The 142,032-nt window shown below is 35.0% G+C and overlaps 5 protein-coding genes across 12 annotated transcripts; 2 read left to right on the top strand and 3 right to left on the bottom strand.

The window, feature by feature from the left end:
* Positions 1–42,707: 42,707 nt before the first annotated feature.
* LOC18435889 (protein LIGHT-DEPENDENT SHORT HYPOCOTYLS 5) lies at positions 42,708–44,687 on the bottom strand. The gene has a single exon (XM_011625708.3). The coding sequence runs from the start codon at positions 43,682–43,684 to the stop codon at positions 43,028–43,030; it is 657 nt and encodes a 218-aa protein (XP_011624010.1). The 5' UTR covers positions 43,685–44,687; the 3' UTR covers positions 42,708–43,027.
* A 17,795-nt stretch (positions 44,688–62,482) lies between these two features.
* LOC18435885 (protein CHUP1, chloroplastic) lies at positions 62,483–70,356 on the bottom strand. Of its 5 annotated transcripts, none has more exons than XM_088857468.1 (9): positions 69,935–70,305; positions 68,868–69,048; positions 68,124–68,641; positions 66,300–67,328; positions 65,542–65,673; positions 65,156–65,337; positions 64,939–65,050; positions 64,222–64,365; positions 62,483–62,861 (listed from the first exon to the last, which is right to left on the bottom strand). In XM_088857468.1, exons 3-9 carry the CDS (start codon positions 68,616–68,618, stop codon positions 62,781–62,783), a joined length of 2,175 nt encoding a protein of 724 aa, XP_088713594.1. In that variant the 5' UTR covers positions 68,619–68,641; positions 68,868–69,048; positions 69,935–70,305; the 3' UTR covers positions 62,483–62,780. The 5 variants fall into 5 exon arrangements, with proteins under 5 accessions (XP_088713594.1, XP_088713593.1, XP_020523876.1 ...); XM_088857467.1 differs by having other exon boundaries at positions 69,599–70,261; XM_020668217.2 differs by having other exon boundaries at positions 68,124–69,048; positions 69,599–70,356.
* An 11,580-nt stretch (positions 70,357–81,936) lies between these two features.
* On the bottom strand, positions 81,937–93,740 carry PUB4 (RING/U-box superfamily protein with ARM repeat domain-containing protein). The gene is made up of 5 exons (XM_006845917.4): positions 92,566–93,740; positions 88,682–88,962; positions 85,736–85,852; positions 83,544–85,625; positions 81,937–82,299 (listed from the first exon to the last, which is right to left on the bottom strand). The coding sequence occupies exons 1-5, from the start codon at positions 92,651–92,653 to the stop codon at positions 82,237–82,239; spliced, it is 2,631 nt and encodes an 876-aa protein (XP_006845980.1). The 5' UTR covers positions 92,654–93,740; the 3' UTR covers positions 81,937–82,236.
* Positions 93,741–100,802: 7,062 nt separating this feature from the next.
* On the top strand, positions 100,803–109,111 carry EMB2279 (pentatricopeptide (PPR) repeat-containing protein). The gene is made up of 9 exons (XM_006845918.4): positions 100,803–102,594; positions 103,810–104,001; positions 104,593–104,674; positions 104,782–104,973; positions 105,493–105,606; positions 106,345–106,435; positions 106,519–106,676; positions 107,788–108,216; positions 108,434–109,111. The coding sequence occupies exons 1-9, from the start codon at positions 101,339–101,341 to the stop codon at positions 108,818–108,820; spliced, it is 2,901 nt and encodes a 966-aa protein (XP_006845981.3). The 5' UTR covers positions 100,803–101,338; the 3' UTR covers positions 108,821–109,111.
* A 6,669-nt stretch (positions 109,112–115,780) lies between these two features.
* On the top strand, positions 115,781–141,823 carry LOC18435880 (topoisomerase II-associated protein). 4 transcript variants are annotated; one of them, XM_020668221.2, is made up of 6 exons: positions 115,781–115,916; positions 117,035–117,113; positions 118,202–118,356; positions 119,334–119,390; positions 131,884–131,950; positions 139,027–141,823. In XM_020668221.2, exons 2-6 carry the CDS (start codon positions 117,086–117,088, stop codon positions 141,099–141,101), a joined length of 2,382 nt encoding a protein of 793 aa, XP_020523880.1. In that variant the 5' UTR covers positions 115,781–115,916; positions 117,035–117,085; the 3' UTR covers positions 141,102–141,823. The 4 variants fall into 4 exon arrangements, with proteins under 4 accessions (XP_020523880.1, XP_006845982.1, XP_088713591.1 ...); XM_006845919.4 differs by lacking the exon at positions 117,035–117,113; XM_088857465.1 differs by lacking the exon at positions 119,334–119,390.
* The last annotated feature ends 209 nt before the right edge of the window (positions 141,824–142,032 follow it).

Here is a 142,032-nt window from a genome sequence, read left to right as displayed (position 1 = left end):
AAACCCTTGTGATGGCCGCAAATCAATTTCCACCTCCCTCTTTTGTATTTGAAGCTCCAAAAAGGTGCAAATCTGGTAGATCTCTAAATATTTGAAATGGGCAGTCCAGAACAAGTTAAGACCATTTTGCCAATTGGAAATCTTTTTTTATTTACTTAACAAATCCATGATTGTAGAGATCGAGATGATGGATTTGTTGGTTTCCCACACCAAAACTGCATTTTATAGCATGATTCGAAGTGCAACTTCGTAAAGCCATGGCCTCATGGATCATTTTCCCCTTAGTTCTAAATGACATGCCCAAAAAGATCAAGATGTCAGCCAATTCTCTACTTATTGCAAATTAGATAACTTCTCCATACCCTCCAAAAAAAGAAGGGCTGCTAATATTAATAGTCTTGAGAGTAGCATGCAGTCACCAGAAACATGAGAGACCCTGTTAAATAATAATTTCTAGATGGAACTCCAAAAGATTTACTATTCTAAATTATATATTTTCACATGACTATCTGCTTAGGACGCGGTTAGCATATGGCCAAGCTCGCATATGTAGAAATGCGGGCCCCTTAATAAATTTATTTTTGAAATAGAATTTGATCCTAATTTTTAGAGCATATAGTTTAACATGGAGATCATGAGTATGAGAAAATAAATAAATTTTGAAAACTTGAAATAATAATTCTATTAAAAAAACATTTGGACCGTTAGTTTCAAATGTTTTTAAATGGACCACCAATTTGCATTGATCTGATGGATGCTTTATACCTTTGGACCACATATTGTACAAACGCGGTCTAGCCTGCATGAAAATATTGTTCATCTGTTTATATTGGTTGATGCTCCATGTAAACACTATTACAAAGATGCTCCATGCTGAAAGATGTCCTTTTCAATGCCAAAAATCTATTTTCATCCCTAAATGAAATTTAATGCTTCAAAAATAGTATAGATGAAGTAGATTTATGAACACTTAAAAATCTTGAAAATGGACGTTCTAGTTAATGCATTACAATATGCATAAATTCTAGGACCTAATTTTTTTTTTTTTTTTTCACATCCATAAATCTCGAGGTTGAAATGATCAATAAGAGGGTTTTTCAGCATCCAAACAACCTTTTCCAATTTTTTTAGGTGCACCTTACTTGTATATTTAAAGGGAAACACCTTATAAAAACCTTTACCTTGAAAATGCTAAGTACTTCAAATTTAAAGTAGGTAAAATGTCACACATTCCCACTGTAGTTGGTATTAGACTTCAATGTACACACTGCCTCTCACATTCTCACAGAGAGAGAGAGAGAGAGAGAGAGAGAGAGAGAGAGAGAGAGAGAGAGAGAGAGAGAGAGAGAGAGAGAGAGAGAGAGAGAGAGAGAGAGAGAGAGAGAGAGAGAGAGAGAGAGAGAGAGAGAGAGAGAGAGAGAGAGAGAGAGAGAGAGAGAGAGAGAGAGAGAGAGAGAGAGAGAGAGATTTGATTACTTTAAGTCTAAATGCAATTCTGTAAAATTAAACTTAGAGCCTATGTTTAAGACAACAATTTTCTAGGTTTGCCCATAAACGTAACTACCGCTATGTCTTTGGCATGTCCATTGAGTCCTCCAAGTGGGTCCTTACAATAACTGCATAAATGAGCTTTCTAGGTTGTCAAATTCATAATTGTGCCACTTATTCAAGTTTTAGGTCAAGCTGGCACAATCTAAGAACATTACTACTGTCCAAATTTGAGCGTAAATGGGGCTATGAACCACTTTTAAACCTTTATTCAAGGCACTAATGAATAACATTCTACCTTTTATGTCATACTACTTGCAATAGTGACGGGCCAAGCTAGGACATCTATCACTCCTAAATGAGTGGATGAAAATATTTTTGCCACTTATAATTCTGTGTGCGCAAACGGGGCCTTGAAGCCCCTCAAGGGCTTCAACCATATGTGATGGAGTTCGACTTGGTATAGATTGCTCCATGTGCATGAGAGTGACAAAATGGTGATTTGCAGTGTTTTAAAACTCGGGTGATGTGAATGGGGAATCACTGATCTAGATTGCATTCGGTGGGTAGGTGGGTGATCTACAAAAACACGCCCCCCACCACCGCCCCCTATTCTTTTATTATTATTTTTTTACTTTGTTTTCACAGGTTCAATTGATGTGATAGTCGATCTGGCCAATCCGGGTTGGTACGGTGGGTGAGATATTTAAAATACAATTCCAAATTTCAAAACTGAAAGCCATACAAATAAGATCAGTTTAGCTCGGACAGCTTGTAAATCACTGAGCTGTCCTAGTTAAACTGGTCTTATCATTCATTGAATTTTGAAGAATGAAGTATGCTTTTCATCACGTGAAAGAAGTATAGCCATTTGATGTGAGAGATTGAGCCAGCAGTGTGTTAGATTCCCAAAAGATTGTAGCAAGAGAAAGTGTGGCTGTGAAAGAAAAGCTTGAGTGGATCATAATTGCAAATACTTGAGAAAATGTCAGGTTATAACTTATAACCATAAGTCATGGGATTCTCATTTAGCTGTAATTGTCAAACATAGATCTCATAACTTCCACTTTTACATCAAAGAATTCTTTCGCACATCAGAGTAGTGTAACAACTGAAGAAACTGATACTCTCTCACATCAGAGGAGTGTAACAACTGAAGAAACTGATAATAGTATTATTGGTGCTTATAGTAGGCTTAATGTTGGCCTGGTGCCTAGTACTATAGATAAACCCCACTACCTTTTTTGAGATAATCATATCAAGGGCCTCTGTTTAATTCAACATCTTCTAGACCCCTAGTCACAAAATATCAAATGTAACTCTAAAAATGGTTTTTCTGATGATAGAGAAATTGGGTTCAAATCAATTGTTTGTTTTAGTGAGATGTTAGACCTAAAGTTAGGGGCCTGTCGAGGATGTCAATTAACTTTATTTGGAATAGGCTTCTCTACCATTAATATATAATAGATAAATTTTTTTTTTTTTTTTCAATTGTTTGGTAGAATTGTATCATATGTTCAATGAAAGAATACAAAGAGACCGTTTACTTTTGGTACAAAAATGTTACAATCACTGGTGCTTATCGGATTTCAAATCGGGTGGTTGTAAAAGTATCATTGACTAGACTCAAAGTTCAAAGGAAAAGTTCTGAACCTCGTAAACAACCCGAACCATCAAATTTGACATCTAACAGCTACGAATAAGCGTAAGCTCCTTATAATAAAGATGAACGGTCTCATAGTATACAATCTTATTATTTAATTATTTAACTTTTGGGAGATTTTAAATATTTTTAGTTGATTCTGGCCAAAAAAAAAAAAGAAGTGAATTTCGGCAAATTACATTGAATAAAGTAAAAAAGATATTAAAAAAGATAAATTCGCATGTAAAAGTGTTAATAAATTTATCTCATATAGCCTTATGATGGATCCTATCAAACAACAAATAATTTATTATCAGAAATAATTTTATTGAAACAATGATATTATCAGTGACAATGAGTACATCCAAATTGGCTCTGGATGTGGTTTATTTTATATTCTTGAAGTGGTGCATCTAGTGTTTTTAATACCATTCTGAAATTTGAAGTCAAACAAATCCCTTTTGGGGGGGAAAAAATGGGTGTACTTAATGGAGTAGGTCATGAACTCCCTGTAACACATATACTTGATAGATAGCACCAATGATTTTTATATTTTTATCTTTTTTTTTTTTTTTACCAGCCTGTTTATTTCTCCATAATTTGAAATTTTGAGCTGAAATTTCAAAGTCTTAAATCATCATAATTTACTTGATGGTAAATGGTGTCCCCTTCGTAGTGTTATATGGTCCAAACCCTACAAGGTTGGTCCCCTTCATAGTTGTTTATGGTCCAAACCCTACAATTTTTTCAGCCTTGTGGGACCATATGAGTTCTAGTAAAACCTAATTAGTGTGGTCTTGCTCAAGAACTTGGCATGTTTAGAAATACTCAGTGAACTCTTATTTGGATATTCTAATCTTGAGAAGATTTGGTGTCTCTATCATTGAAAATATGAAAACCAAGACATAATATCTCAGTGTACCCATAAAATCTTGCTCTAATTGACAACTCATTTTATCTACTTCACCTAAATTCCTATGTAAGCAATTGAAGTAATCACTTGAGGCAAGATATTGACAAGTATCATATAATCCACCTAAGGATTATAATTTTTTGTTATTTTTATGTTGAAAATGATTTTGCTCTTAAAAATAGAAATAAATGAATTAGGAAATATAAGTCAACATATAACTTTATACAAAAAGTATGAGAGAGAATATAAGTTTATTGAAACTCAAATAGCAAACAATAAAAGAAAAAGGTTATATAAGGGGTCAACCTTATACCTTAGAGATAAGGTGCACCTAAAAAACCCATAAAAACATGTTATTTCATCACTAGAAAATTCGCCAATTGATTGTCTTGACCTCGATATATATGGACATGAAAGAAAAAATGAATTTCAACTCCTAAAAATAGTACATCTTGCAACACATTATCTAGACTATCCACTTTTAAGATTTTTGAGTGCTCATACATCTACTAGATTTGCACCATTTTTGGAGCTTTCAATTTCATTATAGGGGTGAAAAATAGACTTTTAGTCCATGATAAGGGTTTTGACACCGAAAATACATATTTTAATGAAATTTTGAGGTGCACCCTATCGTAATTGTTTAAGGTTGACGCCTTATACAAACCTCACCCAGTAATAAAATGACATCCTTTTTTTTTTTTTTTAATGATTTTTTCATTAATATTCATACTCAACAATTTCCCCAAAAAGGCCAAATAAAATTTCCTAAAAAATGCTATCACTAGAAATCCATGTGGTATATTTCTCACGCCCAAAAATGTTTATCATTGAAAGTTTGAAATCTCATGCCCTAAAATGTTTATAATTCAAAGTTTAAAATTAGTTTCTTTTCAAGTTCATGAAAAAATAACTGTTTGGAATGATAATTAAAGATCAATCTAGCTCCATCTTTAGTAAAGACTAGGATCTTCATACACATGCACACTTGATGCACACATGAACAAGACAGCCCACAATCATACACACAAAGGGGACCTTTCACTCCATCCACACATTTTGGTAGTTGTCTTTGTCAAATTGATAGGTTTAGATGAGGTGGGCACCGAAAGTAGCTCTCTCTCTCTCTCTCTCTCTCTCTCTTAGATGAGGTGGGCACCTGAAATATTTATTGCTCTCTCTCTCTCTCTCTATCTCCCCTAAGGAAATTATTTTTCTTTAATATTTTTCCCCATCCAAAGTACTTATTTACTCTCTCTCTCTCTACTTATTTACCTCTCTCTATACTTATTTACCCTCTCTCTATCTCTCTCTCTACTTATTTAGCCCCCTCTCTCTCTCTCTCTACTTATTTAGCCCCCTCTCTCTCTCTCTCTAAAACCAAATGTGCTTTTAAGATCAACATTGGATATACTCTTTGGTGGGAAGCATTGACTGGGCCATGGCTTCTTTACAAGATTCTCAACACTTGGCCAAACTTGGTCACAAGACATTGCCTGGTTGGATTCCAGGGAGAATTTGAGTCCCATTTACTATCATGGGCTGCATTTTATACTCATAGCATTGCATCAATTTGTTTGAAATGGGGAAGGGATAAGATTCACCATCCAACTTTGAATTGTAGCCATCAACTCATGAAAAAGAGTAAGACACACTCATAACCTTCAAAGATTCTCAATAGGGAGCAAATGGGAAATGAAGTATTAATTTAAACAAATAAAAAAAAAAAAAAAAAAAGTTGGGTAGCTTAAAGTTTTAGGTAGGGCCACAACACTTGGCTCCCATTACATGATATGCATCCAATTTTGAAGATCTATATCAACTTTGATTGATTGATTGAGAGAGAGAGAGAGAGAAGGATGAAAATGACACACCAATAAAACCAAAAGCAGCACATATAGTGCTCCTGTGGGAGCAAAATGTACACCTGCTCCATCAGGGAAAAAACCCCTTAGGACTTTCTTAGTATGATATTTTGGGTTCCCATTAATATCATCGATTGGTATTTTTGAAATGGGAAATAGATTTTGGGTTCTCAAACATTTCGATCTGCTGTTCATTTTTCAAAATTTGAAGCCTTCATTTAATCATAGGGTGTAATTATTTTCAACTTCAAGCAAATATGTATTTTTAATTTTGCTCTCTTTTTCTTGTCAAAGGAAAAAGTTTATATACAGTACCAAACTTGCACGGTAGAAGTAAGACGCAGTTCAAAAACTTATCGAAAAAAGTTATTCAGACGGTGGAAAACCCTCAAATTGATCATCTCGACCTTGAGATAAATGAATATATAAAAAAAAAAAAAGTTTTCAAGTACCAAAAAATAGTGTATCTTGTGATATATTTATCAGGACAGTCCATTTTCAATATTTTCGTGTGTTTATAGATTTGTTTGATCTGAATTGTTTCTAAAATTTAAAAATTTACCATTACATGAAATAGATTTTCTATCATCCTAAGAATTTTAGATACCAAAGTTACATCATTTGACAAAGTTTGGGGCTGCGCCGTACTTTAATTGTTGAAGGTTACAATCTTATGTAAACCGCACCCTTTTTTAAATGAAAAGATTTAAATGAAAAGAAAGACCATAGTACAAGTACAAATATTGTAGCATGATTTAATGTTACTTTTAATATATAGAGAACCTCGGGTCCCAGATAAAGGCGACATGTTGACTGAGCTAATGGGGTACAAGATTTTGAGGCCAAAAGGCAAGCTAGATCAAAATCTGGAAGTCTTAACATTCCAAAAGATTAAAAAAGAAAATTTGGAGTAAAAATTTGAAGTGTGTTTCATTAAGTAACCTATGTGATGTAGTAACATTCAGTCCCCTCATGTAAAACTCAATCTAGGAGTATAATTAGTCTCTCAAATTTTGGGGACGTTGTTGGGTTTATGTGGCCTTTAAAGGCGTAATGAAAAACATTTATTATAGTGGAACATAAATTCAGTGGGAGTGTGGTTCCTCGATGACTATAAGCAAATGATGTTTGTTGATATCGGACTGTGCTTGACGATCTAGGCCAGTTGGTTGAAAAACCCATGGTACCTGGGCATAAAAAATAAACCGAAAAGGGTTTTTGGGTTAGTCATTGATGAGGTCGGAGCTTATGCCTAGATGAGTGAGCCGAGGGACTGTGTGACCCTTGTGGGTGATGGTAGGCCTACAGAGATGGGTGTTAGAACCTCATCTATGATCCATCACACGACATGCATATAGATAGATCATTCGGGAAAGCCAGATATCCACCTTTGGGTGAAGTGTATGTATGTGCGAAAGATACCCCTATGCGTCCTAGAACTGTGGTCGCATCAGGTCGTGGTGACCTTGATTTGTCTTTAGGAGAGGACCTGTAATCCACAGACTGGGATTGCGACTCCTTGGCTCATAGATCAGACGTTAGTGACCCGCTAATGAGCCACTGCTTGGACTGTGGGTCATGGGAAACACTAGGTCTGTTCGATAAAGTAAGTGTGGTTTGTAGTCCACATTTGAAGGTGGAGTATCCCATGATCATTGATAGAATTCCTGAACCATATGGATCCACTTCCCATCATATTAATTTAATTGTGTTCATTTTATTATAGAAATTATTTTAGATTTATTATTTGAATTTTTATGAATCTTTCAATATTTTATTTATGAATTTTGGAATTATAAATATGAAATTATTAATTTTACAAATTATATAAAATTCCAATAATATTTAAATAAAATTTTAAAATATTTATAAAATTTTCAAGGGAGCCCATAGTGCATATGGGCCCACCATATGGCAAATGGGTGGGGGCCCACATATGGGTGGCACGCCCCACCCATTGCTCCTTTTGTTATTACTTTGATATCAAGTTTTGTAATTTTTGGAAAGTCCATTTTATAAGCATATGGTCAAATTTTGTTTGGAAAATATTGACTATATCTTATCTTGATTATTGAAGGAATATATTGACTTGATATTGTTAAAGTATTCTTATGGAAAACATGAGATGGATTATGCAATTTTATGGAATGCATGATATTTTAATAGATTTAACTTATTTAAATATATTGATAAGAAAAATGGTTTAAAGAAAGGGGGATAATGGTTCATGCACCTTCCATAATGTTGATGACCCATCTATAGAACGGATAACTCAGATCTCTTACCCCACAAATCACCTTGATCAATGGTCCATATTCAATCTTAAGAAAGATGCAAACTATGGGAAATCCTAGACTTAAATTTCACTATAAATAGGGGTGCTCTCCCCCCATCTCTACATACATCTCGCTCTCTCTCCCATAAATTCTGTCTCTCTTCCCTAGGGGCCACGCCCCAACATAAAGACTCTGTCTCTCACGATCTAATCTAAGGGGTTTGAGCCTAATTATTTTAGAGTTAGGGTTTTGTAGAGATTTAAGAGTGGTTCCCTAGTTTGGCCGAAATTAGCTTTCTCGATTTGAGATTGAAGCTAGACCGCTGATCCCGCGCCATTGGATGTGGTGACTAGGTGTGGGGTGTAAAAAGCCCGGTTGAGAGCATCTTTTCTTTTATTTGTTTGTTCTTTTATTTTATATTCTCAAGCGCAGTATTAGATTGTATGAATGACATCAAGTAGTTGAAATTTATTTATTGATGTGTTATTTATTTTTGGAATTTTTATTGTTTGTAATAAGACCATCTGAGATGATCTTGTTGCTAAAATTATAAGGGGTGATGATTATTAATAATAATAAAAAAGTTATATTTCCCCGGCAAAAGATCACATAGGTCTTTCTTTCAGATGTAACCTTTTTCAACCTAGCCATCAACCTTAAAACATAATCCAAAAAAAAGAAGAAAAGCATACAAATGCACTGTCTGTGCCGGAAAAATCTAAGTTCTTAAAAATGAACAAAGACAACAATTTTGTGACTAGTTCTAAGTATAAAAACTCAAGATCTATAGTCATCCAAAGAAAAAGGTTTATATAAACCGTCCATATTATACTATAGAAATAGAGTAATGATACTATGAGACCCTCTAACACCCATGTGAGTAGGACCCCAAAGGGTCACCATTAAATTTTAACACATATCTCTAGAAAAGTTATCAATAAACCCATTCACCCAAGTCCCACACTCATGTCATAACTTTTCTAGAGACATGTGTCAAAATTAATGATAATCCTTTGGGGCCTTACTGGTGTGGGAGGATCTCATAGTGTCATTACTCATAGAAATAAGATGCACCTCAAAAATTCACTAAGATATAGATTGTTATGATGTCGAAAAATCCTCTAATTGATAATCTCGATGACTGTCCATTTCAAGATTTTCAAGTATTTGTAGATCTGCTTGATCTACATTATTTTTGAAGCTGTAGTTTTCATAATTAGAGATGAAACTAGATTTGCAGGCCATCATAGGGATTTTTGACATTGAAATATATCTTTCGACATCATTTGGGTGTGAGGCTTAGTTTGATTGTTTAAGGTGCCAACCTCATGCGAACCCCATTTCTTTAAAATAATAATCTAGTACTTCTTTGATGAATTCCACATATGGTATCGCCTTTAAAAAGAGGGTGAGGTTTGTGTAAGGTTGCCTCCTTATACTCTAGAAGTTGGGTGCACCAATAAAATTTACTTAGAGATGTCGTTTCAACGTCGAAAATCTTATGATGGCTTCAAAATCTCTTTTATCTTCAGTTAAAAAATTTAAAATTTAAAAAATAGTGCAGATCGAGCAGATAAATAAACACTCGAAAACAAAACAGACAGTCTAAATAAATTTTTACAAAATATACTATTTTTTTAACTTGAAATTCTTTTTTTTCTTCATGTCCATTTATCTCAAGGTCGACATGATCAGTTGAAGGTTTCTCCTATTTGGGAACATTCTCCACTACAGGATTTTTGAGATGCTCCTTTCCTCAACAGTATAAGGTTGCAACCTTATACAAACTTTTTCCTTAAAAAGATGACAGGACTCAATATCACATCTTCAACAATCAACAATACAAGCCAAAAGCACTCCAAAAATGGGTATCTTCCCGTTGATTTGAAAGAAAGGGTAGGCAAATGTGGCACAACATAATTTTCCAATTTTCTTGAGAGTACTCAACATGTTGGACATTAGAAAAAGAAAATGGTTTAGTAGCTTGGTTTTGTATTTTTGGAAGGAGGGGAGAGAGAGAGAGAGGAACCAACACTCTTATATATAGCCCTACTTCTTATTATGGGGGCCTACTCTTCTCACATTGTTTATGCCTGATCAAAGTTTCTTTTAAATTAGACATGAAAAAGAGATACCTGTACTTGCCAAAACAGCTGCATTTGTAAGATGAGATGAAAGTATTACTGTTGCTTCTTTTGTAGGGTTTGATTGGACTGAGGCATTAAGATTTCAGTCCTTGATCTCCCTGATTGTATCCATTGAAATAATTCTCTAATGCCCACTTTTTCCTTGAAATTACAATCCTGCATTTATGGGTTACAATCAGTAAACCCGGATTGGGGGAGTGGATTGTCCACCCCACAAATCCGTGTTAGATTGCCGAATTGTCAATTTGGATTGAGTATCCAGAAAAATATAAAAATCATAAAAAATAAAAAATTAAAATTGGAACTTAGAGTGTAGGGATTCAGAGGGACCAAAGAAAATATTTGATATGCTTAGAAAAAAGAAAAAAGAAAAAAGAAAGGGTTTTAAGGGGCGGGGGAATAATTTGGCTAGGACATATACCTTCCCAAACTGGTTCTGTCTTGGTCGATTCTTAGTCTGGATTGGTGGTTCTCGATCCCTATTGCTGGGCTTATAGCAAAAATAGCTAAGGTGATCCTAGGGAAGCAACTAGAAGATCGGGCTTCGTGGTTATTATTCGCTCTTAAGGAAGTCGTTTAGTGGAGATTGGGTCCACTTTGAAAGCAATTGCTATCACTTGCTGAGCTGATTTAGAATTGATTGAGTCCGATAAAGATCAAGAGGTCGGTGATTATGTTTCGAGGAACCCTAGAATTTATTTGGTTATCTAATTTTCAATATTTTTTTTTTTTTTTTTTCAGTTTCTTTTGTAGTTGTAGAGTTGTCCCTCTTCAAAATGATTCGAGCTGGCTATGCTAATAGGACTAGGACTCCTAAAACTTTGTGGCCTGATTTCAATGTCAAATCATTAGTTACTATTATGCGCTTAATTCATAATTAGTCCCCTGAAACAAAAAACAAGTAAAAATTTTGTTCGAAAAAGATTTCATTGTCAAAGTGTCAATTTAGGAATAAGCTCAAAGCTAGGTGGTTAGGGCAGTAGGATATACAACATGATCTCTAGAGTTTCATTTTTACCAAGAGTTGCTGAATTACCCCCATTAAAAAATAAATAAAAAAATTAAAAACACTCTATTACGACCCTTATGGACCTTCATTTCACTTGTAAAAATATCAATTTATGGTTGACAAATTCCACATGAAAAAGACCAAGAGCTAGTTTAAAATCCGATCGTGACTTTATAATTGATCGCGTTTCAAGAAAGTTCAAGGCCTTTTTTTTGGTGTATAATAAAAAAATTCATCATGAAAAGTGATTTTTGTATGAAGCCTTTAAAGTGTAGATTCGTAAATTCTTTATTTTATTTTTCTTGGCAGGATCACCTTTGCAAAATAATGATTGAACTTTTCCTCCCATTTGACATTTTCCAATTTCTAAGTAAAAATAATACAATTTTCATCACAATGACCTAAATGCCATTGGCCACTCTTATATCTTCTTATGGACACACTGATACAAAAGCTATCAGCCACTTAAGTGAAACTTATCTAAATATACGTTAGAGATTTTTTTTTTTTTTGGTGGTTTGTATAGAGCCGAGGCTCTAAACAATCAAATTTGAGCCCACCTTCAAATAGTATCGAGAAATATGGTTTCAATATTGGAAATCTTTGCGATAGCCTTCAAATATATTTTTATTTTTAATTATAAAATTTAAAGCTTAAAACATAGTGTAGATTGAGCCAATCTATGAACACTTGACAATCTTGAAAATTCACAGTCTATAAATGTGTTACAAGATGCACTATTTTCAAAACTTTAAATCCAGGCATCTTGATGTTGAGATTGACCAATTTGAGGATATTTGGACATCAAAACAACATCTTCTAGTAAAATTTTTGATGTGGGCTCTAATTTGATTGTTTAGAGCCTCAACTCAACATAAACTTTTCCCTTTTTTTTTTTGGGTAGATCAGTCGGGAATAGAAGCCCCTAGAAATACCTAATTATCATGAGATGGAATGATTGCACAAAGGTAAAATTATTAAAAGGAGAGTATGAGGTTAGCCCGTTAGCTGACATGTATAATAAATGCCCAATGGTTCAGATTGAATATGTGTCAATCCAATGGTCGCAATTATATTTTTATATTTGAATTTGAATTTTATTTTTTTAAAATCCAAATCACTTGAAATTTGGAGTGTTTATTATTAAAAACAAGGCAAATCAAATAAATATATCAAAAAAATAATTTACAAAAATTAAATGGCCCAAAATACCACTAAAATATTTAAGAGTATTTTAATCAATTTATGATTCTTGAATTATTGTTTAATATTTTCATTAGGTGCATCTTGATGAGAAAGTGGATGTCTCAAATTTGATGTGATTTGTATTTAAAAAATTAAAATTAAAATATGAAATATAATTGCGACCGTCAAATCGACCCATATTCAATTTGGTTATTGGGCTTACACTATTCCATCAGCCCACGGGCCGACATAATCTTTCCCAATGTTAAATAACCCATCTCTTAGTATTTTGATAAACTTATCGATTTTTTATATAATATTTTTATTAAGGTCGTGGTTAATTTCTAATTTCACAAAGTATTTCGTGACAATTTTGTTAGTGTTACATACATGTATATCGATTTTGACTGATCAATAGAATAATGACTAACTGTTCAAAAAAAATAAGCATTTCTATTAAGGATATTTGTTGGGAAATTTATCTACTTACCTATAGAGATGAACAAGTGAAATAGTTAATATCTTATGTGTATTCCCCTTTTGATAAATTTCCTATATTTAGTTTAGTAGGAGATATGCAGTTTTGGGTGAGAAGCTTAAGGGTCCCAAGTTTTCACCATTGAGTTCAAAACAAAATTTCCTAAAACAGTTTTCATTATACTATTACCTTGTGCTGTAAAGTCACAATCACTCTTGGCTATTTGACCTGAAATAGGATGGTTGGTATATTTCACTTATTGGCATAAAGTCCGAGAAAAATTCTCAAACTTGAACATGATTAACAGCACGCACACCTTTAGCTACCCAATTTTATATCTATTAGCTATGATTAATCATAACCTTTTTGTACCAAAGGAAACTAAGGAAACTGATGTTATTGATGTAAATTTTTTTATTTACTATTTTTTATATTTTAGGTGTAGGTTTATTTTGAGTTTCTAGTTTATTTATTTATTTAATTATAGATAATTTAGGGGTGGAATTGAAAATTTAAAATATAGAAGGTTAGGATATGAGATTAGTTAGGATTTCTTGGATGCAAGTTAGCTTTTAGAATTGTGTTCTTCTAAAAACATATAATTATTAGACCAAAAAAATAAATAAAAAAAATGAGAGAAGATATAAGAAGAATTGATTCTGGGTCTTGTGAAAAGTTCTTTTTAGAATAGATTTTTTTGCATACCTTAAGTGATAGTATATTCTCTAACTTTTTATTTTTTATTCTTTTTATTGATTTATTTATTTTCCTCATTGTCGCATCAATTAGTACTAGAGCGAGGTCGAAATCTATGTACCATGATACTAGGACAAGCATCTATTGATTTAGTTATTCATCGTATGCATCAAATAATCAAGAGGCTAACAAATGATCTAACAAAATGTCTTGGTAGAATACTATAATAAGTCCTACAATATCTACTCAATAGATTGCAACATGGGAACAAGAATATGAAGAAGTCGAAAATTGATTATCAATTCATGCTTTGGTCACATACACAACATGCTCCAGAAGTTGATGTGGTTTTAAGGCATGAAAAACAAATGGTCTACTATAAGAGATTTTCGCATTCCAGTCTATTTTTAAGGCATATCATAATTTTATTGGAATAAGTCCAATAATAAAAAATTCCATATAATAAGGGTAAATTTTTAAGGGCAAGCGTTCTATATTTCCCCTACAACATAGAAGTTCTATCCTTCTTATCTAACCGTCCATTCTGAATAGAGGGCTAAGATTGCCCCAATCACAATGCCACGTCTACACTATTTTATTTTTAATTTTGTTTCTATGAACTAGTTTGATACCAAATTTTGGACGTCCATTCCTCTATTAAATTTTCAATAGTGAAAATATAAAAAAAATATTTTCAATAAAATAAAATGGCCAAAATGCCCCTATAAGATTCAAGGGGTATTTTTGGTAATTATATTTTATTGAAAATTTATTTTTAATATTTTTTATAAGTTGGTCCCAATGAGAAGATGACATGTACCAAATTTCATATTCATACAATTTGTATAAAAAATTTAAAAATAAAATACTTTGAGACGTCGGATCTAAGATCAAACTGTGAGTGGCTTTGATCAAAATTGGACTGTTGGATGGTAGGGAGAGGATAGAACTTCTATGTTGTAGGGGAAGCATAGAAATCTTTCCCAATTTTTAATTGGAACAAAGTGGAGAAGACACCAAAGGAAAACTTTAGAATAGTAAAACTTCGAGATCGAACTTCTTCCAACCCTTGGAGAATAATGAACTAGGTTTTTAGTTTTTTATTTTACTATTTATCTAAATTTTAGATTGGTTTTTAGTTTTTTATTTTACTATTTATCTAAATTTTAGATCGGTTTTTAGTTTTTTTAAGGTATTTTTGTCTTTTATTTTAGTTGTAAAGAAATGAGGGAAAGTAGAAGTTTATTTTTTAAAAGACGAAGGATTAGTATTTGACATTGATTTAAACTTCTGAAGGAGCAAGTTAGGGTTTAGAGACGAAGGATTAGGATTTGATATTGATTTAAACTTCTAAAGGAGCAAGTTAGGGTTTAGAGTTGCTTTCTTCTATTAATATGTAACTATTGGATTACAAGAGAGAGAGATGAAAAAAATATTTGATTTTACTTCTTTTAAAAAGGTTTTTTTTTTTATTAGACTTCCTTATAAACTTTATGAGATGATATATTCTCTCGCCTTTTATTTTAATTCTTTTTATCTTTTAGTTTATTTATTTTGTTTTCACTCTTCCCTGCATCAATAATTGTACACTTATATCACTGAAGGGATAAGCAAAAACACAATAATTTAGCTCAAACAAATTCCCAAGTAGGGAAAGTATTTTGTGGTAACTACATTTTAAGTCAACACTAAACTTATCACCAAATTCGTGATAAACTTTGAACTGTTCCTTAACTCTAGCTTGTTGATAGTAGATCGAGCAAATCTATGAATACTTGAAAATATTGAAAATTGACGGTCTAAAAAATGCATTACAAGATCGATTTGAAACCTATTTTTTGAAAAATCGATTTGAAAAATGCACTAGTTCCAAAGCTTGAAACCTTTTTTTTCTCATGTCCATGCATCTTAAGATCGATTTGAAGATTTTTGGGCATCAAAATAACACCTTCTAGTTAATACTTGAGGTGCGCCTTAAATATATATACTTTTGGGTAATTCAGCGGGGGAAGACAGACCCCTTCCTATTTTTTCAATTGATTAGGGAGTTACATTTTGAAGGTGTTAATTTGGGGTGTCAACGGTAGGTATGGATACCGCGATGTGATAACTAGGTGTGGGGATGCCATCACTACGTCCTAGCCGCTTTCCTAAGTGCGTCTTAATTTAATTGTTTAGGGCGTTACCCTTATATAAAATTTCTATATATTATCTCCCAAATAAAGGACCAATTTCTTTTTGGGGGTAAAAATTTACATATAATCCAAAATTATGTAGTAGAGTAGATTGTAATCACCAGACATTAAGGAATAGGGCTTGGGCTTGGGCTTGGGCTTGATTTACTAGGAGTCAAGGTTAGCAATACTACATCACAAGTTCAATTCTTAGCGTAATTACCCAAAAAAAAAAAAAAACACTGGAGAAAATAGTAGGAGCAAAGCAGGACAAACAAATAGGCAAAAAGTCTGGTGTGTCAATATTCATATGCATCTCCTTCCAAAAACCCATCTTAGTGATGGATTTTGGATCTAAAATTTCACATGGCAAAAAAATTGAACACCATGATCATAAATATGAGAAAAAAATTGAAATTTAAGTTTTAAAAATTATTTATTTTAAAATAATTAAAAATGAACAATACAAGAAAGTTGAAAAATAAAGTTTAAAATAGTTTATTATTAAAAGTATTTGTTTTTTTAGATTCATGATATGGTTTTTGAGATTACTCGCATACTAAATTTGATATCCATGTTAAGATGGCTTTTGAAAAATTATCATATATTGTTAGATCACTTATCTTTGGTACAAGGATGACACCATTGCCTATAACCACTAAATATTGAATTACAGCTTAGAGTGTGCCACAAAATTTAAAAAATTCTTTAAGACTTCAAGGCCAGTCACTTGGAAACTCTCAACCGCTCAATTTCATATCCAACGACAAAGATAGGTTGTGGCGTCCTTGTACCAAATGTAAATAATATCATTGTATACTTTTCATTTTGAAAATCTCTAAAATAGATTTAGGAAGGAGTAGGCACTTGAAAAGAGTGCGCCTTAATGCACCTAAACTCCATCCAATAAATTGAAGGGAAATTTATTAAAATACACATCATTTTTCTAACTATTTTACATTTTACACTTTTTTTTTATTTTAACCCAAAATCAGGTGTATTTTGATGGGGTATTTTAAAATTAAATTAAATTTGTTTAGTAATAAATACTTCTGAGAGATGCACTATTTGGTATTTAATATTTTTTACACTATCTCAACTCATGACCATGTGTGTAAGTATTTTGAAATCACATCAAACATTATAAGTACAATGTTAATTAGTTCGTCTCACATGAATATTTTGATAATTTTCCCTTAGATTAAAATAGAGGGGTAAAATGCTAAAAATATGATATTTTCATAAATTTGACTAAGCATTGAAGGATAGTATGGATATAAAAAAACAATAAAATAAAATAAAATTTATATCTTTTTTTCCCCGAGAAAAAAAAACAAAATTTATACTTTCTAGATATCTTACCTTCAACACTTGCGATACCACGCCATTAATGACAACACTATTGTTCTCTGCAACTACTCAAAAAGTAAAAAAGTGAATTTAAAAACTTTGGTTAGCACCGTAATTTACGAAGTATCAGGGATGCCTAAAAAATTAGTATGCAGGGGTATCTGTAATTTCAAAAAAAAAACTACAACGGTTAATATTGAAATTAATGGGATAATTTTGTCTGAAATTCTTAGTGTTAAAAGCTTGGCGGGAAGATGGGATTCTAACGGGAAACGTATGATCCGCAATGATGACGTGTCATAATCACAAGAAAACGACATAATAGTAATCTACGGACAGCTATCCGACACGTGCGTCACGGACCACCCCGATTTTTCACCGAAAGTATCCGAATTAAGAGATCGCCCCTGAATCTGAAGGAAATTTCGGTCAAATATTCTTAAGTTAATGAGTCGAGGAGGGTCAATATTTTGCCCTTTTTAATTTTAATTTTTTTTTTAAAAAATTTGGGGCCTAATTTCTTGTTGTAGGAAATTTTGGGGGAGGGTTTGCAAAAGTATTCATTCACGTCGGTATAGTTCGTGGCGACTCTTGGTTAGAACTCACAATTCAATATTATTGTAATATATAATATAATAAATTATTTATACAAATCATGAGAATATGTAATATAATTAAACCAAAAAACCATTAAAAAATAAAAAAAAATAACATGTCCGTCCTTCATTTTTTTGGTTTTCTAGATCACTATTTGGAATTAGAATGGGCTAGTGGATAATCTACCCCACATATGTATCCCATCATCATCACTCAAGCCTTAATCCAATTTTTTGGAGTTGGATTCATATTCCTTCATTCTTCTCTATAAAGGGCTCTACTTCTCCCTAAGACCAAAAGTCACCATATATTTTCTCTCTATTTTTATCTATATCCTTTTGGGTCTTCCCCTTGCTCTTTAAGAGCTTTCCACTTGAACCAAATCGCACCTCCTAATCGGTGCTATATTAGGTCTATTGTATATGTACCTAAATCTACATCCCCTCATCTTATTGCCTATTTAAGTCACTTCCACCTTCCCTCATATGTGTTCATGCCAAATCATATCTTTTTTGGCCACTCATCTATTGCAACATCCTCATCTCAGCTATATTCATCTTATGGATATATTGTTTCTTGATTGCCCAACATTCCGTCCCATAAACATGCTTGATCTTACAGTTGTTCTACATAACTTTCCCTTCAGTCTCAATGGTATACGGCGATCACATAAAACTCCAAGTGCACATCTCCACTTAACCCACTTAGTTCTATTTCTATGTGCGACATCTCCCTCAATTCCCCAATTCTCTTAGATTATCGACCCTAGATATCAATAAATCCACCCCACATATTCGTGTTCTAAATTTAGGTTGAAGTTCTACGGAATTCAACCAAAATAAAAATTTGTCTGCATTTTTTTTTTTGTTGCAAATGTGTTGTTTTGCTATCAATTCCTAATTCCAAAATTACAAAGATGGGGATTTCAGCTGGTTTTCTCCCAGATGTATTGGTCCATAGTGCAACCAGTGGTTCGATCTGTCATCAAACAGTTTGGATCACTGAGAACATGTCAAAAGTCTCAAATATAAACATATTTAAAAGAACTTTACATAATTTCTCATGGTCTAGATTTTCACTAGACCTTACTGGTTTGGGGTCCATTCGTGGAACCGGTTGGACTCCAGTTGGCTGGTCCGACTTGATTTTGAAACACCGATGTCAACCTTGTAAAAAGAAAAAAGAAAAAATAAATTTTTATGAGTATTTCAATAATAAGATTAAAATTGAAGTACACAATTGTTAACACCTTAACTAATCAAGGCCATGCCCAGCTCCTACAATTAGAAAAGGAGTTTCAAACAATGACATCTCTAACCACTAAAAGAAGCACCATGAATTTTTGGCTATATTTATCAAGTTTCTGAACTAAAAGCATAGCTTTCTACGCTTGACGTGTCGAAAAAGACGGCTAATCAATGAGAGAGCCAAGACTTTAAAAGGAAGGAAATACGTGTAACATCAGTTTGTTAGATAGACTATTCATATAAAACTTTTTGCAATAACTAATGCCCCTACTTAAGTTCATTTAGAACAAAGAAGAATACAATTATAAACCTTTAAGTTTATAGAGATAAAAATGAAGTAGGATGTGGTTTACCCAAACAAAGGATATTGAATGCCAGTTACCATGCTCTAATAATGAAGTAAAGTACTCCCCAACATATGTTTAATATATAAACTTGACTGTGAATCAAGTAATTACTTGTTCATCCACTGCCCTATTGTTTTGAAATGTGGTATTCGTTCTTTCGCTTACTTGGGATCCATGCTACTATCCTAATGTCGGTGTAGGGCATTGTTTCTCAATTTTCGTTCCTTCATTTGCTACCTGGGGGTTCTCTTTTGTGGTGCATTGCTCGTGGGGTGGTTTTGTGGGAAATTTGGAAGGAAAGGAATAAACGTACCATTGATGGTACTAACCTCCCCTTTGAGCGTCTCTTTGAAAATGTCAAGCTATCTATTTAGAATTGGTTTTCTGTTACAAAGGAAGGCTGAGGCATTTTTCAGATGGATGTTCGAGTTAATCTACATAATATGTTTCACTTGGGTAAGGTAAATATGAGACCCAAAAGCTATTGGACTGCACCGGATCTTGGATGTTTCAAACTAAACTTTGACGGTAGTTCACTTGGGAATCCAGGCCCTGCAAGCATCGGGGATGTCTTGCGAAATAAATTGGCACTAACACGGTGAACCATGCTAAACTTGTCTCCCTATTGCAAGGAATTAAATTATTTATCCCTAGAAATTTGGGAGCCATTTGTATTGTGAAGGTGATTCTTTAAATGTTGTTAACTAGTGCAGGAAGGAGTCTTCGAGCTCTTTGGTTAGAGATTATGGACTTATCTGCCCATTGTTCCTTTTCCTTCTCTCATGTTTACGTGATGCCAATAGTTTAGCAGATTCCTTGGCTAAAGGAGGTGTAACCTTGCTTGTTTTATTAGTTTCGTTAGATGTAATCTCTTTTGAGTAATTTACTTAACAAAGTTGGAATATTTGTCAAAAAAAAAAAAAAGTTTTCACATGCAATTTTGTATAGACCAAGAGTGTACATGAGGCTTTTTTTTAGTTAAGAAAACTTGTGAAGGCTGAGGCTCTAAACAATCAAAGTAAGGCACACATTAAAATAGAGTCAAAAGATGTTGTTTTGGTACTGAAGATCTTTATGATTATATGGAATTTATTTTCATCTCCAACTATAAAATTTAAATTTCCAAAAATATAGTAGATCAAGGAGATCTACGAACACTTGAAAATCTTAAAAATTGACTGCCTAGATAATGCATTACACACTATTTCCAAGACTTGAAATTCTTTTTTTTTTTTCTTTTACGTGCATGTATCTCAAGGTTGGGATAATTGGATTTGATTGTTTTTCGACATTGAAACTTTTTCTTCTAGTGAATTTTTGAGGTGCGCCTTAGTTTAATCGTTTAAGGCCTCAACCTTATATAATATTTTTCTTAATTTTGAATACCATTTAATGGGTGTGGTTTGTATAAGGTCGAGGCTCTAAACAATCAAAGTAAGGCACATCTTGAAATGGTGTCAAAAGATGGTGCTTTAGTAGTGAAAATCTTTGTGACAACCTCAAAATTTATTTTCAGCTTTAATTTTTAAATTTAAAGCTTAAAAAATAATATAGATTGAGTAGATATACCAACACTTAAAATTTTTGAAAATTGACGGTCTGGATAATGTATTTGCACCATTTGCAAGAGTTGAAATACATATTTTTCTCATGTCATACATCTTGAGGTCGAGATGACTGATTTGACGCATTTTGGGTATCGAAGCAACCTCTTATAGTGAATTTTTGATGTGCAGCTTAATTTGATTGTTTAGGGCTTTACCCTTATATGAACATGTTCTGTTTGAAAAAGGCAATAAAGTGGAAATGATAGGCATAAACAGTAGGAAAATGGTTTGAAACGGCTGCAGCCCTATCAAAGTTAGTGAAGTCTCATCTCATAATTCAACAAAAATTGCAATTCAAGCATTGGAAACCCTTTACCGTGATCATCTCGGTTTGAATATTATGGTTGTAAAAAAAATTAAGATTTTCAAGCTCTAAAAATAGTGTATATTGTAATAAATTATCTAGACCGTTAATTTTATCTTAAAATAAAGTGCTCACAAATCTGTATGATTAGTACATTGTTTTAGTTTCAAATTTTATTGTTAATGTTGGAATTGATTTTAGAGTCATTATAAAGATTTCTGTTGCCAAAAATTCTTTCCAAACGAAATTGAGGTAAGACTTTATTTTGGTTTCATAAAGCCTGGGCCTTAATAGAAACTTGATCCTAAACAAAAACGCATTGTATTCTCTATTCAAATACTATGAAAAAACCAAATTGGCAACTGTATATCATACACAATAAATTGGCACAAGAAAATAGAGGATGAGAGACAGTTAACGAAGCCGAAGAACATTGACAAGAAAGTAATACTGAAAAGCATGCGGTTTATATAAGGTGGGTTGTAGAACTATTGTTGCGATCAAGGGTGGAAATGGATCCGGACAGACCCGGGACATGACGACGGGACCGGGCTAGGTCCGGATATAGGTCCTAAACTTGCACCTGGCCGGTCAGGTCCGGGTCCAAACATTGGACCGCTAACTACTATTTGGGTCCGGTCTATGTGGACCCGACCCGAATAGTGTTATTATTATTTAAACAATATTTATTATAAAATATTTAAATAAATATAACTATATTTTTTGTTACAATATTTAAATAAAGGTGCGGTTTCTATAAAGTTGCAATCTTAAACAATCCAATTAAGGCGTACTTTAAAATTTTATCATAACAATTTTGTCATAACATGTAATTTTATTGTAAAAAATTCTTAGTACTATCTTAAAATCTATTTTCATACTTAATTAGAAAATTTTAAAATCCAAAAATGGTTAAAATCAAGTAGATCTATAAATATATGAAAGTCTTGAAAATGGACGGTCTAGATAATGTGTTGTAAGATGCACTATTTCTGAGATTCAATTTTTTTTTTTCTTTTTTCATATTCATAGATCTCGATGACGAGATGATTGATTAGAGGGCTTTTTCAATATTAAAACAACATTTCCGATAGATTTTTGAGTTGCATATGTGATTCTACATTTTAAGGTTGCAACATAATATAAACCTTTCCCTTTAAATAATACATATATATATATATATATATATATATATATTTCACATATTTAAATATATTTAATATAATATTTAAATATTTATTTTTAGGTGAGGTTTGGCTCCCATAAATTTTTTTGGGGTCCAGACCCGGACCCGGACCCGACCCGACCTGCTGCCACCCCTAGTTGCGACACGTTTCTTAAGATAGTATTAGATTTGCTGCGTCCAAATCAAATGAATGTTGTAGATAATTATAACTTTATTTCTACAAGTTAGGATGCAACGAAAAAAATTCATATAGAAAAAAGTTTATATAAGGTTGCAACCTTGTAATGAAGAAGGTACACAATAAAAACGTGCCGAAAAAGGTTGTTCTAAGATTGAAAAATTCTATAATTGATCATTTGAACCGCCAGATGTAGGGACTTGAAAAAAAAAAGATTTAATTTTGAAAATATTGCATCTTGTAACAACAAATTATCTTAGACCATTTTCAAGTTTTTCTAGTCGACCACACAACTTGTAGAGCTTAAAATTTCATAATTATAGGAGAAAATAGATTTTTAAGTAGTAAAGATTTCCAATACCGGAACCGCTTCTTTTAACAAGAATTAGAATCTCGTCTTAGTTTGATTGTTTAATGTTGACACCTCCTATAAACCACAGCCAGACTTTCCGTAGAAGCCACATGTCTCTCAATATTAACAATCTCAGTTCTAAAAAGCCACCTCTATTGGTAAAAGGGTGAGGTTTGCATGACGTGCCCACCTTAAACTATATAAGTACGGCGTACTTCAAAGTTTTACCAAAAGATGTAATTTCAGCTTCAAAAACTTTATGATGGCTTGAAAATCCATATTCAAATCTAAATATTAAATTAAAAATTTTAAAAATGATGTAGATCGAACAGATTTATAAACCCTTTAAAATCTTGAAAATAAAAGGTCCAAATGATTTATTACAAGATACTATTTTTATGACATCAAATTTTTATTTTTTCTTTATATCCATACATCTTGAGGTCAAGATAATCAATTGGAAAATTTCTCAAATACTCTTTTTTATTAGATTTGTTAAGTGCATCATATTTCTATAGTATAAAATTGTAAAAAAAGAGAAATCCAATAATATACCACTGCATTTAATTTTAAGCTCCATAACTAGATTTTCAAGCCATCTTAAGATTTCCATTTTGGAAACTACATCTCCAAGCAAATTTTGATATGTGCACCTTTATACAAATCTCATCCTTAAAAGAATTATAATTGCTAATAGTGAGAAGACAGTTCTCTTTTATGGAAAGTCACAATGCGTAGTCACACTTACTTTGTTTGGATGAGCACCAATAAATTCTAAATAAACACAACTCTCATCCAAAAAAACAACTCGAACTACTATTCGAACTCCATCTTTGAAATTTCGTGTTCCTCCAAAAAAAACTGGCAATTCTCTAGTGCTTTCTTATTGTTCATGCATATTGAATGAGTGCATAGTCATCTTGTTTCTGGGTTTCGTTCTATCGATGATAAATTTCCTCAATGTCCTTGATAGGGTGGCAATGGACTTGGATCCGACAGTTATAAGTAATTGTGACCTCCTTGTACCAAAAGTAGATGATCTCATTGTATACAACCCGTAAAAATGACATCATAAAGTTCTTGAAAAGCTTGATAGTGTTCAAGTTTAGATATAAACAAACTTGTTCCGTTGGACTTTTTTTAATAAATTCAAATATTGCGTGTCCAAATTCAACTATATTCCATTTTTTTTTCTTACATTTAATGAGATATTGAACTTTTTTTTTAATTTCAATTTATTTTATTGTTAATTATTTTTACTTTCCACACAATGTACATAAGTAAAGAGTAATATCCTTTCTTTTCAAACCTTTCTATTATTTAAGGGAAAGTATATAATGAGGCCATTTACTTTTATTACAAAGTAGTCACAATTAATCTTGAGCATTGGATGTGAAATTGGGTGATTACATTCATTTTATTGACCAAGCTTAAAGTTCAAAAGAAATTTTGTCGAACTTTATTACATACCCAAACTATTAAATTTCATATCAAATGGTTATAAATAATTGTGACCTCCTTGTATCAGAGGTAAATGGTCTCATTGTATACCATCCCATTATTTAATTGCATGCATTCTACTTAGCAAAAAGAGTAAGCTAAACCTTAAGAGTTTACTTAGTAGATATCTAGAATCAATTTGTGAAGAAAAATTAACATTATGTACATTTCTTTATTGGGGTGAGGTTTGTATAAAGTTGCCTCCAAATATCATAGAAATTCTCTAAAATTTGCTTAGAAATGTTTTCTGACGTTAAAAACCTTATAATGGCATTGAAATCTATTTTCATCGCTACATATGAAACTTAAAATTTCAAAAGCAGTACATATCAAGCATATCAAGAACCACTTGAAAATATTGAAAATAAATGGTCCAGATACCTTGTTATAAGATGCATTATTTTTTGGAGTTGAATTTTTTTTTCTTTATGTCCAAGATGATCAATTGGAGGGTTCTCCAATACTTTATTGAAATATTTTTTAGGTGCATCTCACTTTAATAGTATAAGGTTGCAACCTTATATAAACCTTTTCATATACAATTGAAAAACGTTTATATAAGGCTGTAATCTTATATTATAGAAGTAAGGTGTACAAAAAATTGATTAGAAAAGAATGTTCCAATACTAGAAAACCTTCCAATCCATCATCTCGACCTTGAGATATATAAATATAAAGAAAAAATGAATTGCAAGTGTTAAAAGGTCTGTATCTTGTAATAAGTTATCTAGACCGTTTATTTTCAAATATTTATATATCTATTCGATCTGCATTGTTTTTTAAAATCTAAATTTATAATGTAGGTTGAACATGGATTTTCATGCCATCGTAACGCTTTGAAACTACTTTTTCTGGCAAAATTTAGAGGTGATCCTGAACGTGGTTTGGTAGACAGGAGGTGGAATGATCGCTGAGCAATGGTGGTGAAGTGGTTCGTGGTGGTGATGTGTGATGGCAATGTGATGTTGGTGGTAGCGGTGGCAACCATGGTGCAGTTGTAGTGGTGGTGGAGGTGGTAGTGTTGGTCACTAGGCAGTGACAGGTGTTGGAGGTGGAGATGTGGTATGGTGGTGGTGGTGGTGGTGGTCGTAGAGAAGGTATTGGAGTAGTGCCAGCTAGGTGTTCATGTAGTAATGGTATTGCGGTGATGGAGTGATGAGAGAGGGAGAGAGAGCCCCTTTAATCATCTTCAAAATCTACTCCACGTAGTTATGCAAAAGAATTTGAAAGCATCAATGAATTTGGTAGCACCACCTGAGCTTCTGCTAACGGTTTAGGTTTTCATTCTCACAGGAAAATTTGAAAACCACTGACTATTTTTAAAAAGAAAAAATGTGTAGAACCTGTATTCCCTACGGTTCTGACAAAAAAAAACGAAAAAATCCCTCAATAGTTAATGATATGCAATTCGTTTATTTTTTGGCACAATTTTTTAAAAATATATTTTCTAACATGAAGGTCATTAATATGTAAAAATAAATAAAATTTAAAACTAAAAATAATTTATTTTTATTTTTTTAAATTAAACCTTTGGGTTTTTTTTTCCCAAAGGGACTATATTTTAGATCTATGTTTAAGATGAATGTTTTATGCATTGGGGGACTCCTTTTGAAGATTACGTCCCAAGATGCATAAAACAATTTTCCTTTAATTTAGGGGGCAGAACCGTTGTGACATAAAAAGAAAGAAATAGACCAGACGCACCACATGGTCCAAACTATTCAGATGGAGGTGAGATAAACTCTAGTGTCATTGAACGTGCTCTCTCAATTCTGGTAGCAGTGGTAATCGGGTCATCTGGTGGGTCAACCCAAACCGGGTTGGGGTAGGGGTCAAGGTTTGGACTAGGCAGGTTAGACCTGGCTTTGACCCTACTGGGTCAGGCTCGAACCTGACCCAACTTGACCGGTATATATAAGCATAAAGTAAATAACTACATACAGAGGCCTCCACCAAGTGATCCACTTTCTCCATTCTTATTTACCATTTATGTATAATGTTTTAGCTTAATGTTGACTAGGGTGGAAAGGATGGGAGCCTTTACGGGTTAAAGATTGCAAATTCTAATATTATGGTCTCCCACTTACAATATACTGATGACACACTTATTTTTTGTGATGCAAATGTGCTACACTTGGGTAATATTGCAAGATTTCTTGAAAATTGCGAAGTGACTTTGGGGATTAGAGTTAAGTCATCTCTGGTGGGAATAAATTGTGCAGATTCTTTGGTGAATAACCTGGCTATTGTTATGGGGTACAAAGTTGGTTCTTTCCCAATCACTTATTTGGGCTTGCCAATTTCAGACTCAAAATTTTCTATTGTGGTTTGGATAAGATTATTGAGAGGGTGCAATTAAAACTTGATATGTAGAAGCATAAATATTTATCCTTAGGGGGTAGGGTTACACTTTTAAGATCATGTTTGGCCAACCTTTCTGTGTACCAAATATCGGTGATTCAAATTCTGGCTTTGGTAAGGAAAAAAATTGAAAGAATGATGAGAGATTTTCTGTGGGGTTCATATGGTGAGAATAGAAAATTCCATTTGTTAAGATGTGATAGAGTCTGTACCCCCAAGCGTGAAGGTGGATTGGATATTCAGAATATTAAAATGTTTAACCAAGCTTTTTTGTGTAAATGGTGGTCGCACAGTATACACTTGAAAGATAATCTTTGGTACCAAAGTTTTGGTTGCTAAATATAGGATGGATTGTTATGAGTAGGTAAAGAGACATCTTACATGTAGTGAGCTATTTACAACTGTAGGCCTATGATTTTAGGTTATTTTAGATGGAATGTTGGAAGTGGTCAATAGGTCTTGTTTTGGCATCACAAATGGTTTGGGGATTTTCCTCTTAAATCTGCTTTCCCTGATTTGTTCCGTGTGGTTTTTAAACCAAATATTTTGATCTGTGAAGCAGTGGAAAGGAGATGCCATCAATATTCATGGAATAAATCTCTCAGATATAGGCGTCTAAATCATGTGCTTTTATCCTAGTGGTGTTCGCTGATGGAACTTTTGGACAAAGTGTATATTTAAGAAGATGCAGATGATATGTTATTATGGGAGATTGAAAGTGATAGTAATTTCTTAGTAAAATCTTGCTATAATTTATTTTTTCATGATCGATAGAGATGGTCCTGCCCTAATATTGCCCAGATTTGGAAATGGCCAATACCACATAAGGTTTAAGTATTTGTTTGGCCAGCTGCACAGGACAAAATCTGGACAATTGATAATCTTTAGAAAAGAGGTAAGATTTTGTCAAACATTTGTTTACTTTATAAACAATATGGGGAATCAATAGCTCATCTTTTGATCCATTGCTCCTTTACTTCAAGAATTTGGCATTGGTTGATGGACCTGGTAGGAGTCTTCCTAGTGTTGCCTCTTAGTTTGCTTGATTTTGTTACACAATTCACGCTCCCCTTTTTTCCTAAAGTTGGTGGTATGATATGGAAAATTGTAAAAAAGGTCATTATGTGGGAAGTTTGGAAGGAGAGAAATAGGAGAACTTTGAGGATTCTGCTTTGCCGTTTGACAAGTTCCTTCATTTAATCAATCTTTCTATATGGTCAAGTCTCTTGGTGGTCAAGGAGGGTTGGAGGATCTCAAAAATTGATGTTATGGTCAATCTTGCTAATCTATTTTCTCTTGATGTGAGTAGATGCCGGCCTAAGGAATTGTGGTTTGCTCTTTCTATGGGGTGTCTGAAGCTAAGTTTTGATGGGAGCTCATTTGGGAACCCGGGTCCAGCTGGGATTGGTGGTATTTTTTGTGATTCCTTTGAAAATATTGTTTTATCCTATGCAGGACCAATTGGTATCACTACAGCTAATTTTGCGAAATTAAGTGCCTTGCTAAAGAGTGTGCATATTTTAATTGAAAGGAGTATGGGGAATATTTGTTTAGTTGAAGGAGACTATCTGAATGTTATCAGGTAGTGCAATAAAGAGCAAAAAATACTGTGGGAACTTCGATATTTATGGTTACATGTTATGGATGCTTTTGCATCTACATCTATATCTGTATCTGTATCTTTTTCCCATGTCTACCATGAAGCTAATGGTGTTGCTGATACATTAGCTAAGGGTGGCGTCTCTCTTGGCTCTTTTACTGTTTCTGACGATGTAATTTCATTTTCAGTCGTCAATAAAAATTTTGAATGTTGGTAAAAAAAAATTAACTACATACATTAAATTAATATATATATTGTAAAACATATAATAAATTTTCTATTTTTTTATTTCTAGGCCCGGAGCCATCTGACCTGATGAATCGCGTTCGGGTTCAAATGGATTGGACCATATCCCATTTGGGTCCAAATAAGATTTGAAGGGTCAGGGTACCAGGACCGACCCATTGCCACCCCTAATTTCCGGTTATTACTCACACTAATTTCCCTCAAAATGGCCCTAAAACAAAATGCCCTCTACTTGTTCGGTAATTTTGTTAAATGTCAAATTCTAGGAAATATTAAGCTCAAAATCATGCCACTATTTTTTTTTTGAGAAAGCATGCGTTTATTAGAACTTGATCTTCGCATGGATTAAAGATGACATGGGAAGAGCCCAACAATTTCCCTGTGGACAAATCCAATATAGTAGTACCTTTAGGATTTTAATGATGTAACCTCTTCAAACCTAATCTTAAAAAAAAAAGGCAAAAAGTTTATATAGAGCTGAGGCTCTAAACAATCGAATTAGAGCCCACCTCATAAATTTCACTAGACGAGGTTGTTTTGATACTAAAATATTATCAAATTGATCATCTCAATATCAACATGTATGGACATAAGAAAAAAATAGATTTCAAGTTTTGAAAATAATGCATCCTGTAACGTATTTTTTTACCGTCAATTTTAAAGATTTTCAAGTTTTTATAGATCAACTAGATCTACACTAATTTTTGAAGCTTTAAATTTTATAATTAGTGATGAAAATATATTTTAAGACTATCACAAAGATTTCCAGTATTGAAACCACATTTCTCGATACTATTTGAAGGTGCGATTTACTTTGGTTGTTTAGAGCCTCGGCTCTATTCAAACCGCTCCCAAAACAAAATGCCTTCTACTTGTTCGGATAACTTTGTTACACGTCAAATTCTAGGTAATATTAAGCACATAATCATGCCTCTATTTTTTTTGACAAATTATGCCTCTAATAGACATTGAACTTCTCACAGATCAGATATGACATGGGAGATGCCAAACAATTTCATCAGATCGTACTCTCTATTTGTCCCTCTGGTCAATTCCAATCTAGTAGTACTTTTAGAACTTTAAATTTGGAGATGTAACATCTTCATACCTAACCTAAAAAAGAAATGGAGCAAAAATTAAATAATAAAAAAAAAATTACATAAAATCTTCCAAATATAACTATTCATTCAACATACCCCCTACCGAAGTTTTTTTCACAACTTTTTCTCAAAAACTATGTCTTCTAGCAAATAGCTCCCATTATAAAAAGTGAATTTTTTTTTTTACAAAAATACCCTTCTCGTATTTTAAAAAGTCATTTTCAGGTCCAACAAAACGGAAAAAATCCACGGACTGCAATAAACGAACGTCGGATTGCCCCTCAAAATGCCAGACCATGGCAGATCCAATTAGATGAAATATAGGAGTGCCATGAAAATGCCGGATTACCCTTCCTAATCGCCGAACTACAGTATGTGAACGTTAGATTAGCATCCTAACCATTGGACTACCCCTCATAATTCCAGACCGGGGTAGTTCCAATGAGATGAAAAGCCAAAGTGCCCCATGAAAACGCTAGATTGTCCTTCTTAATCGTCGAACTGCAGTATATGAATGCTGGATTGGTAACAACGGGTAAATTGTGAAAAGAGAGAGAGAGAGAGCACCAGTGAAGAGAGAGAGCAAGAGTATAAAAAGGTTGGTAAATTGTGAAGAGAGAGAGAGAGCACCAGTGAAGAGAGAGAGAGCAAGAGTAGAAAAAGGATGGAAATTATGAAGAGAGAGAGTAAGAGTAGAAATAGATCGGTTAATTGTGCAGTATTGAAAAACCATTAAATCAATCATCTCAGCTTGAACATTATTATAGTGAAAAAAATTAATATTTTTTTGGATTTTAAATATATTTTTTTAAAAAATATTGCAGCAAATCATCTAGACCATCCATTTCATCTTAAAAATAAGTATTATAGAACCGCAAGATCGGGTACCAATTTTTTAGTTTCAAAATTTATTGTCGGTGTTGGAAATTTATTTTAAAACCATAAAGACTTTCCATGCCCAAAGTGCTTTCTCAATGAGCATTTGAGGCGAGGCTTCATTTTGTTTTCATAAAACCTAGGCCCTATAGAAATTTCATCCAAAAAAAACATTACATTCTATGTAGACTTGAAAAACGCAATGTCTCCTAATAGGTCGTCCAATTTTTTAAGGGCGAGATGCACTTGAAAAAAAAAAGTAAAGATTCAAGATTAAACGTAGATCATCCAATTTTTTCAGGGTAGATCTAGTGTTAAAAAACTTAAAATTGAGAAGAATTCGCTAGTGAAAATAATTATCTAGTGATTCTTAGTTGGTTCCCAAAATTTTAGATGCAAGTAGATCATTTTTGCAGTATGCATCCGAGCGAGCACAGAGTACGAGCTATTAGGAAAAACTTTACGTCAACAAAACCCGTCCAGTTACGTCGTCTGACCGACAATATAATTCTACAATCTAGACTTGCCGGACTATCCTTCTTCCAATTACAAAGCGTAAGGCTAGTCCCGAAATATGGACGTAATCCGAGGGCTTTTCTCCTGCCAGGGTGAGGCCGACAATGGTTCGAAGGGACACGTGGGTACAAACGATTGGTGGGCTACAAATCACGTCGAAACGTCATATCAACGTCCCTTCAATCACTTGTACAAATGGCGGGAATAGGGTCCTTTTAATAGAGGAGGGAAATCTATCAATTCCCTCTGTCTTTTTTTTAAATATTAACACATTTTATACTACTCAAAATGATGCATGAAACATATACTAATATATAAAAAAGCAAAAAATATTGCCATTAGCTATGGTGGTATTCAAGAGTTGTTGTTTTCTTTGTTTTTGGGGTAAGAGGCATGATGGGACATGCAGTAAGTGGACAAATTAAGCAATTTTCCGGTCTAGGCAATAAAAAAGTAATTTGAGGCACATGACCTATAGAGTTTCTTGTTGCCTTTGTTTTTGACTTTTGAATTCTTTATTTTTTTTCAAATATTTAAACAATAAAAATTCACAATTTGCTAATATGCCAACCATTGAAAGAGGGTATGGATAGTAGAGGTATTTTCTCATGTGTGCATTTGTGCTATAATGCAAACAATAGTTCAAATGTTGATTATGCTATTTAATGCTTCAAAATAAATTAGCAGTATTATTATTGACGGTATATTGTGAGATTATTTATTTTTGGTATAAAAAGGTCATAATTTTTTAAAATCATTGGATGTGAAATCTAATTGATGAAAGTGTATCACAATATTTGAAAAACTTTAGTTTACATTTTGTGCTTAAACAATGACACATTGTCAACTATCCGATTTCAAATCTAATATTTCAATGATGATTGCGACCTCCTTGCATCAAAAATAAATAATTTTATTATATATTTTTTTTATTAATAATATTGTAATAATATTATATTTGGGAAGAGCATTTCATACGTCTTTGTATATATAACAGACCACTAACCGTGAACCGACATTAATATCACGTATCATAAATATAGCTATCATCTAGTAACATCATTATCATTTTATTCTCAACCATCCAAACAAGCTTTTGGAAGATAATTTCTAAACATAAATAAATTGTATATATAGGTGGATAAATATAAAAAAAAAATTATACGTCATACTGCTATCATATCTCAACCATCAATTACCACTTTTACAAGAGATGGTTATTAATGATGCAACCAGCCAATGCGATAATACCAATATATGGACCAGTCATCTTTTAAAATGGAAGGTTGAGATATTGGTCCATGCTCATGAGCGTGGTACACAAAATGAGCGTGGTACATAGTACAATCAAGCTCTACAGCCCATTTTCTATTTTTGGGTATTTTTTGGAAGTGTTGATGGAACGCTTGTCTCTTTGGGGCATGCTTTGAATTTGCAAATTCACCTACACAGGCATGGATCCCTCCTTATAGAGTTTAGTATTTCTCCACAAACTATGTATGAAGTTTTTAGAGGCTTCCTTGTTACCAATTTTCTCTCTCACACACATATATATATATATATATATTCGTGATAATTTTATTCTTTTTTTTCCTTGAGTAGGAACTTTTCTTTACTCAATTATTGAAATTTTCAGTCTCTCTAGTGTAACGTTTGTGACCCACATGCAGACAGATATGGACATTGTGTGTTACTTAACAGCTGTGACATTGTCGTTAACATTCGCAAAAGCTGCATTATGCATCCTTTTTTCATAGTTATATAGATAACAAGTTAGAATGTTTCGTAAAAGATACGGCATTTATAGGAACGAGCTCTAGGCTTACGTGATCAGGATAGCGAAGTTCCAATATGATGTCTAAATTCTATTCTTTCTCAAAAGTCCAAGTTAACACTACAAAATAAATAAAAGAGGAAAGACCTGGTGTTTAATATATTTCTAGAGAAGTTTCACCTTAAAGCTATATTGGAATTCTCTTTTAGCTTTTAAGATTAATGGCAAGCAAAATGCACAATCATAAGCTAAAGTTCACTAGGAGTTCCACACACATGAATTGATACATGCAATCATTTTGAGATAAGAATTATCTTGGAGTTGCACATCTCATGATGCAAGTCCTTCATATGAGTATCAATTCAATATATTTTTTTTATGTTTTTGGGATTACTAGAAGGCCAAATATCATATTTTCAACTTTTGGCCCATTCTAGATATGCAATGAACTTTTCACATATTTGTAATGTCTTATTAGAAAAATATATGTAAACATGTGAAAAGAGTAATGGATAAATAACTAGAATTTAATGGCACAAAAATGTCGTAATATCATAACAAAAGTTCAAGGCACTCTAATGGGAAAAAATTATATAAGGTTGCAACCTTAAAATGTAGAAATAAAGATGTACCTCAAAAATCCATCGAAAAAAGTTGTTTTAATAATGAAAAAACACTCTAATTGATCATCTCGACATCGAGATCTATGACTATGAAAAAAAAAAAGGTTTTGAATCCTAGAAATAGTGTATCTTGCAACACATTATTTAGAATGTCAATTTTCAACATTTTCAAACGTTTATAGATCTACTTGATTTAAACCATTTTTAAAATTTAAAATTTTATAATTAGATATAAAGATAGATTTTCAGATAATTTTAAGAACTTTTTCCCTCAAATTATATATTATGATAAAATTTGGACGTGCACCTTAATTGGATTGTTTGAGGTTGCAACCTCATAGAAACCCCGCCTCACTAATATACACATTTTCTTTGTCATTTTTATGCAGCATGTGGAAATGTCCATATATATCCATAGTATGATAGGCAAGTGCATTGGATTTTGGTTCATATTCAGGCCACAGACACCATAATCCATGTGATAGCCTAGTCTAGATATCATAGCTTGAAGCTAAGTCACAAGCAATATAGACGTTGATATTTAATATTTCCTCCATGTCATGATTTAAACCATGAAAGAATGCATCCATCATTGAATCTAGACAACTTTGAGTACACAAAAAGTTTTTGGTGAGCCCGCGGATTCATGCATATGTCCCGCTTTTCGAGAATTTTATAACTCGAAACAAATCTGAAATCACTGGAAATTCATTTTTTATTTAGGTCAACAAATTTGGAGATCCAGAACTCACAGAAATTTGATAATTTTTACAGAAATTGAAATGAATGGTCAAAATTTATTTAAATTTCAAAATTTATGATTATGTTAGTCGAGCTAATAAAATAATATATTCAATCCTTGATCCATCTTTTTGGAATGCAAGGGAGCACGAAAACCAAATTTTGTGGGGTGTGCACTCCCAAAAGTTGTTATGTGCAGCCCCACCTACATAAATAGATTCCCTTTGCCCGGCCTCAGTAAGACTCTCAACCTAATATTCAACCTTTTACTGGGTTACCTACTAACCTATTCTTTTAATCTTGTGCAGAATCTTATCCCTCGTGCCCCATCAATATGCGATGATAAGTGACATAATGTTCTATTATTTAATTTGGAATATATATAAAACCTATTATTTAGCATTGGGTACGATTTGTATAGAGCTTATAGACTCTAAACAATCAAATTAGAGCATACTTTCAAATCATATCCAGAAGAGCTTACTTTCGAATAGTATCCAGAAATGTGATTTCAATACTGAAAATCTTTGTGATAGCCTTAAATATATTTTAATTTTAATTTATAAAGTTTAAAATAATGTAGATTGACTGATCTATGAAAATCTTGAAAATTGACGGTTCAAAAAGTATTACAAAATACACTATTTCTAAAACCTGAAATCCAATTTTCTCTTGCCCATACATCTTGATATCAAGATGATCAATTTGAATATCTTTGGTATCAAGATGATCAATTTGAATATCTATGGTGGGGTGCCAAACTATTTAAGGCATAAATTTGGAGAGATTTCATTAGAGATCTCGCTAGATTTGACATTAAACAGGAATATTAAATAATTCATCAATTATATTTGATAAAGGGTGTGGTTTTTATAACGTTGCAACCTTAAACAATCCAATTAAGGTGCACTTCCAAATTTTATTATAATGAAATTTTGATATAAAAAATTCTTAGGACTATATGAAAATCTAATTTTATATTTAACTATAACATTTTAAACTCCAAAAATAGTTAAAATCAAGTAGACCTATAAACATATTAAAATCTTAAAAATATATCTTGATAATATGTTGCAAGATGCACTGGCTCTTGGACTCAAAATCTTTTTTTTTTTTTTTCATATTCATGCATAGATGTCTAGATGATCAACTAGAAGGTTTTTAACTTTAAAACAACATTCTCCAATGGATTTTTGAGGTGCATCTTTGATTCTACATTTTAAAGTTGCAAACTTATATAAACATTTTCCTTTGATAAATTTCCCTTTTAATTTTGAGATGCAATATTTGTGTCAAAGAGCATGACTTCTCTCAATTCTATTATGGACACGGTTTCTATGAGTCCATGTAGAAATGAGTCACCTCGTAAAAATCTATTTTTGAGAAGGAATTTTTTACCTAATTTGCAAGGACATGTAATCTCTAAAATGTTTTGTAATGAATATGAAAGAAAAAATATTCTGAAATTAAAAATCATATTTCTTTTAAGAAAATATTTAGACAGGTAGTTTCAATTTTTTTTAGATGGACCATCTATTTGCATTCATCCGCCTAAAACAATTTTCCTTCTATTATAGATCAAATCAATACATGTTTCATGACTAATTGTAGCCAACTACTAAGGGAAACAAGGTTTAATCACCCTAATTCCAGGCATGAATTATGCAAGTGTCATATGCCCAATGTGAACCAAAAGAATTTACTTGCTTCCTAAGATGCCTTTAATCCAATTTCATGTTAAGAGTCAGCCTCAAAAGACGCGGATCCACACTAAAGCTTCAAATTTTGATGTTGAATTCACCAATAATACGTTTGAATGAAGTTTGAGGCCCTATGTTTTAGGGTAGGGTGCAGTTCGGTGGCCGCGATTTTAGGGATACCCTTGGTGATGCAACACCTTACACCAAATGGACAACAATGAGTTACACCAATTAATCACATTCAACGAATCGAATCTCCTTCCCTTGTGCAATACATTGATGAAAACCTTTCATTCACAAGCCTCAAACCTTGCAAAACTTTGGAGGTTTCTTTTCTTCATGTATATCGAGATGCCAATTCGGTTGTGGATGGACTTGCTAAGCTGGATGCGACTTGAGAGATGCTTATGGTTTTTTAAGACTTAATTAATGATGGTAAATCTTTGTTGGGTTATGTTAAAATGCTCACACTATAAAGTATTTTATAATGGGAAAGACTTCTATGCTTCCCTTACAGCATAGAAGTTATATCCTTCCCCTACCATCTAGCCGTCCAATTTTGATCAAGAGAGCCACTCACTATTTGATTTTAGATCCGATGTCTCAAAGTATTTTATTTTTAGTTTTTTTAATATAAATTGTATGAATATAAAATTTAGTATATTCCATCTTCTCATTGGGGCGCACCAATAAAAAATATTAAAAATACTTTTTTGATCAAATATAATGATAAAAATACCCCTTGAATCTTTTAGGGGTATTTGGTCATTTTATTTTATTGAAAATATTTTTTTTTATATTTTTCGCTAGTGCGAGTTTAATAGAGGAATGGACGTTCAAAATTTGGTGTCAAAATAATTTATATATAAAAAAAATTAGAGTAGAGACGTGACAATGTGACTGGGGCAATCTTAGCCCTCCATTCAGAATGGACGGTTAGATAAGGGGGAGGATAGAACTTCTATGCTGTAGAAAAATCATAAAAAACTTGTACTCAGTAAATTTTGGATATTTATATACCTTTGTTTTGTAATGCTAGATTTTTTTAGTAAGAGTATTTTTTATTATTAGGAGGGTTGTGACATCATCCACATGAGATGTTACATCACTTACATGGAGCATTAAATGTCACTAGTGTGCTTCATACTAGTGATGTCACACCCCATGTAGATGATGGTCATGTCCCTCCTAGTGACAAAATAACCTTACTAAAAAATGCTTATGTAGAAAACAAGAATGTATAAGTATCCGAAATTTATTAAGTACGATTATAAAGGAATCCATGCTTCATTATTGAAAGACAGTAGGGTTGTCAAAAATAAATAAAATTTGGTAATGGCCTGTAAATTTATTTAAGGACTTTTATTAGGTAAAATTATCAAGTTTACCTTTTGGTCCATAAGCTTGAAAATTTTACTGCAAGGTCCTACTCCCTTGCTTTGTGTTTTTCTAATAATTTTGTCTTGTTACTTTTTTTGTCTGTATTTTTTTTGTGCGATATCTAAAATATGGGACTCCCTTTTGTCAGGCTGGAGGCTATGTTTATAGTTTTTTTTATATACGATGTTACACTTATCAAACAACCTTACAAATGGGGTGCTTCAATATTTTAGATACCAAACTGCTCCGCTAATGTCAGTAAAACCTTTGAAACATAAGCCTAGATGATAAATTGAAAAAAATAATAAAAATTAGGGGAGTTAAAATTTATGGTAAAATTATTGAATTTATGGACCAAAAGGTAAATTTGATCATTTTCTCTAGTCCATATGTAAAAAGGGAATGTCTATTACAAGACTATTTAATTTTTATATAAGGAGGTCATAATCATGATTGACTATTAGATTTGAAATGTGTCATTGTTTGGTATAAAGTCCAAAATAAAATATTTTGAATATTATGACACCGTTTTATATATTGGATTTCACATCCGATTGTTGAAAATGATTGTGACCTCTTTTTACCAAAAATAAATGGTCTCACAATAAACAATCCTATATAAGAATCCCAATTGTTTACACTCCTGACTATAAAATTTGAATATTTAAAAATGTGACAGACCAATTTGTGGAAGAAAAGGATGATCTAAAGACAATTTTTGGGGCCTGCCTTAATCCTTTTGTTTTTTTGGATACATTACTATAGATTTTTTTATAGCAGAAATTATATTTTCTAATCATATTCGAATTATAAAGTTATAAAAATGGCTGCTGAACAATATCTCGACTTTTACATGAGGACTGCATCAAAGTGCAAAAGCGGGGGCTCATGTATTAGAGAAGAATTATAGGTAGCCAAGAATGATTTTATAGAGTAAAGAATTACAAGTAAAACCACTGTTTAAAAAAAATATCGATCCATATTAGAATAGCCGGATCCAGATTAAAAATCGACAACATCGAATTGATTCCTATAAAATACCGGAACCGGCCAGCTTCCCCCCCCCCCCCCCCCCCCACCAAGACATGGCCGGTTTTGCTAGAAAACTAGCCCACTTTTTTTTTTTTTCTCTCAAATTTTAATGCCCAGTTTGGCAATCTAGATCAGAAATTCAGAGGGACGATCTGGATAGGTGATTTTAAACCTTGTGTAAGACTGTATGGAGGCATATAAAATATTTTCAAGCAACAGACCACATTTATGCATTTATAGAAGTACATGACATGTCCTCTTGTCCAATAAAAAATTGAAAAGGTTTATATGAGTTGTCAACTTTATATCATGAAAGTGAGGCACAGTTCAAAAATCTGTTGTAAAAGCTTTTTTAGTCGGGATATTCTCCAATTTATCACCTTGATCTCCAGATATATCTATTTCAAAACGAATAGGATTTCAAATTTTGAAAATGGTGTATTTTGCATTATATTACCGGGCCTATCTTTTTTTAAGTGTTTATAATAAATCTACTTGATCTACACTATTTTTTGAATTTTGAATTTCATAATTGTGGAAACAATTCTCGTACCAGAGTTTATGGCACAAGAATTACATCTTCCGAATGGGTTTTGAAGGTGGAATTACTTGGATCGTTTAAAGTGAGCCCCTTATAGAACCGCACCCATAAAAAATATCTTTATACCTATTTTTTAATTGGAGAATATATTAAGCCATAAAAGGGAAGATAATGTAAAACCATAGACTATTGGTTATACAAAAGTTACATGAAATATCATACTATCGAAACATAACAATTTTGAATTCTCTCTCTAATTGAGTAGTAAACTTGGGTGCGAACCAAAAGTTTATGCTCCTGCTAGATTACATTCACTCGAGCAAAACTCTCTCTACAAGTAATTTTAGGTTCCCAAATTTTAGGGATAGGGTGTGGTTTGGATAAAGTTGAGGCTCTAAACAATCAAAATAAGATGCAAATTCAAATAGTGTCAATATATGTTGTTTTAGCTTAGAAACTCTTTATGATGATATGAAAATATATTGTCCTATCTAATTATAAAATTTAAAGTTTCAAAATAGTGCAGATCACGCATATCTATGAACAATTGAAAATCTAAAAAATTGATAGGGTAGATAACGTATTACTAGATACATTGTTTCCAAGATTTGAAGACCTTTTCTTTTATGTCTATATATTCAAGGTCGAGATGATTAGATTTGAGGATTTTTTGGCATTGAGACAAGTTCTTCAAGTGAATTTTTGAGATGCACCTTAGTTTGATTGTTTAAGGCCTCAACTTCTGTATAACCTCGTTAACCTAACCACCAACCTCAAAAAAAAAGCATTGTTTTAAATGAATAAACTTACCCCTACTTTGTACATATCTAATAATAGTAATTTACTAAGGTTGAATTATGACCATCCAATATTTAGAAAAACAAATATAAGTTTTCAATACCTTAAAATTCAGTTTTTATTATGCAAAAATACCTATTTGCTGATACTAAGCAGGTGTTGCCCGAGGGAGGAGGTGTACAGTGTGCTCCCCTGTGAGTATGCTATGCGCACTCTCAAGATTTTCACAATTGTAAGACCCACACTATCGATTCCTCGTTAATGATTATTTTTCTATTTAAAAATGGCTCTATGGTCCTATCCACTTCTGCTTAAATTAATGAAATCATATGTCCCACTTAATTATTTTACAAATCACATGTCCAAAATTGGAGGTTTAGTATAACTAACAGAGATGCTTCATCATTAGATCCAAAATTTCAAAATCAATTATCCCTAACATCATAGATTTGTGGGGCTCAAATCTCAAAAGATCCATATAAAGTGAGTACCAATATTGATGAAGCTTATTTGGTTAATTTCTGGTCCATAGGGCCCACCAAAGTCCGTTTTTTTTTTTAGAGAGGAGGACACTCAAATTGGGAAAATTGATTAAATGCCCATTACATTTTCTTATAGATATAAGTATGACCCCTTCCTTCCAAAATATCACAAACATGACCTTATTTTCTAAACTTGCCATTTCCACTTCCCAGTTTTTTTTTTTTTTTTTTTGCAAAAATAACACCTTTACCCCTAGTTGGGGAAACTCACTAGAGGGGTCACTTTTCTCTCTATTTTTACTCCCTTTTTGCCATCTTAGTAAAATGCTCAGTATCGTGGTTCTGTACTTCTAACCTAATAAGCATACTTCATAGGGAAATTAGTAATTTTCTTACACTTTGTTTTTTCGTTTGCCATGCAAATTTTTACTTTTTTTTTCCATGTTTGTGTAATATACCGTAACATGGTTTTGCACATTTAAGTTCTAAACCTATTAGCCATAGCCCATTGTAAAATTAGGCAAAGTTAAATGGTCTCATTCTATACTTTCCCTATAAAATAACATGGCTTTTGCACTTCTAACCCTACAAGACATGGCCCATTGTAAAATTGGTAAGATTCTTACACTTTTTTACTCTCTTTTTCTTTCCATATTAGTGTAATATACCTTAACATGTTTTTGCACTTCTAACCCTATAAGACATAGCCTATACCCCATTGTAAAATTAGTACATTTTATGCACTTTTTTATTTTATTTTTTTCCATATTAGTATAATACGCAATAACATGGTTTTTGCACTTCTAACCCTACAAGACATGGCCCCATGGTAAAATTGGTAAGATTCTTACATTTTTTTAGTCTCTTTTTCTTTCCATATTAGTGTAATATACAATATCATGGTTTTGCACTTCTAACCCTGTAAGGCATAGCCTAGAGTATAATTGGTAAGATTCTTACACCTTTTTACTCTCTTTTTTTTTTGCCATGTAGTGTTACATGAAATAACATGGTTTTGCACTTCTTAAGTCCTAGCTCTAAAAGATATAAACCCTAGTAAAATTAGTAAATTTCTTACACTTTTAACCTCTTTTCCTATATTAGTCTGACACACAACAACATGGTTTTCTAGGTCCTAACCCTAAAAGACATAGCCTAGTAAAATAAGGAAATTTCTAGTAAATGTTTTAAAGTTCTTCAATTTTAATTGCCATATGCATACAATAACATGGGTTTTGCACCACTAAGTCCTAACCCTAAAAGGCATATAGTAAAATTAGTAAAGAAAACAAAAATCATTGAGATAGAAAGCAAGGTCCATTTCCTTTCCCATAAATGAAGCTAGAGAGCCAAAGGGCTCATGCATTTGACCATGGGTTCTTCCCTTGAATGGCAGAGTGGATTGCTGACACATTACAATTGTATTACAATTGTGTGGTGTTGAAAAAAGCAAAAGAAACAAAAAGATCACCACATTCAAGGGCTGACACCCTGCTTCTCCTGAGAATGGGAGAAGAGGGAATAAGTGAGAGTCACTGCCCAATGACCTCTGTCTCTCTCTAACTTCTCTCCCTCTCTCTCTCTAGAAGTGAGGGGTTTCACTGCCCAATTCTCTCTCTCTCTTGAATGACATGACATGAGAGCAAAAGCACAATCCGAGAAAACACAGTAAAAGAGAACAGGCTGAAACCGAGAGTACTTGTGCTCAGATCTACTGTGACCTCACTTCAGTTCAGCCTGCATCCTCGTGCTCAAACCTTCCAAAAAACAAGAGAGACAGAAGAGAGGGAGGAGAGAGAGAGAGATTGAGAGAGAGGGAGGAGAGAGAGAGAGAGAGATTGAGAGAGAGAAGGGTGAAAAGAAAAGGTGGGATGGGAAAAGTCCTAGCATCCAGGATTCAGTTCGAATGATTTCACTTTCAGTTGCTACTGGATCTTAGAGGGAGAAAGACGAGAAAGACTGTGTGTGTGATGATTCCAAGGATCTTAAAGAGAGAGAGAGTGAGAGTGATGAATCCAAGTACAGCTTTTGTGTGAATGATTTCGCTACTGGTTTTGAACTTCCAACTCAAACACATGCATATAACTGTGATTTCCTTCCCATAATTTTCTCCATTATTTACCTCTTTTATATGGAAATTTAGTAATCTTTCTTCTTCCCTAAAACCCCAATAAACCATTGTTTGAATGGAAATGTAGTTTGCTTTCTTCCTTCTCTTAAAACCCTAAGATAATGAAATACAATCTGAAACAAAAAAAATTTGAACGGAAAGCTCTAAGTCCTCTTCCTCACACAGATGAGTGCTGAAAAACCACATACATCCACATTATAAAGTTGCATCCACAAAACCATATTAGAGAGAGTGCTGAGATGGAAAGAGGGAATGCACATGGAAAGAGAGAAATCACAGACACAGAGATCAATACATGACATTATCATCATACACATTCCTATTCCCTACTAAATACACCCAGACCTCCCTAACCATTAACAACCAAAATTATCATCAACTACCCCATACCATCACCATACCACCAAACCTTTCTCTAACAATTAACAACCAAAATTATCATCAACTAACCCCATACCATCACCATACCACCAAACCTCTCTCTCTCTCTCACCAAATCCACCACCACCACCTCAAACCCCAAAATCACATACATAGTTCTTAAACTTACAATTCCATATAACCCTCTTTCCAACCTCATCCACTTCAAGATCCTTGCAACAAGTGATCAGCCAATTGAGCACTTATCAGGCCACCATGCCCCAGCCCATGGTGCACTGAACCCACCATCGGCATGGGCTCGGCCACTTGCAGTGAACCCACTTGCACCGACGAGCCGACTTGCACTGGGTTCACAATCTTATTGTTAGGCCTCTTCCTCTTTTTCTTCTCATAAGCAATTCCCCTTGCCTTAGCTTGCATTTCTCTCACCTCCCTCAAATAAAGCCTAACTGCCCTTGCACCAAAAGGGTTAGCCTCAGGCTGGCCCCCATTCTCCTCAAAGGCAGCCCGAAGCCTCCCAATTAGGGCATCAAGGCTACCCCAAGCTTGTTTTAGAGGGCAAGGGCAAGGGGCTGGAGGGTGAGGGTGACCAAAGAAAGGGCACCCATTGATATGAACCTTTGTCTTGCCAAATTGGTCCAAGTATCGAAGGAATTCGAGGACATGGGCTCCACTGCATCGAGAGAGGGCGAGAGGGGGACGGTGGTTCTTCAGGTATTGTCCAAAGGTGTTCCAGTCACGACGCTTTTGAGACTCATAGCGCGATGGGGGGCTCGAGTTGTCGGGGACACGACGGGTCGGGACTGGGTCAGTGCTGTTGGCAGCAAGAGCCCCAGCGGCGGCGGCGGCAACTGCAGCCATGGGAACTTCAGGTTTTTTATGGGTTTCTTCGGGAGGGTTTTGGGGGCTAAAAGCCTGGTCTAATGAATTGAATTTGTTGGAAACTTTGGCGATCTAGGGTTTGGGGATCAGAAGGTGTTATTTCCTTGAATTTTGTGGGATCTTGGGATTCCTAGGGTTTTAATGTTTTTGGGGTAATGGTGTTTACACTTGTATAGCAAGGGGTGAGGATTGGGGGGGCTAACGACTTGCGCAGTGGCATGAATTTGGTGGAATTTTAGGGTAATCTAGGTTTGTAGGTTTTGGGGTGCTGTACTAATGGAGATTTCTGGTAACTAGTTTAGGTCTTGTTGTAGGGTTTTGGGTACTGAAACTCAGGCGATGGTGAACAAAGTGGCCTTCGGGGCGTTTTCTATAGTTTCTTCCGGTGTGTTGGAGTTGTAGGCTTATTCACTTGAAGTCCATGATGAACTCTGCCCTGGGTAAAACTGGAGGTGTTCTAGAGAGAGAGAGAGAGACTGGAAGTGTTCTATATATAGAGAGAGAGATAGAGAGAAAGAGAGCAAGGGAGGGAGACAGTCTAAGCTTCAATGGGAGAGAGTGTAAGTGTCTCTCTCTTAGATCATAAGAGAGGATGAGACAGGTTCAAAGAGAGAGAGAGAGACGCGGATCGTTAAGAGAAAAAGAACTTGTAGTGATCTTTGACAGAGAGAGAGAGAGAGAGAGAGAGAGAGAAAGAAAGTCTAAGCTGCTTAGAGAGAAAGCGTCTGGTGTGTGTGTGTTTGAGAGAGAGGGAGGTTCTCTGAGAGAGAGATATTGCTCTCTCTGAGAGAGAGAGCTCCTTTGGATGAGAGGTTGGTGCCCACTGAGAGAGAGAGAGAGAGAGAGTCTCAAATCTAGAGAGACAGAGAAGGTTTAGCAGGTGCCAAGGGGAAAGGAAGGGAGGAATTGCAGGTAATGGGGAAGCTGAGTGATGCAATGGTGAGACACAGAGAGAAACTCTGGATAACAATGGTGGTGAGGTGGGATTGGGCGAGGAAATAACAAAGATATATATGCAGGAAGATATATGTATATATAATGGGAGGCAAGGGGTGGCCCGGCCTGGTGTAAGAGACCTCCCACCGAGTAGAGAGAGAAAGTAGAGAGAGAAAGAGAGGTGATGGCAGTCTGACGATCCTTTCACAAACGTCACTTCAATTTCACCTGCTCCCTCCCCTTCACCACTCACTCCACAGATGAAAAGAGAAATGCCAAACAAGGGAAAAAGAAAAGAAAGGAAAAGGAATGTACCACATAGATTGAGAGAAACACCTTTCATCATCTCTTATTTCAGAGAGAGATATGTGCCTTTAGAGAGAGAAACCTTTCTCTCTTTCATTCCAGCCTCACTTTAAGAGAGAGAGACTGGTCATTCTCTCTCGCTCCTCCAATCATTTTATCGTGAGAGTAGAAAGCCCCTTCTCCTATATACTATATAAGGCCTATCATTCATTGTTGGAGAGAGAGAGAGAGAGAGTCCTTTTTATTGTCATAAAAAGTTACCATGTGAGACTGGATAACCCATTCATGATAGGGGAGAGACTCAATTATTCATGGTTCTTACTACTTATTTGACCTACTCACTGTGAAGTGTTGTTTTCTTGCATGAGGACCATTGTAAGGCCTCACTCTTAAGATAACAGTCTTTGGAGAGCGACAGACTTCACGAATCCGCTTTGGTTTTCAGATGATTTAGGGAGTGAAACATATCTCCTCATCAGCATCATCGTTGTCAAAGCTTTTTTTCAACTAATTTGGATCAGTTGCATGAATCTTGATCTTTTATTTTGCTCAAATTGCTTTATTTCATTTATATAGAGTCGTAAATTTGGACTTCTAAAAAATGGTGCAAATATTTTGATGTTAGAAAATTTAAAATTGATGGTAGAAGATAAAAAAATCAAAACAAATTATTTTCCTCAAAATTTTATTTTTTAATTTTAGATTTGGTGGTCTAGATAGATCTACAAAATTCTCGACCCAAAATCCATCTCCAAAATAGATATTAGAAACAAGGAATCGGTGTAACCAGTCCATCCCCAAACGCACATCCTACTCCGATGTAATTAATTTAGGATAAGTTTATTGTATGTCTATCGCATGAGTTCACCATGATTTTCAATGAACTTAGAGTTCTAAACCCATCTTAAATTTTTCATTTTGGACCCATGACTTTGTAGCTCTAAAACTGGCGAAATTTTGATAATATAGACCATAACAAAAGGAATGATTTTGAAGTTTTAAGAGAAATATATATATATTATTAGAGAAACCCATCCATTCACAAATGATTATATGATTTGCGGTTTGAATAATCGAAGTCGAGCTTTATTTTGTTTTTTTGTGCAAAAGTACCATCATTTTGGATATTTAAGATCCAAAGTCATATATGGTTTTAGATTTTAAAGATCCAATGTCAAGATTGATTTTCTCTGGTTTATTTTGTAGAAGTACCACCACTTATAATATTCAATATTCACTAGTGAAAATTTTGAAGTAGGCTCAAATTTGATTGTTTAGAGCTTCGGCTCAATATAAACTTTTCCTTTAATTAAGTGAGTACATTAACTAAAACGTGATAAATAAATTCCATGGTGGAAAATATTGAAGGCTCTAAACCTAAATTTTGGACAAAAACCTAACTAAAATAAGGTTGTTTTGATGTCGGAAAACCCTCTAATTGATTATCTTGAAGTCGAGATGCATGAACATGAAAAAAAAAAAAAATCAAGTCCCAAAAATGATTTATCTTGCAACGAATTATTTGGACCGTCTATTTTCAAGTTTTTCATGTGTTTATAAATCTACTTGATTTGTACTATTTTTATTGTTTAAAATTTTATAATTACATATGAAAATAGATTCTCAAGCCATCTAAAGAATGCTTTACACCAATTTTTTTTTTTTTTTTGTAAAAAAACAAAGTTTAAAGGGTGTGGTTTCTATAAGATTGCAACCTTAAACAATCCAATAAAGGCGTACCTTCAAATTTTATCATAACATGTAAATTTGGTGAAAAAATTCTTAGGATTATCTCAAAATCTATTTTCATATCAAATTATAAAATTTTAACCTCCAAAAATAGTCAAAATCAAGCAGATCTATAAACATATGAAAATCTTGAAAATAGACGGTCTAAATAATATATTGCAAGCTGCACTATTTTTGGGACTCAAAATCTTTTTTTTTTTTCATATTTATATATCTCGATATTGCAATGATCAATTGGAGGTTTTCTCAGCATTAAAACATCCTTTTCCGATGGATTTTTGAGGTGCACCTGTAAATCTATATTTTAAGGTTGCAACCTTTTACAAACTTTTTCCAAATTTAAAATTTAAAAACCATAGTTTTTATTTTGTACACTATTCATTCATTTTTTTGTAGATGCAATTTTATTTTATTTTTTGGCAATCCAACTTAAAGTAGGACATTTTATGTGTCTGGAGACCAGTCCAATAACTAAGTTTCCTGATGCATCGATTATTTTTCATCAGTTGAATTAGAAAACCAATACTAGAAACAAAAAATAATACCACACCCCTAATTAGGTCAAAATATTGCATAAAATTATAATTATGGCCATTATATGCATCTTCAAAGAGCAATCCTAAATGGAAATCTACCATTGGCATAATATAATTTAATAAAAACTTCCTTCTTTCCTAGGGGCCCCAACAATGGTTAATCTCAAATGAGAATTTGGATATAATATGCAACAGATTGTGGGAGACTTTTGCAAGGTCTATCTCATTGTATAAACAATGTGAAAAGGGTTACCTTTCATTTATTTATTTATTTCAACTTTACTCCATCATAATTGGATGAGAATACTGAAACTCATTGTGATTATTATGATAGTGACAATAAATATAAAAAAACTTGGTAAATAAAAACCAATATATTGTTTATATTTTGGAGCATAATGATCTTGGTTGACTAAACCCTGGTTTTCCAAACCTAATGATCTTGTGCTTAGTCCGAATGCATGATCTAGGACAACCATTTTTTTTTTAATAGAATATCAATTACAAAAGGAAAAAAAGCATGGAGAAGGAAAAACAAAAAAGTCACATTTAGTTGATTTTCTCATGTCCCCAATCTAGTCCAGGTCTACTGCACAAGCCATCCAAGCTTTCCATTTTCTCAAAGTTCTTTTTTTTTTTCTTTTTTTTTGTAATATCCTTAAATTTTGACAAAAGATTTTTGGTCCCTCAGTCATAAGCTCCTTCCTATGTTGGAGTATTTTTAGGACTCCTATTTTGGGGATGTAATGACCCAACCTTGGGACCAACTTCAAAAAAGATTGTATTTTGTGTGTGCCTGAAAAGATAGCATGCAAAGATTGAACCAACCATCCAATTTTTAGATAGTTAGGTCCAAACACTTAGAAACTTGAAATCCAAGTAATTCTAAGGTTGATCCAAAATTTTAGATCCAGATATACCCATACGCAGGTTTTTTGCCCAGGAAAACGTTTATATAAGGGTGAGGCCCTAAACAATCAAATTGATGCGCACCTTAAATATTCAGTTAAAGGGATTGTTTAATGTTGGAAAACCGTTAATTCGATCATCTCGACCTCAAGATATATGAACATGAGAAAAAATGGATTTTAAATCTTGGAAACAATGCATCTTATAATGTACAATCTAGACCATCGATTTTCAAGATTCCCAAGTGTTCACAGATGTGCTCAATCCACTATATTTTTTAATCTTTAAATTTTATAATTAGATATGAAAATAAAATTTTAGGCCATCATAAAGATTTCTGATGCTAAAACAAAAGATTTTGACACTATTTGAAGATGCGCCTGACTTTGATTGTTTAGGGCCTCGGCCTTGTATAAACGACACCCTTTTGGCCCAAGGGAGTAAATTCACAATGTGTTTCTGCGAGAGTATGCTGTACGGGTTCCTTTTCTTTTCTAATTTTTGGGCAATTTTATTTGGAGATTTTCCTCTTACTTAGATCCATGCCCTCTTTTCCTGGTCAAGCCCTTGCAACAGATCATTGCTAAAGGGCTATGGTTCAAATCTCACAACTTTTCAAATTTTTAGTAAATCTACAATCTTTTTCGCAAAATAACATTCAATTATTTTGCTCATATTTTGAAACAACTGTGTTAATTCTTTGCACATTTGCATTGCATTTTAAAATTTAAATTTGGGAAATTTATCAAATATATACTAACTTGTCAGCTAAGTAATATTTTACTTGTTTTCGGTTATTCCAATTCATGATCACGTATATTTTGAAAAATTAAATCAAAATGTATGGTTCGAATATTGAATAGTTCATCGTTTAGGGCTACCTTCATAAATTTCCCATTAAATTTAGAGATTCTATACTAGGAGACTATTAATTTGTGGTACAAAAAGATTACAGCTTTTCTTAACCACTGGATATGAAATCTGACATAGTAAAATGTATCACAGCTTTCGAGAAAATTTGTTTTGGACTTTGTCCTCAATTAGTAATACATTACCACCCGTCCAATTTTATCCAACGGTTGATAATGATTATGATTTTCTTATATAAAAAATAAATGGTCTCATCATGTATATTTCCTTAAATTTAACATATTTTCTATTAATGGTTCAGCTAAGAGAATCACAAGATTTACTTGTCCAAATCCCTAATCCCAGTAGAAGGTCACTCGAAGGAGCACGGAGGTGACTGAATTTGATATCTTCTCACAGCAATATATGAACTTTAACAATCTAAGAAGCATTTAGAGACATACAGAACATAACAATGAATTTAAATACCTGAGGCTTGACAAAACTACTGTTGTATAAGTAAAATATCCAGTTTCAATTTCTTATATCCAAAACCATATTGAGAGACTATAACTATGGGGTAGTTACAAAGATTTATTCTTAAAGGAAGGCAAATAGGGAAAAGCATGAGGCACTTCAGTTTTAATTTTACAAAGAAATAGTATGAAAAATGATGTTAAAAAAATTGTCCAAAAAACATTCATTGATTGTATACATGACCCGAAAAATAATTACATGACAATTAAATTATTTACAACTGGGTGTAATTTATATAAGAGGCCTTACTTGTAGAAATCATGTTACGATGATTTATAAGGTGGCAGCCTTATAAAACGGCGGCCTTACAACACCATCTATTTTGTAGTACGGTGTAGATTTAACATGCCTTTTAAAACAACTTATGACATGTCTTTTAAGGTAGTATTAATTTTACACCGTCTAAATCAAATAGGTGGTGTAGTTAATGCAACCTTGCATCTACAAGGTTGTATACTTAAAAAAAAGAAACACAATAACATCTTGATAAACTTCCAACCACAAGTATCCTATAGCAAAAATTGTCACTAATGCAGTGGGGTCTGGATGGGGAGGGTTATAGGTCAGTGATAGGGCTGAATTCTTTGGATCAGGTCAGGATCCACTCTGATTTGGATATGTTTCTGATTGGATCCAGTTCTGGATATAATCTTAAAAACTATACTTAGGATCCAAATTAGGTCTTCAAAAAGTTTTAAAAGTATATATATTATAAATATCTAACTATACATATATACATATATAAAATAATATATATTGTTTTAAAAATTGGGTCGGATCCAGATCAGGATCGGATTCACCTATTCCTAGATCCTATCCGAATTACTATTCGGATCTAAATTTTGAATCCAGATCCGAATTTCAGATCCATATATGGGATCTATACCTAGATCTGAATAGGATTCAAATTTCAGTTTTCAAATCCAGAACGCATAAATTCTCACCCCTAGTCAATGAGATTTTAACATAGGAGGAATAGGGTTAGGGCATAGTGGTTAGGGGGAGAGATGCCCCAACATAGGGTCCCACCCTCCTTTCCCACCATTTACATTTAAACATGGGGCATTCTCTTAAAATTCTCAACACCGTAACCAGCTATGCCTTCTTTGAATCCCTTAAAGCCAAGATCGTAAATCACATTCTTAAGGCTCAAATTGTGTTGCCTTTTCTCTTTTTTGAGAGCACTTAATTATATGCCAAAAGATTATATGCTCTCATATCTTCCATTTGTATCCACAAATATTTGTAGGCCTAAACATTTGTATGCCAAAAGATTATATGCTCTCAGCTTATCTATCAACCTCAATATATAATTATATAGGCTCTAAACAATCAAATTTTAGCCTACCTCAAAAATTTCACTAGAAGATAGTTATTTTGATACCCAAATATCTTCAAATTGATCATCTTGACATCAAGATGTATGGGCATGAGAAAAAAATGAATTGCAAGTTTTGAAAATAGTGTATTTTGTAACGCATTTTTGGGCCGTCAATTTTCAAAATTTTCAGGTTTTCATAGATATGTCGATCTACAGTATTTTTGAAGCTTTAAACTTTATAAATAAATATGAAAATATATTTTAAGGCTGTCACAACGATTTTCAATATTGAAAACTATCTTTCTCGATGCTATTTGAAGGTAAGCTCTAATTTGATTGTTTAGAGCCAAGGCTCTATACAAACTATATATATATATATATATATATATATATATATATATATATATATATATATATATATATATATATATATATATATATATATATATATATATATATATATATATATATATATATATATATATAAATAAGCCATAGCATTTTATATGTTCCTGAAATGGAGAGCATCCATCTTTCGGATGGTCAGATCTAGATGATTGAGAACTTAATATCTAATTGTTCTTGTTTTTTAAAAGGAAAATGGTTTGATAGGGCTCCATCCCTATCAAAATAAGTAAAACCTTACCTCATAACTCATCAAAAATCATAATTCAAGCATTGAAAAACCTTTACATCGATCATCTCAGCTTGAACATTATAGCAGTGAAAAAAATTAGGATTTCTAAAAAGAGTTTTTTTGTAACAAATTATCTAGACCGTCCATTTCGCCCTAAATATAAGTGTTCACTTATCCACAAGATCAACACCATTTTTTGAGTTTCAAACTTTGTTGTCAGTGTTGGAAATTGATTTACTCGTCCAATAATTTTTAAAGTGGATACCAAATTTTAAATAAAAAATATTCTCCAAAGTAGCTCCCTTAACTCTCATAGTATACAAAACCTCACAAGAGTATTTAGTGCTTCCAGTTATATCTTCAACTGTAAGGTGTAACTTAATATGCATCCTATATTGACCCCAAGCCCTCCTTCTCCTGGCCTTAATTGCAAGGTCCAAGCCTATTTACCCCAGCCCTAATTTTCACCATGTAGATATGTTTTTTGAGGGTTGAAGTCAGAGTATAAGCAATATATATGGTTCTTATGTACTTCTGGATATGTAGTTGAGATCTCTTGCATGAGAGTCATCATCTATGCTACATAAATCTTTTGTTCTTCTATGCTGTTTTTTTATAAAGCAAAGAACAAAAGAAAAGAAAAGTAGTGTTGGAAAAGTTGACTCGGGCCAACTACAAAGCCCATGCCCGTGTCTTTCGAATCTTTCTTCTCATGGAGTGGGAGTACTTTGAGTCCGAGTAACTCGGTCTGAGTAGGGCGAGTACTATAACACCTGAAAATTATTAAAAAAGATAAAAAAAATACAAAAATCCCAAAAAATAAGAAAAATATATTCAAAGTAAAATTTAACAAAACACTAATTGTAGTTTAAAAAAGTAGCGAAAAAATAGATCCTAAAAAAAGAGTTTGTGACCGGGGGGGTATTTTCATAATTTTTTAAACAGATGGAAAAATGTAAAAAGTAAGTATTCATTGCCAAAATACTTTCCAGTCTTTGTCCAAATGTTAGAAAACATAAACAAACCTGTTACAAATATATTTCTTATTTTTTAAAGATTTTTTATTTATTTTTATTTAGGATCTCCAACTCGAGACAACTTGGGCAACGGCCCGAGCATGAGTGACTCGGCAGAGTAGAAACTATTCGGCCAAACTTTTCACCGAAAAAAAGGTACATAATACTTAAATAATGGAGGAAAAATGTTAACCATCATAATCATTTCTAAAATAATTCAATGTTTTGAAAACTTCCAAAAACGACCAAAGAGATATAGAGCTTCATAATAGTCTTGAAAGTGAAGTGAAAGAAAATAAGACAGCTTGAGGGAGAGACTAAAGATGAACCAGGGCTCGAATACTAGAGGCCCTTGACATCAACTAACCATGGAGATGAGGTAATGCTTTGAAACCCAACACATTGATATGCTTTTCTTTTAGGCTCCCAACTCATAGAAGACTTTTTTTAGTGCAATATCACATTATGAGTGCAACAGAGAATGCTTTTGGTCTTGACATCCATCATCAATGTATAAGGTGACGTTTAGACTATAGTTAGCAAGTTGGGGAATAATAAAATATCTGCCGATCAAAATGGCGATACGGCTTTTTTAAACAAAAAATCGGAGGAAAAATTCGGGTCAAAAATATGGATCGCCAAAAAATAAGGTAAGCTATAGAATCGTGAATAGTACGGATTTAGTTAAAAAAGACGTCGTGAAAAATCAGATATATAAAAATGACATCATGTAAAAATATGATTTTCAACTATTGTATAGATATACTAAAACCACCCTTACTAATGTCATTAGAGTAATACTTCACAATTTTTGTTGAAACTTTCAATAAATCTAGTAACAATGCTTGTTTTGTTCTTACATCACGAAACATATCGTAGATTTATTGAGACCACAAAATGAAACAACAACAACAATATTAAACACAAGAACTAATAACTAAATAACTGTGAACCAATGTATAAGACTCTTTTCAAAAATAAAAATAAAAAACGCCCTCAATATAGGATTGTAGCTGATTAAAAGAAACGCAAAGACCCAAATTGTAAAATAGTCGTCTATCCAAAATGTTATGTTGTATACACCAAAAAAATAAAAATAAAAAAATAATAAAATATGAAATCAATCAAACTTCTCAATGCATAAAAAAAAAAAGAACAAAATGCTCAAGAAAATTTGAATCTCGCACTAAATTCCTATCTACCTAAATCTTTAGTATCATTGAATATTTCTCTTGCTCTTTAAAAGGATGCTATTGGTTCAAAGAAAAAAAAATTGATTTTTCATTAGGTTACTCTACTTCTAATTCTACCTATTATTTTAGATATGCAATTGTTTTAATTACTTTCTTTTAGAATTATATTGCGTGTATTTTTTCGTACAGGGAACTCATTGGTAAAAAATTTGGTAAAATATTTTGTTAAATAAATATTCATAATTTATTCCCATTTATCTTTAAACTAAAATTCAATAATACTAAGTTAATGAAGAAATAAAATTATAGGGAAGAAGTTTTTTTTTGAGAAAAGATAAAATATGGCTTTAAATCAGTTCTATTTGAAAAATACGATTTTTTGAGGATCTTTTGAAAAAAATGGAATTCTAAACATATTTCAAAATATCGTATTTTATATGGAGATTTGCTAACTATGAGACAAAGGCAGTTTTTAAAATTTGGTAAGGCTGCATCTCAAAACCCACTAAAAAATGGAATTTCAGATTGGGAAATACTTGTGATAACCTGTAAATTGATTTCCACCCCATTTATGAAATTTGAATTTTAAATGTGATGCTTATCTCGTGGATTTGTTATGACTTGAAATGAACGATTCAAAAAGAGCGTTGCAAGGAGGAACATTTTTAGTGCTTGAATTTTTTTCTGCGTTTTCCTTTTAATTTTAGGGTCATCAAGGTAGAGATGTTATTTGATGCTAGAATTGTACTTTCAGATTATATTTGAGGTGTATGTGTGAAGGCCCTGCTATCTGAATTGCTTTTTCTTCATTTATAATAGGGTGCAGTTGGCATAGGGATGCATCCGTAGCTGATATATAATTTTGATGTAAAATGTTTTTGGGATTATTTTAAAATCTATTTTTATATCTAATTATAAAATTTTAAATTTTAAAAATAGTTAAAATCAAGTAGATCTATAAATATATGAAAATTTTGAAAATAGACGGCGTAGATAATATGTTGTAAAATGCACTATTTTTTAGACTTAAAATCTTTTTATTTTTCATGATTATATATCTCGATATCGAGATGATCAATCAAAAGGTTTTACAACATTAAAACTATCTTTTCCGATAGATTTTTTAGGTGCACTTGCACCTGTAGAGGTAAGGTTGCAAACTTATATAAACTTTTTCCTTTATATTGTATATGAAATGTTCAATATGATTGATTAGCTTTGCCACAAGAAGGTCACAATGGTTGTTACAGCGGCTTGCTCCATTGACTGAGTTTAAACTCAAAAAAGAATTATTTTTCGGATTATGTGACTCATCTTAGAGTTAAGTTTCACATCATATCTGGTCATAAGTGAATATCATTATACCAAAAGACAAGATCTCATGACGTACCATACCATACCATAATATACGCACATGCGGCGTTGGATAACCTTGCACTTTATATATATATATATATATATATATATATATATATATATATATATATATATAAACTATCTATCGGTACCTATATAAATTATAAAGAAAATTATAAAAAATTTTCAAGACCACACTTTCTATGCAACTTACCGCAACCTAACTTTTTCTCTTATTTTTTTCTCAAGACAAACTTTCTATGCAAATTGCCCCCCAAATAAAAAAATTCATTTTTTAGATGGAAATGCCTTTTTTGTACAAAAAAATCATTTTGGCCATATTTGACGTTGACTTTTGGACCCAACAGCACATTGTCGGAGCGCACCATCGTATTGCCGATATGCCAAACTTATGTGCCATACCGCCCTAAGACAACTACTTAACCCAAACTGAGTACTTCTAGGCCGCCCCTTACATAGTGCCGGAACCCTGCCATCCAATAACATCTACTGTCGGACTGTCCTTTCCAACTATCAGACCGCCCTTTGCAACTGCTGGACTGCCCTTTACAACTGTCGAACCGCCCTGTGCAACTGTTGAACTGCTTTATGTAACTACCGGACCTCCGCACTTACACAGTGTCGGAGCCCTATTTTGGTGGGATGGAGGAGAGAGAAGTGTAGGTAAGGTAGAAGTAAGGGATAGTAGTTTAGGTTTTTTTTGGTTGGGGGTATTTGCATAGAAAGTATATTTTAGGGAAAAAAATGAGAGAAAAAATTAAATTGGATATAAGTTGCATAGAATGTGTAGTCTTGAGAGTTTTTTTTTTTTTTTGTACTCCACCCTAAATTAAAAAAATTTAAAAAAAAATTATCAAAATAGAGCTAAAAGTTTATCTATTTAACATTGGGAAAAGTTTATATAGAGCCAAGGCTCTAAACAATCAAATTCGAGCCTACCTCAAAAATTTCACTAGAAGATATTGTTTTGATGTCCAAATATCCTAAAATTCATCATCTCGATATCAAGATGCATGGACATGATTAAAAAAAGGAATTCCATGTCTTGGAAATAGTGTACTTTGTAATGCACTTTTGGACCTTCAAATTTCAAGATTTTCAAGTTTTTATATATCTCTCGATCTACATTATTTTTTAAGCTTTAAATTTTATAAATAAAGATGAACATATATTTTAAAGCTATCAAAAAGATTTCTGGTATTGAAACCATATTTTTCGACACTATTTGAAGGAAGGCTCTAATTTGATTGTTTAGAGCCTAAGCTCTATACAAAGCTCACTCTATAACATTTACACAAGGTGTGATTTGATAAATTTTGGAATTCATATTAATTTGTTGGGCCATTTCAAATTTTATCAATAATAAACTATTTGATGTTAGATCCAAGAATATTAATAAATTACTAAATAATTTACGTGTACTTTATTAAATTTCCCCATAATAGTTGCATAAAGGATAGGTAAGGGGCTGGTCTCTTCCATATTACAATGGCAACGGGCGCATTAGCTTTATAACAACATTTTCTCAACGGACACAATTTTGATGAGTCGATGGACTCATCTATTGTTGTGCAGTCCCTTATGCATCAAACGTCCATCTCTAAAAAAATGGTGCATCCAACTAAAAATTAAAATCGATGGTGTAGAAAGAAATTAAAAAAACGCTATTTATAATTTTCAAAGATAATTTCTAGATTCATGATCTTCATCGTGGTTAAAATTAGCAAACCCGTAAAATTTTGGATTAAAATCCCATCTTTGAGATAGATTTTAGAGGGTCCGCACAACAATAGATGAGTTGGCTGACTCACCAAATACTTTTCCTTCCATGGCACTAAACATCACTTGAAACATTACTTAGGGGCCATTTAACCAAAAACTTTATTGCCAGACACAAATTTCTCAAAAACTATAGCATTTTTCAATTTATCAATGGGAAATGCTATAGTGAGAGGAAGTCCACATTTCTCAAAAATTTGAGAAATTTGGACTTCCACTACCCGGTATGAAACAACAAAGTATCCAAAAAATAGAAAATGCAAATCTTAATGTTTGGAATGTTTTGTCATTTTGAAAAGAAATTGTATATAATGTGACCATTTACTTTTAATACTTGGGAGATCATAATTACTTGTAAGAAAAAGTTTATATCAAGATGCTACCTTATAATGTAGAAATATGTAGTTTTAATGTTGAAAAACCCTTTGATTGATCATCTCGAAATCGAGATGTATGACTATGAAAAATAAAAAGATTTTAAGTCTCAGAAATAGTACATTTTACAACATATTATCTACACCGTCCATTTTCAAGATTTTCATAGGTTTATAGATCTACTTGATTTTAACCATATTTGAAATTTAAAATTTTATAATTAGATATAAAAATTGATTTTTAGATAATCCTTATAATATTTTACATCAAAATTATATACCATGGTAAAATTTGAAGGGCACCGTACCTCTACACCTACGGAGACGTCCGTATACCAACTGTACCCTTACTTATAACCATACCTTGTGAAATCTGGTAGCTTAGGTTTGTCACAAACTTCAAGAAAAGTTCTTTTGAAATTTGAAATTGGTCAATGGAATAAATACCACCACCCAATTTCACATCCGATGGTTAAGATTAATTATAACCACCTTGCACCAAAAGTAAATGGCCTCGCATACTTTTCCATTAGAAAATATCCATAAAACTTCAAATATTTTTATTTTTGGATGGAGATAAATTTTAGAAGATAAGTCAGCCTAATTGGGTAGGTTTTATAAAAATATCCCTCAAGGTTTCATGGGCATGATGGTCATTTTTTAGACTATATTTTCTTATATTTTTTTATAGGTTTGAGTTATTTATATATAAAGATACCTCAAATTTCATATATCTCCAATACAAAAAATTCAAATTCAAATGCTCCATACCATCCAATCAAGAGTCAACGATTGAAATTGATAATGTTCTAGGTGATCTACAATGTGGAGTTCGTGTTTCAGTCGTTTTGCATTCTCTAAAAATTGTTCTAGATTTTTTTAAGTGCATGAAGGGGAGAAGCATAGATTCCCAATATTTTAGGTAAATCTAATATATAATAAACGAAATAAAATTAAAATACTCAAATAGTCTTTCAACCATCTGTGAGGGTATTTCGATTATTATATTTTTTCCAAATTATTTTTTCTCTATTTATTATGAGTTCTTGAGGATGCGAAGTATAGAAGTCCAAATTATAGCTTAGTTTGATGTATTGAAAGTAAAATAAAATTGAAATATTTAGACATGCTCTCACCTTGTCCAATTTTTCCCCCCTTTTTATATGATATAGAGCGTCTATTTTGCTAGACTTACCATGGATGAGAAATAATTTTAAAATACATTTATTTAATAAACATTACCATCTTATTAACAAAAATCATACCAAATGGTTAAAATTGGCTAATTTTTCGGTCTCGTAATTTGCAAAATGTGAGCTTAAACACCACATAGTTTTCCAAAACCCCTTAATTCTAGACTGATTAACCAAACATAGTATCTTGTACTACCAAAGGACTCAATTTTTTGCCTTCCAGATTTCTGAATTGTCCAATTCTAATCGAGAATCCAGTTACCAAACAATCCCTCAAAGCAGAGATATTTATTCAAATATCCCCCTAGACTACTGGCACTATAAAAGTCTAGTCCAAAACATTGATTATACAATGAAGCTCGTTTTTTTTTAACATTTTCTTTTTTATTTTTCTCAAGTTGTTGCTACTTCAAACCTTGAATATCTGAAATTTAATTTTTTAAGGAAAATATCTTCTTATCTTATATTTTTAACTCCCATATCTTATGAGACTCAGGAATTGAAAATATTACTTCTAAGCAAAAAGTCTCCATCTTTTCTATCTTACAACCTTCTGGACCTTTTTGACCATAAATTTTTTACCCAAATAAATACTAAAATGATACTATAGTCAAACTCCATCTCTCTCTCTCTCTCTCTCTCTCTCTCTCTCTCTCTCTTCGCTTCTCAGTGAGTTTACCAACCACGGGGTTTAGCTTGAGCTCGAACACGAGCATACCTTCTTATGTGTGTGAGAGAGATGGAGTTTGGGTTTTAGAAAGAGATAGAGTTTTAGAGAGAGAGATGAAGTTTGAGTTTTAGGAAGAGAGATAGAGTTTAGAGAGAGAGAGACGATGATGTGCGAGTGAGAGATGGAATTTGGGATTTAGAGAGAGATAGAGTTTTGAGAAAGAGAGAGAGAGAGATGATGTGAGAGAGAGATAGAGTTTTAGAGAGAGAGAGATAGAGTCATTTCATAAGTTGTTGAAGTCATCAATACATGGTCAAAAGGGTTTAAGGGGTTGGAAGATAGAAAAGATGAAGTTCTTTAGCTTACAAGTAATATTTTCAATTATTAGGTCTAATGAGATATAGAAGTTAAAAATAGACGATAATATAATATTTTCCTCACTTTTTTTATCCATAATTATTTCAAACCTTAAAAGTGATAGTTGTTCCAAACATTAACTTTGGAACTTGAAGATAGAAGGTTGATGTTTAGAACGAAACAGGTCTCAAACATCAACTTCATAACTTGATGTTTGGAACGAAGAAGGTCCAACATTGACATTTGGAACAAGAACCAATAAACGGTCTTTTGATTTTAAATGTCTAAAGTTGAAATTTGGAACAACTTCATACTTTCAAAGTCTGAAATAAATTTACAAACAAAAAACAGTTAAAACTCCATATCTTCAATGTCCAAAATAATAATAATTTCAAAAGAAAACCAAAAAATTCCAAACAAAGTTGAATTGGAAACGGTTGAATGTGAAAACAAACTTTTTGAAGAATTTCTTAAATAACGGCGATTTTGATATATATTAGGTAAAATTATGCTTAAAGTGCATTACCTTTACTACGGCCATTTCTAAAATTGTCACTAAACATCATTCCAAACGTTACTTGGGGCAAGTTTGATGCTTAGAGAATTCGGGTATGTCCTTCCAATGGTTTTTTTAGGGAACAGCGGTGTTCCAAAAAATGATATTCCTGACGTCAAAAATAGATGCATAGAAGGCCGCACTTCCATGTAGTGGCTTCCACATTGTGCAATCAAATATGGAAGTGGGATGTTCAACTCTCATGTCGCGAAATCAAACATGAAAATCAAACATAGATTTACTCTCTAATCTAGCTTTTATTTTGGATCAAACCAACCATGACATTTATATCTGCTCTTGACCGAAGTTATAGACAGGAGACAGTGAGAGGAACTTTATAAATCAAGGCCAGGATCACTTTAGCCAACAAATAAGAAGACAAGATAAGCTAATGCTAACTAACCAAGTTTTAGGTGATTATTTCATTTCTTTATTAGGAAAAGGTTAGCATTAAGCCTAGGTTTTTAAGATTGAAAGTAAACTTGCTTTATGACTTAAAAGTAAAGCAATAACTCAAGCAAAATGTTTTCATAGGGCTGCAGTCCTAACATAAGTTGGGCCGCAGCCCCCTCTCTCGCTCTCTACCCCCATTCTTCTTCCCTGATGTTGGAACAGCACGTGCATCAACGCATTTCCCAACTCCGTCAGCCCCTGATTGGCCGGCGATCGCTCAAAAAAAAGCCGAGAGAAGGACACATGGCAGCTTTCATTGAACAAAGTATGCAGTAACGTCAACTATGTTTTCAACTTCATTGAATCACTAACACCCTGCCCTCAAAATCACAACCTACTGAAAGATCATGGGTTGCTTAAGCATTAACTATGCGGACCGTAATTAATGCTAGGGTGATGCATATGCTAATTTTGTTGAAGGGATTGCCAACTGCTCCTCAATCTAGACGATCGAGATTTAATCTCAATAATGAATTTCGACCCAATGGCGATAAAATGACAAGATTTTGTTTTGGGGTTAGTGCGGCAAAGTTTAATCTGAACGGTCAAGATTTTGTCCCAATGGCGATAATAAGATAAGTTTACCTATAAATAAGAGGCCAATTCCCTGACTTTAGAAGACTGAATTTTCACACAAAACATTCAAACTCTTGGCACACTATGAATTTCCAAATAACCCGACCTTTCGGAACCCCTTATCCCCACTTCCGAAGGCCCGGGCGCACTCATGCGAGCATCTACTTTGAACTGATACCGATTCCAGGTGTCGGGCCTAGGGGCTTGGCCAAAGGTATTCTTTTGTTTCATCCTCTTTCTTTTTCTTCTCTTTTATTAGTTTTCTTTTGTATTCAAAACTCTATAGAAAACGCCCCTTCTTTTTTTACTCCAAGTTCAAAACCCTCTTCGGACTTCAGATTCAAGAGTGTTGGAAGCCAACCCTGTTGCCCATATGAGTGGGAAAGGGTCTTCTGGCTTGGCTCTTGCCCGAATCGCAATTTGACAAGACCTTTTCTTTATCAATTCCTTTAACAAGTTTCAGCTCGAAAACGAGGTAGGGACCAAGTACCGTACCGAAATTTTCAAGCATAGGTAAAAGGATATTTCATGACTTTGACTCAAAGTCATTATCAATTCTGAATGTAGGAATATTTTATAAAAAGAAAAAGAAAAAAAAAAAAAAAAAGAGATTGAATATAAAATATAAAATATAAAATTTTGAAAGAAATTTTTAAATGTTTATACTCTCTGGACACATATTTCCCTGTTTTAAATGTTCTAACAACGGTGTTAATGTTTATAATCTTTAGACAATAGAAGAGTCTCGTGCACATAATTTTAAATTTTGTTTTTTCAAGTTTCTATCTTACAACATTCCAAATGAGGGAATGTGGTTGAGGCATGGGTGGTTAGTGCAGAGGATCTCTCAACGACCAACCCTTATATAATTATCATCATCATCATCCAAGTCTTATCCGAATTATTTAGACTTGAACCCACTACTAACATATCAAAAAAAAAAAAAAGTATTCTAATTAATTTTACATCAAGGAAAAGCTTTATGTACTTCCCTTACTACATAGAAATTAGATATGCCCCCCACCCTTCCCATCCAACCATCCAATTTAGATTAAGTGAGCTATTAACCATTGATCTAGATCAAATGCCTCATGGTACTTTATTTTTAATTTTTAAAAAAGCATATGAATATGAAATTTGGTATATATCATCACCTCAATGAGGCGCACATAAATAAAAAATAAAAAAATATATTTGATACAATAAAATGACTAAAAATAAACCTATGACTTTTAGGCGTATTTTGGTCATTTTATTTACCGAGAATATCTTTTAATATTTTTTGCAGGTGCCAGTTTAAAAGAGGAGAACGGACACCCAAAATTCAGTGTCAAAATATTTTGTAGAGAAAAGTAAAAACAAAGCGGTGCAGATGTGTGACATTGTGATTGGGTCCATCTCAACCATCCATTCAGATTGGATGGCTGAATAGGTGAACTAATATACTGTTGGAGAAGTATAAAAAACTTTCCTTTCCATCAAATTGCCCTATCAAATTCCACAAGATCAAGACACTAAGAAGCTCACTCTATACAAATTATAAGCACGCCAAAAAGAAACAACAAAAATGATTAACTTACAACCACACCAAAACAAAAAGAAACAACAAAAAATGATTAACTTACAACCACACCAAAAAGGAGAATTTATGAAAAAGAAACTACAAGTTTCGAAGTGTTTATGACTTACTGAGCTGGTAAGCATGGTTCTTTTTTCTATAGTAGTAGTCATCATGGTTTCTCACTGGTTTTCTATTTGTTATTGCGAATATGAGCGAGATTTCGAAGCTCCTCAAATGCTTGCATGGTTTCTGCATCAAATCCTCCTGCAAACTGAACAATCCAACGGACCCCCAACTTTAGTGTATGCATAGTGAACAAAGAAGTCTCTCTGTGACAACTAAGCAAATGAAAAAAAAACAAAAAGGCTGATTAAAACTGTGGGTTCTGCAAAATGGCATGCCTGGTGTATCCTGAAAAAAATGGTCCCTCTCTCTATGGCAACTCTATGGAAACCAGTACTTGGCCGGAACTGACCGAGTAAACTGGAACTGGTCACTGGCCGAGCTGGTTTTGGCCGGTTTAGGTGGTCCAGCCTGTTATTTTAGTAAAAATTCAAAAACAAATGTATAAATAAAATCTCAAAAAATAAGGGTTTCATTTGTAATGTTTTTTTTTTAATGTTTTTCATCATTTTGGCAGAGATTGGAATCTGTTTTGGCCATGAAGACTTATTTTTATATTTTTCTTTTTTTTTAAGATTATTTCTAAAATACTCTTATGCACAAATCGATTTTTCAAAAGGACACACGAAAGGGGGTTATGCCATACATATGAAACAGTATACAATAATGATGTATTTGGCAAATCCACGTGGTCCAATAACAGACCTTTTTTTAATTAGTAGATAGTTTATATTAGCATTAGTTGAGAATTTTGGGAGAGATTTTTGTGAAAGGTTTCATTTACGCCTAATCTATGTCGAGTAGACCCCATCCTTGTGAGAATTCTTAATTCATGAGTTGTAGGGAGGGACTTATGCCACCAAAAACATAGACTAAAGCAAGCGCTGGATTCAAAGCTGGTGTTAAAGATTGGTTGCTATGAGTCCATGCAGAAATGAGTCACCTTTTAAAAACTTATTTTTGAGATGGATTTTTTGACCTAATTTTTAAGGACATTTAATCTCCAACATGGAGATCATAAATATGAATAAATAAATAGATTTTAAAAATTAAAAATAATAATTCTATTAAGAAAACATTTGGACAGTTAGTTTCAATTATTTTTAGATGGACCACCTATTTGCATCTATTTTTAAGGTGGATGCCTTATACCTCAGGACTGCAAATGTAGAAATGCGGTCCCCACCGCATGAAACAATTTTCCTTTTTGAAATCTATTTTTTTTCAATAATTTTTCAGCTTCATTTGGATGGGCTTTGTTTAATTATGTTTTAAATATTCTTTTCATAGTTTTTAGGATTTATTTTGTATTTTTTCAAAAAAATTTAACACTTTTTGGCCCACCCTGGACCTGCCCGGTTAGGCCGGGTGAGCCAATTGGTTTCCAAGTTACTCAGACCCAGCCCTTGGCAAGTTTCTGGGTCCGGTTTGAGCAACTGAACACTGGTGGCAACTAAGCAAATGAAAAAAATAGCGGATCTAAATTTGGGTTCTGTTTAATGGCATACCTGATGTATCCTGAACGCAAATCTCACACCATGGAGTAGCATGTACTCCAGTGAGGGATCCTTATCTGAGGCACCCTTAGCTTGGAGCTCCATGGCCACTCTTTTCATGTATTTCTTGGCAAGCTTCACTGAACTGAACTTTATCTGCACCCATTCAACCATGACCATGAATCTAAGTAATGAATTTACTGCAAAATAAACTGAGGATGCGGAAAATTTACCTACACAAAAATTCATGATTTGCTTTGGAACCAAGATTTTGCAGCTCAAAAATAGTGCATATTTGATGAACAGTGAGGAATGGTTCAAAAACAAAGTCTAAAATAATATTTTTTAAAGGTTTGAAATTTATCATTATTATTATTTTTCTAGATCGATGACAACATTACGTAACATGTAAAAAACTCTTTCTAAGATGACCAAATTTGAATAGGTGCTTCAGCTGATGCATCAAAAACCCATCCCACAATAATTTCCTGTAAGATTGCTCAATTTTCACAAAAACAAAGCATGCATTTGCATAATTAACAAGATTTAGTACAAAAGCATGCATCTGCATAATTAACAAGATTTAGTACAAAACCTGTAAGGGGACAAGAGCGTAAAGCCATAATGCAATAATTAAGTAGGACTATTTAAATACTGAAAAATTCATTAAAATCAACTAAAATAATTGAAATATCTCAGAATCCTGATAAGTCATCTAAAAATGTGTACCTTGCTGATGATCCCTGAGTCAAGCATCCAATCTGTAGGGATTTGAAACACTTTGCAATGCCCCATGATAACGTCTCGTGTTCGGAGCAAGTTATATACACCACGTTCCATTCTATTAAGATTCAAAAGCCAAGAGTCAGTTCAACTCTCAGAATCAACAAATTGGTAGCCTAACTAATAAACGAGAGAGCGAGAGAGAATAAAGGTTGGTTCTTACTTTTCTGAAAGCGATAGCATCTTCTTCAAAGCGACATCACAAGGAACACGAGAATCATCTTCAAAACAGGAAACCTCTGACTCTAACTTCTTTAGATCACGATAACCAAATGCGGCTTCTCTTAAAGCATCAGCTTTCCCCTCAGGCCATTCAAAGTGTTTCAAAACTGCCCTTTCATCAACCTGCAAACAGAAGAAAGGCATAAAGAGCAATTCAGGCAAAATATTCTTTTGACTAGTACAATTTAACAAATAAATCCCTAGGAAAGCCAGTAAACTAAGTCCAAAGTTTGCTAAATATCCTTCAACAACCACAATTTAAGTGCACAATCATTAGATAAATATCTAATAAAAAACCATCCAATGACATAAAATACACAACCATACCAGGAAACAGAGCTCGTCGTCTAGCCATTTTACAAAGGCGACTACATCTTCAATATCCCTGTATACTGCATTGTTCACCTCTCTTATCAAGGAGCGCACGAATTCACCTTGGGTCTCCACATCCGCTTTAATCTATATTACAAATTCATTACAATAGAGAACCTCAGATCCTCTTAAACCACTAAAGAATGGGACAGAGATATTTTCAAATCCACTAATGTGACGGCCCATAATCTTCTTGAAAACAAAAAAAATAACATAATGAAAAGACAGAATTTGAATGTAGAATTATATTCTGATGAAATTTGGCTAACACTCGTAAAATCCACCAAAGAAGGCATTACCTGCAGTAATCTAACAGACAATCAAGCTTTAAGGATAAGATATATCCTCACAATTGAAAGGCCAACAAGGATCATGAACAGGAAGAGCAAAAGTGAGTTTTACAAATCTCAGCTTCAAGAGGCACGTTACAAATGCACTCGACCATGGAAAAACTATAGTCCAATGAATTAATTCACAATCTAAAATGATGAACAGTGATGGAGAAAGTGTGTGTGTGCCACCCAGTGTTGAGGTCCATGTGGTAATCTTTTGACTCCCTTACCACCATTTTTCACCATTTTATACAACAGAGATATCCCCAAGGACTACGATTTCTAACTAAGACAGAAACCAAATCACCAGTACAACCAATAAATAGATCAACTACAAATTTCCAAGTAAACAAATGAAATCAGTGGGAAGCAAAAACTCACAGCAAGTAAATAAGAGGACCGGTTCTCGATCTCGCCAATCATACTACTGTGAACATTCGTCACTCCAGGTGCATCACAAACCCCTCCTGCAGCTGAATCTTTCCTACCATCTCTCTTCATCAAAGAATGGTAGAATTCAACTACTTCCGGGGCTCTTTGCATTACACTAGCACTACTTCTCATTGAAAACTTGGGAGGAGGAGGCGGTGGCGGGGGAGGTGGAGGGGGTGCAACTTTGGTTATTCCTCCATTTTTGTGCTCATTTTGAGCCAAATTTGATGGCCTAGGTGGAGGATTGGGAACCCTTAGTGCTCTCTTCTCAATTTCCGATGGTGCAATTCTGATTAGGTCTTGCTTGTTAACCAAGAATCTCGGACTCTGGACAACACCCAATTCATATTTTGGAGGAAAATTTTCATTAACATATGCTCCTCTCTCCCTATCAATCTCATTCGACTCTCTTTGCTTGCACAGTGTTGAATTTTCAGCATAACCTTTCGAACCGCTGATAGAATGCCTACGCCTTGGGCTTCCGCCTTCTTGGGTAGCTTCCCAACATTTTCCTGAGAGAGATTGGTGGTCTAAAAGTTGGCAATCGTCGTTATTTTTGGACCATTTTCTCAGCTTTTGGATCAAACCCACCTTCTTTGAGCTATGAATGCTGGAATCTGATGTGCTCGACAAGCAAGATAAGTTCTCCGAATCTTCATCTCTGTTAGTGTTTATAAGGATGCTTTTTATACTAGAATCTTGCAATGCAGGCCTAGAATACTCCATCATAAGTTGTTTGGCTGTGTTCTGTGAATTGGGGCTCCACGTCTCTTTCAAATCTAGAGCTGAAGGTTTCTTCAACTGGCTATCAACATTTCTTAGTTCATGCCTCAAGCATGAGTTAACCCATCTAAGGTAAACAAGTTCCTCAACCTCAGTGAATCGGCTCATCTTTAACCCCTCAACTTGTTTGCACAAATTTTCATTTGTATGCCTTAGTACTGACGCTTCTGCTTCAACCTTGGCCACCTTATCACTCTACAACAAAAAATCCCCGAGATAATGAGTTTAAAATAATAGACGATTTAGAAGTACCAGAGCATTTAAATACAAAAGATTAAAAAAAAAAAAATGAACAGAAAGAGAACATATGGAAGAGAGGAAATCTTTTTTCATCAGAAAGTAATCATGTATTTAATAATGAAGCATGATGTATGAGAACCAACATTAGAATTCAGAAAAGAATTGAGAAGAAGACAGACCTACTAGAAAACATGTGAAATAAGGAAAATTCTGAATAAGTTAACAGTTCTCTGTTAATCATAAGTGACACAATAATATAACTGTACATGTTAAATTCTGTCAATTTCAGATAGAAAAAACAGTAGCATATTGAGGGTAAAGACTGTCAAAAACTGAATACAAGGCAGTTGAAATCTAAAACGGCTCTAATTATGCTGTTGGAAGTAGAAAGAAAAATGAGAAAATAAAAACAAACAAATAAATTCCAGGAACTGCAAGGGATCAACTTCTAAAACTTAGAATCAAGGCAATGGAAAATGAATATTGTGATCCCTTATAAGTGAAAGTAAAATAAAGGGATAAATACCAAAATAAAATTGAACCAAGCAAATGAAAAATTGGACTAGTATACTGTTTTTTACTATCCTGGTTCCTGGTCTGCAATGTTGCAAGTTCGCCAGCGGGTGATAGAGTCATGATTGTACTTCTATACATGAGCAAAATCTCTATTTGGAAAGCTGAGAAATTGTGGAAGACGAACATCAAATAGAGAGAATAAAATCAAAATTTCGGAGTTGTTAGGGACCATACCTCTGTCTTTTTGGCAAGAACAGCAAGTTGGGACTCCGAAGAGGAAAGCCTGCAAGCAAGGTCTCTCTTTTGGAACTGTAGTTCCATATTCACACGCCTCAATTCAACAGCTTCCATTTCCAGCTTCCTTATACTCTTCATCGTCCTCTCACTATCTTGATCATATTTGCAGTCCTCAAAACCTTTAACTAGACGTGTTGCCCCTTCCTCCTTGCTCTCCCTGACTGTAGAGAGTGAAGCCAACTGCTCAGACATCTTTTCCTTTTCGTCTTCAAGCATACAAACTCTTTGACTGAAAGTCTCAGCTTCTGTCTTCTTAAGTTCAAGTTCTCTCTCTAGCTCCAAAATTTTGGACTTGAGCCCCTTAAACTCCTGAATTTCACTGTGTAGCTTTGTTTCTCTCTCCTTTGATTCTTGGAGAGATGTCCGGAGATGCTCTAACTCAAAGAACAAATCACTCGAACTAGAGGACCTCACGTGATGAGATTTCGGCATCTGGGGGTGAACCTGAGCACCCGCTGAACAAGGGAAGTCACCAATTAGCGAGCGCTTAACCTTAGAGGGGTAAGAATTGAAGAGATATTTTTGGTTCGGGCGTTCTGAACTATTAACAGGTGGCTTCTTGTTCAAAGTTGTCAAGTCTGAGACATCTGATCTTTTCAAAACTGTAAGAGCAGTATCGCTAGAACGAACAGAAATTATTGTTGTTTTCTTGGCAGAGGCAATCGGCTCTTGGGTACTCACTCTGGTTCGTGTTTTCTTCTCAGTTGAGAACCCCTTGACAATCTGAGATCCCCATGTTGAATTGGACTTAAGCTTTGATATCTTTGGTGCATGGCTTTGATCAGGGAATTTACTCGGCTTCTGCCGAGTAGTTGCAGTAATCTCTTCTCTCATCTCTCTAGGTCAGGATCAAAATCTTAACCTGAAAATTGAAAACCCCAACCTTGAAATATGGATAAAAAAGAGGTTTAACCAGAAAAATTCAAATGAAAATTTTAACATAATTAGCCCCAAAGGCCCAAACCGAGCATGATCGTTAAATAGAAGGGAAAAAGCCACTCTTTATCATAATTTTGATGGGAAAGAAAAATACCAGATCCATGACAAGGGGTATTATACTGTAATTGCTAGGACTAATTTTACAAAAAGACCAAAACCAGGAGAACCCAAAAAACCTAAGGACCAGTCTCTCACTACAATATAGAAGAAAAAAGTGTCAAGCAAATTATTAGCCAAAACAATTCGAAGAAACCAAGTTTCATTGTAATTGAGTGAGGACTAATTCAAACTGGAGCATTATAAACCAAGAAACCATAATTTCCATAGTTCTTGCTATTTATTGAGCATTTATTGAAAATATTCAGAAATCAGTACCATTATGCCACAAGCATTGAAAGAGCTGAAAAAAATAAATGCACCGAAAAGAATGGAAATCTGAAACTCATAAAATTTACAATGGAGTTCGTGAACACCTTTGTTTGCCGCCTTACTTGAAAGCTCCTTATAAATATGGAATCACGTGAAGAGCATCATTTGTGTATACCCCATTAATGAGACATATTCGGTACAAAAACTCAAATAGCAGGGTTTTGCAGCTTAAAGGAAGCCAAACCCAATTTCTTATTGGTCCTGCAATAGAAAACTTGGGCTTTTTGAGCTCTGATTTGAGTGAAGCTGGAACTGGTTTTCCTCTTAATCTTTCAAATGAAAAGATGGGTTTTAGGGCAAACCCAGAACCAGTTTTATCTTGATCCTGCAAAAGAAAATTGGTGGTTTTGAGCTCTTTCCAGTGAAAGCAAGCCACCTACCCCTTGAGCTCTCTCTTAGAAGACGGATCTCCCCTGCTTCTAGTGAAACCAAAACCAAGCTAAAAACTTTCTAGCCTGAAAACAAGATGTCAGCTAAAACTGAGACATGGGTTTTCATCCCTGCATTACTGCCAGCTAAACCCAAATCTTTCATCGGATTCAATTCCTGGGTTTTGGCCTTACACAGATAAACCAACTATTTCTCTCTCAACACCCCAGCACCATGACTGAAAGTTCTGTAACGAACGAATGTGGTGGGAGAACTCTCTCCCCGACTCCTTCAGTCCTTCTCAGGCAAAAACTACATGCTTCTCTCTCTCTAGAAATAAGAGTGAGAGAAAAAGAGAGAGAGAGAGTTGAGGATTTGAAATGAGTAAATGGGGGGAACAGAAGGCTCCAATTCCTAGGGTTGTGCGTTCACAAGTGGGACAAGTTAATCTGCTTTGCATGAAAAGGTGGAATCTTTCCCTTGCTCTGCAATTTGCATTTCAAAATTTGAAATTTTATTGGGACTGTACAACGGCTAGGTTTCTGAACCCAACACGCGCCGGATCTTACTATTTCAAGAGAGAAGCCTTTATATTGTCTTTGATTTCAAATGAAATGGGTAAAATGGAGAAAATTTACACCGAGGGAGTTGAATCAAGCAGTATATATAGCAATAAAGTGGTAACTTTTTAGAAACGCTTTCATATAATTACCTCTTCAGCAATATGAGAGAAATTTATGAAATTCCCTATAAGAGATGAGCAATTCTTTTATTTAAATTTTAAATACCTGTAAAATAAAGAAATTTACTTAATATCCCCAATTTTATGGCAATTTAATAATTACTGGAAAATTCTTTGCTATTACATGTATATACCCCTTTTTTGCCATTTTTTAGAATGAAAAAATTTACCCATATTTCGGCTATTCAAGATCCAAAATTTAGTAGGGCAAAAGTTTGTAAAATTGGGCATCAAAGTTTTGGGCATTAAAGATATTTAAAAATTCTGAAATTTATAGAACTTAGTGTACCCACAAGAATTTTGGAACTTCAAAATCCAAAATCTCCATAAATTCATATTTTGAAAATCTGAAATTTGAAATTCCAGATGTTGAATCTAAAATTTGAAGCTTCACATTTTCAAAATCCGAAAAAAATTTCCTTTGGATTCTCAAAATTTGAAGTTTCCAAAATTTCCAGAATTTCGAATGTTCGTTTTCTTGTGTCAGCTAGGCCCTCGGAGCTAGAAAAAATTTTAGATTTTCAAAATCCAAAATTTCTATAGGAATTTTGGATCTTGAATATCTAAGATGGTTAATTTTGGGCTAACAAAAATTGTAAAAAAATGGGTATGAACGTAAATTTGAAAAATTAAGGGGACTCTCTTAATAACCATGATTTAGGGAGATGTGCGTGAAAATTTCTTGTGAAAAATTCAAATGAAAAATACCGATGGTCTTGAGTTGGAATAGTTTCTAAAGGGCAAACTGTTAAATAGTCTAGGAAAAATTACCGCTAATTCCCCAAATTGGATTTTCTTCGTAACCGCCCTTCAAACAATTTTTTTATCACAACTTTTATCCCAAACTAAATTTTTATAGCAAATACCCTTAGGTCAAAAAGTCATATTTTTTTGTACTAAAATGCCCTTTTTTTGGTCATTGAATGTCGTCAGTCTGGCACTTATAAATACGCTCCGTCAGTTATGATGCCTCGGTCCGACACTTGTAAATGCAGTCCGGCAAATTGTTGTTGCAGTCCGACAATTTTATCAATCCGATGATATGATGCCTCGGTACTGAACACATGCATTTTGACTTGATTATTTCAACTCACGCATGTTTTAACCAAACTCACGCAGGGACCAAAATAAAAATTTTGAAAACAATTTCATTCGGTTTATGCCTTTAAAATAATATATCAAATTTGAGTGATTTTTGAACCGTCGAATAAATTCTCTACAATTTGAAATCAAATTTGATCCCATTTGAGTGAGTTTTGAGGGTCTACAAGACTTGGATTTTAGGGTGCTAGTTTTTAGACTGTTGGATTTTAGGGTGCTAGTTTTTAGACTGTTGGGTGTCAGTTTGGTTTGCGAGTTAGTCTTCGATATTAGACTTAGAGGTGTTTAGGATGATTAGTTTGAGGCAGTGTTTTAAAAAACGTCGAGTCGAACCGGACTCGCCCGATTCGACTCGGAAATCGTAAAAAGTGGATCGTATCAGCTAAAAAATCGGAAATCGTTCGGTTCTAGAGAGAACCGGACGGTTCTGTACAGTGACTCGCCGATTCACTGTACGGAATCGGCGAGTCACGTACGGAACTTTTTTTTTTTTTTTTTTTTTTTTTTTTGTATTTTGTAATCCATGATAGATTTTTTTGTAATACTTGATCGATTTTTTTGTAATCCATAATCGAATTGTTTTTGTTTTTTTGTAATCCATGATCGAATTTTTTGTTTTTTTGTAACCCATGATAGAATTTTTTGTAATCCATGATCGAATTTTTTGTAATCCATGATTGAAATGTTTGTTTTTTTTTCTTGTAATCCATGATCGAATTTTTTGTTTTTTTGTTTTTTTTTGTAACCCATGATAGAATTTTTTGTAATCCATGATCGAATGTTTTGTAATACATGATCGAAATGTTTGTTTTTTTTTTGTAATCCATGATCGAAATGTTTGTTTTTTTTTTTGTAATCCATGATTGAATTTTTTGTTTTTTGCTTTTTTTGTAACCCATGATAGAGTTTTTTGTAATCCATGATTGAATTTTTTGTAATCCATGATCGAATTGTTTTTTTCTTTTTTTGTAATCCACGATTGAATTTTTTATTTTTTTTTGTTTATTTTTTTTTGTAATCCATGATCAAATTTTATGTAATCCTTGATCGAATTTTATGTAATCCATGATCGAATTTTATGTAATCCATGATCGAATTTTATGTAATCCATGATCGAATTTTATGTAATCCATGATCGAATTTTTTGTAATCCATGATTGAATTTTTTGAAAATTTGTGATTTTTTTTTTTTAATCCATGATCGAATTTTTTTTTGTAATCCATGATAGAATTTTTGAAAAATTTGTGACTTTTTTTTTTTAGTCCATGATCAAATTTTTTTTTGTAATCCATGATAGAATTTTTTGAAAATTTGTGATTTTTTTTTTTAATCCATGATCGATTTTTTTGAAAATTTGTTTTTTTTTTTTTTAATCCGTATTATTCAAAGAGAAAATGAGAGAGATGATGATTCTGAGGCCACCCTATCCCAGCCATATTATTCACATATCGAGTCCCAACAGCAACAGTGTAGGGATGAGCACGACAGTGCAGGTGAGTATGAAGGATGGACAATCTTCGAGGATTTTAGATTGAGAACACAACAAAACACTAATACTCAGGGATTTGAGAATAGTCAGACGCCTGCTAATATCGATGATTCGTTTTTAGATCGAATCAATGAATTGTTAAACGAATTCAATCAATGGCATCAGCGTGACCAAGAAGAACAATAATGTCGTCTATCATTTTATTTTTAGATCATATGTTACTAATTTTATGCTTTATTGTAGTCCATGTATGTTGATATACTTATTCCATGATAATTATATGTTTATCCTTTTGTGTGATGTAAATTAAATGCTGAATGGCGGTTCATGCAGGGAAAGAACATATCAATATTCGCATATTCATTCAAAAACATGAAAATTCTTAATGGAGTACCATCATGTCTTATTGAATTCCTAAAAAACAATATTTATAATGAATTTTAATAATTTTTTCGGATTTTTTTTAAGCTTTATTCTGAACGATTCACCCGATTTTTGATCCGGATCGCCGATTCGCCGATCCGAATCAGTTTTTTGGAAACCCGATCCGGATCACCGATCCGTTTTTTAAACCATTGGTTTGAGGTGTAAAGTGGGTTTAAAGTTTAAGTTCCGGTTTTGAAAAGATTACTAGGTCAAGGTCCCTATGGTTTTTAAGGATTCAGGTTTCTTAGAATTCCCTCAGCCCCGAAAAGGTTGTCTGCATTATGTCTTAGACGTACGCTTAAGAGCAAGTTGACTCGACTTGGAACTCCACCCTGCCGCTCGGTTGGACTTCAGACATGTTGAAAATATTAATTAGGCACTCCACATGAAGATATTTGAAATTTTACTTTATTGTGTCTTAAATATTTTTTGGTACAAACTTTGAAATGGGCTGAAATTTCAAACTATTTGGTCCCAATTTTAGTGTACAAAATGTGATTTCATTCGCACCGATCATGTATATGTTGCTGATATCAGTAAATTCAATTGTTTCTTTCGTAAATGTGTTAAGATTCATGATTGGCCGAGATTGGTTAAGGTATTTACTATTACAACCAGTGTTTTTTAAGAAAGAAATTGGGTGCCAATTGCTGATGGGGTTCTTGGCATTAGATGGGCTTTTGTGTGGTCGATCATCAAGTCAGCTCTCCCCTCAAGAATAGCCTCAATGGAAAAAAAAAAAAAAAAAAATTATGAAAATTTTTAAAAAAAACCCAAGTCTGCGTAATGAACTAAACAAACACAATTCCCCTATAAAAGCATCTAGAACTACGAATCGGGCCAGTTTTGAATGGATCAACTTTTTTTGAATCATTGGTTATAACTCTACACCCCGTAAGTTCGAGTACTACCAATATGCCAAAAAACAGTTTAGTACAAGTAAGGTCAAGATTTTTCCTTGGATATTTTTTCAAGGCAAAACTTTAACGGTGGATAATCTGAGAAAAAAGGGAAAATTACGATAAACAATTTGTTTGCTATGCAAAACTGATGAAGAAAATGGGGATCATCTTTTCCTTGCCCCTTTACAAGTAGTCTTTGGAAGTGGATCTTTTATTTGGTAGAACACCCCTGATTCTACCACAAGCCCATACACTGATTCTAGAAAATTTTATGTATTTCAGGAAATCCAAAGAAAAGGCAAGTTATTTGGAATATGGAGCTCTACTTTGGGAGACTTGGCTGGAACGCAATCGAAACGGTACTGCCTTTCAACAAATCCAAGACAAGATTTTGCAGATTGACAAGCATCGAAAGTATGTATTGTTTTAAATTTGAGAGAACTAATGTGTCAAGCTAACACCACCTCAAGGTTGTGTCAAACTCAACTTTGATAGGAGCTTAATGGGAACCCAAGCCCTACAGGTTTCGGGGGAGTGATTGGAGATTATGAGGTTAATGTTTTGTGGTGCTACTTTGGACCGAAGAGACAACAATTACTCAAAACTTAATGCTTTATGTGTGGACCAGTTTTGTATTGTTGATGGTGATTCCCTTAATGTCATTAATTGGTTTAAGAAGTTGTGGAAACCACCGTGGCATTTGACGGCTCTCTAGCTACAGTTCTTGGATCAAGTGACTGGTCGGGAACTTGATTTTCTCCATATTTATAGAGAATCGAATGATATGGTTAACTCTTTGGCAAAATTAGGCATTAATGCTTCTGAATTTGTAATTGGAAATTCTTTGCCTTGAATTTGTAATTGGCAATCCTTTGCCTATGTAAGTGTATTTTATTGAATTTGATTAATGAAAAACTTATAACCTTGTCAAAAAAAGTTTGGCCAGAGAACTTGCAAGCCCTATATTGATTCGAAGGAAGTCTAGGAAGTTACTGAATCAGTAGTTGATCTATCTTATTTGTCTAATTATTTATACTTTAGAAACTCTTTTTCACTAAAAATAAAATCTATTATCTATTTTTCTATATTTTTGTCACTCTTTTTGATTAACAATGATTCTATCTTTTTCATAAATCAAACCATCAAAAAAAAAAAAAAGCATAAAACCAATGACAAAATGCCTCAACATTTTCTATATTTTATCTCCATATGGATTGGATTGTAATTAAGTTGACTAGCTTTATATAGAAAATTAATGAAGTTTGATTGCTGTAATTATTAAGATAGACGAACCAATATCTCTACATTGTTCTGAAGATGGAGTGCATGGGTTTCAAATGCATGAATGAGTTAAGAGTGTTTGTATTGAGCATCATCTCGTTGTCATCCAGAATTATGAAGCTGAAAAACAAATAACAGAAAATTTAGCCTCTTACAGCAACCAAAATATCATCTCATCACTTAAGTCAAAAAAAAAAAACTATAATACTTATGTACTCTATAATTTCAAACTCATACTTTTTCGTTAAGTTTTCTAAACTCGAACTTTTTCATTGAGTTTTCTAAAAGAGAAAATGCAATACCCCACCAAATTGACCAAACTTTCTAGAATATTTAATTTTCTTGGCAAATATAATCATGGAAATATTATCAAATTACCAATAAGATTTGAACAAGTTAACACTTTACCCACATCTTTTGATTTAATTTCTAAATTCCCATAAAAAAATACATGGGAAATAGTTGCCATTGGGCAAAATTTTAAATCCCTAATCTCTTATGCGTTTAAGAGGTTATATCCCTAAAGTTTCGGGTTCTAAATTTTATCCTAGGTGGGGTTTTACTAGAGAGAGTAAATGGACAGTATACTCCCAAGAGAGTATAATATCTTTTGGCTCGATACGAAATTACCAGGAATAACAAGCATCAAAATTTATGACACGTTTTCTACTAAATATCTAATACACATAAGAATAAAAATAAAGTATCAATTATTGCAAATGTAGATTTTCTAACAGAGAATTAAAAATGACACAGCATGCATACTTATAGATTTCAATCTAGGAAGAGGTTTCACTTTTAAGAAAGAGACCATTCATTTCTTTTTTATGAGCAGTTCTCCCCAAGTTGGACATGGCAATGAAGAAACTACGAATCATAAAGGGCACTAATCCCTGACCAGGGAATAGGAGGTGATGTTAAGGTATCAAATTTAACACATAGAAATGTCAAATAAAGTTTCACATAGAAATGTCAAAAAGTCTCATATTCCCACAGGTATATGCTCCATAAAGTTTGACATAGAAATGTCAAAAAGTCTCCTATTCCCCTAGGTATATGCTCCCTCAAGTAAATTATGCCTAGAAATATTGTTGGGACCCCAAAGTTCTTCAACAGAGCAAATCCCAAAAATAAATAAATAAATAAATTTATAGGATTTATGTGTTTTCAAGACCTTAAAACTCTGAAATTTTTATAGCTCTTGATTTCATTGGGAGTAAAAGAACGACATGACTATAAGATCATAGCGTACATGAACGACATGACTCTAAGATCATAGCGTACATGAAACCCTAAGTCATGAGGAGGATTTATGTGGGTGAAAGACATCAAGAGATTTAAGGGTTGCCTCTAGTTCGGGTCGGTCATTATTTATTGCACCTCATGATTGCGTGATGAGCCAGGGCATTGTGTTTTTATGTAATGGATGATATGAGCTAGATGATTATGTATATTTGAGCCCTAAATGAGAAGGTTAAGGCTTAGAAGATATTAACCTAAATCCCTGACTTATAGCAAAACATTCTCATAGTATGTGCATAAACAGTTGCAAAATAGAAATTCGCTTTTCTAGAGGATCCATTGTGAAGAGGTATGTACATATGTCAGGAGATGAATCCCCGCACCTTGTAAATTCCTATTATTAGGTGTGTACTTGTAATTCACTAGAATTTGGGGATTCATAGTTACTCACTGATTTAACTTTGATAAACTATCAAGAGCATCTGATTAGCACTGAGGGTCATGAATTTGATGAGTCATACCAACAAGGTGACTTTGGATTTTGTGTTGAGCTTAGTGAAGTGTTACGATGCTTAATTCAGCACTATAGGATCCAAATTCCCCTTGAGAAGATATTTAGATGGTGTCAAAATAATTTATTTTAATTAAGAATGATTAAATGAATTTTTGGATATTTTTTAAAATCTTTTAAGCAACAAAATAAATTTTTTAAAATTGTTTATAAGAAATGATACTTGAGGACATACGCATGGGACCAGCACGACCCAAATGGCCAATGGGTGTCCACGTAGGCCATGGGGGCCCCCCAAATCACCCTCACGTGGAGGTGACATCGGCATGATGTCAACCCTCATAGACCCCTTTTGCCTTTTTAATATTTTTGTATTAAAGGGGGCATTTAAATATAGTATTTTAGTGACTTTTTTGGAAAATAAAAAATGGAAAAAGTTTAAATAAGGATGCTACCTTATAATGTAGAACTACGGATGCCCCTAAAAAATCCATCGAAAAAGGTAGTTTTAATGTTGAAAAATCTTTTGATTGATCATCTCGACATCAAGATGTATGACTATAAAAAATAAAAAGATTTTAAGTCTCAGAAATAGTTCAATTTACAACATATAATCTACACTGTCTATTTTCAAGATTTTCATATGTTTATAGATCTACTTGATTTTAACTATTTTTTAAATTTTATAATCAGATATAAAAATAGATTTTGAGTAATCCCAATACATTTTACATCAAAATTATATACCATGATAAAATTTGAAGGGCACCGTACCTCTACACCTATGGAGGCGTCCGTATGCCAACTGCACCTTTAAAAAATTGAATAGATGCACATGTTTTTTATGTGATAATTGATTTTATGCATATGTGTGAGCCTTTCTAGAAAGGGCATACAGTTTGGTATTTCAATTGAAACCCTATAATTGTAATATTACGCTTAACTAACTTATACATGTGGCACCATATGATTAGCTACATATGCTTTTTCAAAATAGAGAGAAAGTTTCAATTTTAAATTTTACTAGAAAATGTGTCAAATTACCTCAAGGGTAGATGCCCATATCCTTGATTTCTAGTTTGATTATTTAAAAGAGCATTAGTATTTTTATAAAAGGGAAATTTTGATTGAATTATAGAATAAATAGAGGATAAAGGTGTTTTAATTCTAACTGCACATCAAGATGGCATGATGGTGGATGTAAAGCTAAGATCAAGTATCTTTTTATAATCATAAATTATTAACATGAATGTCCAAGATACATTTATCTAGAAACATCTCAACATTAAAAATTTATAAATACCCCCTCATCCTCCCATTTACCACACACAAATCTCATATTTCTCTATCTTAGAGTGGCACACCCATTCTCTCACTCTAGATGTGGCATGCTCTAGCCTCTTCCCTCATTTCTCTCTCATCATGTGAGAAAAACTAGATTGCAGTGAGGAGAAGAAAAACCTAGTGAGAGAAATACATAATTGAGCTTCATTAAAGCTCAAATCAAGCTCCATCATGCTAAAGGATGATCAAGATCCCATGACGCTCTCCAATTAAGTAATATATTGACCTTTCTTCATTGATTTTGAACTTCTTCATTTCTGTAAAATCCAATTTACAGCAAGGTATCTCCATATAATAGTCCCATAACTCATTAGTTCTTGATCTAAATATTGATCCTTGTGACTAAGGGTATCATCCATGTTCAGATGGGCTACTTTTTCCAAGAATTTTATGTGATTTTTATAGAATTTAATCGACTGAAATTTTCTAAGATTTTGAGATCAAAATCAATTCATTAAATCACATAATTAATGGAGCAATATGGTGTATTTTCAAAGGGAAACCATATCGAATTTTTCCCAAGGTGTGCCTATGATTTTGAGCTTGATCATGTGATCTAAGCCTGCATTTCTTCCATGAAATCCACCAAGAGTTTGTAATTTTGAAAGTCCTTCCATCCATAACAAGTGTAGATTCATAAATGCTTGGCTTCACATTACTTTGATAGAGTAAATTTGGCATTTTTTAAGAGGCTTGTCATCACATGTCAATACTATAGCACATAGCTAAGTCCCATAGCTATAAACCGGGCACCAAGAGCTCTTGATGGCTTCCCATGATCTTGTTGCTTTTTTTACCAGAGCATTTATATATTTGTAATGTGGAAATCATGATTTGATGTCTTATATTGGAAATTGATGTATAATTTTGCTATGTAGGTTTTTATACTGCTGAATTTTCAAGAGCACTAGTTTTAAGTGTTATATATTTGATCTATTTGAGTAGCCTTGTATTGTTTTTTACAAGGGACCCAAATTGAGTTGTATCCTCATTGTAATAAGTGTATGCAAAATGTTTGAAAGCGGTAATTTCTTTTATGTGGCATGATATGCCGTAAGTTTTATAATTTATAAGGAAATTGAGTTTTATTGTCAAGTTTGTCTCAAATTTTAAAGTGTAAATCCTTGGACTGGGTTTTTATACACTATCCACCTTCTCTGTATGTAACTCAAAAAATTAACATTCGAACTGAAACTATCCAATTTATGGACATTAATACATGCCAAAAGATCTCATGCTCCCAAGTGAGCATACTGACCATTTACTTCCTTGGGCAAAACCCAAACTAGGAGTATTTTAAGACCCCAAATTTAGGGATTTAACCTCTTCAACCCCTACGTTATACAATTATAATCAATTTAAAAATTTCCACATTCCATTATCTATGGGCTTCAAAAAAAATATACACCTCAAGATTGAATAGAACCATCTAAGTTTTTAATGGAGAGATCTAAGCATTAACAAAAAAAAAAAAAAGACCTTAAAATGCAATTTTTTTTTTTACGGATAATCAATTAGTGATTTTTTAAGTTGTTCCCAAATTTTTGGATTAAAAAGATCTTCTCAAGTTAGTTTTCTGCTTGAAGGAGTAAGTCTGCAGTATATGCTCCTGCAGGAACATAGTACGTGCACTCAGTCTCTCAAGCCCCAGAGCACTCATGCATACAGGAGCATTCATAATAGGCGCGTTAGCAAATTATATATGGGAAAAGGCTTGTGTTGTGATACTTGTACCCTACTTTGCGATGTGCTGATCTCTGTTGTCCGTTGTCAACAATGAACGGCTGATGTTAACAACTCCATTGAAAGACCTGTGCAGAGGAAAAGTTCAAATTAGTGGTCCTCTGGTGACAACATACTTACGACCGCGTCAAAATAGTACGTTACCTACAAATGTTTCAAAACAGTGTGCTTCCAAGATTTTGTTTCACCTACAATGGTTCAAAACAGTGTGCTTCCAAGATTTTGTTCCACCTCGTTTGGGCATGAGCACATAGTACTTACAAAAGTATGCTACAATCGCATGCTCTCTTTTTTCTTTTTATTTTTATATGTTAATGGGAATGGAGGATGGGACATTATGTTGAGGCATCAGCCCTGTAACCACTGAAGCCCCAACCGCATTTTTAAATAATGGCTTCGGTAGGGGAGCACATCATACAATTCCTAGGGCAAAGACCTATTTAAAAAGATTTTTTTAAGAGATAGTACATCATTTACCTTTGGTACAAAATAATTTTCCATCAAACGTCAAATCAGATGGTTACAAAAATATCATTGACTAGACTTCAAAGTTTTTTAAAAAAAAATCTTAAACTTCGTAATGATGTCTCACACTATGAAATTTGACATCTAATGTACTTGTAACCTCTTTGTACTAAAGATAAATGGTATATAATATACAATCCCTTTTCTTGAACTCTTCAGTCTAAAGTTTTGATTATCCATTTTAAAATCACTCGATGAATGTTTTCAAAGAAAATAATAATAATTTGGATTTTCTACATGCATGGACCCGAATATCCAGAAGTGCAGGTCTTCCCACTATCAAGAGAGTACTTATAAGCAAGCGTGTGTCGTCCTTTCTTTCTTTTTGTTTTGAGGTTGGTTGCTAGGCTATGGAGGATCTATCCCCAAAATTCGGGGTCCTAAAAAATGCCCCTGAGTACGTTTTTGCCTGACGGAGTAAGTGTACATTTTGCTCCAGTGAGAGAATGTGATCTTTTCACCTAGTTTCTGGGGGCAAGTTAGTTGATTCCCCCAATTGATACTTCGTATAAAACCTGACGTAGTCAAATTTTTATTTTTCCCCTTACATCTCAGTGTGGTTGCAATGTTTTGCATGCATCATACAGTATGCACCATTTAGTGCAGTACCCAATTCCCAAGCTTTTAATTCTTTTTTTTAAAATTTTAAAAAATAAAAGGAAATGAATCCCATGGATTGAGAAGACTACAAGAACAATAGAAGATGTTTATGATCTCAAAGCATATACATGAATTTCACTGAATCAATCAAGAATTGGCAGATATTTTTCGGTCTTTTACAGCAATGGAATACTCAAAACAGCATCCAAATGCACAATCACAAACATAATACACACATTTTGGCCTAGAAAATTCTGAAGACGAAATGGCCTCAACTCAAGCAAAAGAGAGATATCCACCAGATATCAGAGGTCTACTAAGACCCAACAATTTTCTCCTTTTTGGCCTTTTTAATAAGACCCAACTTCACCAGAAAATCATTAAATTTGTTCTGTTTGCCACATAATTAACCACCCCTGCCAACATTCCCGTGCCGCTGGTTCCTGAAATAACTTAGAAGTGATTGTGCCTGCATAACAACATCTACATTATCAATACACATATTTACCAAACTAACTACAAATACCAAGTTCAAAAGTTGTTGTTTTCCAATGTAAGAAGTTAGAAGTGAGAGTTTATAGATCAACAATTAATATCAGGAAGAGTTGCCCTCCTAACCCATGAAGTATTATTTTTGGGAAAGCAACATTCTGAATAGGTCATGCATTAATAGTTGCAATATGTGTTTGGCCTGTTATTTCCAAAATGAGCCTCGCTACCATTAAATCCCATAAAGATCAACATATGATACCATGTATGAGATGGAGAAATGGTTAATATTTTACCTGCAAATTGGAAACGGGACTCTCTCTGAAATCTTGTTATGCTAAGTGTAGTTGGCAATCACCATTAGCACCTACTCTAACATCAATGCTTATCTTGGGTGAGTGGAGGCATGTAGTTCAAACCTTAGTCTATCGTCAATTATAATAGTTAAAGGATAAATGAGAGGTAAATCATTGTGCGTTATCTTCTATTTGTGCAAGTTACTGAATTTATTTTTATGAATTATGATTAACATCAGATAATTAACCAAAAATTCAAGAATCAGAGAACATACTCCGAATGATTTTTTTCTTAGTAAACCAGACAGGAAAAGAATATCACGAATCACATTGACTATGATACAGTAGTCCAAAGGCCATCATCTGTCTGTTTCTGACATCAAGGGGTGGAGATTAACAGCAGAGGGGCCCACAGGAAATTCACCCAGGTATAACTTATCCTCACCACCCATGAGAGGAACAGGATTATAGATGCCCCTTTGGAGTACCATAAGCCACACTTTATAGGATTATCATCCCCCTTTTTAAACGGACTGACCGCATTGTATTTATAGCATAAGAGATGTACACATTTTATGAATGGCACCACCATACACTTTCCCAAACAAATACAGTTGTCTGGTTAATCAATATAGTTAGAACTCCACGAATGAGTTCCACTGATATTAATGGTGTGGGGAGAGAAAGAGAGAGAGACCCACCATTGGGTTCACGTCCTGATTTTATTGGGGTCCCACTACCCATCAATTTTACTGGACAATGATGGCCACAATGGACTATGGTTTCCACCTCTCCATAGTCATTTGATTATAATATAAATCAACCATAGTCATTATTTATCCCAAATAAAAGAAAGTTGCTTTTTTTATAAAAAAAAATCATAAGAAAAAAAAGTCACTTGCATACTCAATATAAGTAGGAAGCATACCTTTTCTCTAGCTCGAGGAGTGCCAGACTGGGACAAAGCAACCAGTGGGGGCACTGCCCCTTCTTGGAGCACATTGCTACAAAATCTATGGCTATTGGTGCACAATTGCAGCAAAGCCGCAGCCGCATTTTCCTTTCCTCTTGAGGAACCAAGCTCCACAACCTCGACTAAGGCAGTGATTCCACCTTCAGCTCCAATAGCTGTTCGGCCCTCAGGAATAGTAGCAAGGTTAGCCAAAACAGCAACCGCCTTATCAACCATCCCAGCGGCTGGGTCCATCAAATCAACAAGATGCTTCACAGCCCCAGCGTGAACAATTCTTGCTTTATTCTCATGAAATATTGATAAATTAAACAAGGCAGTAGCTGCATCTTTCTTTCCTCGAGGAGTCCCATTGCCCAACAAATGAACTAAGGGTTTTATTGCATCAGATCTCCCAATCTTGATCTTATTCTCTTCAATGACCGAAAGGCTAAAGAGGGTGGCAGCTGAATTCTCCCTAGCCTCGGGATTCCCTGTCCTGAGAACATGAATAAGTGGCTCGATGGCCCCCTCGTTGGCGATAATAGTCTTATTGTTGTCATTTATGGAGAGATTCAATAGGGCAGTTACGGCATTCTCTTGGGTCTTCAAATCCTCTGAATGTAATAGCCCAACTAACAAGCGAATGGCTCCACAATTAGCGATAACTATCCTATTCTCCATATTGTGCTTGGCTAGGAGTCTTAGCTCCGCTGCTGCGTCCCTTTTCACCTCATCCAAGGGGCTCTGTAAATCCTCAACCAGTTTTCGAACTTCGGTTTCGACGCCCAATAGGTCAGGCCTCGAGTCCATCGAAGGAGTGGATACTATTCTTGGGACAAAGCCTCGGTCTAATGGCCGCCTCCAAATATTTTGGCCTCTTGATCTCCCCTCTAGTGGTTTGGTTAACATTTCTGACTTATCCCTAATGGGGGTAGAGGAGGTTGAAGTAGGCTCAGAGGTGACTTCACCAGACGCATCACTGGCATATTGGGTCATATCACTTGAGGCACGTGAGACCTCATTGACTTCTCCTGATGCCACTCCCTGTGTATAATCTGTACTAGAAGCTGCACTAGAGACTGAAGCACTTCGATTATGGCCTGGAAAACCATCTTCAATTTGGCTACATTCTGATAACTCTTTCCCCGATGGTGTCTCAGCTTGAGCACTAGAACCCACTTTCTGCTCTTCCAAGATGCATGCTTGATCGTCAGGAGTAATCAATGAAACCCTAGAAAGCTCCTTCTCAGACATATTTCCCGAATTTTGAGATTCTAAAGGCAACACACTAAGAGAAACACCATCTATGGGCTGGGTATAAGGTGGAGAGGGCTTAGGATGAGTTCCATTGGAGGACAAAAAGCTCTGGTGTGGGCTAACAGTCCGGGCTCTTTCAGGGGATCTTGGAAGCTTGGAGACATGTGTTTTTTGGGAAAGAGTTGATGGCTCAGCTACACCATGGTCTGAACGAGCTAGGAGGTTCAAGGACTGGTTTGAGCTCATAGACTTAATGGGATCAGGCATCTTGACATTGTTCGACTCACACCAGTTTGCTATTAGTGCTTTAACAGTAAAGTTTGGTATGAGATTGGTGTGGGCTAGTGACTGGCGTGTTTTGGGGCAAACTGTCAACCCCTGATCGAGCCATTTCCGAATGAAGGCTCGCTCATATGTTTGGCCTGATGCCACAATTACTGGGTCCGACATGAGTTCAAGGGAAAGTGGGCAGCAAAAATCAGGAGGTACTGGAACCCTATCAATGGCCTGTGATTGCTTGATTTTCACCAGACATTCATGCATGCACATAACGAGAGCAATAATTTGATCAATGTATTCCACTTCCCTTTCATTCTTTTCATTGTCGACCTGCAACTTGACCTTCTCCAAAGCCACAGCCTCCATCAACAGTTCCTGGTTCGATGTCAAGCTCAGTGAGTCGGCAATCCTAGCCAGGCTTTCTGAACTTGGTATCAAGTTCTCTTTTTGGTCCTTGATAGCTCTTTTAATCGCATCAGAGGTTTCATCTGATCTTATACACTGCAGTTCCTGCAGACAGTTCTGTTTTGATAGAGTTGGATCAGCTAAATGATATCCCAGCTAGGAGGAAAATTCACTAACACACACACACATACACAGGAATAAATCTCCAGTATCACTTTTTTTAGTACCTGAAGGAATGCTGAATCTAAACTTAGCAAAGCAGATTGCGGCGAAGAACATAGTAGCTGACAGATCTCCAGAGCATTTCTCTGAATTTTTCCAACTAAAGGCTCGATTTGCAGAATCTGGACATAATAAACTAGTGAGTCATAAGCTCATCATGAATTATACCAAAGATGAATTTTTCGGCATGATTTCATTGTGGTGCATATATCGTATTTGGACATGCAAAGACAAAGCCCGCGTCAGTGATCCCAACATATCTTCAATTAAAAAATTTGTTAATACAATGTTTTACAAAAAAATAAAAAGAAAAAGTCAAGTAAATCAAGAACATAGCTAAACATTTTTTCCCGGTAATATTACCAAAAAATCAATTATTAAGTAAGATAATTACAGGAAGAAGAAAACAAACAGCGCACATGAACATATCTTCAAAGCATCATCAGGCATTCCCAAAACATGCTTCAAATATTGCCAATGTCAGGTGATCAATTGAACTACCAATAAAGGTATGCAAGGCTATCGAATGAAATTCTGCTTCCATTGACTACAGATTAGGGATTTGTGAATAAAATAGACTGTAGACCTCTGAAAATGCGAGGATCCAAAGCTTGAAACTAGGCAACTTGTTAGGCCATTGTACAAGTAAAGGCATTTCAAAATTTACCACAGGCATTACTTCCAATACATGCACAGCTATGAAGAGGCCTTGGCAATGAACTTCTTTACCGGAAATACCTGGGAATTGTCTAACAATATTCACCCAAAAGTTTTCCAGAAAGGATTACTTATGCCAAAAATATACAGTGACGGAATTAGAGAGAGAAACCCACATAACACACAAAATTGAGAGAGAGAGAGAAGAGGCTCCAAATGCACAAAATATACAGGATGGAATTAGAGAGAGAAACCCACAGAATGCACAAGAATGAGAGAAAGAGAAGAGACTCCAACAGGGTTCCATGCTCCTATCAAATATTTAATATAACACTATTTAATATAATATGAAATCGCCCTCATGTTTACATGACTTGCCATATGTAACCAAAAAAATTACATAAAAGGCAGGGTTTTTATGTGTCCTGGGACGCACCTATTTAAGTGAGTCCACCCACACAAGAAGAACTATGAGCCTTAAAATGGTATGTCTTGTACCATTTTTGCTCGTTAATTTTTATTCTGAGAAGAACTACGAGCCTTAAAAATGGTTTATCTTGTACCATATTTGCTCTTTTTTTTTTTCTTCAAAGATCATCAGACCTGCATTGCGTTGGGACTCAAATTCATAGATCTACGGCAAAAATGGATTTACAGTGAAATGGATTTTTTGGGTCCTAATCCTTCCAAAACCGGAGCGGACACGAGTAGGCTGACTTGCCAAATACTTTTCCTTACATAAAGGAGATACAATGTTAATGCAAATAATAAAATATAGATAATGATAGTCATGTCACTGCTGCCTGCTGACCCGTTAGCATCAGTTCGCACACTAAGGAATAATGTTTCATGTATGTCATTGTCTCAGTGAATAAATCATGAAGACATTATATAATTTCTCAATAAACACTTTAGTTTAACCCCGATAAGTTAAACTTCTCCTGGTGTTTTTAGTTGATGATAACCTTGGATCTAATCAAAGAAAAATCGTGTACTAGTTTTTACTTGTTACCATTTATTAGGTTATTTGACGTTTGAATATGATTCTTAATACAGACTTATGCAAAAATGTAATTATCTAAATAGGAGATAATCGCAATGAAGGAGAAATATAGTGTCAATTAATAACTTACCTTAAAAAGAATAAACATGACTTATTTAAATCCAAAGTGAGATGTTTTTTTTTTTTAATTATGTGTATAAAAAATTCATATCTATGATGAATTATGACAGTATGATTGAAGTCCATATTTACCAACCTAGTGAAAAAAATCATATTATCCATGCATAAAAAATTATTTCACTAAAAAATAATCTAGTTATTCAATATTAAAACATCTGGCGCATTTCCTATAAAACTTCAGTGAAAAGAGATTAGCGGGAATATTGCAATAATATTCTCCACTTATACGACGTGATAATGATATTTTTTGCTAAGATTTCACTTTAGGTGGATCCCCAGATACTTCATCTTTGTAGTAAATTTCAAAATCATGAGCGCCTTCTAACTTCCATGAAATTAAGGATTCCCCTCTGTGGGTCTTCAATAGAACAAGTTGGATGAGATGAGGCGCCCCATGGAAGAAGTTACAACAACAACTTGCCCAAAAAAGGAAGAGGAAGAACTTATACTTCTATGCATATCATTCCTCGGTGGCTGAGGTTAAGGCACTCCTGATGGGCCGTAGGCTTTGGTATGATTGAAGGAGATTGTCCTAATTTTAAAAATAAAAATAAAAAAATAAAAGATGATTGTCCTATTGTTAGTAGATAGGCTTAGATGTTTTGGATTCCAATGGCAGGCATTCAGCCTGGAACTATGCTTCGTCCCACCTTCCATCTTTAAAAAGGATGGCAAATGTCATGATTATATTTTCCTTCAAAATCTTTTTCAATTTTCATTTTTACAGCATCTAAACTAAATCTAGTGAAATTTTTTGATGATTAAATCTACTGAAAATATTAAAATTTACTCCAGAATATCCCAATTTTTATAATCTATTCCAAATATATTTCAACTTCTTAACCAGATTATTATAATGTAGTTCAACATATTCCAAATTTTCATAGGGAAGTATGGATTCGAACCAAAAGTTTGGGATGGAGAAAAAGGGTTCCATATCACCAGGTACCAAGTCCATTTACTATACATGCCATGTGTCAAACAACCATTCACAAAAATACATTTCTTATGCTACAGAAATCAACTATATGCTAATCTTATCACTGAATTTGGGTTGAAATTGCTTCCCAGGTATCAAATAAGAAAGAACATTACACAATTGAAAGCATACCGTATAGATCCTGCTCATCAATGGTTGCCAGCCCTCCATAAGCTCCCTAGTCTCATTAACAACCATATCCAATTCTTCAAATTCCTTAGTAAGCTGCTCATCTAACTCTATCTGAGCATCAACGATTTTATCAAGAACGGGTCTCAACAGCTTCAACATTTCAACTATTTTAGGATAGTCTCTCTGAACTGGCTCAAGCTTGATATTGTTGCAGGAAACTATATGAGTGAAGCTGGACATGATGTTGAGTAAACACCTTAAAGTTGACTTGTCCATCACGCCTGTTACAAAAGAAGTGCAAGGATAATGATGATCAAAAAAAAAAACAAGGCAAGACTACAAATCATGGATATAAACAATTATCAAAGGGAACTTATAGACTAACTCAATGGACTATGGTGTACTCATATTTGACTAGGTCCACAACCAGCACTATCCAGTGAAATGGTGAGTGGTGATTGAAAGCGAGTGGGATCTACCATAATATGGCATGACCATCCACTCGTTTTCCATCAATGGATGGTGAGGAGCCCAATACAGTTTCCTGTAATCTAATGCTGATGATGTAATGAAAAAAAGGAAGCAATATATAACAAAAATGTCACATGCTGGACATAGGCCTGGTTCTCTAAGAACTCCTATTCCTCTATCCCCCAAATTCACATTCATTCCAACAGAAACATAAAACACACACACAAAAAAAAAATCGCAGTTCAAAAATTCAATCCAGTTTCTAATAGAAGTGATAAATGCATAATGCATTGAGAAACCTGTTGCTTTGATGATTTTACGCAAAAGGAACTTATAGATGCAAAGACCATCATGTACATTTGGGGGATCCTTAGTGAGGATTTAACTGCTAAGATGAGCCCCACCTTAATTTCAGTAGATAGTGGGGAACAGATTAAAGCTAATGGTAGACGCAAAAATGAACCAATTTGTAAAAGCAAGCACGGCAATTTATATGTTTGCACCATGCATTGTGTTTCACATCAATAGATTATGGACAAATTCACCATAGATGCACAAAAACTACCCTAATGAGGTATCTGACCAGGAACTCAGTGAAACTTGGACTGCCAATGGGCCAGGTATAAAACTGGCGCCAGGCCTGAAATCCGTGCCCGGTGGCTGTGCACCTGGGCTAGGGGACCATGGAAACAGCTGGCTCATTGGTTGTTTTTCTTGTAATTTAAATAAATTATAAAAAATATTAAAAAAATGGGTTAACATGGGATTTGAAATCCACCATGGCAAGTCCCAAGCTGGTCATAACGGTCCCAAGCCTAGATAAAGAAAGCTTGTATAAAACTTTGCCACATCTTTTCATGAATCTTGAACCTCAGCTGACCCCAAATAATAGGGATAAGGCTTGGATGATGATGACAATGCTAAGATGGGATTTGAACATAATGCTTGTCTTTGATTTTGACCCATGTGTTTTAAGTTATTTTCTATAAAAAGTAACAAATTAGTACTACGTCTGGACATATACAAACACTATCCATTTGACACATTTGCATGGATGTGGTGCGCTGGAGTTGGTAAAATATAGGCAGCTGTGTCAATTCTTTGAATCCAAGTCAAACACATATTCTCCAACCATGTCCCAGTAACACAGGGACCAAATTATTATATGCCCTCCAAGAAATGAGCACATTTAGTGTACAAAATTGAAAGCTTATGAGCTCACTGGAATCCCGAATGCCCCTCATATGGGCAAGGGGTTCGCCAAAAGTGCAATATGGGGCAAACAAAGGTGCCATTATAAAAGATTTAGTCAAAATCTTATTTTCTTTTCTATGATTGTAGAGTTGAGATAGCAACGTGTACCTTGTTGTATTCATAGACATTTTTTAAATGCATGTTATACACCAAATAGAAGTAAAGAATGGCCCTCCTTTTCCACTTATGTCGAGATTCATATTTATCATTGCCTAAAAAGAAGTTTCTTCTTCAAAAAACTCCTTAAAAAGGGTATGCTACGATCTCAAACAAACAACTAAACCTAAATTCACTAAATCCAGCTTTATGTCTCTCTATTATGATATTTAGCATAGCAGAATCAGGACCTTTCTTCCAAGTAGACAACCTCCAAGAAGATGAGAGTATACAAATATGCATATCTATGCTTCTTTTTTTTCTTTCTTCTTTCTTTCTTTGATGCTTATCAATGTTAATGATCAACCATGTTCAACAAATTCATCAATATAAATCATATATTACCATAATAGCATCAGAAGCACTAGTATTTCCAATAGATCCATAAGATTCAAGTAATAGCAACGAAACATCTACAGGAGAGCAGAGAGTAACTGAGGAAGATGATGAGGCACCTATCAAAATTTTGCTTCCGATTTGAGAAGCATTTTGATGAGGGACCGACCAATTCGCACGTAAATGGCATACATTGGTATAGCCTTTCAAAGCCAAATAAACTAACTCAAAGATACAGAAGGTCGTTTGAAGATCCAAGCAAGTCCAATGGACTGCCAATAACTTGGTTTGCAAGGCAAATGGAACTCTGACAGGGGCTTTTCATCAGTTTACCTTGAGGAGCTGGTGATGTAACATTGCACCCATCTCATTTTCCCTACCCACAACATAGGGGAACTTTCCCATTTTCTATACCAGAAAATAAGTTATCCTTTTGTTTTTGAAAACTGCTTCAAAATATCAGCTTTTTTAAGTTGCGATACTTTATAATTCCTATTCTGAAGTCCATAAGATACTGGTGCCACAAATGCCGACATCTCAAATAGTTTTTTCTTTAAATAGAAGACAGATAATGGTAATTCAAATACCAATAATTTGTAAACAAGGATTTCTAAAATAAGTCTAGGTTTTGTGGCAGGAACTAATTGGGATAGTGGCCCTTCTGCCAATTCTGGCCAAAGAAGAAAAGGGTGCTCTTTTAATATTTTTCATTCACGTAGGTGTGTTCTTATTAAAATAAACATCTCATAAGGGCTCTTCTATAAAAATTCGTCCTAAATATAATGAGTTTCTCTAGATGATGTCCCCATCTATTGGTGTAATATTGAAACAAGAAAGGTTTCTTGTTCATGAATGCTATCGTCAACCAATGGAGTTGATTTCACTCAATCAAGGCCCCGGCATTCATCTCATGCATTTGACAATCGTATATAGTGAAAATAGGAATTGCATAAAAGGCGTTCTAGCATCTCCCTATCCTCTTTAGCCCTACACCTCATGTAAACCATTTTGATAATACTCAATAGGACTTCCTTTTTTTCCTTTTTCTAAGTGTTCGCTCAAACAGCTCCTTTATCTCTTCAATCTTTGAATCCCATCCGATAAAAAGGCATCTAGTTTGGACCTTTAGAAGCTTCCTCGTAGTAATTATTCACTTGCAATTTATATTCCCCACTATTACAGCGGCATGCATACACAGTAAACGTATAATTGTTCATCTAATCCGAAATAATTGACATAAAAAAAAAAAAAAACTAAACAATAACAAAATAACCAGTAACCTAATCTATTTGTGATGTTTAAACAGTTTGAACAGACCTGGTAATCGAAGATACCTAATCTATTTGTGATGTTTAAACAGTTTCAACAGACCCGGTAATCGAAGATACCATGAAGCCCAACAACATAGCAGATTACTTCCACCCTTATCATGTAATAAGAGAACAGCAGTGATAATCATAAATAGAAATTGTATGTTTCAATTTCCACTAATTCAATATTAGAACCAAAAAAATCAGCCAAACCTGATTTAAATGATAAAGATACAAATAAAGCCCAAGCTACCGAACGAGCCCAGAACAATAAGATTATTTCTCAATTGATCAATTGTATAATAAATCATAGAACAAAATCAAATTCAACTGTAGATGATATAAAAAGCAGAATACCTTTCCCTTTCTCTTGAACCTCCATAACTCTTGAGATTGAAAGGCCGGGCAAAACGAAACTTGCCCGAATAACCTCTTCACATTGCATTCGCCCTCAAAACCCAATCTCAGAAAAATACAGAAATACAAAAAAGGGGGGCAAAAAAAGGCAAAGAGGTACAGCTCAAACCCCTGGTTTCCCTTTCAAATGGCCATTGAAGTGTCAATATCAAGGCCACCCAACAGCTGGAATGCATAAAAACTCTCATGAATGGAAATCATATCAATTTCCGGCAAAAACCCAATTACGAGAATCTGCTGTCTCCCTCTCTAATGATTCAGAATCCCCTCAACTAAAGCTAGTTTAAGTTGTTACGCATAGAAAGAAATGGAGCTCTGGGGCGATGGGGATCTGCAAGATTTGACGCATACGAGGAAAGGCCAAAACTACGAATTATGGGATGATATTGTTTTGATGGGAGGGGGGAACAAGCCTTCGGTCAAAAGTGCAGAGCTTTTAGAGAGAGAAAGAGAGGCAGGTAGAGAGAAATTGAGAATAGGAGATGATGGGTTTCATCTCTCATTAGGATGCGCGTTTTCATCTCTCTCCTGTTTCTAGAACAAACATGGAACATGGGATTTCTTTCTCTTCTCTAAAACTTCAAAAAAATCAAAATATGGGTTTTCTCTCTCTCTCTCTAGCTTTGAAATTTGGTTTTACTTGTATCGATTCTGTTAAATAAATATTAGTAGAGAGAGAATAAGAATAGGAACATGGGTCTCACTTGTTTCTCTCACTACGTCTTGTACGAAACCTTGGGTACTCTCTCTTTCAACTTCAAAAAATGAAAATATGAGTCTTACCCATATGAGAAAATGCAGGTTTTTAGAGAGAGAATGAAATAAGGATATGGGTTTATTCTCTCACTAAAATGAAGAATAACTTTCTCTCTCTTCCTTCTCTCAACTTGGAAGGAATGGAAGTATGGGAGGTTGTAGAGAGAGAATAACAGTATGAGATTGACTTGTTTCTCTCACTACAATGAGAATAGTATAATAAACCTAAATATTTTCTCTCTTCTATAATTACTAGGAGCAAAACTTTGGTCTTTACCCTTCCAAAAAAGTATAGGTTTGTTTCTCTCTCTAGAGTTAAGAAGTTGGTGTTACTTTAAATAAAATATAGGATTTGGTTCTCTCTCTAAGGTCTAGAATAAAAATATAAAGGGGAAGTTTTGGTTTCCTTTGTCGAGTCCCAACTGCCCCAATGGCATATAAAAAGCCCAGACCATTTTTATGATCCTGCATGAGCACACTATCTAATTGTTCCATTGGCTAAAATCTTGGGAGATGTACCCTCTTGGGCAGAGTGACCAACTTCGAATTTTTAGGACCCAAAATTTTTGTGTATAAGCTACTGGGCGTAGCGATCAGCTTTTAAAAGAAAAAAAAAAGAATTTGATATAATATATAGAATTTGTATATTATGATGTCATTTATTTTTACTACAAATATGTCAAAACTTCTTGTCATTGGATGTGAAATCCAATAAATAAAAGTGTGTCGCAATATTTGAAAAATTTTATTTTTGATTTTGTACCTAAAAAATGATACATCTTCAATCAACCAATTTCAAAATTAACAGTTAAAAATGATTGTGAGCTTCTTGAGTTAAAACTTAAACGAAAATACTCTTATTGTATATGTTTATGAATGTATATGTGCCCAACAAAAATAACATCAAATGAATATGGACAAGCTTTATATGAATTGGCCACCTGACCTGTTCATATGAGGCTTCCTTTCGAAATCCATCTTAGAGATGGACATCATATTCAAAAATCATAGGGGTAATCTATAACATGGTAAACATGTGTATAAACAAATAAAAAGAGATCATTTATTTTAAGGACAAGAGGTCATAAATCGGACGGTGAGTGTGCCATTAATTAGATTTAAAACTCAAAAAAACTTCTCAAACTTTGAGACACAACCCAAACAATCCAATTTTAACATCTAATGGCTAGAAGTAATTGTGAGCTCCTTGTAACAAAGATAAACCGCCTCATAGTATACATTCCCATAAAAAATTACTTTTTACAAAATAAAAATAATAGTTTTGATGTATTTTTCTACACCGTTGAATTGCTGCTTTTGGTAGGACAACCACCTTTTGACATCCATCTTTAAGATGGATGCTAGGGGCGGATGCAGATGTAGAACTGCGTCCCTTGAAGCACCTACACGTTTCCAATGATTAATTATCATCCAGTTTCCCGCTATTAGATCTAAGCATTTAAAAATCTAAAATTTAAATTGTTTTTTAAATAATAATCTAGTGATTCTTGGGTGGATGCCAGACTATTAAAAAAAAAAGGATAATGGTTTGATAGGGTTGCAGCCCTATCAAAGTAAATAAAGCCTCACCTCGTAACTCATCCAAATTACAATTCAAGCATTAGAAAACCTTTACATCAATCATCTTGACTTGAACGTTATGGTTGTGAAAAAAATTAGGATTTCGAACTCTTAAAATAGTGTACATTGTAACAAATTATCTATACCGTCTATTTCGCCCTAAAATAAATATTTGCATATCCACAATATCTATATCATTTTTTTAATTTCAAAATTTATTGTTAGTGTTGGAAATTAATTTTAGCGCCATCATATAGATTTTCTTTGCTGAAAGTGCTTTTCATATGATGATTTAGAGTAAGGCCTTATTTTGTTTTCATAGAGCCTAGGTCTTATAAAAACCTCATCCAAAAGAAAATCTCTAGAACAACACCAGGTCTTCTGCCCGAGTGGGTTGGTGCACAGTACGCTCCCGTGGGAGCATGCTTTACGCGCTTAAGAAAGAGTCGTGTTATTTTTAACCGAGTTTAATATATTTGGACCCTTCGCATTCATTTTAACTGAATTGACTTTGAATGGGTCAGGGTCGGGACAAGCAGGCAACATAAACCTTTTCAATATTTTAGCACGCGCTCATTGAATTTTGATGGATGATAGAAAATTAAAATATGTGAAGATAGAGGTTCTTCCACAATAAACTATGGTTTTAAAACTGGGCGTATGGGAAACTGGTTTGGATGGGTGAATTGTCGATTTGGGATCGGCGATCCGATCGAATTTCTGAATTAGTAGATAAAAAAAAAAAAAGGAATTGGAAAAAGTAATAAAAATAATAAATGTTTGAACTAGATGATCCGACAGGTTCAGTATTGCTCGGCTCCTTAAGATAACCGGTTCCCTAATAGAAGTGGCCAGATCTATGAAAAAAAAACGGATTCGTGGTTCCGGATTAACAATTCCATCTAGACCACCGGTTTTTCAAACACAGTCTGAATAAAAATTCTCTCTCGTTACATAGTAGGGTATGTTTTTTGTATATATTTAATTTTTTTTTTTTATTTGGAGTACCTAAATGTGTCGAACATATATTTGGATTTCACCAGTAAAAAATTGATAACATGCAATACTGGTCGTTTGTTAGTCTTCCCTTCAACATGGGTCATCCATGATGTGAACTACTCAACCTTTTACCGGCCTAAAACAGAAGGAAAAATAAATTGAATATGGACCCTATATCAACTTGAATGAAAAAAAACAAAAACTTTTGAATTCATATAGATATCTAATTTTCAACAATCAAACACTTAAAACTATGTCTTTTAAAAAATAATCATATGATGATTTTAATTATCAAAGCAAAACACACCTTCAAATGGTGGTAAAAGATGTTGTTTCAATACTGGAAATCTATGTGATGGCTTGAAATTTTATCTTCATATCTAATTTTTAAACATATCTATGAATACTTAAAAAACTTGAAAATTGACAGTCTGAAAATGCATTACAAAATACAATAGTTCAAAGACTCAAAATCCATTTTTTTCCCATGTCTATACATTTTGAGGTCGAGATGATCAATTTGAGTATTTTGGGGCATCGAAACAACTTCTTTTAGTGAGCTTTTGATGTGTGCCTTAATTTGATTGTTTATCAATTTGAGTATTTTTTGGCATCCAAACAACTTCTTTTAGTGAACATTTTAGGTGTACCTTAATTTGATTGTTTAGAGCCTTTCCCTTATATAAATTCCTTTATATATATATGGACACGGTTTCTATGAGTCCATGGACTCACATGTAGAAATGTAGGCCCCTTAATACTTTATTTTTTAAATAGAATTTGATTCTAGTTTTTAGAGAATATATAATATTTAACATGGAGATTATTAATCTGTAAAATAAATAAATTTTAAAAAATTATAAAATTATATTTTTTGGAAAAAATATTTGAATCATTGATTTTATTTTTTCTTTAAAGAACTATTATTTATGGGACCTAGCTTTGGTGGATGGTGTAGATCTCCAAGTTTGCATAGTAACAAGTACGGGCTTAGACGCACCAAACAATTTATATATATATATATATATATATATATATATATAACCATTGTGCTCATGCAATGTTTTCTCTAGTTTTCCACTCACTCAGTCTCTCATTTTTTTTTTTTTTTTTTTTTTAATATATATATATATATATCCATTGGGTTTGGCTCATGCATATGGATCATGGGGATTCCTCATTGCATAATGACATAATGTGAACTGTGGCACAATCTATGGGCCTGTTCCTACATATTTTTGGCAATTAACAATTTCCTAGCGTTGATTAGTAACATGCAAATTATGATAATGCCTTCCAATCATGTCTCCTCCACATTCCACAGAATAATGTCTGATACCATGCTTTCTTAAAACATAACAATAATAAGGGTTGCTCAAAACCCTAGAAAGTGTTGGGTCCCACCACCTCATGTCTTGGTATATTCTCTCACTAAACATGTGCCCTATAATTGCGGGCTTGGTACAAGATTACACAATGATGGTGAGTAGAAAAATTTAGTAAAACTTGATGCCAAAAAATATATATTACTTCATGAGCATTTTGTATTTTTTTTTTTTTTTTTGGGTAATTCAAGGCTTCTACCTTTTTTTTTTTATATAAATTAGGGAGTTATTTTTCTTTTTTAGTATTTTATATTTACTTCCTTTGGTAAAATTTTCTTTGCATTTATTTTTTCTACATAACTTGGGGTGACCTTATCGGCACCACGACCAACATGAAAAAGAAAGAAACAAATGAGTAAATGTAGAATAAAATAATTTTATCTTTAATACAGGAAGGTAACAATTGTATATATTCTTTAAAGTGAAACTGGATGGTTGAAGGTATGCTATTACTCGGGTTCAAAGTGCAAAAATGGTATTTTAAACTCTATGATGAAGTTTTTATTTTTCAGATTTTACATCTAATGACCAGGGGTGATTGTAACATTCATGTACCGTAAGGTGATGGTCATATAGTTTACGATACTAGAAAAAAGTTCATATGCTCTCTACAAAAAATAATCATATTAAGAGTAGTGAGAGACCATTTTCAGAAAGATAGATCGAAGTACTTAAATAAACTCAAAATCTCTTTTTCTTTTACCCCGATAATTCTAAAGTGGACCCAGATACATTTAAAAAAAATTCCAACAAATTGAAATTAAGTGTACAATGTGCTCCTGTAGAAGTCCGTAGTACCGGCTATTGAATAGTTTAATGCAAAATGGGGCAACAATTCTGAATTCTACCTTGCATGAAGGTGTTTGGTTATCAAACGTTCGTCCAAGATTCTTATAGAATTTTGGACAAAATAAAACCAAAAAAAATAATAAAAGAAAGAAAAAACAACCCTAAACTTCTTTGGTCCTATGTAGACCGTGATATTGTTGCCTAGGCCTTCTACTGAAGAAATCATAACAAATTCTCCCCATAACTCATTTCAACCCTAGAAATTGTCCTCTAATAAATGTCGACCCTAGAAACTTCATCTCTACTGTCAACCTTTATGTCTCTTGACTCTCTTCCATATGACACAACTACTACGTAATCAAAGCCCCTTCCACACTGTATCAAAACCTGTACATTTCCTTAATTTCAAGAAGTTGGATGAAAAAATCATGAAAAATAAAGGTTTCACAAGTCATGTGCTTATGTCAAACACTTATTAAAAATTATTATTCTCCGGGTCCAGTTTCGATGAGTCTGCTAACTCATATATTTATATGAATCATCCCTCTGAAATTCATCTTAGTTGCGGATTTCATGTTTAAGATTTTAGCTGTTGAGAATCTCAAACATGATGAAAATGAATCTAAATAAATACATTTTTTTATATGCTTTTACCACCGTCCATTTGAGGTTCTGGTGCGGTGTTTGATGAAAATAATTTTCACATCTACCTTCGAGATGGATGATTTGACTCAGCCGAGTCGTAACAGACCTTGGGTGAATTTGTAAAAATTAGCCAATAGATATCAAAATAAGACAAGACTTGGATGAGTTCCTACTCTAGAATCGGCAAGTCACATGCTAAATTGAACAGATCGAGTCCTAAATAAGCTACTCATTTTTGGAAACCGTCCATCCCGACCTACCATTTGCCTAACAATATTTTTCTCATGAATATCAAAATTAACTATTTGGAGTTTTGCCCTTCTTCGGTCATAATGTTGGATACTACCATGGATACTGCTGGTAGGATATCATGGAAATCTCCAAATCTCACAATGCTTGAGCCATTTTTGCCTCACTATCAACACAGAAATCCCTGCTTCAGATTTCATGGTTGGAGGTACATAGCTTTGTTTGCTACACTCCAAGTTCAAATCCCGAAAGAGAACAAACCAAAAAGAACAAATAAATAAAAGAAAAGAGAATAAGTTCATGGGCATGCAATCAATAAAGGAAAAGTATACAATAATCCATAAAGAAAAAGTATACAATAAAACTATTTACCATTGATACCCACGGGTCAAAAATCAAGCAGCTGCAGTTGTTTCATTAACCAAGCTCAAAGCTCAACAATAAATTTTCAAACCTGGTGATGCACACAAGCTGTCACTGTTTGCGTGCGGTATCCGTGAATCCAACCTCCTCTGCTCCTCATGCCAAAGATAAAGGATCTTAGTAATTATTTCATAATCCATCCAACTTGGTCTTCAAACATAATCTTGTAATAATAACCTTGGCAATCACAAATCGATGTTTTATGGTAGGATTTTTTGTAGGATCCAGTGCCCAATCCAAAATCCAAAGCAAGTTACATTTTAGTGAACTACATCTGGTTTTGGTTCATCAAAAAGTGCAGAGCTTCAACCCAACACTTGCTCTGAGCCCAACCCACACCCACACCACCATTAAAGCAAGATTAAATGGGCCATTGTGGAGCTATATGCAGAGTGATCGCAGGCCTTGAGCCCAAGGTCCATGATATTTAGTCATTCATTGTGGTCATCAGGACCCTGAATGCGAACCTTGAGCCCAAGTAAAAGGTGAACCACTAAGTGCATGCAATTTTTGGGGTCAACACTTTCTTATGCTACATCCTAAATCGGCCCAGACCTGAAAGCCTATGGGCTACCCCGGGCTCATTGGCAGCTTACTTTAAAGTACGTTTTTGCCTGAGCGCCTTCAAAAATATTGTGAATTTAGTAGATTTATAAACACTAAAAAATGGATGATCCAGATAGTATTATAAACATACACTATTTTTAAGACTTGAAATTTTTTTTATTCTATTCCTTTATTTTGGGGTAGAAATGATCAATTAGAAGGTTTTTTAACATCAAAATAGCCTTTTGTGTCATAGTTATGTAGTATAAGGTTGATGCCCCATATGACCTTTTTCTTGAATTAAGACCGGACATACCACCTCTCCTTTCCAAATGATAAAAGTAGTCATTTTTGAGTCTGAATCGTACCAACTGGTTCAATCGGTAGATTGTATTGGTGTATCTGCCAGTCTAGTCGAGAGTTACATCTGGGTAATAGAAATCGATCTAAAATAGAAATTAATAAGGTTGTTAGCTAACCAACTAGACCGGGCTGAACAATCTTATTAAATACATATTATATTTTGATTCATTATCCTTTTTTTTTTCTGTTTTTTTACTTTTAAAATTTCAATTCAACCAGGCTTGCAGTCGAACCCTAGTCCACACTCGTTACTAGTTTTGCAGCAGGTCCATTTGGACTAGGGCTGTTGGTGGACTTGGCTTCTGGGCTTTCCAGACGAACATATGCGCTAGGTTCGGGTTGCATGGGAGTAGTGCAAGGTCGGGCCCAGTATATGACCAGAAAATTTTTTAAGCATATATTAAACATCTTTAAATACTTTTTATCATAAATTCGGGTTGGAACAGTCGAGGCCCTAACCCAATTAGTACGCTTAGGCTGCGGTCGTCCCTACAGTCTTTGAGGCCGGTCGGGCCAACGTGGACAGCCCGACTCTATTTCAGGCCATGACAAATACTGGCATATGCCTTTTTTCTTTTAAAATATATGGACGAAACCGTCATTAATACAGAGAAAGGGCATTCTTTAGACATTTCTCTGTATACGCTATCCACTCTTCCGGGTTTAGGGTTTTGCAGTGAGTACTATCCATGGCTCGCTGTAATTTATTGTTGTAATGGAATTAGGGTTTTGAAAGGGTTTCAAGGGATAAGCACCAATATTTCAGTCCAATAGTCGTTTTCTCTCGGTAATTCGTATGGAATTGTATTCCAATGGCTCTGTTAACTGTTTTAAACGAGGTCTTTTTGGTGGCTTAAGTCATTCATTTGCTGGAATTCTCATGAATTCCTCTGTAACCAATGAATTAGGGTTCCGATGGCTACTTAATCGACACATTCCATAATTTTAGCTGCTAGATTGTTCTGAATAGTGGAGAAATGGATGTATCAGTGGTGAACGGGAGCATTCATTTGAAGAACTGGTTTATCAATTCGAAATTTGGAACGGATTGTTCTTATGTTTTTCCTTCTGTGAAGGTTCTTAATTTATCTATTTTTATGGAAATGGAAACGGCCCGTCGATTTAGGAGTCTCAAAAGCCATAAAACTAGAAGTTTTAGGATATTTTCCATGAAAGAGGCGCAGGATCAGAGATTAACTGGTGGTGTTTTAACAAATGATTTACAATTCGAGCCTGCATTTGGGGAGTATTTGAAGGCCATGGAGTCCGCCAAAACAAAGAGGGATAAGAATTTATCTCGTGAAAGGGAGAGGCACAGTTTTAAAAATCGTGAAAGTGAGGGAAATCTAGATGTCCTTGAGAGTGATGTTGATGAAAATCGTTGCAGTAGAAAGGGAATCAGTGGAAATTCTGCTAAAGAAAGAACTACGTATGATAAGTCTAGTTCTGGTTTTGAGATTCAAACTGAATACAGCAGAGATAGAAGTGTAAGCAATGTTTTGAAAGATGGCAATGTTAGAGATAAATGGAGAAGAGATATGGGACAAAATGGAAGTTTAGAAGTTGCAAAAGACAGAAGCATTAGAGAGGTAACAAGCAGAGAATTGAGGCAAAAAGAGAATTTAAATGCTAGGATTGAAATGGGTTCTAGCAAGATTACCAGAGGAAATTGGAGGCACAGAGAAAATTTGGAGAAAAATTTGAAACCCACCATTTCAAATTGGGAAGAATGCCATGTTAATCATCTCAGCACGAAAACAAGTGAACAAGAGGTTAAGAAGGGTGTATACATAAGGAGGCAAGTGGATGGTAACTTACAGGAACCTTCACGAATAGATCGCAACATTCCTGCACGGATAGAACAAAACATTCATGAAAAACTAATTGAGAAATATGAGACACCACGTGGGAAACCTTATGATGGGATAAGTGTATATGGCACTGATACTGAAAGACATGGTTCCATAATTCAAAGAATTGTTAGACATAGCAACCAGTCACTTAATAGGGACGAGCATCGCAGGCCAGAAAAAAAATATGGTGGGAAAAGTGAGGTTTTGAAAAATAAAGAAACTCGAATGTCAAGGAGGTTTACCACGAATGGTGCTTTAGGCAATGATTTGGAGATGGAAAGGCAAGCATTCAAGTCTTTTGAGGTTTTCACGGATGTCAACAATAGGCCAAGAGTATTGAGAATGGAAATGGAGGAAAGGATTCAAAAGCTTGTTAAGTGGTATGTATGTGTATAGTTCTAATACAGTCAACATGTTTTTTAGCTTCTAACGTCAGAAAAGTTGATGTTGCCATTTTTTTTTTTGGTAAATGAATGTTGTGAAAACTTCACTTAACTAGCCGTTGAAGGTATCAATTTTATGCACATTGCAATTTTCCTCATTCCTTTTGTTGCACCCCAAATTTTTATCTTTTTTTTTTTGTATTTTGAATGGTTCAACTTCATATGAGCACTTGTTCTACATGTATGACTTTATTAAACTATAAAGCAAAATTAGTACGCCACTCATTGTTGCTCAATGGATACCATACGTTCATCTGAACTTATCCATTTTATACATCCCTAATATATCAACTTTTCTTCTCTGGCTTGAAATTGTATAGTGATTAGAATTATTGGCCTTTTGATACTAAACTTGGCTATGATGTACAGATACTTCAATACCGGTGCCTATAAGTGTCGGATAATATAAAAGCATTTTTGTACAATGGCAAAAATGATGGTCATCTGGGTCTCGGCCGTGTTTTGGCATCATAAGACTTGGTACAGAATGGTGTATTAATCAGCATAGGAACTCTATTTTGGCATTGTTTCAGAAATGCTGCAAGTGAAAATGAAGAAAACCTAATATTAATCTCTCACCCTCCCTCCTTGACACTCACCCTTATTCTCCTCCTTCTTTACTCTCTTTTCTGCTACATCGTACAAGTGCCCATGAGTTATTTCTGAATTCGTATCATCTATTGTACAATGAAGCTAGGTTTTAGTATCCCAGTTGGTTTGTGAAATCCTGCAATTTTTGAATTTATGTAGCTATTTTGAAAGAGAACTGGTGCATGATGTTGGATTTTACAGTTTTAATCCAATGGTAATAACTCATTCCGTACCATTGATTCATTGAATTAACTACGAATTTATGTTGTGTTCTGGAGTACTATACCACAGTGGTTCTCTCATAAAAAGAAAAAGAAAAAAGAATAAAGCACCAATGCTCGTTTGGTCAACTTGCAACCATTTATTTTTTGTTTGTGCCAATTGCTTCTTTGGCAGATTCCATATTTGTCTGCCATGTCGAACTTAGTTTTTCCTTTTGTTATTGAAGCAATCTTCTATTAGCATTTTCTTTCTGAATTGTATTGTCTATGTTTAAAATTATACTCATATTAATGGGTTTTACATTAGAAAGATTAACTTTTTGGTATTTACTTGTTAAAGGTTGAATGGTACAGATGTCAATTTGCCAGAATGGCAGTTCTCCAAGATGATGCACAGTGCAGGAATCAAGTTTACAGATCATTCAATTCTGAGGGTTATCCGGATATTGGGGGATCTTGGAAACTGGAGACGTACGTTACAAGTCATTCAGTGGCTTGAATCTCATGAGCGTTTCAAGTCCTACAAGAGCAGGTAAAATTGTTTCCACCTTGGATTAGTCGAATATTATTATATTCTGACATTTGTGATATTAAAAATTAAGCTTGTGGTCTGGCCATCCAGTGTAATTTCTTTTGAGGTTCAATAAGTAATTGGTACAAATCCTTGTGACTCTTGATTCTTCCAAGCTAAGCGGCAACTTTATTCTACAGTATCACTCCCTCCCTGAAGACATGAGCAGCCTTCAATTTGGCTAAGGAATACATCTGTTCTACTCAGTTGTTTTACTCCTTAGTATTTTTTATTTAGCTGCCCCATTATCTCATTAGATGAAATTCATTGATGATTAGGTTAAGAGTGCCAAATGGACTGATGTTCGAATCTTCCTTCTGTGTTTTTGCGTCTCTCTCTTAGATACACACACACACACACACACACACAAAAAAAAAAAAAAAAAAAACACCCGCACTATCAGAGAAAATGGAAAAGGAAGAAAGAAGACCCAATTTCTCAATGAATGGTCCATCCATACAAACAGAAACTTGGAGTCATCTGTGCTGGTATGTATGTGGCTGACTAGTAAGAAGTGATATCCTTTGCCTAAATCTGAACATTTTGTTGCAGATATATCTACACAACTGCCCTTGATGTGCTTGGGAAGGCAAGGAGGCCTGTTGAGGCACTGAATGTTTTCCATGCTATGCGTGTAATATTCATCCTGTAACTGTAACATGAATTTTTATTATATTTTAACGTTTTTAGTCCTATTCTCTTTCACAAGCATTGTACGTAACTTGTTTTTGAATTTTTCAGGAACAAGTATCATCATACCCAGACATGCCTGCATACCATTGTATTGCTGTAATTCTTGGACAAGCTGGTTACATGAAAGAACTATTTGATGTTATTGATTGCATGAGAGCTGGTCCGCAGAAGAAGATGAAAAGTAGCATATTGGATAAGTGGGATCCCCGTCTGGAACCAGACCTTGTCATCTATAATGCTGTTAGTGATTGCACCATTAATGCTTTATGAAGGGATGCTCAGTCCTTGTAAGGAAAATATGAGGATGACAACACTTGGAACACCTTCATGGGTCGTCCAGATGGTCCAGAAACTGATATCTTGGCAGTACTTTGACTTGCAACTTTTTGAAATAACGACTTTCCCATGTTCCAGCATTTAAAATACTGAACAAGTGAGGCCATTTTGTATACATGTTGAGTGAATTTTAAAACTAAACCATCCTTGTCTGGCATTTTAAAGTTAAACTATACCAAGGTTAACCTCCCAGTAGAAACAAATTGACCAATGCAGGTACTGTCATGATATTTTAATTTTCTAGACCGCCTGCCTGTTCTATGCAGGTGTTCTAGGCACTTTTCTGATACTTTCCCTTCATGTTAGTAGTTTGGGATCCCTTGTTATCAATATATCAAAGAAGGGAAGTGTATAGTGCTGTGGTTCGGCAGTCATGTCTCCCTTTGAGTCCATAATGTGATGAATAGTTTCTGGTTTCTGTAGGTTTTGAATGCTTGTGTTCAACAGAAACAATGGGAAGGTGCATTCTGGGTATTGCAACAACTAAAACAACGCAACATACAGCCCTCCAGCACAACGTGTGGTCTAGTTATGGAGGTAATATCCTGTTGCTCTGTGATATAGGGACTCTCTCATTTTTATCTATTGATTTGTTTCTTATTAGGCTGGATATCCCTATAAAACTAATGCCCTGGTTGTTGGTTCATTTCTCACTATACTATTTCATTAAAGGACACGGGTTCATATTTCACTCTTTGTTGCCATTCATTTGAGTGCTGCTGTCGGTGCCAATGCTCACATGTATAATCCAAAGCCTGGAACCAAAACTAGATTGAGTTCATAACTCAGGGCCCAGCACATTTATGCATAAAGTTTTGGAACTTATTTGAGTTTGTCTAATGTAAAAATGGACTTCTTTGACTGTGTTTGCTTAGTTCATCTAACTAGTGACATCTGTTGAACATTTGTTATGAGAAAAGACATACCAAATGGTAGCAATCCTTTTTTGTAACTTCCCCCTCCAAACTGGAAGTGCTTGTTGGGCTTCAGAGCATTGAATGTTGAGGAATTTCACTCCTTTGTTTTTCATCTACTGATACCATTTGATTTCAATTTCTGTTTGTTCTTTCTGATAAGATACTCTAATTTGATGCTGTTCTCCTTTTCTCATCATCATCAAAACCTTTTAATTTTTTAAAAAGAGAGAAAAGTTTTAACCTTTTTATTTGGTCGAATTTCTGGGATGGTTTCTTTTCTTTATAAAACTCTTTTAGTCTTTTGTGGGGTTTAGATATTCAAACATAAGCTCACAATTTATGTTTGCTCAACTTTCAGGTAATGCTTGCATGTGAGAAATACAGCTTGGTATATGAATTCTTCAAGAAAGTGGAAAAATCCTCTGTTCCAAATACTTTGACATACAAAGGTACCCAAAGAATATTTTTTTGTTGATGATTTTCAGTTATTTTCACGCATTATATGCTACCCATTTCATGTTATTCCTTACAGTTCTAGTAAATGCTCTCTGGAAAGAAGGTAAAACAGAAGAGGCTGTATTAGCAGTGCAGGACATGGAGAGGCGAGGTATTGTTGGCTCTGCTAGTCTTTACTATGACCTAGCTCGTTGTCTCTGCAGTGCTGGAAGGTGCCAAGAGGCATTATTGCAGGTCTGTATTATAGAACAATATTCTCCTCTGTAAGCATCTGGTCTTTCATATTGTTTTTTTGTGTTGAAAGTTAAAGTATTAGTTGGTTCTTTAATCATGTACTGCTAAGGTGATTGTCTCGTGAGGATATTTTGGGAGTTGGAAGTGGTATGGTTTTAGTCAAACATCTGTTCAAGTTGGACAATTAACCTGGATGACTTGGTGGTTACTAGATAGGTTGCTGGTTCAAGCAAGTTAATATTCTGTTTTACTTTTTTACCTTTAAACTATAGTGCATGTCAACTTAACAGAAGAAATACGAGTAACATGAGAAATCTTTGTCAAAACACCAAGCTTAATACTCACAGCCACTTTCTTAGGTTTGAGATCAACTCATCTCCTCTCCTTAATCAGTCTGCTTGGCCTTGAGTGGTTGGGTTACATATGGCTATGAACCTAATAGTAATCAACTAAAACTAATAGCAATTAGCAGCCTAAAATCTTACTGAAATTTTTTTTGCTTGACATTGTGGCTGTTTTGGACCTCTCATGGCATCAACTATATTTCCAGTTTCCAATGGAATCAAAGCTTAGAAATGGGGTTTCTTTCCTAAGTAAAAGATTGAACACTGAGTATTATGTTTGGCTACGGTTTGGCAGTTGGTGTTTTATTGTTCTCTCTGTGCCATGTTCCCTGTTGTGAGAATGAGGGTGTAGATGGCTTGGCAGAGGAACGAGAAGGATATATTTGTTTGTCGGTTACATCTTTCCATAATTTGTAGATTTCTGGAGATGCCTATTCTCATCTACGCTAATGTTTTTGACTTTTGTTAATTTTATTTAGTTGGTTAATGACTGCAACTTTACAACTATAAAATCATCATCTTTCATGGAAAAGGACAGTTTGACAAGGAGGGTAAAGCGGCAGTAGTATGGTACCATATTTCTTGTTTATAACTAGAAATTTTCTTCTTTCATAGAGTACCTGTATATGCTTTTAATAAGGCTTGTTCACTTAATATTATTTCGTACCATAAGTATAACACATGGTACTTCATCAAGCTATGGTAGTTTATGAATTGATTTGATGTTAGGGACTAAATTTTTTCTTATGGGTGCACTTGTTTTGCAGGTTGAGAAAATATGCAAGGTTGCAAATAAGCCTCTAGTTATGACTTTCACAGGATTGATGCAAACTTGTCTCGAAGTGGGAAATGTTAAAGATGGCGAATACATCTTTCGCCATATGCAGAAGTATTGCTCCCCAAACATTGTAACATGCAACATAGTGCTCAAGTCCTATGCCCAAAATGGGTTTTTCAAAGAAGCAAAGGATTTGTTTCAAGCGATTTTGGATGGTGGTGCCAAATTTAGGGGAGAAACGGATAGGGAAAGGCTACTTCCTGATAAATGCACATTTAATACCATGCTAGAGGCTTGTTCTGCTTCAAAGCAGTGGGATGACATCGAGAGTGTTTACATGCGAATGGTTCATCATGGTTATCAGTTTGATTTGAAGTATCACCTTCGACTGGTTTTAGAAGCATCCAGGGCTGGAAAGGTACTTAACAATTGATTTCCCTCCTCTATTAGCATGCTTTCCTGTGATAGCCGGTGATACCTTTTTGACACTGGCTATGAGGATTTCCTCTCTCTCTCTCTCTCTCTCACTCACACACACACACACATGCATGCATGCGTGCCCACTGGCAAGGAAGATTTCATCTCATATTCCCTGTCTTTCTTTCTCTAACCAAATCCATTGATTCACGTTTCAGGGGCGGTTATTGTGTACTGCCTGTGATCACTTGGTTCAGTCAGGTAGAAAGCCTCCTGTTCCAATCTTTAAGGAAAGGTTTTGCAATGCTTTACATTCTGAAGACTATGGAGAGGCAATCAGTTGTGCCCAAAGCTTGGCGGCTATTCGCATTATTTCAAAGAAGGCATGGTTGGATTTGTTCTATGAGAATTCAGATCGTTTCAGTAGAGGCTCGATAGTTGGGTTGCTAGATAAGGTGAAGAACACTGTTAAAGATGAAGATAATCCATGCCTGACATTACAAAATTTAGCAGATTCGTGTCGGGAGTTTGTAAATGCCAAGAGCATCACAGATTCTGGGCAGGGCTCAGCAGAGTCATGTGGTGTGGAGGAAAAAAGTCTATAGATGTGAATCTCTCTCTCCCCCCCCCCCCCCCCCCCCTCTCTCTCTCTCTCACACACAACAAAATATTTGCATGGATTCTTGGGTGGAAGTCTCAAACTAGCTGCATAGCCGAGTTTTCTATTGGATGCAATGAGTGCATGGATCTCTCTCTCTCTCTCTCTCTATTCATGGTTGCTGCTGTAAATTATGCCTTATATTGTAATTGGACTAGCTTCGAATGGACTCTGTGTGTTGCTGACAGCAGCGTATTTCATCCGTAGTTGAGAATGGTAAGGAGTTGGATTATCTTAAGCTCTGATTATAAAAGTTTTAGGAGATCGAGTATTTACTTTTTACAAGTATGAAAATTTGGATTTTCTTTCGTGCATATCCAATCAACTTGAAAGTGTGGCATCACTCATCTCAATGAGGTGCACCAGGAAAAACAAAAAACAAAAAACAAAGAGAAAGAAAAAACTAGTTTGAATAACATAACTGACCAAAATGTCCCCAAAATATTTAGGGCACTTCGGTCATTTCTTCTATTGACGGTTTCAAACTAATTTTTTTATTTTAGTGCATTTTGGTCATTTCTTAAATTCAAACTAATTTTTTGTATCTTTTAGGTGCACCTGAGCTAGTTACACACCCACAAATTTTCATGTGAAACAAGTTCATAGAAAAATTGAAAATTTTCATGTGAAACAAGTTTATAGAAAACTTGAAATTAGGACTAACGAAATTCTTGTTGCCAATTTTTTCCCTTCTAACCTAAAACCAGTTTCAATTTTTTATTATATTGTTACAAAACCTCGTGCATGGGGGATAGCATGTGTACAACGGTCCACTTAGAAGGGGAAAGCACTTGGGTAGATCTCCATGATGGCTCTAAAAACAATTTTCAATTCAATACAATAAAATTTGAAGCTTAATAAATAGTATAGATAACGATCAGTAAATACTTGTTTTTGAAATAAAACTGGCGGATCATAAAATTTGAATCTCAATAAATGGTATAGATAGCGATCGGTAAATACTTGTTTTTTAAATGAAATTGGCAATCTAGATAATGTGTTGCAATCATAGTTAGCAAGTTGGGAAGTGGTCATATATCGGCTCACTATAAAATCGGATATTAATTATGGATAAAAAAATCAGATAAAAAAAACGGATAAAGTCGGATAAAAAATACGGATGGACAAAAATACTTTATGTAAAGATATCACAAATATATCACTAGGCTCAAAAAATCGGAATGAAAAAAACGGATAGGTTAACTATTCTAACTTTGAACCATACTAACTATTTAGTCATGTTAATTTAAATTCCAAATTCAAAGCTTGTGCCATATTAACCATTTAGTCATGTAATTCAAAGCATGTGCGTATGCACCATACTAACTATTTGGTCATGTTGATGAATTCCAAATCCAAAGGTTGTGCATATTTCTCTGAAGTATTTACTCACGACACGTGTCCTACGTACCCAAAAAGCTAAGTATCATTTTCTATACGTGCCCCGACAACTATAGTTTTTAATAGAAAAAAATGGAGCGGGGAAAGAGAAGAGAGAAGTGGTTGCAGAAAAATAAACAGAGAGGGAAATGAACGCAGAGAAAAAGAGAAGGGGGTGACATCGGATCTCTCAGAGATGAGCACTGAAGAGCAGGCACGTGCAGAGGTTTTTCAGATGATGTTGTCTTTTGAAGCAGAAGATGGTGAACTTGTTTGTAAAGAAAATCAGATGGGTGCGCTGCGTAGAACTCCGATGGTGCTCTCTTTTTTAAACTTAAGGATTTTTTAATCATGTTTAGGGAAAAGCCCTAATTTATTTTGCCTTAATGCAATATTCTTTGAGCTACGTTAAATTTGGGGATTTTTTAGCTATGTTAAATTTCAGGATTTTTTATAGTTAACGTTTAATAAGTCAGCAGTCACATGCAATGAGCCCGTTTTAGGATAAAAAAAAAAAAAAAAGGAAAAAAAGGAAAGAAATAAAAGCAAGAAAAAGGTAAATGAACTTTTTTTTAAGGTGTAAAAAATGAACTTTTATAAAATAGGAAAGAGGTAAAATAAACTTTCCAAAAAAAGAAAAAATCATATTCTATTAATAGTAAAGTTTTTTTGGAACGATTTATTGTAAATATAAAAAAATCACGTTTTAAACTTCTTCATGAAAAAAACGATTTTTTTACGCTCTTTTTAATAATACACAGATTAAAACGGTTTAAAAAAAAACTCCGATTTTTTGAAAAAAATCATGTTTAATACGGCGATTTGCTAACTATGGTTACAATACACACTATCTTCGAATCTTAGTTTTTTTTCACAACCATAATGGTCAAGCCCAAGTGATTGATTTAAAGTTTTTCCTGTGCTAGAACTACAATTTTCAACAAGTGTTGAGGTGAGGTTTTTTGATAGAGCTGCAGCACTATCAAACCATTTTCTAAAAAAAAAGAAACGCAGTTTCTATAAGGCCTTGGATGTACGAAAACAAAGTGTCAACTTAAATCCTTGTTCGGAAAGCACTATGGGCATCAGAAATCTTCATGGTGGCTCTAAAATCAATTTCCAACACTAGCTACGAAATTTGAAGCGCAATGGTACATATTGCGAATCCATAAACACTTATTTTTATGGTGAAATGGATGGCTTAGATAGTGTGTTATTAGAAACACTATTTTTAAGGCTTGAAATCCGTATTTTTTTTCATAACCATAATGGTCAAAGCCGAGATAATTGATTTAAACTTCCTATGCATAATTGAAATTTTCTGCTGGTTTTGAGGTGATATTTTAGGTAGTGTGATAGAGTTGCAACCCTATCAAACCATTTCCAAAAAAAAGATGATGTTTTTATTAGAGCCTCACCTTAAATTTTTGTCTGGAAAGCACTTTGGACATCAAAAATCTTCATGATGGCTCTAAATTCAATTTCTAATCCCGACCGTGAAATTTGAAGCTCAATGCATAGTACAAATTATGGATGAGTAAACACTTGTTTTTAAGGTGAAATGGATAGTTTAGTTTTTTTTTAACAATATACACTATGTTTAGGGCTTGGAATCTTTACTTTTTTTTTTTTACAAACATAATAGTCAAAACCGAGATAATTGATTTAAAGTTCTTTCCTACGCCAAAACGAGTTTTGAGGTGGAGTTTTACTTATATTGATAGGGATACAGGCCATTTCCATAAAATGATCGAGCTTTTGTAGAGGTCTAGGATTTATGAAAGGAAAATTGTTTGGTGCGCCCAAGCCTGCACTTGTTACCTTGGAGATTTACACCGTCCACCAAAATCGGGTCCCATAAATAATAGTCTTCCGAAGAAAAAGTAAAATAAACAGTTGAAATATTTTCTCCAAAACAATATCATTTCTAGTTTTAAAATTTTATTTGTTTTTACAGATTAGTAATCTCCATGTTAAATATCATTTAAATATTTCCTACAAATTAGGATCAAATTCTAAATAAAAAATAAATTAATAAGGGGTATGTATTTCTATGCGTGAGTATGTGGACTCATAGAAACCGTGTTATGAAAACAAAGTAAAGTCTCACCTTGAATCCTCGTCCGAAAAAGCACTTTGGGCAACATAAATCTCCATGATAGCTCTAAAGTCAATTTCCAACACCGACAGTGAAAATTGAAGCACAATAAATGGTATAGATTGCAAATCCATAAACACATATTTTTAGGGTGAAATGGACGGCTTAGATAATGTGTTACAATATATATTATTTTTACAGCTTTGAATCCTAATTTTTTTCACAACCATGAAAGGTCAAGGCCGATATAATTGATTTAAAGGTTTTCCTATGCTAGAAGTGCACTTTTCAATGAGTTTTAACGTAAGGTTTTACTTATTTGCAGCCCTATCAAACCTTATTTTCAAAAAAAAAAAAGGAGTAGTTTCTATAAGGCCTAGGATGTATGAAAACAAAGTCTCGCCTTGAATCCTCATCTAGAAAGCATTTTTGGGCATCAGAAATCTCCATGATAGTTCTAAAATCAATTTCAAATACCAACTGTGAAATTTGAAGCTCAATAAATGGTATAGATTGCATATCCATAAACATTTATTTTTAGGGTGAAATGAATGGTCTAGATAATGAGTTATAATATACACTATTTTTAAGGCTTGGATCCGATTTTTTTTTTTTCACAACCATAATTGTCAAACCCAATATAATTGATTTAAAGGTTTTACTGCCACATAATTGGAATTTTTAATTTTTTAGCGAGTTTTGAGGTGAGGTATTACTTATTTTGATAGAGCTGCAACCTTATCAAACCATTTCCAAAAGGCTCACATGCAACTATTGCCTTTTAATTTGAGCCCTTTGGAGTATGTTATTGTATTGTGAGCTGACATTTCAAATCATTTTCTATATTCATGGATTTGGTTTGTATAATGTGGTAATCTTCTAAATGTATTCGGGCCAACTGATTTATGGGCCCATGGCTTTGGGTGATTTTAACCTCTTTGTACTAATAGTAAATAAACTTTGTTACGTAGTCAATCGGTGCACGGGCCGGTTCTTCCAACTTGGTCAGGTGGTTCAACTGAAATGAGCTGGTTGCCAAAACTGGAAATGACAAGGGAAAAAAGTAATTATAGAAAAAAATCGAAGCTAATAAGATTGCGACAAAAGAGCAAGTTTTTTGTGCTGGCTCATGTTTAATTTGACAAACAGAAAAGGTTCACCAATTATGTAATTTCTTTTTAACTTTAAAGCAGTTGACATCCCAACATGGCTTGTCACTATTCATGTTAAAAGTTGTCATCAGTAATCTCGATACCAGATACAATTGAATTGCCATTGAGATAATAATTACAATAATGATAATCTTTACCCTCAGCTTCGAAAATTTTTGTGCCGCTCAAGATAATAATTTTAAAAAATTGCCCTTGAAAATAAAAAGAGCTATTTATTGGAAATGCCAATTAAGGTGTATAAAAAGGGCCCTAGAAAATGCGATTAAATTGAGGCATGCCCGAATTCATGGGCCATGGAGAAGCTAATTTTGGCAAGAGGAATAGGATGAATCTGCTTTTCTTTGGCCAACACATTCAAAGTATGGATTAGGTCGATTTTAATTTAGGGACATCATTGTAACTAAATTTGTCAAAATTAGGGTTTTGCTAGTGGGAGGTTATGTTTGGTAAAGGTCTTTTAAGCATATTCTAGATGCCCGGTTTTTCAGTCATTGCCCTTTAAACTTTGAAATTATTTTTAGAGAGAGAGAGAGAGAGGGGGAGAGAGAGAGTTTTGTAACTGATACTTTCAACTGAGATTATTTTTTTGGGTAATTGAGGTATGAGAGACTAATTTATATGAAACTTGGAAGATAATAAAATGAGAGAGAGGGGGGAGTTTCAGAGACAGAGAGAGAGAGTGTTTTTGTGACTTATACTTGGAATTGAGATTTATTTTTTGGGTAATTGAGGTTTGAGATATTGATTTATATGTAAGATAATAATAAAATGAGAGAGAGAGCTTGTAATTGATCCTTGAAATTGAGATTTATTTTTCTGAGAAATTGAGGTTCAAGGCATTTTGATTTATATATAAAAGACAATAAAATGAGAGAGATTATGTAATAGAAAATGGTTTGAAAGGCCTATAGCTATATCAAAATAAGTAAAGCTTCACCTCATAACTCATCCAAAATTTCAAATTCAAGCATTGAAAAACCTTTGAATATTGTGATTGTAAAAAAAAGGAAAAGGTATTTCAAACTCAAAAAACAATATATATTACAACAAATTATCTAGACAGTTCATTTCACCATAAAATAAGTATTTAAAGATATACAAGATTTATATATTTTTTGAATTTCAAATTTTATTGTCAGTGTTGGAAATTGATTGTGGAGAGATCATAGAGATTAAAGCACTTTCTGAACAAAGATTCGAAAGGAGGCTTTTTCATAAAACCTAGGCCTTATAAAAACCTCATCATGGGTAATTGAAATTTGGAACTGTATAAAAGTTAATATACATAATTAAATGAGAGAGAGAGTTTTGGGTGATTGAGATTACAGAGAAAATGTTTTTCAAGTTATTGAGATTTGAGAGAGATTGGTTTATAAGAAAATTAGAAGAGATTGAATGGATTAGTGAAGGGGAGAGATTTTTGTTTTATGTTGGGTACCTAGAGAGAGAGATCCATGTTTTTATTTTTATTTTTGTTTTTGTTTTTTTTTGGGTAGATTAGTGGGGAATACCTGTCCCTACCCGTTTTTATTTTTATAAATAATTAATAGTTTTTAATGCATATGAGAAAGAAAACTTAGACCGATAGCTGAAGCTTAAGTGGTGCTACCACGACGTCAATCCCATTTCTAGAGGGATCCATGCAATCCCATTTCTAAAGGGATCCATGCTTGCTCTTTAGAGAGAGACATTTACAATTTTTCTTCCTCTCATATTTTGTTCTCATTTATAAAATTAAATTAAATTTAATTGCTTGCCTTTTTTCACTCCAAAATTTTAGAAAAGGCCAATGATTTTTTTTTTTTTTTTTTTTTTTTTTTGAGACCATGAAAAAGGCCACTAATAATTCCCTTTTTAAAACCCCATGTGGTTCTCTTCCCCTACTGAAAAATTGCCGATGCCTTTCTCTCCTCTTTCTCTCTCTAAGTTATTCTCTCTCTCATGTCTTGATCCATTTCACCCTTTTCTCTCTCTAAATAGATAAGCGAGCACCCCATTAAACCAGCCACTATGTCCTGATAGATAACCCATTCAGCGTTCTCTCTCCTCCCCCATCTCTCTTTCTCTCTCTAATTTTTTGTTCTCTCTCTTCTCTTTTTAAGTTCTGGGCTACTCCCATTGGCAATCTCTTATTTCTTTATCTCTCTCTCTCTGTAAATGAATCTTATGCGATTTAGAATTGGGGCACAATAATTTAATCCCTAGGTGCTGATTTAGGATCGAATGGTGAGAAAACCCCCTTAAATTCAAGCTCTGTGAGCTTGAGGAGGGTTCTGTTGTTTTTGTATCTCTATTGTTTGTATTGGGTTTTCACAGAGACATGGAAAGTTTAGAGAGTGAAGGTGGTTCAGACCACCAAAGGGTTTCGAAAGATTTTGCTCAGGGTTCCTCTGGTAAGTTACTCATTTAGATCTTAGTCTCATCCATGAAAGTAGTCTTCTCTATTCATATGTTCTTAAAACCTCTCTCTATCTCTTGATGAGTATGATTAGTATTCTCCGTCTCTCTATCACTCTCTCGTTCACTGTATTTTTTTCTCTCTGAGATGTATGATTTAATGCTTTCTCTCTAGGTTTGAATGAATTTCATTTCTGGCATATTTATTATCTAGATCTGATTTGCTTTAAAGGTTTAGTGTGTTACTTCATAGAATTTAGCGGGTTTTGTTGAAATTTGTGTGATCTTTTGATCCTTCTATTAATTGTTATCTCTGTTCGCAATATTCCTGCTCGCAAATCCCCGGTTAAATTCATGCTTTATACTGCTTTTTCTCCCTTTCTGGACATTTTTAGGTTAAGAGTATACCATCTATAGGAGGTAGTGATGTTAAACATGGTAACTAAAGTCGGTGAATTATTTTGTTGACAAAGTTCATTATGAGCAAATCCGTTTCTTTGTCGAACCCATTTTTTTCTGTTTCGTTTTGCTCTCTACCCTCCCCCGCTTTCTGAAATTTACAAAGTGGCCTCTTTTCGTTTAGGCATACTTGTTCTATTCACTTTTCCTTTGTATTGAGGGAATTTGATTATCTCCCATGAACTTTTCTGAGTAGAGTTACCCTTATGTAAATTTTTACCCTAAATATAAAGTTAACCTTCTTCAAAAAACTTTTCTGAACTGAAGGGAGCGTTCTTCATTGGCTGCCTTTTATTTTCCTTTAGTGATTGCAGATTTTGATGTTGGTTTAAAGTTTTAGATACTTTACTACTCATGATCGCCTAAGGTTTTCTTCATAAGCCTCAAATGGGTTTTATTTGCAGTAACTTTTACATTGGGGAGCTTTGTATTTTATTTTATTTTTGTGATAAGTAACACGTTTCATTAAAGAGAAAGAGAATGGGCAGCTATAACAGTGTATGTTGTGGGATTATCTATCAAAAGAAAAAAGAAAATCAGTGTATGTTGTAGGGTTACAGAAATTCACCAGGGTGTAATTGTGTGGTAAACTAACTTCCCAAAAAGTTGGGTAACCTAATATGTCCGGAAATTTTCTACTGTCAAAGCTGTGCAGGTGGATGTTGATTTTGGTTTTGGATGAGGATTGACCTGGATGGCTTGAAGGATGTCCTATCTGCTGCGTCCTTTGCTAGGTATCGACGTGACTGTTTGCTTCGCACCATGTATGCTCGGAAGAAACTAGCATATTGGAGCGGATGGTGATTGTTTCTTTAAAAACTTGGTCCAACCGCCAAGGCATTTTGGAGTTTATCTTTCTATTTCTATTAGAAGGAACATGAACAGATTGTTTCATCTTTGGATGGGTAGGCTAGTTTGGAACCTTGGTTAGCTTTGCTGCAGCTTTTGTTCTCTACCCTCCAGATCGAGTGGCTATAGTCCCATTTTGGGGATCATAATTGCTTTGATTTCATGAACTAAATCGAATCTAAGAATCAAATGAGAATAAATAGGGTGTACTCTTTGGGAGCTTGGGCTTGCTTTATTTTTCTTGGAAAGTGGCTTCCACTTTATGAAAGCCTAGGATTGCGGATTTGGATATAGAGAATTGCAATTACTTTACTAAATATGAATCTTAGAATGTCCATATTTGGTATATCATCGTCTTTCTTTCTATCTTAGGCTTTAGTTATCATCATCATAGGAGCATTTTCCCAACTATTTAGGTTTCTGTTATCAACAATGTCAATTCCCCACCTCTTAGTTCAATAGCATAGAAATAACTCATCAGGTCTTGTCCTTTCTATTATAAAACATGTTCTAAGGGCATTGTTTTCCTACTCAGATGGAAAAGATGCTGGCAAACAGTGGTCAGTTGACCGCCATAGCATTCTTAACTCTATCGAAGCATTCTTAACTCTATCGAGTATTTATTGCAAAATTAACCTTTCCAAAGGCAGCTTTATCAACATTTTCTTTGATAATATGGGTAAAATGTTGTTGGAATTTTTTAATGTGCACAGCAATTTGTAGCATTCAGATGAATGCATAGTTTCGCATGCAGTGGTTCTAACTAGGAAAAACTGTGCAGTTTTTAAAAGCTTTTATATGTCAATTACTCTTTGATAATGTCTGTGTCATTTGCCACTGATAATTATTTTGATGAATAATGGTAGATAACTTGAACATATTTATCGATGATCATCATGTAGTGCTTGTGTTATCTGGTTGTGTGCTGTTCATGCTCATTTACGATCCTTTGTTTTATTATATAAATGTGCAGCAAGTACTCGCTTTGATGCTGCGCAGTATGCATTTTTTGGTAAGGATGTCACAGAGGAAGTTGAGTTGGGAGGCTTGGAAGATGATGATCACCTTGCATTGGTTGGGTTTGATGATGAGGAGTATAAAATGTCTTCAATTGGGGATACAGAAGAGGTAATTTAATGAAGAAAATAATCGAGCACAATTGAACCTACCTTTCTTCTCCTTTTTCTACAACACGTAATTTTCATGTTTTACACATTTGACTTTGAGGGATGGTTATTGTAATGCATTTTTTATATTGTGTGCAGAAGGTCTAGTAAAGTGTGAATATATGTAAATTATAAATCTTATCTACATATCAGAATTTCCTTTCTAAATGATAAAGGTTACTCAACCAGCATCTTTCAGGATAAGGTTTACCAAGTGCGAAAATTTTGGACATTTTTTAAACAAATTGCTTTTAAATTTTTTCCCACTGTTTTATTTTTTAATTTTTATTTAGTTTAAACCATCGAATGGACAATATATCTGTACTTTTCAAAATTGTTGTTGCCTCTTCTTAGTTCATCTAGTACTCTTCTACGATTCCACTTCTTTATTTTACACATGAAGGCCTTTCAAAATGCCGTAGCCCTTATCGTTGTAAGTGATTTTCTTTTTTTTTTTTCTCTATATTCTTGGGTGCTCAAGGTACTAGGCATCCTTTTTATAGCATAAAGCGGAGAGAGATACAGTGTAACTTGTGATGTTGTGGTAGCATACCTAATCTTTGGTCTAAGTCTGGCTTCACCAATATCTTCAAAGTATTGTTAGTTGGCAACATGAGGTTTGGTAGCACACAGTTTGTTGCAATGTGAAGATTCTATGTTAAATTTATTTTGGGTGATCATTTGTAAGTACGTTGACTAAACATGCATACAGGCCTGGTATGCATGGTTACATTTACACATAAATACATCCATGCATGTATCCGTACATCCATACATGCTCATGCATAAGCATATGTGAATTCGTGTGTATTTTTCTCTTGTTTATGCAATAGTTTCTTAATTATGCAACTATGTTCCATCCTTTTTTCCTTGTTGAATGGCTTTACATGGAGTTTTTATAAGTATTTTGACCTTTGATTCGTCATGCTACAACTCCAGCTGGATGGATTAGATCTCATAGCTGAAGTTGATGACCTTGCAAGCACCTTTATGAAGGTCCGTATTCTTGAATATTTATGAACGTTAATTCTGAAATGCAAATGTTTTATGATGCCCTTGTGGTTAGGTTTTTGTAGTTTTGAATCATGTCCTAATGGGGGCATTTCTGATAAGAAAATAACTTTCCGTTCAATACTGAAAAAAGAAGGAGTGAATGGCTATCTCTATCATGAAATATTAGTTATTATTCATGCTTTTACTAGTTTACTTTTACAATAAATTTTTTAAGATATGTGTATCTGCCTTTTTTATTTTAATGACTATCTAGTTACTTGTCTAATTTATGTGTCCAACACTTGTTTGAAGCCATGCTTGTAATCTCAATTTTCCTTGGAGTAACTTCTATTAGCCTCTGTACATTTTCAGAAATTTAATTTTTCTATTTTGATTAATAATATTAATAGCATGTTATGAAAGCTTGGTGGGTCAATCCAAATCTCGCCGGCATTGATCCGGAAAGCCAACTCACCTATGGTATCCACCAATTAACTAGGATTTACCAAAATTGGTCTATTTTTTAGCTCCACAAGATATCCTCCTGTTTTCTAATTTATCACTATTCACTTATATTTGGGCTTCTGTTTTCTAATTTATCCCTTTCTGTATTTGAACTTTTTATTAGGATAGGTAATATTCAATGCAAGTCATACTCATATTTATCACATCCTAATTTGTGTGTTTTGATTTACATAACATAATATTTGAACTGACCAATCCAAAAAATGAAAAAAAAGACATAATCTCCCCATTGTTTTGTATTGTTTTAAACTTTTTTAAATATTGTCTAGGATATTTTTTTCCATTTTAAAATCCACACCCCCCACCTCTCTCCCCTTAAAATTCACACACACACACACACACACACACACATTTTGGGTCATTGAAGCTGAGCGGAGTCTGAGTTGCGGAGTAGGTTGAACTGGTGAACTTGACGGCTGAGCCAACTTTGAGTCCCATGTTTTCTAAAATACGGTTAATAGTTCAGTAGGCACGATTTCCTCATAATACAAAGTCCATAGGCATAGGGGCATAGTTTTCGAAGAAGTGTAACAATATAAATTGAAGAAAGATAAGAGAAATGAATGAAAATGAAAAACCAAATATAAGGTTAGACTAGAGTCACCTAAACGGCACAACCCCCCAACCCCACCCCACCCCACCCCACCCCACCCCACCCACCTCAACCCACCCACCTCACCCTGCTCCCACAAAAAAAAAAAAAAAAAAAAAAAAAGGAAGGAAAGAAGAAGGAAAAAGGAAGAAAAGAACCCACAAAAAAAAAAAAAAAAAAAAAAGGAAGAAATGAAGAAGGAAAAAGGAAGAAAAGAAGAAGGAAAAAGGAAGGAGAACTCACATTGAGGTTAGCTCCTTTGAGTGGGGTTTCTCACCTTAGAAAATCCTGGGCATCCTTTCTTTTCATAGACCCCACATGATGGACATGATCGAGGCCATCCAGAGAAGACAACCTATCTTTAGTAGTGGCAGATCTAAACATGGCACTAGGAGTTGTTGGATGGACTTCAGGGTAACCCATTGCCACTCAAAAAGTTGGAGTAGGTTGGACCAAGCTTGTAAGCATCATGTGTTGCAAGAAAAGGTGGTCACTGGTCTCTTTTTCTTGTTAGCACATAACACACCGGTTTGACAATTGAATGCCTTCTAGTTGGTCTCTCGTTAGGACTTCTCTTGAGCCACAGGCTTGTACTTGGTGAGGGTCAGGGAAGCCCACAATTTATTGAAGATGTTCTTGGGGCTTTGGGTGTAAGCTGGAGTAGAAAGAAGCCACTGTGAATATCACTGATGTCATCGCGGCCAGACCAGCCTATTTGTTAGAAGTAGAAGTCTTGAAGGAAGTTAAGGAGGTCAGTCAGATATAAGCTTTCAACTTTAGTTAATGGCCTTCTAAATGTGGGAGACCAAATAATACTTCCCTGGTTTCGGCTATTTTTGCAATCATCATCATCATCATCTTCGTCAAAGCCTTTTCTCACTAATTGAGGTCGGCTATACGAATCCTGGTTTGCCATTTTGCTCTATTGAGGGTCATGTCCTAAATGAGACCATAAGTCCTCATATATATTCTCACTACTTCCAACCACGTCCTTTTGGGCCTATCTTTTTCCCTTTTGACCATTCCACTTGAGCTAACTCGCGCTTTCTTACCGGTGTTGTATTGGGTCTGTGCCACACATACCCATCCCACCTAAGTCTACTCTCTCTCATCTTATAGCCTATTAGTCCCAAACTTAAATTTTCTTGATTGTATTCATTTCGAATTCTATTCTTCCTTGTCTAGCCAATCATCTATCCCAACATCCTCATCTCCACTGCATTCATTCAATTGGATATTGTTTTTTAACCGCCCAACATTCTGCCCCATAGAGCAAAATTGGTCTCACAACTGTCCTGTAGTACTTGCCCTTCAGCTTCATTGGTATGTGACGATCGTATAAAATTCCAGTTGCACATCTGCACTTCACCCACCCAACTCTAATTCTATGTATTACGTCTTCCCCAATCTCTCCATTTTTCTAGATTATCGACCCAAGATATCGAAAGTACTCTCTTTTTGGTATTTCCTAGCCATCAATCTTAACTACTCGTCTCTACTCCTATTATTATTAAGCTTACATTCTATAGAATTTGTCTTAGTCCGACTAATTTTGAAACCTTTGGATGCTAGAGCATCCCTCCAAAGTTCTAAATTTGTGTTTTGGGTCTCATCGATCAAAAGTATATAATTTATGAACAACGTGCATCACGGTACCTCATCTTGTAGGTGCCTAATTATGTCGTCCAAAAATAAGAAAAAGAGGTATGGGCTGAATGCTGACCCCTTTTGTAGACCTATTGTCACTAAAACCGTCTCTCCACTAGTTGTTCATACACTAGTTAGCGCTCCACCGAACATTTCTCTCACTAAGTCGATGTAATGTTTGGAGACTCCTTTATTTTTCAACATCCACCAAAACAAATCTCTAGGTACTCTATCATAAGCTTTCTCTAGATCAATAAAGACCATGTGGATGTCTTTTCCCTTCATACTAAACTTCTTAATGTTGCCTAAGTAGGAAAATAGGCTTGGTTGTTGACTTCCTTGGCATAAAACCAAATTGGTTTTTTGATACACACGTTTTAGTCTTAGTCGTTGCTTGATCACTCTCTCCCAGAGCTTCATAGTGTGGCTCATAAGTTTGATCCATCAATAGTTCACACAGTGTATGTCTCCTTTGTTCTTGTAAATAGGTACCATAATACTTTTCCTCCATTCGTCTAGCATTTTCTTTGTTCTCAAAACCTTGTTGAACAGCTTGGTCAGCCAATCAATGCCAATCTCCCCATGCACTTCCAAACTTCTATCAAGATATCCTAAAGCCTTTCCTATCTTCATCCTTTTCAAAGCAGTGCAGGCTGTCATGTGCCCAGAGTCTGGTCTCCCACCCATTAAACTTTTCGAAATCTAATCCAACTCATTGTCCTCTCTTTGAAATTTTGCTACTCTTGGCGATGCTTTCCATGTACATGATGCTCAGTGAGGGCGGTGCCTAAGGAAGCAACCCCCTTTTTCAGTACCATACTTTGGACCTCCCTTTGAAGTTTTTAACTGCTTGTAGGACCTCCCTCCACAGCTGGCTATCCTCATTGCAAATCTCCACTACCATTTTCCTGAAAGTGTCATATCATTTTCTCTCATCCTTCCCAAAAGTCCCCATACTTTTTTGTATAGACGAGCACAGTCCCAAGCAGTGAGGTGGAATTTGTGTTCGTCATTGGTCCCTGACCACAGAAAATTTCTCATATGACTCTTAATCTTAGAGACCACTCACGCCGGCATATGGAATAAGGACATTTGGAAAATAGGGATGTTTGCTACAATTGCTTTGATTAGGGTGATAACCCCCCCCTCCCCCCCCCCCCCCCCCCCACCCACCCACCCACAACACAAAAACAATGGATAAGAATCGGCCTTTCCATCATGCCAGCCTTCTGTTAAACCTTTTTGTGATTGTATCCCATAGGTGCTTCCTGGGATTTCCAATGCGTAAGGCTAGGCCTAAGTATTTTGAAGGTAGTCTGTCCACCCCACAGCCCAGCTGTTGTGCCAATCCTTGGACGGCCTCATCATTGAGCTTTATGCCCAGCATTTTGGTCAATGTATTCACCTTCATACTGGTACAAATTTCAAAACATCTGAGGAATAATCAGAGGTTGTCTTGCTGTGAAGGCAAGCTTCTCAGAAGATTTGGTATCGTCGCATACAGGAGGTGGGTGATGTCTGGTCCATTTCCAGGGGTAGTGAAGCCCTTCAAGAATCCTTGTTCGTACAGTCTAGAAATGGACTTTTGAGGATAATTTACCTACTCTTGGAAGTAGGAAGGGGGAAAGAGGATTTAAGGGTTACTTATATCATATATGCCTTTCAAAATTTGCACTGGATGCTTTAACCAATAATGGCTGGATCTTCCCATTTCTTATTAGTTTATCTGAAAGAACCCAAAGAAACATTGAGTACTTTGTGTTTTTGCGGTAATTTTTAGAAATGATCTACTTTATTGTAGGGACAGGTTGATGGTCTTTGGTAGCTTTTTGTTTTATCATTTTATTTTATTTTGTTTTTGATTCATGAGATCAAGATGGATTTTCTTTTGGAAAAGATGAATATCTAGATGGGTCAGCTATGATGATCATATTGGACGGGATTTGCCTTAGCTCATTGTCTATTGGCGAAGTTGGGTCGTTGTCGTCATGAGCAAATCAATTTCAAATATGTCACAGATGACTATGACCAGAATGGTAATTTAGTTTGTGCCTTGTGTGGGTGGGACATACCCAGTTTCTTCGCAATTATGCACCCTGCTACTTTCACTTTCTAAAACGATATTCTCATTGTCATGAGACTTAGTTTAGTTACTTCACTGGTGGTTGCTAGCACCATCCGGTGGCAGAAAACTGCTTCCTCACCACTTCCGAAAGAGAAGTGGAGTGCTCTCACAACACTTGATCCCACATTCAAATTCTATTCCTTTATTGGGACCACTAGGGTTTCCCCACATAGCTGTTTCACTTTTATTGTCGTCTTTTTCATCAATTTGCTAGGATTTTCTTCAGGAAGACTCATTTCTTTGCATGTCTTTCTTTTTTTATTCCTTTTAGTGTTGAGAGCTGGGGTATGGTCCCTGGTTCATCATATGTGATTTGGTTGGACTGATTTTCGAGTTCTGATTGCTTCTTCCATTGCATGTCCACCTAGCCTGTGTGCTCCCTGAAAACTTGCTGGTCCAATTTGGAAACCCGTTCACAAATTACTTTTTTTTTTTCAGTTTATCTGATTTCCCCTCTTCTAAATAGGTATCATCAGGTGTCTTTCTTATGAAAAGTGCATCAAGTGTTATTCAGAGTATTATGTGTTTGGATGACTTCAACTGGGTGTTAGGCAAGATCTTCGATGACTTTAACTAGTTAATTAGCAACTAGTTTCTGGCTTTCCACAGAGTCCTGGTCTTTTCTCTTTTTTTGCATAAACAGGTCGTGGTGTCCCTTCTTTTTTCCACCATAGAATGGTTTGCAAGTGCTAGGTAGCTGTGGTGACATTGCAATCCTTCGCAAGCAAAGCACAATTTTATGGGTCTTTTATGTAAGGAAGCTAAGGCTTATGGAGTTGATGGAGCTTTGGATGTGTTTAGAATCGATTTTTAAGGAATATAGGTTCCAAGACTATGGAGGATGCACTATCATCTTATTCTTTTGTCTTAATTGGTTGGAGCATTATGGGATTAATCATTGTGCAACCAAGAGGGCATTCTTTTTTGAAGATTTACTCCGGTGGGATTAATGAAGGATTTGAATATTTATGATACTTCTTGGATTACTGAAGGTTTTGAATATAGGTTTTGTGATACTTCTTTGATTTGAAGTTGAGGATTAACCATTTTGCAGCCATGATGAGCTGGATATATATATATATATATATATATATATATATATATATATATATATATATATATGGAAAAAGATTTCCTAAGCTACTTGCTATAATGGATAGTATAAGCTGCTAGCTCCAAGCCGTCAGATCTTTCATCGAGTAGTTCAAAATTCATATCACTATTTTAATTTTAATTTTTTTTCTATAAATCAGATTAAGATGAAAGTTTAGGTGTATATACGTAACACTATTGCTCACCATATATAAATATAAAGCAATTACTTTCAATAATTAAAAATGACCAAATTACCCCCAACATTTTTAGGGGTATTTTGGTCATTAAATATTTTAGGAAATATTATATATATTTTATTATGCGCCCTATTTTTTAATACACGTCCAAAATTTCATTACAATTTGATTTCTAGAAAAAAGATTAAAATTCATATAGTGATAATTTTGAACCACCCGATGAAGATCTGACAGCTGGGAGCTAGTATCTTATACTATTCATTATAGCTAGTAGCTTAGGAAATATTTTTCCTATATATATAATTATACAACGCTTCAAAATCTAGAAAAATCACGCTTTTTTGATAGGGAGCTGACAGATCGACATCCCGGTTCGTTTCTCTCCAGGTATGTCGGAAGTCAACTTGAAGTGGCCTGTAAAGAAAGTCGAGATGGTCGAAAATGTGGGTTAGTCTCCAAGGAGGTTTAGATCTTGTTGGCCATATGATGATGACATTTCTAAAGTTGGGCTCAATCATTGAGTGGTTACCCTAATTAAGATCAAATCTTTTGAGTGCCTCAAGGGAAGTGGTTGTTTTTTACCCATTTGGAATCTCCGTACCCAATGTAGACATAGAATGTGAGAATAGTATTGCCGTTGTAAAATTTGGAAATGCCTTAAGCTCAGCACGGACCCGGATTATCCAAAGAGCACCCATCAATATGCTCGGCAAGGAGGCTTGAGGTGTTTAGACTTCAAAATTGGTGACCAATTATTTTCGAAGTTGGATGTTGTGAAACCTCTTGAGTGATTTGCAGCTAGAAGCCTAGCAGATGGTGAGTGATCTCGCCTTTTTTGTTGTTGTTATGCGGTGAGGAAGAGAGTTCTTGGAATTGGACAAGTTAGCAGGATTGTTCTTGCTCCAATTGTTTAATGTTATTTTAACGCGACTGTATTTTCTTTTGTACCGAAGTCTTGCCTAGCTGAAAACCTAAAATGAGGACCACCAATTATGGATCAGGCTACCAAAGGAGGAGTCCTCGAGCCAAAGAAGTTCAAGTCTAGGTTTTGGGCCATGAGCACTAGAGGTAGTGTCTTTAAGTAGAGGTTTGTGGTCAGATGTGGGTTTGGGGAGGGAGTTGGAATGTCTTGTGGGGAACTCTTCTTCCCTTTTGGGGGAACAAGGAAACGGTCCAACTTGGTGAGTAAGAGTGAGATTAGAGGAGTGGTTGGACCAGGTGTAGGAACAGCCATTAAGAGTTATGTCTAGGAGATGATTATGTGAGATAAAATGGGAGGGAGAAATCAGACATGGATGTTAAAATGTTGGGGCAGCAATTCAATTCATGAATCAGACATGGATGTTAAAATGTTGGGGCAGCAATTCAATTCATGGCTCCATCTCTGATGATATTGAAGTCTCCTCCAATAACCCAAGGACTGGGAGGTGAGTTGGCAATGTTGTTCAAGTTGTCCTAGAGGGTGGGTCTAAGGTCCCCTCTATTGGGATCATTGATAGAGGAAAACTTCTGAGGGAAGTTGTTAGAGATCCTAGAAAAAGAAACGGTGATGGAGAAGAGCCTAAGGAGCTAGAGGTTAAGGCGTGGATGATGGGGTCCCAGATGACCCACATTGTATCTGAACGCTCATAGAATCTTTCAAGGCTGCCTACCCCAAATTTTCCTAACATCAGGATACTGCTAGGAAGAAAAGGCGTGCACAACAACCTTCTTTGGGCATCCCCTATACTCCTAGTATTCTAGATAAGGATCTTCAATAGAGGATAGGAAGGGAGGAGCCTTGATGCTTGGGATAGCGTTTGACAGGAGAGTTGTCAAGGCAAGTCAATGGGAGAGTGGGACAACTTTGAAGGAGATTGTCATCGAAGTTGATATTAGAAGAGAGATCGATCACTTGATCAGTTCTTTAAAGCCCTTGGATTTTACTTTTTGAGCATTAGAATATAGGATATCAGAGAGATCCGAGATAGGATTGTCATAGTTAAATCCCATTTGAGTGAGCATATCCTAAGTGTTGCTCACCACACTCGATCCTTTCTACTTCTGCTAGGTTGGCGGTGGAGCTTGGTATAAAAGCAAGAGTGAAGCGTTGGGTTTTGTGGGATAGTTGTAATCAAGGTCTGAGCCGAAGTGGTGCCTCGTGTTGCTACATTTGGTGATCTTTGGTTCTGGATTGTAGATGCCATGTTGGGATAATTCCAAAGAGAGTGAAGGGGCTAGGGTTTGTGTTTACGTTGGAGGGTGGTGATGAAGAATGAATGGAGAAAGAAGATGAAAGAGTAGGTGAGGAGGTGGTTGGGTTGTTGTATGGGAGGTCTATGGTGGTGGTATGAGGGTTGTTTTTTTTTTTCTTAGGGTATGGTGTTGGGGGGGGGGGGGGGGGGGGGGGGCGGCGGGGAGGGGTGATCCTAGGAGGGAGGAAGCCTTTGGATATGTAAAAATTGGTCAGAGCAGAGGAGACTTTGGGTGGAAGGGGTGTGAGGGCATCATGCTATTCAGTGATGGCATTGCAGTGGTCAATGATGAGGTGTAAAGGTATGGAGAAAAAGTTTGGAGCAAGGGTTGGTGGAAAGGAGATCTCCGAGAACAAGGTTGGTTTGGGGTAAAGGCATTGGAGGTCGGGTGGCTATGGGAATTGGAAGAGGAAGAAGCATGTGGATGTAGGCAGGTTGCTGGGTTTCATGGGGGGCTGCAGACGTGGATAGTTGTGGTGAGGTCGGAGGGGTATTCGGTTCTTTAGTAGTCTGGATTGTTGGAGTGGGGTGATTGCATATAAGGAGGTCGGGGATAGTAGTTTTGTGGGAGGGGAGTAGGGTGATGTTGGTGGGTTTGATAAGGGGGTATAGTGTTGGTTTTTCTTAGTGGAGGGAGGTGCATTGCGACGGATAAATGATTGTATGTTGGGATGTGTGATGTGGTGGATGGGACATAGCAGGAAGGCAGAAGGGCTTGGGAATGGAGAAGAGTGCGATGAAGGGGCCAAGCGAAGGGGAGATGGAGAGGAGGGTGAGAGAGTTAAGCATAAGGGTAGAGTGGCTAAAGGTGATGGAGGTGGGGGAAAGTGGTTGGCAGCTGTAGTGATGGGGTTGGCATGACCAAGCATAGGACTGAAGTGACAATAAGGGATGAGATGGGTAGATGTGATGAGTTGGCAGTTGGGGGAAGGGGTTGGTATTTGGGGGTAGGAGAGTGCAACGACATCAAAAAAAAAGATGAGAGGCCTTTCTACCCAAAAATGAGGAGCACCCAGTCTAACGCAACCTTATATCAATAATCATGTTACTTAGAATACAATATGGTCAAACTTCAGTCAAATCTACTTGAAAATCCCATTCCAATATTCCAAATTTTAATACGAGGTGCCATAAGGCCATCCCCCAAATTTCACCTCAAACCGACTTTGAATGATAAAGATATGGATCTGGCAAAGTCAGGAACCCAGACGAGATGCCCTAAAATGGCCCTACAATTACAAAGCAATCCTATGGTCAAAGGCAGAAGGTAGGTAAGTGGGCAGATGGCTGGGAGCCACATCAGGAGAGAAAGACGAAGGTAAGGTGGAGGCTGAGGTTTGGAAAACCTGAAAAAGGCAGGAAAGGTAGAAGGGGGAACCTGGTAAAGAGGGGTCGGAGTTTGCGAGGGGTAAAAGATTGGACTAAGGGAGAGAGCATACCTTGGGTGGAAAGAAGAAGGGTGGTCGGTCAGAAAGTGGTGAGGTTGAGGAGATTTGAATAATGGGTAAGACCAGGATGGTGAGGGATCATCAAGAGTTTGTGGATAAGGGAAGTGGAAGGTTCTGACACGGCAAACGTGAACCATGTGAGGGGTGAAAGGAAAGTAAGTGGCTAGAAGGGCAGATATGAGGGCTGGATTAGGAAGAGCGGGGTCCGTGGTATGGACAACAACGATGCCAAAAGGGAACTGAGACCACTTCATGGGATTATCGGAGGTGGTATAAAAGGCACCATCCTGCTGACCTCGTGCTCAGGCGCCACCCCTTTTCCGTCCTACTTGAGGCCCCAAGGCGGAGTTGGTGCTAGTTCTCCTATGGCTCTACCTGTGCCACTTGGCTCCCCTCCACACCACCACGAAAAAGGTGTCTTAGTTGACCATGAACCCCCCCCCCCCCCTCCCCCCCTTGCCTCAGTAGTCAGGCCTTTCGGCCGGGCCTGACCCACCGTCTCATAGGGCTAGCCCATTAATTCCAGCTTCTTTCTCCTGCCTTCAAAACCTTCCTTGAAGGCTCATATCCCTAGAGACCCTGATTTTCATTTTTGAAATATATTTGTGACATTTATTTTGTTTCTACTTTTATTTTTCAATTTTTGGTCTGGAAAATGCTCAAAAAAATACAAACTTCACGAAATAGGAAAGAAAAAAAGAAATAAAAAATAAAAACGAGCACTTTCTGTTTTTTGAATTTTTCTATTTTTCTATTTTATGTTTTTCTTTATTTTTCCCTATTTTCTCCATATCTGATTGGTGAACCGGTCCAGTTCGGTTTGTCCAACCGAACCGGTTCCTTCATCGATCTGGTCTTGGCAACATTGGTCTATAAAAGCCCTCTTAACCCTTTTTTTTAATGGTTGGACAATTGAGATTAAGAGCCAACCTAAGCGAGAGAAAGTATCCTGTAAATTATCCTTATGCCTCTCCCATACCACCCAATTTTCCCCCACATCTTTTCAAAATTCCCAAAATACCCTTCAAATCCCAAAAGAACTCAAAACTTCCCAAGAAGTTCTCACTCGTAGAAATTTTGTTCTATGCTTTAGAATGCATCCGTGGATGTTGAGGACTTGGGTTATGGGTTGGAACGGAAATGGTAGTGAAGGATTTGTTTGGGAGTGGGTTTCTACTGTGGTGGGAAAAGTGGAGTTTTGAAGAGCCTGAGCTTAGGATGTCTTAGGGAGCGGTTTTTGTAAGTAGTTGTTTGGGTTTGGCTGGCAGGTTTAGAAGCTATAAGAGCGGTGGAAATTTAAGTGTTTGGTTTGGATGGCGATTTTCTTTGTGAGTTAGGAGCGTGGTTGAAGGGATAGATCTGGTTGTGGTAGTAGCAGTATAAAGGCGGTGGGTTGGTAGTAAATACTTGTTTGGGTCTTCTTGTTGGGGGTTTGTTGGAGGCCATTGTTGGGGGGAGCAATGAAGGCCAGAAGAAGATAGCGAAGAAAATACGAGGTATGTAGAGAAAGATCCCCTCTCCAGAGGAGAGAAGACAAGAGAATAGGAGGAAGAGGGGATCTACTATGTGAAGTGTATGATAGCCATACAAGCAGCGGTGGGAGGAGGAGGAGCCCCACTCATCTTTTTCAGCTCTGTCTGTATATTCTTGTTCCTAGCGATATCTTGCATCAGCCTTATCATTGAAATGGAAAATTTGGGTTGCTTTCTCTTTTCTAAAACAAATTCCCTGGTTATTTCTTGGCAATGCATGAAGGAAAGTCATCTTCTACCTTTCTCTCACCTGCACTTCTGTGGTCATTTCTTATGGGCTTCATTTGTTTCATTGAATTGAAGGTGTGAGCTCGTGTGTTTCTTCTAAGTAGAAACTGACTTCATTCAATAAAAGAGGATATCTGAATATACTTAAAGGGGATCACTGTTTCCTTAGGGATTCCAATGACAAAGGTCTCAGCTTTTGACTCCTTTTGCATGCAAAACATGCACTAGGTCTTGTGTGGACTCATTTTGAAGTATTTGTAGAATGGCATGGTTGTTGGTCAAACTTTCTCAATTGTACAAGTTTCCCATCTCAGGAGTTCCAGTACAATTCCAATTTGGGAGGCAAAATCTGAGCACTTGATTTAGAGTCTATTATAGAGATGGTTATAAGATTCCAAAGAAATTGGAGCAAGTTTGTTGTTTAGGAAGGTCTAGTGTGTCATGTTTATGCTATTCTACATTTAGGTGTACAAAGAGTTGTTATGCTATGCAACTGGTAATAAGAAACCCCTTCTCCAAATCAAACTGAGAGGTGAACACAAAAAAACAACATAATGCTCTCAAAAAAGATTAGCTCTCTCTTTTTCTCTATGTGCGTGTTCTTGATTTCTTAGGTTTATCTTTGAATATATACACTTCTAAACTCATTACACTAGTACTTGCAGCATATTCCATGTTAAACCATTATTGATTGATGGAGATTTGGTTTTATTACATTTTATTGCAACATGCCTTATCCGTATAATGCCTAGATATGATTCTTCACACGTTTATGTTCTGTATCTAATATATTTCTAATGGATTCTGCCAAAATTTAGAATCATTGTACTTTTCCTCGCACATTCTTTGAATATGCTACTTTTCTATGTTCAGTTAAACACCGGTGTTGGCGAACCAAAGAGTTCAAATATTAGTGAGAGAGGCTTTTTGTCAAGAGAAAGTGAGTAATTATGTTAATCTTTCTGTCTTTTGTTTCATAATGGATCTTACAGTTTAACTACGCATGAGTAGTCACTCTAAAGTTTCTAATGTTTTGCTTTTTTATTTGGTAAATTATAATACAGAATGTAGACAATGAGATCATTTACTTTTGATACAAGGTCACAATCATCATTGACCATTAGATTTGAAATCATGTGGTTGAGGATGTGTCATTGTTTGGACACAAAGTCCAAAATAAAATTTCTCAAATGTTGTGACACATTTTCATCTATTGAATTTCACATCCGATGGTTAAAAGTGATTGTGACCTCTTTGTACAAAAAATAAATGGTCTCATAGTATACAATCCCTTACAATACATTGCACTTAATTTGGACTATGAGCTATTTTTTGCAAAGATTAGATGTTCAACTACTAGGCTATCATGAGTCACCAATTGTGATAAAAGTTGTACCTTTTTGCTTTTCTTAGTTAATAAATGCTTTCTTTATGTTAGATGTTATCATCAGAGGACATTTATATAGTGCCATTGTGATTATGGAATGCAAATTTTACTTTGCTCTATGTACTTAATATCATTATTCACTTTGAGGCATTTGGTTTATGGGCTTCGTCAGTCGTTCTTTATATATAGAGCAATGATCCAATGCAACGGTTGTATTATAGTATAATGCAACGACACTTCTAGAAAATCATGTTTGTGGTATTTGTATAACCTCAAATTTTGCACACACACTCTCTTCATCTCAATAATCTATCACCAAAAAAAAAAAGTTCAATTTGAACCCTAGATATGGTCAAAATGAGTCCCCTCCAAAAACGAATCTAGACCATTCATGTTGTGAATTTCAAGATCTTAGCCTTTATAAACTCAAAATCATTTTTTTCGTTTTTAACATTGTTCATCTAATGATAATAAAGCCATCCAAAAAAAATTGGAAATGAAAAAATCCTTCAAAGGCCTAGATCTAAGCATCGCACCAAAATGAACAACCTATGTTAATTGGGCTAAAAAAATACTTTATAGGTTGTGTTTTCAATTTTTTCTTTTTTTGTGATTGTTTCTTAGAATGAAAAGAGTGTATATTTTAAAATTCGGATCAAACAAATGGCTATAAGATGTTTTTTTAAGGTTGTTGCATCATATTACTATACAACGGTTGCATGAAATCATTACCCATATATATATATATATATATATATATATATATATATATATATATATAGAGAGAGAGAGAGAGAGAGAGAGAGAGAGAGAGAGAGAGAGAGAGCATAAATCATGATAAAGTGTTTTGATTATCTTGGAAATGGAAAATATGTATTGCATTTTATTTTATTTTCTCAGTTCATATAAGGGAAAGAAGTAAATTGTAATGCTCTTTTGTGATGTCATCATCATCATCATTTTATCCTTTTCCCAATTAATTGGGGTTTGCTGCATGAATTCTGGTTATCCATTTTGCTGTATTGAAGGCCATATCCTCAGTGAGGCCATAAGTCCCCATATCTTTTCGGACTACTTTTAACCACGTCCTTTTGGGCCTACTCTTTGCCTTTTTCAGTTCTTCCACTTGAACTAATTCTACTGCCTAACAGGTGCTGTATTTGGTCGGCGCCACACGTGGCCAACGTACCTAAGTTTACTCTCTCTCATTTTATTGCCTATTGGTCCACCCCTAAATTCTCTCGAATAGATTTATTGCGAATTCTATCCCTTCTTGTTTTGCCACTCATATATCTCAACATCTTCATCTCCGCTACACTCATTATATGGGTATATTGTTTTTTGTCTGCCCAACATTCCGTCTCATTGAGTAAAACCGGTCTCACAGCTATCCTATAGAACTTGCCCTTCAGCTTCATTGGTATGCGGTGATAACATAAAATTTCGGTTGCACATCTCAACTTCATCTACCCAGCTCTAATTTTGTGTTCGACATCTTCCTTGATCTCTCAATTTTCTTGGATTATCGACCCAAGATATCAAAAGTGCGGTCTTTTTTGTACTTCATGGCTGTCATTCTTAGCTACTTCCTTGACTCTACGCCTATTATTATTAAATTTGCACTCCACATACTCTGTCTTAGTCCGACTAATTTTAAAACCTTTGGATTCTAGAGCATCTCTCCAAAGTTCTAACTTTGTGTTGACGCCATTTCGAGTCTCCTCAATCAAAACTATGTCATTTGCGTACAACATGCACCATGGTAGCTCATCCTGTAATGCTATTTTGTGATGTGATCAATAAAAAATTGTTTTGTAATTTCGTTTATCAGATATAATTTATGTTATCAGATTCACTTCTCTTTAGTTGAAGAGTTCAATGTCCTAGGCTTCAGCCTCCATATTGAAGTGAAGCTCCTTTAATTGTAGATCAGAATTTGTGTTATCGGAACCGGCTGGTTATAGATCAGAACTGACTACTACCCGGTTCCAGTTTTGGTTGGTTTGAGTAATCCGGTCGGGTATTTTAAAAAAGATTAAAAGAATTATGTAAAATCTCCAAAAATAAGGGATTTGTTGTTAATGCGTTTTTAAATGTTTTTGTTTATCATTTTGGCAAAGGGTGGAAAGTGTTTTGGCCACAAATACCTATTTTTACATTTTCCTATATTTTTTAAAAAATTTCAAAAATACCCATGGGCACAAATCGATTTTTTAGTATGTAGTTGAGTGGTGTTTGTCTGCCCTTAGTCAAGTCTCATGTAAATTTACTGGAAAGTTCGGACTCACTGAAACACACTGAAATTTTAAACTCTGCCAACCAAAATTTTGCTGCTTTTTGAAACCACCACCTCTCTCTCAAGCATTCAGTTCTCTCTCCCTACAACCTCTACCCTCTCTCTAAAACTCCTAAAATCCCTTTTGTATCTCTAAACCTCACTCTCTCTCTCTCTCTAAACCTTGCACTATTTCTCTTCAAACTCTAACATCGCCAATGCACCATTTGAGTTCTCTCTGAACACCAGTTTTCCTTCGGTGGTGATTGCGATCTTTCATTCTCAGGACTTTAAAAGAATAACCATCATGTCCCACGGGTTTGTACCCTCACTGGCCATTTCCAGGTGGTGAGTTTACTTCAGCAAAAACTTTGGGGTCTTCCTCTGAGTTTGCGTGTTCATAGATGGAAGGTATTTCTTTGTGGGTAAACCGCTTGATTGGGGTGGAGAGCGGCTTTGGGGGTTACTTTTCTGAGTTTTCTCTGCTAAATTCAGAGGCCTCATTCTATTTAATGATTAAGTGTTCATGGATTGATGGTATTTCTTCATTGGTAAACCGCTTAATGGGGGTGGAGAGTGGATCTGGAGGGTTACTTTTCTATGTTTTCTTTGCTAAATTTAGAGGCCTTGTTTGATTTAGTGGTTAAGTGTTCATGGATGGATGGTATTTCTTGGAAACCTAGTTAAATTTAGTGGGTTCGCGGAATTTGCCTCAAGGCATCCTCTCATCCCTGAGAAGACCTTGGAAAGGGATCTAATGGAAATGGGTATGTAGGAGAGCACTAAGCTTTCTGAAAAGTAGCTGAGTTTTGACAATAACTAAAGGTTTCTTTATGGGCTAGTCTTTCTTTGAGAGATTAACAAATGAACTTCATTCTTTAGAATTTGATCTTCATCATAGGGAAGTCTTGTATATATTAAAATGTTTTTTAGGGTTTATATTGACCTATTTATAAGATTCAAGCCTGCTATATGGGGTGTTCTTTGCTTCATATAATAAAAAAAGCATATTCCTAGGATTGAGGGCACTTTCTTTGCACATGTAAGTCACAATAGATGACTACTATTAAAGGAAAGTCATTATAGGCGATTAATGAAATTTAAGGAAATTTTAAATCGTTCTCCTGATTTCGTTATTCATTGAGGACTTAAAAAAAATGAATACTACTATTCTGGGGTTTCTTTACGTTTGAGCATTGTTGCATAGCATGTTCATTTTTTGTCTGGTCTTCTTCAAAACTATTTATAATAATTTTACTGATTACAAGTATCAAATTAAGTAATTAGCAATAGTAAGAAAGAACTCTATCAAAAAAGAATACTTTGGCTTCTTACAAACCTTTTGGGTCAACAACTATTTCTTTTATATATATTTTCTGAGATTTCTCATCTTTATTTTATATTTAAAACGAGCACCCGAGACTTTAACTTCCCTAGATTGGGTGAAGTGCCAAAGGGGTTCTCTTCCCCAGCCAAACTGGAATGGACTGTGGTAGAATTTGATAACACCGGATATGGTTGTTGATTATTATTTTTTATGGTTAGAATATAATTGCTTATAATTTTTTATTGTTGATAAAAGACATTATCTAGTAACCATGTTAAACATGAATAAATCAACTAGTTCAATATAGGCAAGGCTTTTGGTTGTGTGGAAAATCCACAGAAATCTTGCCTAAAAATTCCCAGTGAATCCCTTTTGAGTTTTGATAATATAAATATTTGCCTATAAACAACTATCTCTTGCAAAGCTAAGGCTGGGAAGAGCTTTATAGTGCATTAAAAGCACTACAGCTTAGGTTTCTATAATGGTCAAAGGGGAGGTGTTGGCAAACACTTGCCAACACCAAATACAATCGATATGCTATTCAAAACGCAGCTTGATTCCCTCGTAGTATATTAGAGACAGAAAGAACCCTGCGCTTCCATTTCCATTGTATTTCCTAGAGTCCTCAGGCATTAGGTTTCCTAACACAGCGCACTGGCAAATGAAGCCTAATTTGATTCTCTAACTAAGCTTCATTTATATGCATAAAAAGACATCTCTATGCATTAAATTATGGGCAGTCTTCCTTTTGATCCATGAAAAGTTCATGAAAGGAGAGAGTTACATCATTACTGAATGGAGAGTCCATAATAGGCAGATCTCTGATACCAATTTGTACCTATCCTATTCCAATTTGGTGAAAGTGTACCCCATAGCTCAACTGAGTATGATATGCTATGGACATATGGTACTCGAATGGGGAATCCTTCGTCCATTCCTAATGACCAATGCTGGAGATCAACCAAAGTTGCTTCTACTGGGACATTCTCCTTGATACAGTTAGGCTCACTTTGGACAGAGAACTTGTTAACGAATAACTTTGATCTCTCTCCCACCTATTCATCATTATAAATAGAAATAGTTTGGTCCATTTGGCTATTCGAGGGTAAGAGCCTTTCCAGATAAATGTGGGGCCGTCCAAACTGGGCCTTAATCTCTGGAATCTGTGATCATGAATTTGGATACCCCTTTGGAGTACTATATACCATGTTCTCTTGTAATCATGGCCTATTGGTTTAGGAACATTATGAGTCCAAACCCTAAATCTTCCAAGTATGGCTACCATATAACATCAAATGTTTCGTTGTTTCCACGTCCCTGTTCAGAAACCACATATTAAGTCTCTAAATAACTCATTAACTTAGGAATTTACTTGTCCCACATATCCCAAATCATTTCCTATACTTTTTGCATGGTTGGTTTCTATTAAGTTAAATCCTCATGAACAAACCTAGCCATCATCAGCATCGTCATCTAAGCCTTATCCTAATTATTTGGGGTCAGCTACACAAATCTCGTTCTGCCATTCCGCTCTATGCAGGGCCATATCCTCATTCACCATATCTCTTCTCACTACTTTCATCTATGTCCTTTTGGACATTTTCCTTGCCTTTTTAGAGCCTTCTACTTGAACCAAATCGCCCGTTTTAACCGGTGTTATTCTAGGTCGAAAAAACTTTGTCCCAAAAAAAAAAAAGAACAAGTTCTCATGAACCAGGACAAGGGCTTTTATTTTCTGATTTTTCTTTTTTAGATTTGTCAAGAAGATAATCTAGCATTTTCTCAGGTGTTGTGGATCTGTGGTTTATTAGTTATCTATCTTTTGGATTTGTCAAGAAGATGATACTAGCATTTTCTTATCTGTTGTGGATCTGTGTTTTATTACTTATCTATCTTCAGCATCAAAGGGATACTAAATATGTACTTCATATTCATACTCGTGCTTTGTGTAAAGCTTTGAATTTCCAAATGTGAACACCGTACGGATTAATGCTTTAGCTTTATTTAGATATGATCGTACAAGTTGCTACTTAATTTTAGAAATAACTATGTTAAGATTGCTGGGCATTTCTCCTTTCTTTTACTTAGGTAACCTGGAATCAGCCACAAAGCAAAACTAAGTTTATTCTCGTACAATTTTTGGCATGGAGTTTCATCGGCCCTAGCAACAATTTGTGTGGGAGATGACAAACTTGACGTAAGAATAGCTAAATGAAATAAATATTTGAAATAGAAACTAGAACATAGACCAAACCTCTCATTCTAGGCCATCAGCTTTGCATAGTCTGGGTGGAAGGCTCACTCATAATGGAAGAAGATCGTCTAATTGTTCCTAGATTGTCTAAAGGAGGCGCTGGTGCCATGGTGGTTGCTTGATATTGCTAAGGGGATTTTTTGTTCCTGTCATATCTGTTGTATCTCTTTTAGTCATGTTCATGGAGAGGCTAACACCGACACATATTCGTTGGCAAATGTTAGTGTGGGTTGTGTAAACTGAGTTCTTTGGTGGTACGGTTTCTCAGATACTACCTTAACGTTTCTGATTTTTTCCTCTTCTATATTTTCTAAAAATCCAAAAATAAAATGTTAGTTACTAAAGAAAGAAAATAAATGAAGGCTGCCCGTAAGAACAGCACAATAAGCAATTTAGCAAGGTTCATTTCTATTACATGGAGAACTACAACTTAGTCTCGTTTGTTTAATTGCAATGTCTATTATACTGTTGCACACTGGTCGAAAGAAAAAGTTGTAGAATGCTTGTGAATTATCAAGGAAAAGTTGTGAATTATCAGAAAGGACTCGTTATATAATGTTAATTTTTTGTTCACTTTCTAAGACAAATCTGAATTCACACTAGAGCATACAAAGATATTAAAAGAAAAATAAAAAGATTTGCAAAATTCATTTCAGTTGTTCTAACGGTGAGCTCTTACTATTGATTGCAATACGGTAAGTTGAACAATTTTTTTTTTCTGTGATGTTAACTTTTGTTCATTTGCCATGACTGAACAATTAACCTTATCTCAGGTTCCGCCACCGCTGATTGGAACCAAGATGCCGACTTTCCCAACTGGTATGACCAACCGATACTCGATACTGATAATGTGCAACAAGAAGGCAAGAGGTGGTGGTCCCAACCCCAACCCTCTTCTGCCCGCCCCTCTGACCCCAAGCCACTGTATAGAACATCATCTTATCCCCAACAACAGCCTCACTGGTCGAGTGACCCCATTGTGCCAAAGTCCTCGTTTAGCTCTTACCCACCCCCTGGCGGCCGGTCCCACTCTTCCCCTAACCAATTACGCCATCCCAATATGCCCTCACCCTCACCTCCTGGGCCCCACCTTCCTTTTTCCTCAAAATCCACTGCACCACCCCCTTTCCCGACCCCCCAACTTCACCTTACCCCTCAAAACCTTCATTACATAGCAAATATGTCAAATATCCACCCACCACAATTTGCCCCTTCAAGCCTTTCTTTAAACAACCGGCCCCAACTGAGCCATTGGATGAACCAGCCAGGCCATGGTGGGCTCTTGCCAAGCATGATGCAGCAGCCACCACTGGCTCAGGCAAATGGATTGATGCAACAGGCTCAGTTTTTGCAGCAACAACAAAGGATACATTCGATACAAGCTGTCATGACCCATTTGCAAGGCATAAACCCACAGCTCTTTAGCCCACATTCTCAACAATCCCACATGATGATGAGCAAGTTTGAACCGCCTATTGGGGCCATGGACCAGGGTGGTAGGTCCAAGGCCACCCAGCGATCAAGAAGAGGCGGGTATGTTCAAGACCAAAATAGCCAGAGGAATGAAAATAATAGCAATGGTTGGCCTCAATTTCGGTCCAAGTATATGTCAGCTGATGAGATAGAAAGCATACTTCGAATGCAACATGCTGCTACCCATAGTAGCGATCCATATGTCGATGACTATTATCACCAAGCTTGCTTATCCAAGAGCTCAGCTGGGGCCCGCCTCAAGCACCATTTTTGCCCCTCATTTCTCCGAGATTTACCCCCTCGTGCCCGTGCCAACAATGAGCCCCATGCCTATCTCCAAGTTGATGCTCTAGGACGAGTCCCCTTTTCATCAATAAGACGGCCCCGCCCCTTACTTGAAGTGGACCCACCTGAGGCCTCGCCTGATGGACCTGGAGGACTTGGGCCTAAGCCTGCTGAGAAGCCCCTCGAGCAAGAGCCCATGTTAGCTGCGAGAATAGCCGTTGAAGATGGCCTCTGTCTCTTGCTTGATGTTGATGATATTGATAGGCTTTTGCAATTTAGCCAGCCCCAAGATGGCGGGGTTCAACTTCGTCGACGCCGACAAGCCTTGCTCGAGGGTCTTGCTGCCTCCCTTCAACTTGTGGATCCACTCGGGCCCGCAAAGGGGCCCTCGGGCCTAACCCCAAAGGATGATCTGGTCTTTTTACGCATTGTCTCTCTCCCCAAAGGCCGGAAGCTTCTGACCCATTACCTCCAATTGCTATCACCAGGGAGTGAGCTGACACGCATAGTTGCAATGGCCATTTTTAGGCACCTTCGGTTCCTTTTTGGTGGATTACCATCTGACCCTGACTCTGTGGAAACCACCATGAACCTAGCCCTCACTGTATCTGTTTGCGCCCACGGCATGGACCTGGGCTCACTAAGTGCTTGCTTGGCTGCTGTTGCATGTTCAAATGAGCACCCACCTTTGCGCCCGCTTGGTAGCTCAGCAGGTGATGGAGCCTCAGTTGTGGTCAAGGCAGTGCTAGACCGAGCCACTGAGCTCCTCATGGACCCACATGGCTCGTATAGCATGCCTAATCGAACCTTATGGCAAGCGTCATTTGATGCCTTCTTTGGTCTGCTTACAAAGTATTGTTTTAGCAAATACGAGAGTATTATCCAGGCTGTGGTGAGTGGTCCTGGTGGGCCTGGGCCCATTGGGGCGCGTGAGGTGGCTAGGGCAGTTGCGAGAGAGATGCCGGTTGAGCTTTTGCGGGCAAGCCTGCCTCATACAAGTGAAGCTCAGAGGAAGGTTTTGGTGGAATTCTCGCAGAGGTCGATGTCAGGGCTCACAGGCCCAGGGGGGCAGGAGATGGGGCCTGGTTAGGCCCCCCAACACATTGTAGGGGTCCAAGCTTTCTACAGTTTTGAATGTGGGTCCCAGTTTTTTAAGGTGTCGCATGTGGGTCCCTGCTCTCTAGGGTTTCTTTACCCTTTTGAGTTCATGGCATAGTGGGGGGCAGTGGCCTGTGTTGGAGATGCATGTTTTTTATGTCTGATGATGGCAATTGAAGGATGCTAAGGTAAACTTACCGTGAAACCTTCCTTTCTTTTCCTCTTTATTTCTTTGAACTATCTTGTTACTCCTTATTTGGTTCTCCCCTTTTGGGGGGGTCTGTAGTACCTTCTATGTAGTTTTTCTTTTCTTTTCTTCTTTTGGAATTTTTGGGAACTTTTAAGTGGGCCTGCTAATGTGTAAGATTTGAGGGTTCTTTTCTCTCAAAAGTTTGATGGTGTGGGTGGAGGAACTTTTTAAGGATGGAGTTTCCTTATTCATTATGGGAGCTGAATTTTGGTGCTCCAGAATGGGACTCCGAAATCCAAAGCGTGAAATAGGGGTAGACGAAAATGGTTGTACATGGGTGTAGCTAGTAATCTAGGAGGGAAATCATGTTTCAATAGAAGGGGATATTTTCTTCATTCCTGTTTCTTTAACCTCTCTCTCTCCATCTCACAAGTTCTGTTACAAGGCATTGGACATGAAGACAATGGTGTTGTGGAAACATAGCTGCTTGTCATTGAATGGAAGTATGTTATATTTTGTTCTCAGGTCTCTCTCTCTCTCCTCTCTACCCCGCCCCCCTCTCTCTCACTCTCTCACTCTGTCTGTGTGTGTGTGAGTGTGTTTTTGTGCGAGGATACATGTGGAAACAGGCTTGTATTATTGAGTGTGAGGAATATTATTCAAATTTTTCACAGCACCACCCCTTAAATATACAATTGTTTTTCCAATCTAAGAACATTTTTTTCTTCCATTC

This window comes from Amborella trichopoda, chromosome 2 (assembly GCF_054954075.1).
Source record: "Amborella trichopoda isolate Santa Cruz 75 chromosome 2, AtrichopodaSantaCruz75HAP2 v2.0, whole genome shotgun sequence".
NCBI classification, from domain to species: Eukaryota; Viridiplantae; Streptophyta; class Magnoliopsida; order Amborellales; family Amborellaceae; genus Amborella; species Amborella trichopoda.
The sequence above is the reverse complement of the archived record's forward strand: the minus strand, read 5'-3'. Positions and strand labels throughout refer to the sequence as shown.

Bases quoted from the DNA above. Each gene is read 5' to 3' on its own strand.
- EMB2279 (XM_006845918.4), top strand. From the start codon at position 101,339: ATGGATGTATCAGTGGTGAACGGGAGCATTCATTTGAAGAACTGGTTT. The intron at 104,974-105,492 runs GTTAGTGATTGC...TGGTTTCTGTAG, and splicing joins ACCTTGTCATCTATAATGCT to GTTTTGAATGCTTGTGTTCA. The intron at 106,677-107,787 runs GTCTGTATTATA...CTTGTTTTGCAG, and splicing joins GCCAAGAGGCATTATTGCAG to GTTGAGAAAATATGCAAGGT.
- LOC18435889 (XM_011625708.3), bottom strand. From the start codon at position 43,684: ATGGCTGCAGTTGCCGCCGCCGCCGCTGGGGCTCTTGCTGCCAACAGC.
- PUB4 (XM_006845917.4), bottom strand. From the start codon at position 92,653: ATGCAATGTGAAGAGGTTATTCGGGCAAGTTTCGTTTTGCCCGGCCTT. The intron at 85,853-88,681 runs GTATGCTTTCAA...TATTATGTCCAG, and splicing joins TGATGAGCAGGATCTATACG to ATTCTGCAAATCGAGCCTTT. The intron at 82,300-83,543 runs GTATGCTTCCTA...GTTGTTATGCAG, and splicing joins CTCCTCGAGCTAGAGAAAAG to GCACAATCACTTCTAAGTTA.
- LOC18435880 (XM_006845919.4), top strand. From the start codon at position 115,844: ATGGAAAGTTTAGAGAGTGAAGGTGGTTCAGACCACCAAAGGGTTTCG. The intron at 115,917-118,201 runs GTAAGTTACTCA...ATAAATGTGCAG, and splicing joins TTTTGCTCAGGGTTCCTCTG to CAAGTACTCGCTTTGATGCT. The intron at 131,951-139,026 runs GTGAGTAATTAT...ACCTTATCTCAG, and splicing joins AGGCTTTTTGTCAAGAGAAA to GTTCCGCCACCGCTGATTGG.
- LOC18435885 (XM_020668217.2), bottom strand. From the start codon at position 69,020: ATGAGAGAAGAGATTACTGCAACTACTCGGCAGAAGCCGAGTAAATTC. The intron at 67,329-68,123 runs GTATGGTCCCTA...TTTTTGTTGTAG, and splicing joins TTCTTGCCAAAAAGACAGAG to AGTGATAAGGTGGCCAAGGT. The intron at 62,862-64,221 runs GTATGCCATTAA...TGGATTGTTCAG, and splicing joins TTGCGTTCAGGATACATCAG to TTTGCAGGAGGATTTGATGC.